The sequence below is a fragment of the Leopardus geoffroyi genome, chromosome A3 (genome assembly GCF_018350155.1).
Source record: "Leopardus geoffroyi isolate Oge1 chromosome A3, O.geoffroyi_Oge1_pat1.0, whole genome shotgun sequence".
Classification (NCBI taxonomy): Eukaryota; Metazoa; Chordata; class Mammalia; order Carnivora; family Felidae; genus Leopardus; species Leopardus geoffroyi.
Window position 1 is genome coordinate 31,525,797 of NC_059336.1, and position 142,084 is coordinate 31,667,880.

Sequence of the window (142,084 nt, forward strand, 5' to 3'; positions counted from 1 at the left end):
ACACAGAATCTGAAACAGGCTCCAGGCTCTGAGCTGTCATCACAGAGCCCAACGAGGGGCTCGAACTCACGGACCGCGATATGACCTGAGCCAAAGTCGGACGCTCAACTGACTAAGCCACCCAGGCGCCCCCAAATAATTCTTTTTTTAAAGTTTATTCATTTTTTAGTAATCTCAACACCCCATGTGGCGTTCAAACTCACCACCCTGAGATGAAGAGTCACACGTTCTTCTCAATGAGCCACCCAGGTGCCCCTCAAATAATTCATGTTTTTAGTTTAACAATCTTCATTTTTAAAAATTTTATTTTATTTTATTTTATTTTATTTTATTTTATTTTATTTTTAACGTTTATTTATTTTAGAGAGAGACAGAGACAGAGAGTGAGTGGGGGGAGAGGCAGAGAGAGAGGGAGACACAGAATCTGAGGCAGGATCCAGACAATGAGCCGTCAGCACAGAGCCCGATGGGGGGTTTGATGACCTCGCTGAACTAAGCCACCCAGGCACCCCTAAAAAAAAATTTTTTTTTAGAGAGGAAGCAGGATTCATCGGTGGGCATGAATAGGGAGGGGCAGTGCTGAGGTTCCCATGAGTGCAGAGCCCGCCATTTGTCCAAGGGGCCACGATCAGGGATCTATTTGACCCCACAGCCGTCTGCGATGAGTCGCTTTTCAGTCACCATGTCTTCAAATTCGTCGGCGTTAAACTCAGGAATGCCCCACTTCTTGGAAACGTGGATCTTCGGGCGGCCAGGGATCTTGAACTTGGCCCTACGTAGGGCCTCAGTCACCCGCTCCTTGTTTTGCAACTTGGTACGGATGGACACGATGACTTACTTGGCCAGTGTGGACCCCGGCCACTGTGCCCTGGGGCTTTCCAAGGCACCTGCGTCCCTGTCCGGAGCCTGTCAGCTCCAGCACAGAAACGTCTTGAGGATACGGATGACGTGGAAGGGGTGGAGCCGACCCCCCATGTGAAAACCATCTTTGCCACAGCTTTTCGCCGTGTACTTGTTGGCACAAATGCGGGCAGCCTCCAGGGCTTCAGAGGGGAGCTGCTCATATTGATCTGACACCACGTGGCCACATGGCGGGAACTCGTCCCCTTTTGCCTTCTTATGCCCCAGGTCAAAGATGCGGATCTTAGCATCAGGGACACCTCTGCAGAAGCAAGACTTCTTTAGGAATAAACATGCCAATATTAATATAGATTCTTATTTTTCTACTTTAATCCCTAAGATAGCATACTATCATACTGCTCGGCAATTTCCTTCTTTCGTGTAACAATGGATCTTGACAGTCTTTCCACGTCACTCCTGAGAAAACGTCCATGTTCTTTTTAAGAACATAATTGCATAGTGTTTCACTGTATGTTAGGCATGGTGTATTTTTGAGCTCTGGTGTGTCTGAGAATAAGCTTCTTTTCCCCTCGTACGTGTAAAATCCTTAGGTCCCAGGGTATTCCTCCTTAAAACCTTGCAGATGCTGTGGTCAACACCAGGCTGATGTTTGTTTCTTTGTTGGTATCCCCATCTTTTCTACCTGCATCCTATCTTTTTCCTCAAAGTTTAGGTTCTTTACTGGGATGTCTTTAGATCTTTTGTTGATTCTATTCCGAAGACAGTAAGCTCTTTTATCTGCATATTTTTAAATCTCAGGATAATTTTATTCTCACATAACTTCAATTATTAGGCCTAATTCACATGTTCTGCTCTCCTCTTCAGAAATACTAATCATATTCATACTAGCACATCATACTAGGGTTTGGGGGTTCCTATTTCAGAAAACCAGATTACCAATGGCTTAAATAAAATAGAGGTTTATTTTGTTCACATAAAGAAAAGTCCAGGGATAAGCAGTTGCTAGTCTTGGTTCAGTGTTTTAAGGATGTTGGAATCTAAAGCCCTGATTCCCTTGGCCTTTTCCCTCATGGTCAAAACATGGCTGCTCCAGCACCAGCCATCACATCCCCAATCCAGTGAGAAGAAAGGTGAAAGAAGCCAGGAGGAGGAAAGGATGGTACCTGAATCAGGAAACCAAGGGGCCCCTGACAGGCTCTAAGAGTATGTGACTCTTGATCTTGGGTCTGTGAGTTTGAGTCCCACCTTGGGTGTAGAGATTACTTTCAAAAAAAAAAAAATCGGGGGCGCCTGGGTGGCGCAGTCGGTTAAGCGTCCGACTTCAGCCAGGTCACGATCTCGCGGTCCGTGAGTTCAAGCCCCGCGTCAGGCTCTGGGCTGATGGCTCAGAGCCTGGAGCCTGTTTCCGATTCTGTGTCTCCCTCTCTCTGCCCCTCCCCCGTTCATGCTCTGTCTCTCTCTGTCCCAAAAATAAATAAACGTTGAAAAAAAAAAAATTAAAAAAAAAAAATCTTAAAAAAAAAAAAAGCAAAACTGTCCCAGCAAACTTCAGCAGAGTTTAGCTTACTATCTCCTGGGCAGAACTATGTCACAAATCCACATTTGAAGAATGTGTTTTTTTTTAATTTTTTTAATATTTATTTTTCTTTTGGGGGGGAGGGACAGAGAGCAAGGGAGACACAGAATCTGAAGCAGGCTGCAGGCTTCAGGCTCCAAGCTGTCAGCACAGAGCCTGATGCGGGGCTCAAACTCATGAACCCCAAGATCATGACCTGAGCCAAAGTCAGACGCTTAACTGACTGAGCCACCCAGGTGCCCCTGGTGAGTGTTTTTTTAATGCCACCTCCAACAAAACTAGGATTATGTCAGTACAGGAAAGGAGAGCGTGGATAGTTCTATTGTGTCTCTGGCAGAACTATGTGTTCTCTGGCTTCTAATCCTCTGCAGCTATCATTTTCTCGGATCTTTTTCCCTCCCTTCTAGGTGAACTTTCAAAGGACACTCTCCAAAATGGATTTTAATTCTGTTCTTGGATTTTAGTTTTCCTGTAATATTTTCTGATCTCATTCATCTTTCCCCTTCTAACTTATCCTACTCTCTTTTCATCTTGGTTTTTTTCTGTGTGACTTTTTTTTTTTAATTTTTAATGTTTATTTATTTTTGAGAGAGAGAGAGAGAGAGACAGAGCATGAGTTAGGGGGAGAGGTACAGAAAGAAGGGAGACACAGAATCGGAAGCAGGCTCCAGGCTCTGAGCTGTCAGCACAGAGCCCGACGTGGGGCTCGAACTCACAGACTGCAAGTCGGCCGCTTAACCAACTGAGCCACGCAGGCGCCCCTCTCTGTGTGACTTTTTGCTTGCTTCTCACAGAAGCCGGAGTTTCTCCATGTCATGTTATAGTGGACACTTCTGTGGAATGCCTGCTCAGCCCATCGCCCTCCCCTCCCCTTGAGGAATAGGCTTCCAGGCATTAGGAGGACCATTTTGATACTATGTTATCTACCCTGCATCCTTAAACCGAGCTGAGTGGACCAATGGCAGTCAATTGACTCATCCTATCAGATTAGATGATCTCCCCCTGGGAGTACAAAATTGGAATTTAAAAGGACTATTTTAATCTGGTTGGAAATAGATGTTATTTCAGGAGTATGAGGCAGGCATCCAGTGGGATGCTGGTAGACGTTTAACAGCCAACTCTTTGTGAAAAATAAATGAGTATATATATAACAAAGCTTACTGATGTATAGCATATAATTTATATATAATAAAATATGTAATACTCTATTGCAAATCCCACATAGCCAATTGATTCTAATGGAGAGCTTTCACTGATTTTTGCTGAATTCTTGTATTTGTAGCAAAACTTTAGTCATAATTGTTGGATGAGGATAATTCCAACATGAATGTTATGAACATAAATTCTCATTTATGTTGTGTTATCTTAGGAAGGCAAAAATAAAACAACAAAGACCTATTTCAAAACTTTTCTTGGGGCGCCTGGGTGGCGCAGTCGGTTAAGCGTCCGACTTCAGCCAGGTCACGATCTCGCGGTCCGTGAGTTCGAGCCCCACGTCAGGCTCTGGGCTGATGGCTCAGAGCCTGGAGCCTGTTTCCGATTCTGTGTCTCCCTCTCTCTCTGCCCCTCCCCCGTTCATGCTCTGTCTCTCTCTGTCCCAAAAATAAATAAACGTTCAAAACTTTTCTTGTTAGTGATAGGAGGACTTCTTTGCTGCAAAGGGTAATAGTTTTGGAATATTTGCTCAAATTTTTGTGCTATTCCCAATGCAAAGGCTATGGTGCATTAAAAAAAATTTTTTTAATGTTTATTTATTTTTTGAGAGAGAGATTGATAGAGTGAGCAGGTGAAGAGCAGAGAGAGAGAGAAGGAGACACAGAATCCGAAGCAGGCTCCAGGCTCTGAGCTGCCAGCACAGAGCCGGATGTGGGGCTCAAACCCACAAACCGTGAGATCATGACCTGAGCTGAAGTTGGAAGCTCAACCGACTGAGCCACCCGGGCGCCCCTATATAATTTAATTTTTTTTTTTTATAAATTTTTTTTTTTAACGTTTATTTATTTTTGAGACAGAGAGAGACAGAGCATGAATGGGGGAGGGTCAGAGAGAGGGAGACACAGAATCAGAAACAGGCTCCAGGCTCTGAGCTGTCAGCACAGAGCCTGACGCGGGGCTCGAACTCACAGACCACGAGATCGTGACCTGAGCTGAAGTCGGCCGCTTAACCGACTGAGCCACCCAGGCGCCCCTATATAATTTAATTTTTAATAACAGGCATGCCTAACAGCCAGTCTACAAAATTCCTGCAAATAACAATGGGCTTTCAAGAGTCTATAAGAACCAGCTCCAGTGCACGGCTGCAGCCAAGCTCTGCGACAGGCCTAGGAAGCAGAAGAGGCCAGTGGGCAGAACCAGAGGGAGAGAGGAAGGGGTGGCGGGAGGAAGGGAAAGAGAAGGAGGAAGAGAAGAATGAGAACAAAGCAAAAATACAAAGAAAGGCAAAGAAGAGAGTGGTTGGGGGACCATGGCGTGCATTCCTGACTTGTCCAACTGCTTGGTTCCAGTCACTCCTTCAGCCTCGTGCAATTCTGCATTTCTATATTATAAAGATGTACTTCATATCCTTATCACAAATTCTTCTTTTTCCTTGTGTTTTTTCTTTTACACTTTATTAAGACCAAGTTGGTAAATCCAAAACAGCTTAAGATTAATACTTGCTGTTCATGCGGGACATCTGGGTGGCTCAGTCAGTTAAGCGTCTGACTTGGGCTCAGGTCATGATCTCACGGTTTGTGGGTTCAAGCCCCACATCCGGCTCTGTGCTGGCAGCTCAGAGCCTGGAGCCTGCTTCCGATTCTGGGTCTCCCTCTTTTCTGCCCCTCCCCTGATCGTGCTCTGTTTCTCTCTCTCTCTCTCTCTCTCTCTCTCCCTCAAAGATAAATAAACATTAAAAAAAAGAAAAAACCTTGCTGTTCATACATTGAATTCTATGTTGAGGACTTTTAGGATACAATGACAAAAGATAAAATATTTATATCAATTAACATTTAGAGTCACGGTGCTTGCTACCCGAGGTGTAAACTTCCCCAAATATCTTTGACCCAAAGTGCTATATGACATGTGTAGTGCTTCACCATAACACTGGTGCTTCCTCGTCATGTGGCTGCTTGATATTGAATTATGGAATTGTTTGTAAACGTAGCATTTAACTAAGCTTCTCTGTTTACGAATTCTTGATTTCAACTGAAGTACAGAGGTGTGTGGGAGGGCAACATAGAATGAGGTTGGAGTTTTCTGGTTTGTCATTTACGTATGTTTTGCAGTTGTGTTTAATGATGGTTTTAATGTGGGTTACACTTGATTTTAGTCAAAATTATTTACAAATTACATTGTCAAAATTCCAGCCTTTCCTTTGAAGGAGCTGTCAGTTTCGTGTGAAAAGATAACAATGGTGACGAGGTTTTGTTCTCAAGTGAGACATTAGATCAAAGATCACGCAAGTGGGGGAGAGGGGCAAAGGGAGAGAGGGAGGTGGAGGGGGGAGAGAGATGCAGGGTGGGGGGAGAGAGAGAGAGAGGGAGAGGGAGAATCTCAAGCAGGCTCCATGCTCAGCACGGAGCCCGACGCGGGGCTTTATTCCACAATCCAGGGATCACGACCTGAGCTGATATTAAGAGTTGGACACTTAACCAAATGAGCCACCCAGGTGCCCCAAGTGAAAGATGATTGAATGAACCCCCATGTATGTATCATCTACCTTCAACAATTACTAACTCCTGGTCCATTTTGCTTCATATACAGACTCTTCTCCCACTGGATTACTGTAAAGGAAATGCCAGACATAATGTCATTTTCATCCACAAATAAGGAAATTAAAAAAAAAATGTATTCCCAGTCTTAATTTGGTTTACGCGATCGCACTTAATATTAGTACCAAATTTTTTTCAAGTTCTATTTATTTTTTAGTGATCTTTACACCCAACGTGGGGCTCAAACTCACAACCCCGAGATCGAGTTACTTGCTCCGCCCACTGAGCCAGCCAGGTGTCCTCAGTATAATAATCTTAAGCTTCCTCTATTGAGAAATCCTGGGGGCCCTCGGTGGTCATGAATGAATCAAGCCAGATGCCCAGGAAAGACCCCTTTCCTCGTTTAAGCTGTTTTATGTTCGCAAGCACAACAATGTGTAACACAATTGCAGTTTTCTTTGTGTGGTGTGCCCAGTTTCCAGCCACACTTCTGCTGAGTCCCCCAAAGCCATTCCTTTTCCTCGGTTTTATTTTTCTTTGGCCCCACGGTGTTTCCTTTTTACCGCTTGGAACACCAGGTTCAGAGTAGATCCCAGGAATCTGTGTTTTTAAGAATCATCGGGGTAAACCTTGCATCCGGTACATTTGAAAAAGACCAAGGTGGGAGATCCTTGGACCACACAGAGGCCTCCCCGCTCCACCAGCCCGTGGAGGGACTCTCAAGGATTTCTCTCTGTGTCACCCTCTAGGCCACCCGCGGAGCCTCTCAGCTCTCCCTTTGAAACACACTCAAGAGTCAGATCCCTCCTCACCAAATCCACGGCTACCACACCTCAGTGGAGACAACCATCATCTGTCCTCTGGATTATTGCAGGCGCCCCCTGATGGGTGCCCCTCACCACCATTGCTTTCCTATAGTCTATTCTATTCTCCACACAACAGCCATACTGGGTCCTTGAAAAGAATCAGATACCATCTCTCTCCTGTTCAAAACCCTCTGTTATTATGGGGCGCCTGGGTGGCGCAGTCGGTTAAGCATCCGACTTCAGCCAGGTCACGATCTCGCGGTCCGTGAGTTCGAGCCCCGCGTCGGGCTCTGGGCTGATGGCTCGGAGCCTGGAGCCTGTTTCCGATTCTGTGTCTCCCTCTCTCTCTGCCCCTCCCCCGTTCATGCTCTGTCTCTCTCTGTCCCAAAAATAAATAAACGTTGAAAAAAAAAAAATTTCAAAACCCTCTGTTATGGACTGAATTGCGTCCCCTCAAAATTCCTGTGTTGAAGCCCTAACCCCCCCAGTGCTTCAGAATGTGACCGTATTTGGAGACAGGGCCTTTAAGACATAATTAAGTTAAAATTTGGTCATTAGGGCGGGCCCTAATCCAATATGACTGGTGTCCTTAGGAGAGGGGATCCCGACATAGACACGCACAGAGGGAGGACCACGTGAAGTCACAGAGAGAAGACAGACGCCCCCCTGCAAGCCAAGGACAGAGGCCTTGGGAGAAACCCACCTGTGCGCCCCTTGATCTCAGACTTCCAGCCCCCATGTGAGAAAAGACATTTTTGTTGTTTAAGGTCCCCTATCTGTGGTACTTGGTTATGGTACCTGTAGTAAACTAATACACCATTGGAGAATGGCTCCTGATCCCACCTCGAGAAAAAGCCAAAATTCGTACTCAAACCTACCAAGCCCTAAACGATAAATGTACCAGATTAGGTGCCCACTGTTTGGAAACTCACTGTTACCGCAAGTTGGAAGGCTGAGGAATTGCCATTGTTACATGAAAATGGGATCAACACGGTTACTGCTGCCGCAGGAAAAATCCAGAGTAGGAAGGAAAATTAGTCATCAAAAAGTATTAACCTTGGGTGCCTGGGTGGCTCAGTCGGTTAAGGTCTCAGGTCAAGATCTTGTGGTTCGTGAGTTCGAGCCCTGCACTGGGCTCTCTGCTGTTAGCACAGAGCCTGCTTCGGATCTTCCGTCTCCCTCTCTCTCTGCCCCTCTCCCACTTGCTCTCTCTCTCTCTCAAAACTAAATAAGCATTTAGGGGCACCTGGGTGGCTCAGTCGGTTAAGCCTCTGACTTCGGCTCAGGTCATGATCTCACGGTTCATGGGTTCAAGCCCCACATTGGGCTCTGTGCTCAGAGCCTGCTTTGGATTCTCTGTCTTCCTCTCTCTCTGCCTCTCCCCTGCTCACACACACTCTCTCTCTCTTCCTCAAAAGGAAGTAAACCTCAAACAATTTTTTAAAAAATTAAAAGTAAATAAATACAGGGGCGCCTGGGTGGCGCAGTCGGTTAAGCGTCCGACTTCAGCCAGGTCACAATCTCCCGGTCCGTGAGTTCGAGCCCCCCGTCGGGCTCTGGGCTGATGGCTCAGAGCCTGGAGCCTGTTTCCGATTCTGTGTCTCCCTCTCTCTCTGCCCCTCCCCCGTTCATGCTCTGTCTCTCTCTGTCCCAAAAATAAATAAACGTTGAAAAAAATAATAATAAAAAAAAAAGTAAATAAATACATATTAACCTTCACGGTGGTCACATAAATTAAAGTCTCATCTCAGAACGCTTAGCCAACTCTGCCTCCTCACCTTTCTGGTCCGCTCTTCAATGGAGATGTTGGGGACAATCCCTTGGCCCTTTGTAGACCCGGCAGGACCACACAAATCGCCCTTCGTCGTCCGAACTGGGTATTGACGGTGGGTGAAGGACTGAAACGCAGCGACAGGCCATTGCTCATTGGAACGGAAGGACCGTCCATCTGTAGCCCGGCTGCACTGTTCCGAGTGCCGAGATGTTCCAACTGCGGCACGTAGGCTGGGAGAGCCGGCTGGCTCCTGTCTGGGGCGGGCAGCGGATATTCCAGCCAGGAAATGAACTGCCTCTCCTAATTGGCGCTGCTGCTCTTCATGAGGAGGGGGAAGGCAGATTTAAATGACCTGCTTCGGGCAGGGAGGTGGGGGCAGGAAAGGAGAGACGGTTGGGGTGAAGAGCTTAAATGAAGACGGAGAGAATGTTGCAGGTGCCATCCGGGTCCCGCTTACCTGCTGATTAGGTTGCCTGGGCGGCCAAGACCCGGTGGCTTCGCCGACAGAAAATGTGTTTTCTCACCGTTCTGGAGGCTGGGACGTCCGACATCAAGGTGTCAGCAGGACTGGTTTCTTCTGAGGTCTTTTCCCCTTGGTTTGCAGATGGTGGCCTTGTCTCTGTGCACGTGCACATCCCTGGTGTCTCTCTGTGGGTCCTAATCTCCTCTTGGACACCGGTCAGACTGGATTAGGGTCCACCCTAATCGGCTTCCTTTTAATTTAATCACCTCTGGAAAGGCCCTGTGTCTAAATGCAGCCACATTCTGAGGGCCTGCGGGTTAGTGCTTCAGCATATGAATTTGGGGGTGGAATACAATTCAGCCCCTAACACCTGCCTGGGACAACCCTCTCCCCGCTATTGAGTGCTTGTTGCTAGTGACTTTCAGCTGTCCCCTTCTCCAGAGACTTGTTCTGGGCCAACCAGGGTTCCCTTACCCGAGTGGTTCCTCTTAGACTATTGTGTAAAAGGCTGGCCCTCTTGCCTCAAGGTGAGACCAACGCATTGGGGCTATCTGCTACGGAGCTGTCTTTGGGGTCATGGTAAGGCCAGATTCCACATGAAACCACAGCCTCCTTAGCTTCTTCCTCTGCGCCATTATGCTTCCCTCACTCCCCTCCCTCTGGGAGCACTCCTCCAGTGAGTCACAGACACCTGGATCCCTGCCTCAGGCTCTGCTTCCAGGGGACCCGACTGAAGGCAGTGTTATCTTAGATCTTCTTTAGAACTACTCCAATTTTGGGGCGCCTGGGTGGCGCAGTCGGTTAAGCGTCCGACTTCAGCCAGGTCATGATCTCGCGGTCCGTGGGTTCGAGCCCCGCGTCGGGCTCTGGGCTGATGGCTCAGAGCCTGGAGCCTGTTTCCGATTCTGTGTCTCCCTCTCTCTCTGCCCCTCCCCCGTTCATGCTCTGTCTCTCTCTGTCTCAAAAATGAATAAAACATTTAAAAAATTAAAAAAAAAAAAAAAAAAAAAAAGAACTACTCCAATTTTAACCCTAGAATCTAAGAATGGAAAATGGAAGTTTCTGTCACTGCGTTTTGTCTTCTCCATCTTTGAAAGGGCCCTTGATGGGGCGCCTGGGTGGCGCAGTCGGTTAAGCGTCCGACTTCAGCCAGGTCACGATCTCGCGGTCCGTGAGTTCGAGCCCCGCGTCGGGCTCTGGGCTGATGGCTCAGAGCCTGGAGCCTGTTTCCGATTCTGTGTCTCCCTCTCTCTGACCCTCCCCCGTTCATGCTCTGTCTCTCTCTGTCCCAAAAATAAATAAACGTTGAAAAAAAAAAAAAATTTAAAAAAAAAAAAAAAAAAAAAAAAAGAAAGGGCCCTTGAATCTGTCCCCTCCTCTTCATTCCTTCAACCACTATCCTAACTCAGGGCAGCATCACCTCTTGCCTAGACAATAGCTCACAACAAGGCTCCCTGCCTCAATTTCTCCACATTTTCTTCAGAGTGCCTTTCGGTAAAACTATTAGGACTAACTTTGATGTGGCTTAAGACCTTTTAATACCTACCCAGCTGCTCCTGATAACACCCTCCAGCACTCACCCTTCTCTGCCTGCAGCAGACAGTCCATATTCCTTAGCATGGCCTTCAAGGCCCTTTCCAGCAGGCCCCTCCTCACGTTTCCAGTCCCCAGGTGGGGTGTTAACTCATGTGGCCTGCATAAGGCAGTCTAAGAAGCCCAGGTGTAGACAGCCTCTGCTAGTCGTTGGATGAAGGATGTATGTCCTCCCTAGTCCAGAGGCACACGTCAAGGCTCTGTCCTTCATCCTTCCCAAGCACTTATCTGTGCACGACAGGAGAACAGGGGGACAGGCTGCTCTGATCTGCCGACAGTAAGAATCCCAGAGGGGCAGCAGAAACACTGAGTCGCAGAATCAGGACACGAACACGCTGAGAAGTCGAAGTGAAGGACTGACTCTAACCATTATTCTAAATAAGATTTGATCAAGACAAGAGAGTTCATAGGAGTATATTTGAGAATAGGGCCTTGGGCAGCGTGGCCTACGGTACCTGTTCCGGAGCATTATCCCTGTGCCCCACAGAAGGGTTCCATTCCAGATGAGCTTGGGAAACACAACCATGCTTTTCCCTCCTGTTATAAAGTCAGTTAAACCACCAGAAAATACAGAGGCTCTGAGATGCCATAGGAGCCCTTTCTCTTTGTTTAATCCACCAGTCCTCAAACAGACCCCTTTCTGTATATCATCTATTAATACCCACAGAATTGGTGTTCCATGGAACCCGGTGTGAGAAACTCTGGCGCGGGGCTTCCTTTCCTTTCCTCTCTCAACACGTGTGGTGGGGTGGGGGACAGAAGGGCAGGCATCTGAATAGCTGAAGAAGACCCCGGAAGACGAAAAAGACTCTGGAGGAATCCCCTCCCTCCACAGGTATCACCAAGTCACTGCTATCAAATTTTTACCGGAGCATCCCGCGAAAAGAGGAACCAAAATGTCTTTGAGAGGGACCAGAGAACGGTTCAGAGACAGGTGGATTAGTTTCAGAAAAGTGAAAAGTAAAAAGTCAGACGAGCTGTGTCCTCGGAGCCCTAGGCAATAGAACTACAAACTAATAAGAAGAATTTAACCCAAAATGGGTTAACGTGAAAAATTTTACAAAAGCTTTCTAAATGAGTCTTGGTTTCAAAAGGAAGTTGAAAAAACAAATTACATACTATTCAGAAATAACCAATAATTAGAGAGCTACATGTCAGAACCTGGGCGATGTGGCTACAGCAGTACTTAGGACAATGCATACCCACAGGTGCATTGATAACAAAACAAGAAAGACGGATGATATTAGGTGAACAAAGTTTCCAACCTAAGAAGCCGGCAGGCGAAGAGCAAAATCAATCCAAAGGAAGTAGAAGCAGAAATCATTAAAGATAAAAGCAGAAATAAATAAAAGAAAAACAAATTAAACACAATAGTACATTTGACCAATCAAAGCCGATGGTAATTCACTGAAAGAAGAACAATAGACTTTTTTTTTTTTTAAAGAACATTCAGGGGCCCCTGGGTGGCTCAGTCATTTAAGAGTCTGACTTCAGCTCAGGTCATGATCTCACAGTTGGTGGGTTCGAGCCCCACATCGGGCTCTGTGCTATCAGCGCGGGGTCTGCTTTGGATTCTCCGTCCCCCTCTCTCCTGCCCCTCCCTGCCTGCACTTCTCTCTGTCTCTCTCAAAATAAATAAATAAACTTTAAAAAGAAAAAAAGAACATGCACTCTTTTTTTTTTTTTATTCAGTTTATTTTTTAAATTTTTTTCCACAGAGATAGAGAGCAAACAGGGGAGGGACAGAGAGAGAGGGAGACAGAATCCCAAGCAGGCTCCGTGCCCGCAGTGCAGAGCCTGATGCGGCCCTTGAACTCATGAACCTGGAGATCATGACCTGAGCCAAAATCAAGAGTCCAACGCTTAACCGACTGAGCCACCGTGATGCCCCTAAAATAGACATTTTTGGAAAGTGCTATCAAAGAAAAAAAGGAGGCAGTAGTATAAGAACAACAAAGCATAGATATTTGAACAGATAGAAAATATCAGGTACAATTTGTAGCAATAAATTTGAAAATTGAGACACAAGCTATGATTTTTGTGAGTGAAATATAAATATCCAGGAGACATATGCAAAGATGGAAAATATTATAGGAAAGCAGGTTTGATTTCATCATATGCAATGACTTCCTAACAAATTGGAATGGTCCGTGAATTATATCACCTATGCTTCTAGGCAGGGAGTATCATAGGCTCAGATGCTGGTTGACCAGTTGTCAGGAGCAATGGAGTTGGTGCTGTCCAGAGGGACTGGAAAGAGAGAATTCTCTATTTCTTTGGTTTCCGTGATCCACCTCCCTTAGCTGTTTGTTGTTTTTGCCAGTGGCCCTGGTTATGGGTAGCAAAGTTGCTCCGACAATCTCTTAGGGACTAGTAGGCAGCAGAGAGGCGGTGGGTATGATCAGGAGGCCAGAGCAGAGGCCCCTCACTACTACCAGCCTCCCAGGTTCCCAGGATACATGTAGGGATGCTTCTGGAATAATTGGGTTAAAGTCAGGTCAGGGCCCATCTAATGACTGCGCTCTGGGGCAGGGCTCTGACACGAAAGACAGGAAGTGACCAGCCCACAGAATGGACCATAAAGGCTGTGACTCACTGGTGGTCATGGGATGCAGGTCATGCCCCCAGTAGGCCAGATACCACAACTATGGGTCCCATTGTGGAGATGGGCAGTCCCAGCATGGGAGGTAGGCTGCATTGGCGACGTCCATGCCTGTGAGCACCAGAGAAGCAGGAACTGCCCTGAGCAAGGGGGAGAGGGACCGCCACGCAGTGGAAGGGGTCCGCGAAGGGTCACGGTTTTGGCCTCTGCCCTCACCCCTTGTTCGGTTCTGCCCACACACCCACACTGACCCAGACTGGGAAACATCACAGCCTTGCCCAGTCATGGTCAAACCAGTCATGGCCAGCAAACCAAGGAGGTGACGCATCATTGCCACACTGGCAGGCCTCCTGGACTGGGCTGGGACTGGCCAGCCAAGTCCCGGGTACTGGCCTTGGGCCATTTTGCCAGCCAGGCAGGGTGGAGTCACTCTCCCTGGAAGGACACTGCCTTCCCTGATGGAGGATGTGAAATGTTTCTCTGTCCTCCTAGAGTTTTGAAGGCATCTGAGAAGGGGCAAGACTGGGGAGCAGAGAAAGGAACATTTCTTTGTGAACAAAATCTGTCAAAACCCCAAACATACCCGAAGAACCTTCTTCCGGTGTTAGTCACACCTGTGATTCCCAGAATTTATGCCTGGAATGTTTCTGGGATCAGACAGAACCTCCCCACTCAGGTCAGCTCGCAGACATGTGTGTGCTCATCTCCCCCACTGACTTCTTTATATCCCCACCCCCCCACCCCCAGCCGGGTCCCCAGCTACCAACCCGTCCAGATCTGAGCCCCTACTTACAGGCGCTGGGTGTTCCCATTGACCTAAAATGAAGATACTGTTTCAGCTGGTCTTGGCTTGAGTTCCAACAAAAGTACATTCTGGCTACGGGGAGTTTGGAAATGATTCCAGGAAGAGGTGGGGAAGTGATACAGGGAAGGAAGGAAATCCGAGGAAGAGAAGCCAGAAGAAGCTGTCTCGATCACCCAGAAATGTCACCGGTGAGGAAGCACAGTCCACCCACTCCGCCACAGTCTTGTCCCAGGTGAGCCGAGGGCTATGGCAGGTGGCGGGTGGCGTTCGCACAGCACCGTGATTCCACTCGTCCAGATGGAAGTGCAAAGCAGTATTTCATTATTGAGTGGGAGAAAACTCAACAAATATTTGCGTAAGAGGATTTTTGCTCACCCTGGGCGAATAGCCCAGCAGGTTTTGTTGGTTGGTTGGGATTGGGCGTAGTGGTTGCTCTGGAGCAAATGTGGCAGAGAAAAAGAAAACAGGCTTCTCAGAAGATGTTGGGGATTTTTAAATTTGTGTTCGTTTTTCTTTGTTTGCTAGGAGCCGACAATGCCCTGTTTCTAGGTGAATGACAATGGGATGGTTGTCAGGAGGTACTCAAAAGTCAGGTGATCATGTATCTGTAGAAGCCCCAGAAATGACACTAAAACTTTGAAGTGGGAATGTATTTGACTCCGGCCATTAGGGAATGCTCAGGAAATACGCATCACTGGGCTACGTGTGGCTTTAATGCAGGGCTGGGGAAGTGAGAATACAGAAATACACTGATAGAAACGGGTGTGGAGAGGGGGGAGCTGGAGAAAGACGGGGAATTAACGTACATATAAGGATATACAGATCTTTAATTACAGTGATACATATAACAAGGTGAACGTAGACACCAATATGTGCGCTTAGAGAAAGATATACAGAGATATACAAAGAGGTTCACGTATGTAGAGGAGAGTTTATTTACCTGTGTGTGGTGAGATAGCTCCTGGATGTTTTCCCTTTCTGCTTATCTACTATAATCTGCTTTTCCAGAATGGACTTGCACCATTTGTCCGAAAAGAAGGTTTAAAAAAAAAAAGATTGAAGTTATAGAAAAAGTACAAAACAGCTCGTAGGAAAGGCTTCAGACTGGCGGACACTTTGAATTAATCTCCTATCGGGGCGCCTGGGTGGCGCAGTCGGTTAAGCGTCCGACTTCAGCCAGATCACGATCTCGCGGTCCGTGAGTTCGAGCCCCGCGTCGGGCTCTGGGCTGATGGCTCAGAGCCTGGAGCCTGTTTCCGATTCTGTGTCTCCCTCTCTCTCTGCCCCTCCCCCGTTCATGCTCTGTCTCTCTCTGTCCCAGAAATAAATAAACGTCGAAAAAAAATTTTTTTGAATTAATCTCCTATCTAGTTAGTGTTGAGGCAAATAGAGGACTTTCTGCATCACGGAGGAGGGAATATTGGTTACCCCGAAAAAAAAAGAGAATTTATGTCCATGGTCCCAAACAGCTAATAACATACCTTGCTATGTTTCTGTCTGTGAAATAGTGGACTCCTGAAAAGCGGCAGTCTTCGACGAATGTCCAGTTTGCAATCCAGCTTTTCTAGGAGAACAGGAGCGATTCTTTGTGGGTATTCCTGATCCCAACAGCTTTCTACATGCACGTTGCTCTCAACGTCTGTGGCACATTTAAAATTTTTTTTTTTAATTTTTTTTTTTTTAATTTTTTTTTTCAACGTTTATTTATTTTTGGGACAGAGAGAGACAGAGCATGAATGGGGGAGGGGCAGAGAGAGAGGGAGACACAGAATCGGAAACAGGCTCCAGGCTCTGAGCCATCAGCCCAGAGCCCGACGCGGGGCTCGAACTCACGGACCGCGAGATCGTGACCTGGCTGAAGTCGGACGCTTAACCGACTGAGCCACCCAGGCGCCCCACTGTGGCACATTTAAATAAATCAAACGAACAGGTCCATAATTAAATGGACTCATTTGATTATAAACAACTTCTCATCCTTTGAGAGAGGATTTGAAATATGAAGCATCAAAAATTATCATTAACCGTAAGTGGGGACTGAGATAGTTTAGAAAAGGCATTGTATTTGTTTGTTGCTGTGTAAAAATTATCATAAACTTAGCAGCTTAAAACCACATCTATGTAGGGGTGCCTGGCTGGCTCAGTCAGTAGAGCATGTGACTCTTGATCTGGGGGGTTGTGAGTTCAAGCCCCAAGTTGGGGGTAGAGTTTACTTTAAAAACAAAACAAAACAACACGACACCTATTTATTATCTCACACTTCTGTACATCAGACATCCAGGCAGGCCTGGCTGGGTCTTTATTTATTTATTTATTTAAAAGTATTTTCGTTTATTTATTTGCTTATTTATTTATTTAGAGAGAGCATGAGCAGGGGAAAGGCAGCGAGGGAGGGAGGGAGGGAGGAAAGGAGGGAGGGAGGAAGGGAGGGAGGGAGGGAGAGAGAGAGAATCCCAAGCAGACTCCACAGTGTCAGCACAGAGCCCGACACAGGGCTTGAACTCACGAACTGTGAGATCATGACCTGAGCCAAAACCAAGGGACGGACGCTCAACCGACTGAGCCACCCAGGCACCCCATTGGCTGGGGCTTCTGCTCAGGGTCTCACAAGGTTGAAATCAAAGCCTGGGTAGGGATACATTCCTCTCTGGACGCTCTCCTGGGACAGACTCCACTTCCAAGCTCCTTTAGGTATCGGCAAAATTCAGTTCCTTCCTGCTGCAGGACTGAGGACCCCGTTCCTCATTGGCCGTCGATGGGGGGCCTCTCTCTCGGTTCCTTAATGCTGCCCACATAGCTTCCCAGGTGGTTCTCACAATCTTCAACCCAGGAATGACATATCAATTCATTCTCACGCTCCGAATCTCTTTTTCTTCTGCCTTCTGCTGCTGCTTTGTAAAAGACTCATTGTGATTAGATCAGCCCTACCCAGATAACCTCTGTGTGTTAACATCTGTGGATTGGGAACTTTAACTACAATTGCAAAATCCCTTGACAGCAGGGTCGAGGTTATTTGACTGACTAACTAGGGGATGAGAATGTGGAGTGGAGAGAATCCCATCTTTAGAATTCTGCCTCCTGTAGGCATAAAATGGACCATGTAGGCATAAGAGGGACCATATGCCCCACTTAAAAAAATAACTCAAAGTGTTATTTTCAGCATATACAGAACTTATTAAGATAATGTTAAGTGGTATTAAAATGTAAAATAATGTATGTTATGGGGCTCCTGGGTGATTCAGTCCCGTTGGGCGTCTGACTCTTGATTTCTGCTCAGGTCACGATCTCACAGTTTTCCTGAGTTCGAGCCCCACAACAGGTTCTGCGCACGACCACACGGAGCCTGCTTGGAATTCTCCCTCTCTCCCTCTCTCTCTGCCCCTCCCTGGCTCGAGCTCTATCTTTCTCAAAATAAATAAATAAATAAATAAATAATTTAAAAATGTACATGATAATTATAATTTAAATATTAATATAAATTACAAATATTGTGTATCATTTAAGTAGTAATTATCATTTTAAGTTAGGTATTTGTCTGCCGTTAGTTCAGCAGATACATTTTTTTTTAAAGAGCTTAAGAAAGAGTTGTATATGGATGAACAAAATGTGATATATACGTACGATGGATATTATGCAGCCTTAAAACGGAAGGACGTTCTGACACCTGTTGCAACGTGTTATAACACCTGAGGACAGTGTGCTAAGCGAAATCAGCCAGTCACAGAAAGACAAATATTGTTTGGTTCCTCTAATATGAAGCACTAGAGGCAGAAAGCAGAGTGGCTGCGGGGGGCGGGGCGGGGAAGGGGAGGTGGGGGGAGGGGAGAGGGGGGATGGGAAGTTGCTTAGCGGGTGCAGTTTCTGTTGTGCAAGATGAAGGGTTCTAGAGATGGACCGTGAGGATGGCAGCAGGGTAAATGTCCTCAATGCCACTGAACAGCACACTTCAAAATGGTTAAGATCTGGGTGCCTGGGGGGCTCAGTCGGTCAGGCTTCAGCTCCGGTCATGACCTCCCGGTTCTGGAGCTCTAGCCCCCCCCTGGGGCTCTGTGCTGACAGCTCAGAGCCTGGAGCTTGCTTCAGATTCTGTGTCCCTCTCTCTCTCTCTGCCCCTCCCCTGCTCGCAGGCTCTCTCTCAAAAATGAATAAACATTTAAAAACATTTTTTAAACTAAGTCTAAGTAATTCTTGTTTATAGTATTAGAAGACATTACTAATGTTATTAGAAGAATCAGAATTGATTTAATTAGTTATTTAATTAGAATAATTCAGTTATTAAAAGAATTAGAATTTATTATTATTTTTTTAAGAATTGGAATTTTTAAAATATTTATTTATTTTTGGGAGAGAGAGAGAGAGAGAGCAGGGGAGGGGCAGAGAGAGAGGGAGACACAGAATCCGAAGCAGGTTCCAGGCTCTGAGCTGTCAGCACAGAGCCCGACATGGGGCTCGAACTCATAAACCATGTGATGATGACCTGAACCAAAGCTCCTCTTCAACTAACTGAGCCACCCAGGCTCCCCGAGAATTAGGATTTTTTTGAAATGTTTATTCACCTATTTTGAAAGAGACACAGAAAGAGGGAGGGGCGGGGGGAGGGTGGTGGAGAGAGAATCCCAGTGCATAGCTGAGCCCTACGCAGGGCTAGATCTCATGAACTGCGAGATCATGACCTGAGCTGAAATCAAGAGTTGGAGACGCTTAACCAACTGAGCCACCCAGGCGCCCCAAGAATTAGAATTTTAAAGTAACTCATGACAGGGGCGCCTGGCTGTCTCCGTCAGAAGAGCAAGCAACTCTTGGGGCGCCTGGGTGGCACAGTCGGTTAAGCGTCCGACTTCAGCCAGGTCACGATCTCGCGGTCCGTGAGTTCGAGCCCCGCGTCAGGCTCTGGGCTGACGGCTCAGAGCCTGGAGCCTGTTTCCGATTCTGTGTCTCCCTCTCTCTCTGCCCCTCCCCCGTTCATGCTCTGTCTCTCTCTGTCCCAAAAATAAATAAACGTTGGAAAAAAAAAAAATTTAAAGAAAAAGAAGAGCAAGCAACTCTTGATATCGGGGTTATGAGCTCGAGTCCCACATGAGGTATAGAGATGACTTAAATACATGAACTTAATAAAAATAAAAATAACTCGTTACAAATAATAAGACCTACAAGTTCAAATGATTTAAATAGAAACTGGAAGGCAAGAGAAGAGAAAGAAAACTTGGGCTTCCGCGACCTTACGAAATAGAAGTCAATAGAGTCTGTTTCATTGGTGACGTCTGGCCTGGAAGGCGAATGCAAAGGTCTCTACATTTTAAAGGTGACACATAGAATCAAGATGAGAAATATAACTTCCAAATTACTGGATGGAGGGGAAAAAACTCAAGGGGGGGGGGTGTACAAATCCCGCTGGTCAGCAAAAGGTGAACGGCTAAGCTTCAAATCTTGGCCCTCCCACTTTCAAAGAGTAACTGTGAAGAGCGCAAGAGAGAGAACGTAGGGACCACACGATCTCGGTGGGAACACAGCAGTACTCCACGATCGCTGCCATGCAGAAATGTATGGGTCCAAGGAGGAGAAAGGAAAGGAGCTAGCATTTCTGAAAGCCTGTTGTGACTAAGCCTTTGCCAGCTCTTTTAGATCCGTTACCTTACCTCACTCCCCCACGACAACCGTAATTTTATGCCAGTTTTACATCTGATGTCAAGTCATTTCCATACCTTCACACAAAGAGTTCAGCGGCGGATCCCGAATTTGAACCCCGGAATAATTGACTCTAGGGAAGAAATTCTTGAGCCTGGTGAGACAAGACTGAGACAGAATACGAAGAGGGCTGGTTACTTATTTATTTATTTATTTTAATGTTTATTTATTTTTGAGAGAGTGCAAGCAGGGGAGGGGCAGAGAGAGAGGGAGACATAGAGTCCGAAGCAGGCTCCAGGCTCTGAGCTGTCAGCACAGAGCCCGACACGGGGCTCGAACTCACGGACCGCGAGATCATGACCTGAGCTGAAGTCGGATACTCCACCAACTGAGCCACCCACCAGGTACCCCTATGTTTTTATTTTTGTTTTTAGAGAGAGAGAGAGAACGAGAGCATGAATGGGGGGCGGGGCAGAGGGAGAAAGAGAACCTTAGGCGGGCTGCAAGCTCAGTGCACAGCCCAACGTGGGACTCGATCCCATGACCCTGGGATCATGACCTGAGCCGAAATCAGATGCTCAACCGACTGAGCCACCCAGGTGCCCTGAGGGCTGGTAATTTTTAAAGTATTCCTGTAAGTTTCTTTATCGTTGTTAGGCTATATTTTCCTTAAAAACTAGGGTCATTAAGCCTGTCAAACAACCTGTAAATTCATTATTGGCAAGTCTGAAAATTGGTATACAGAATAGCATGTGTACAATTATATGCAAAACGCATTCACATGACAAAAACTGGAATGATATGTGTGAGGGTCATGTTAAGGGAGTGGGTTGCCGGGGATTACTTTTATTTACAATGTTTTAATGTTATGTTTGTATTCTTTTTCTTTTTTTTTTTTTTTTGTATTATTTTTCAATAACAACTTTTTTTAAGTTTTTTTTTCGTAAATTTTTTTTTAATGTTTTATTTCTTTTTTTTGGGACAGAGAGAGACAGAGCATGAGCGAGGTAGGGGCAGAGAGAGAGGGAGACGCAGAATCAGAAGCAGGCTCCAGGCTCTGAGCTGTCAGCACAGAGCCTGACGCGGGGCTCGAACCCATGAATCGTGAGATCATGACCTGAGCCAAAGTCGGACACTCAACCGACTGAGCCACCCAGGTGCCCCTAAATTTGTTTTTAATGTGTATTTATTTTTGAGAGAGAGAGAGAGAGAGACAGACCATGAGGAAGGGAAGAGCAGAGAGAGAGGGAGACAGAATTTGAAGCAGGCTCCAGGCTCCGAGCTGTCAGCACAGGACCCCATGTGGGGCCCGAACTCACGAACTGTGAGATCATGACTTGAGCTGAAGTTGGACCCTCAACCAACTGAGCCACCCAGCCGCCCCTCAATAACAACATTTGAAAAGTAAAAGTCGAGGAGAAAAGAGAGGGGAACTTAAGCAATGGAGTTTAAAACCTGGCTCCCAAGCTGGGACAGTGGCCTGCCTCAATGCCATCTCTGTGGCATCTCAAGACCCAGCAGACACTAGGATTGGCCTCTAAATTCACTGGCACAACTTCCGCATCCTCATGGGCAGACGCTGGCCACGTGGAGGATTTCTGAGTCCTTCTGTAGGAAACCAGGCCAGAAAGTAAACACAAGAAAGAACGGACTCATTCATGCTCTCGCTCCCTCGTTTAAGGAGGCCTGACAGCCCCCCTGTTTGGGCTGCGCAAAGCCAGGAAGCCTTGGCCCTCTGTGGTCTATGCTGGGACCATCCACATGCCCAGGATACCCTTGGACTACCCGTTCCTGTGGAGCTCTGTGATACTCTCAAAGGGCAGGTGAACCTTACCCAAGGTCCAGGGGTCAGGGTCAGGGATGTCAATAATCAAGGGGGACCCACAGAGACAGAGCTGTGAAGGGGAGCTGAGGCTAAGAACAGTGGGAGAAACAGTCCCGAGATGTGCCAAACTGCAGGCACCCCAAGTCTGCTTCATTGCAGAAGATAGAAGCTTACCGTCTGAGGCTGATCTTAAAGTGCTATGGATCTACCTGCTGAGTTGCACTGCCACCTGAGTGCTAGGGTCCCCCCTAGCCCGCCCAATCTGCTGGAAGGTACAGAGAAGCATTGGGCCTCTGCACCACTGGGACTTAGTTGGCTGCTAAGACGACTATCGTTGATTTTGTATGTTTTCTCACGATCTCCAGTTTGTCATACCTACCACCATACGATAATCTTGCTAAAATGCAAATTTTACTTATTTATTTATTTATTTTTTTTTCAACGTTTATTTATTTTTGGGACAGAGAGAGACAGAGCATGAACGGGGGAGGGGCAGAGAGAGAGGGAGACACAGAATCGGAAACTGGCTCCAGGCTCTGAGCTATCAGCCCAGAGCCCGACGCGGGGCTCGAACTCACGGACCGCGAGATCGTGACCTGGCTGAAGTCAGACGCTTAACCGACTGCGCCACCCAGGCGCCCCACTTATTTATTTTTTAATGTTCATTTATTTTTGAGAGAGAGAGAGAGAGAGAAAGCGTGAACAGGGGAGGGGCAGAGAGTAAGGGAGACATAAAATCCAAAGCAGGCTCCAGACTCAGCTCAGAGCCCGATGTGGGGCTCAAACTCATGAACTGTGAGATCATGACCTGAGCCGAAGTTGGACACGTAACTGACCGAGCCACCCAGGTGCCCCAAATGCAAATTTAATTATATCACCCCTCTCTCAAAAACCTTCAAGGACTCACTCCTCAGTGCCTGCTGGATAGTCAGCTTTCTTTTCCTAGTCTGTCATCACCAGCTTTCTAGCCACTTGACTTCAGTCAAATCGACCTTGTCGACTCGCCATAGAGGTGAACACAGATTCCTCCAGACCTTTGTGACCGTGTGCACACAGGTCCCTCCCCTTCCCCAGAGCTGACCCAGCAGGGGTCCTACAACGGAAGTCTTGGTAGAAACAAACTGAAAAATGACAAAATATATAGTAGACATCTTTGCAAATGTAGGGGTTACAATAGAAAAATACCATCGAGAGAGCTAGAGGAAAACGTAACCCCTATTGAAGGTCATATTTCCAACCTGTTCCCTGAAAACACCCCTCCCAGAAGTGTCAGGAAGTGGGAAAGCAATCTGTGTCCTCCCCAGGAGGGTCCTAGTGTACATGAGCACATTTACAGTTCTGAGAAGTCCTGTCATTTAAAACAAAGAGACAGGGGCACCTCGGTGCCTCAGTGGCTCGGTGGATTAAGCATCTGACTCTCGACTTTGGCTCAGGTCGTGATCTCACGGGTTGTTGAGTTGGAGCCCCGCACTGCCAGGGGGGAGCCTGCTTGAATTCTCTCTCTTCCCCTTTCCCGCTCACGTGTGTGTGTTTGCTCCCTCTCTAAATAAATACAATAATTTTTTTTAAATTAAAAAAAAAAAAAGAACAAACAAAAGCCAAGAACAAACTAGCGTTTAGCCCAGCACGTCCCAAATGCAGTTGATTGTGGAATCCTGACTTTCTGCCCCACCCATCAGCATCCCTTGGAAAAAGCATTTTGTAGAATATGACTGAGAAGAATTACGTGCAGTTGTTCCTTTTTCACTGTGGCCTGAGATTTTTTTGAAATCTCATCATTTTTTCCCCTCTATGCCCATAATATAGTATTTGAAAGAAGTCTTGGAAGACCAGTGGTCTCCCAAAGATTCTTGTCCCCTTGTCCCAGAATAATAATTTCTTAGTTGCGCACGTGGCTACCAAGAATAAAGTTGGCTCTACCCAGCCTCCCATGCGGCTAGATGTGGCCATGTGATGAAATGCTGGTCTGTGGAACGTGAGAGAAAGGCTATAGGTTCTCGGTTATATTCACACACACACAAAGGAATATGCTCACCCCTCTCCTTCCCCTTCCTCCACCACAGTGACTGCAGTGCAGAGGGGTGGGGAGCCGTCTTGAATCATGCAGTTAAAAGCAACACAGAGCAAGAAGACAGAAGGAGCCCGAGCTGGCAACATCACAGAGCTGACATGCCATACCACCGTGTCCCATTCTATGAGAGGAAAAAAAAGCTATTTCTATCGTGTGTAAGGTGGTATTATTTTTTTATCTCTGTCACAAGCAACCAAACCTATATTGTCACAAATGCAATCACCGTTTATTATCTTGTCTGACTGGCATAGTAGGCCTACCATGTAGGACATGCTTCTCCACTTTCTAATTGTGTAGTTCTTGGGGAGTCTTCAGGACCCCATTTTCCTGTCCGTGGTGATGGTTGCAGGGGTGTACACGTGATCCATGTCGACCAAGCAGAACTCCCTCTGGGATCCTTCTATTCGGAGCTGACGGGGAAGAGCTTTTCTCTTGGCCGGTTATGACGCTGTAAGAATATGAGCTTGGAGCTTCCTAAGGATCTAGTTCCGGGTTCCTGTGGGGATTGATGACCTGAGTGACCTGGGCCAACCAGCATAGTCACGTAGGTCAGATTCCCCGGAAACAGACCGTGAAATGGTCTGTGTGCGAGAGATTACTGAGGAGGGTTTCTAGGGGTTCCAGGAAGGGAGTGGGGGGAAAAGAAGGAGGTGGGGAAAGGGAGAGAGCTGAGCCACGGTGGCATTTCAGGTGAAGTGTGAGCCCCTCCTGGTCCCTTAAGAAGCTCTGAGTGTAGATCATACCCTAGGGCTATCCTTGCCTCGGGCAGGAAAGCAGGACCTGTCCTCTCCCGAACTCTCACTCACTGATTAAGGGCTGCCCTGGGGGATGCAAAATCCCAGTGCCTATGGAATAGCTCCAGGAACCCCAGGGCAGTCTTCCCTCGAAAGTCACAGATGCAGGCTTCCTAGACCAGGGAGCCCCCAGGGTTGGGCGCCTAACCAGTGAGAGGGCTGCCAGAGGGTCTGGACAAGGTGCTGGTGGTAACTGCCACCAGAGCCCCCGATGGAGCCAGCCTGGAGAGCCCTTGTGTTTCCTTCCCCGGGTCTTGACTTCACTGGCTCAGGCCACAGGCTCCCGGGCATTATCAAGGCGCTACTGAGGGACAGAGATGGAACCAAGTTCAGGCCAAGGCCTGGCACCACTGACTGTGCTGAGTGGGCAGCTCCGGAGCAGTTCGCAAACCCCCCACCCCGCCCCTCCCCCACCCCCACCCTCCGGGGCAAGCGGGGCGGCCAGCTCAGAGCCAGGTGAGTCAAGGCCAATGTGAAGCTTGGGTTGGTGGGGGTTGACGCCCCACTGTGGGAGAAACTGGAAAAGGGTATGCTTGTCCCCCTCACTCTTGGACTGGCCCCCTCAACACCACACTTTGTTCTCCTTTCTACAGCTACACTCATCCAGTCCCGTTGTGGGGTGTTCCTTGGCCATACCTGCAGCTTACTCCTTTGTGTGGCCTCTCCGGCCCTGCCCTCAGGCCGCCTGGGCCTGCCCATCCGGCATCGGCATTGGCTTTCACAGCAATCCTGCTCACGCCTGCTCTGCCTGTAAATGATATCCTGGTGAAATTGATTAAAAAAAAAAATCTTTTTTCCTGCAGGGGTCCAACCTCATGACATCCTGTAAGCTTACAGGATTCTTACCAGGATTTCTAGCAATGACTCAAGCACCCAACTTCATCACTGGACAGGGAGTGCTGTGGTTTGGCTTGTTATCACACCCCCAGAAGATAATATGACGTAGTGATCAGAGAGGCTACCATTAAATACCATTGAATGGATGGACCCACCAATGCGTGAATGCCTGTTACATACACTCTTATTGATTTCCCTTAATTCATTTACTTGGTCAACAAATATTTACTAAGCAGTCACGATATGACAGGTGCTGTCCATTTAGATGTTGAGGATACAATGGTGGCCAAAAATTGACAAAACTCTGTGCCCTCATGGATTCCATTCTAGTAAAGGAGATACACATAAATAATATAAATGAGTGAACCCTGATGGATGGTGATAAGTATTAAAGAGAAAAATCAATCAGGATAAGGGGTAAGGAACATGGAGGACGGGGATTAGCATCACTGAGAAGGTGACATTTTTAAATAAGGGAACTGTTCCTTCTTTCTTTCAGGTTTTTTTTTTTTAATGCTTTTTTTTTTGTTAAGTTTATTTATTTTGAGAGAGAGCGAGCGAGTGCACAAGTGGGGAAGGAGCAGAGAGACAGGGAGGGAGAGAGAATTCCAAGCAGGCTCTGCGCTGTCAGCACGGAGCCTGACACAGAGCTTGAACTCACAAACCGCGAGTTCATGACCTGGAGCCTGACACACAGCTTGAACTCACAAACCGTGAGTTCATGACCCGAGCTGAAATCAAGAGTCAGACGCCTAACCTAACTGAGAGCCACCCAGGCGTCCCAAGATTTTGTTTTTAAGTAATCTCCACACCCAATGTGGGGCTCGAACTTACATCCCTGAGATTAAGAGTCACTTGCTCCACCGACTGGGCCAGCCAGGTGCCCCTCGAGGGACCTGTATTTTATTGATTTTTTTTTAATTTTTAAAAAAATTTATTTTGAGGGAGAGAGAGGCAGAGTGGGAGCAGGGAAGGGGCAGAGAGAGAGGGAGACACAGAATCTGAAGCAGGCTCCAGGCTGTCAGCACAGAGCCCCACACAGAGCTAGAACTCATGAGCCGTGAGATCATGACCTGAGCCGACTGAGCCTCCCAGGCGCCCCACGGGACCTGTATTTTCCTTTTGCAATGGGGCCCACCAATTCCGTGGCCGGTCCTGCATACAGCACTTTGTTCTTTTGGATAGGCAGTACCTTCTCTCAATACCCGCTTTGAAAGCATAGATATGGGGTGCCTGGGTGGCTCAGCCGGTTGAGCATCCGACTTCAGCTCAGGTCACAATCTCACGGTTCGTGGGTTGGAGCCCCGAGTCAGGCTCTGTACTGACAGCTCAGAGCCTGGAACCTGCTTCGGATTCTGTGTCTCCCTCTCTCTCTGCCCCTCCCCTGCTCACGATCTGTCTCTCAAAAATAAATAAACGTTAAAAAAATTTTTTTCTAAAGATTGTTAAAAAAAAAAAGCACAGATACTCCCAGTAAACAAGAATGATTTGCATTTCTAATACATGAGTGTGACTTGTTTTTCTTCTGAGAGCTGTGAAGTGTGAGCTATGACATAGCAATTGTACCAGTCAGGGTAAGCTGCATAACAGAACCCCCCAAGTCCTGTGGCTTAAAACCTCTCACGCTGTGTGCTCATCATGGGTCAGCTGGGGATTCTGCTGTGCATTGTCCTCACTCGGGGACTGAGGCAGAGGGAAATTGTGTAATGGCTCTTCCAGCTTCTTCTCAGAAGTGACACCCATCACTCAGACTCACACTCTGTTGGCCAGTGCCCATCACGTGGTGACACCCAGCCTGAAGGAATGTGGAAGTATAATCCAAACAGGGGCCCAGGAGGACGGGGCAGATTTGTTAATCCGTTATTCTAACACCCTTTAGTAAATAATCCACCCTTTCTCTCTTAATTCTCATTGTCCCTTTATCCTACAGTAAATTTCTATTGACCTTCAGGTCTTTTTCGGGATAATCTTTCTGTTCCATTGATTTCCCTCTCGATGCCTATGCAGAGTTACTGTTTTAATTTCTGTAGCTTTATAATGTTATTTAATTTTTTTTTACATTTATTTATTTTTGATAGAGACAGAGCATGTGTGGGGGAGGGGCAGAGAGAGAGGGAGACACAGAATCTGAAACAGGCTCCAGGCTCTGAGCTGTCAGCACAGAGCTGGACGCGGGGCTCCAACTCACAAACTGCAAGATCACGACCTGAGCCGAAGTCAGACGCCCAACCGACTGAGCCACCCAGGCGCCTCTATAATGCTGTTTAATATCAAAGAGGACCATTGCTCCTGGGTGGCTCAGTCTGTGAAACATCCAACTCTTGATCTTGGCTCAGGTTATGATCTCACGGTTTGTGAGTTCAAGCCTCACATGGGGCTCTTTGCTGACAGCACAGAGCCTGCTTGGGATTCTCTCTCTCCCTCTCTCTTTCTGCCCCTCCCCCACTTGCATTCGCTCTCAAAAATAAACATTAAAAAAAGAAAAAGAGGGTAAGTACTTTTACCAGATTCTTCTTTGACAAATTTTTCTGGCTATTATCGTCCTTGATCTCTAGACTGATTTGAAAATTACTTTGTCAAGTGTTCCCCCCCATCTTGTGTGATTTTGATTAGAAGGGGATGGCATTGGAGACAAATTTGTGTCTCTTCACAATACAGAATTGCTAGTAATAAAATTTTCTGAGTATTTGCCTCAGGTGGTATGATTTTCTCCAAATATATTCAGTAACTTCCTATTCATTTGATCTCCAAATATTTTGTTTCATAGTTGCTGTGAGTGAGACCCTTCCTGTATTGTTTTCTAGGCATTATTCTAATACAGGAGAAGCGCTCTTGAGCTTGATATTCTTTGTAACCATTTATCCTACTGAACTTTCTTTAAAAAAAAAAAAGTTTATTTATTTGGCAGGGGAGGGGCAGAGAGAGAGAGAGAGAGAGAGAGGATCCCAAGTAGGCTCCGTGCTATCAGCACAGAGCCTGACTTGGGGCTAGATCTCACAAACCTTGAGATCATGACCTGAGCCAAAATCCAGAGTCCATTGCTTAACCAACTGAGCCACCCAGGCGCCCCAAATTAATGATATTTTCTTTTTTTTTTAAGATTTTTTTTCCTTTTTTTGAGAGTGAGAGAGGGAGAGAGGGTGGGACAGAGGAAGAGAGAGAGACAATCTCAGAGGGCTCCATGCTCAGAGGGGGCCCTACAACCCTGGGGTCATTACCCGAGGAAATCAAGAGTCTGACGCTTAACCAATTGAGCCAAACAGGCACCCCGAGTGTTTGGTAGGTTGTACATTGATTTACATTTACTTATTTACAAATTATGATTAATATCTCGCTTTCACCATTAAAAAAAAATCTTATACTTCTCATTTCTGCAGCAAGAGTGAAACTTGCTGTGTGAACCGATGCGATTTTCATTTCCACTATTTTCTGTGATCTCATGACCACTGCTCTCCAGCCTGGCAGCAGCTAGGGTGTTCGGTGCCTACTGGCTTAAGGAAGGGGTGACACAGCAAAATGCACAGGGAAAGGAAGTCAAGTTCTTGGAATTTTTATTTTTGAATGTCTTTACCACATTTAGAAGAACAGATGAGGAGGTGACTGAGCCCTTATACCGGGTTACTCAGTGTGGCCTCTGACCACTGCTGGCCCGTGAGCTGTTTGTCACTGGGCCATGATGAGTTAGGTACATATCTGGAGAGGAATCATTTAGAAACTTTTATAGCAATTCGATGTTGCCACAATATCCAGACGCGTGAATGGCCGACTGGCTTCATCGAACAGTGTATAGACCAAAAATATTGATCCATGACAACCGGAAGTAAAATGATTCTTCACCCCACCTTGTTTGATCTTTAGATTAACTTCTTTAGATTAACCAAAAGGTTCTGGATTGAGAGAAAAGAGGAGAGTTAGAAGGAAGCAAGTGGGTTCAAGACCTCAAATGTGTCCCAGCGTCCTGGCCCCGCCCCCAGATGCTCTGTAAATGGAGGGCGGGGGATGGGAGAGGAGAGCTGCCAGCGGAGAACAACAGATACCCTTGACAGACTGGGAAATTGGAATCGGAAGGGGCCCATGCCCTTTTCTAAGTAGAGCCTGGGAAGCAGCAAGTTTCGATCATTTCTTTGAGAGATGAAAAGGCCCTGGGCAGAGCTAGACGGCTGGACTGGAGACAGCCCACACACTTCCCACACACCCAGCATGCCGCTGGGAGCAGCAGAATAATTTGCTGTGTATCCGAAAGGAGCCCAAAGGCAGTGAAGAACCTTGGAAACTCCCACTATGTAGGCCCAAGGGCCACCTGATGTCCTCGCGTGCCCAGCTGGGGTGCAGAAGGAGCTCGGGGGCAGAGACTTTAGGGAAATGTGCAGTTGATACACTTCGTGGTGAGCAGAGCATACTGTATAGACTTGTTGAATCACTATGATGTATACCTTATATACTTGCTTAATATTGGGTCAGCTATCCTTCAGTTGGAAGGGAGGAAGGGAGGAAGGAAGAAATGAAGGAAGGAAGGAAGGAAGGGAGGGAGGAAGGGAGGAAGAAATGAAGGAAGGAAGGAAGGGAGGGAGGAAGGAAGAAATGAAGGAAGGAAGGGAGGGAGGGAGGAAGGATGAGAGGGAAAGAAAGAAAGAAAGAAAGAAAGAGGAAGGAAGAGAGAGAGAAAGTGGAAGGGAGGGAGGGAGGGGGGAAGGAAATGTGCAGCTGAGAACAAGGGACAACACCATGGGTACATGTATGGACCAATGCCTAAGGTCTCGACAAGACAAAGGACATCTCAGCAAATAATAGTGTGGAAACACAAGGGCCAGATGCTTCCTCTCCCGAAGACCTTGACACCACTGGACACTCCCCTCCTGCCACTAAGATGGCTAACCTGGCGGCAAGGAGACCCTCCCATAATGGCCAAGAGTAAATCTCAGGCACCTGGGGGAATGGTGACCCGTGGTTGAAATTCAGTGGAGTTATTTAAAAGGCAGAAAAAATCGAACACCGTATGTCCTGCAAACTTGAGTCTATGAAATGAGATTCATGCCCACTTTTGCTTTGTGTAACCAGAATGAGAGGTGTTAATGGACACCATACCTTGTTTCTGATTTTAATGGGAATGCATCTGGCATTTTACTGTATGACATTTGCCATTGATTCTTCATGCTTTTATGATGTCAAGGTTTATCTATTTGAAGCTGGTTAGAGAGTTTTGTTATTAAATCAGGAGTAGATGTCGAATTTTGTCTAATGCCTTTGGCACCTATCAGGAGGGTCATATGATTTTTGTCTTCTAACCTATTAAAGGAATGTAGTACAGAAAAGATTTTAATACACTTTCGACTTTGCCTGTTTAACTCATAGCTGAATTTGAGCTTATAGCTTATTTACAATTAAAAATTTTTTTGTTAATGTTTATTTATTTTTGAAAGATAGAGCACGGGTCGGGGAGGGGCAGAAAGAGGGAGAGACACAGAATCCCAAGCAGGCTCCAGGGTCTGAGCTGTCAGCACAGAGCCTGACGTGGGGCCCGAACCCATGAACCATGAGATCATGACCTGAGCTGAAGTCAGAGGCTTAACCGACTGAGCCCCTATTTACAATTTTAAAAACAGTATTTATAAGTGAGTTTTGTGTGTACTTTTTTAAAAAATTCATTTAGATAAGACTTGATAAGGGGTTATACTAGGCTTATAAAATTTTCTCATGCTTAAGATTCTAGAATGTAACAATTATCGATAGCCTCTCTTGAAGATTTGCTAGAAAATTTCCATGCTATTGTCCATCTGGGTCCAAAATTTGGATGAATAAGACCTTTGGCGACCCCTTTCCTAACCCTTAGAGTTAGTGGGTCTATTCAGGTTTTCCATTTCTTACTGAGTCAATTTTAGGAATTTATATTTTATTCTAAAAGTACATTTCATTTTCATTTTTAAACTCTCACATCAAGTTGTGCTTAACATTCTCGGGGCACCTGGCTGGCTCAGTTGGAGGAGCATGCAACTCTTGATCTCGGGGTCATAAGTTCAATCCCCATGCTGGGTATAGAGATTACTAAAATAAATTTATGAGGCGCCTGGGTGGCTCAGTGTGCTGAACGTCTGACTCTTGATTTAGGCTCAGGTCATGATCTCGCAGTTCGTGAGGTCGAGCCCCATGTTGGGCTTGGCACTGACATGGCAGAGCCTGCTTGGGATTCTATCTCTCTCTCTCTCTTTCTCTCTCTCTCTCTCTCTCTGCCCCTCCCCTGCTTGTGTGCACTCTCCCTCTCTCTCTCAAAATAAATAAACCTTAAAAAATAATTACTAAGTAAATAAAACTAAGAAAGAAAAAAACGGTACCTAACATTCTCTTCTCTGAGTATCTACTCCTGAGTAGAAAGCAGTATTCATCTGAAAGCAGAATTCCCAGACTCCAGGTGGCCCCTCCAATGTCCTCTCCAATCTCACCACAAACATGAATCTCCTTTTGGGACACACTTCCCGTTACTGGAAGCAACGCTCCTCTCATTTCCTGCTCCATTTTCTTTTGTGTTCCTGAATCTTTTCATGTGACTCTTTTCATCTTTACCCACAAGAGTCTGTTTTTATCCAGTGTCAGGAGTTTCATGGGCTGATCAAAGACCGGGATTTTCTGTTCTAATCTTCTAGCCTCAAAGGAAAGTCATACTTTCTCTGGGTTATTTGCCAGATTTAGAGGATGAGCTGAGAGTGAAGAGAAGGGCTGGACGCCCAGCTGGGGTAGGGGACGGGGGGCTAGCCTCTTCCCCATGGCACAGAGGGCTCTCCAAGATCTCACCTGCCTGCGCTCTCTCCAAGGCCCCTCCTGTTAGAATATCTTGGCAATAAGGAGCCGGCAGCTCTCAGGCCACATCTGCTTTGTCGCCTCTTACCTTCTTGTCAGCCCTGCCCCACCTGCCCGGGACGCCCTTGTGGTGCTTCTTGACTTGACAGGTGCTTCCTTGAGTTTTCACTTTACAATTATTTAAGCTATACATTTATGTTTTGTGCACTTTTCTGTATATGTATTATATTTCACAATGAAAAGGGTTTAAAAAGAATCTACATATTTTTATATTATACTTTTTTTTTTTTTCCTGAAAGAGTATACTAGCTTTGGAGGTGAGTGGGTAATTTTAATACAGTTCCATATTTAAATAAATTATGATTTTTCAAAGCCTGGAAAATGACCAGGTAGCAGGGAAACCCCAGGCTGATCCCAGATGACCAGAGACACTCTCGCAGTCTTGGCTGCGTCCGGAGATATTTCAACACGCATCTGTCTCCTTCCTGGACCACAGACAACCACGCCTTTGACCTGCTGCCTTCTACCCTCATTGCAGACTGTCAATCAGGGTTTTGGGCCTCAGGACCTGATCTTTGCCAGATCTGGCTCTTCAAGGCTTTCTAAGGATCTCAAAGAGCAACAGGACGTTTTTAAAAAAACAAAACAAAACAAAGCTTCGAACACAATTCTTTTTTTTTTTTTAAGTTTTTATTTATTGGGGCGCCTGGGTGGCTCAGTCAGTTAAGTGTCCGACTTCGCCTCAGATCATGATCTCACCGTTGGTGGGTTCAAGCCCCATGTCAGGCTCTGTGCTGACAGCTCAGAGTGTGGAGCCTACTTCAGATTCTGTGCCTCCTTCTCTCTCTTCCCTTCCCCCCACTTGTGCTCGCTCGCTCTTTCTCCTTCAAAAATAAACAAACATTAAAAAAAAATTGTTTTTTAAGTTTTTATTTATTTTGAAGGAGAGAGAGAGAGAGGGAGGGAGAGAGTGTGAGCAGGGGAGGGGCAGAGAGAGAGAGAGAGAGAGAGGGAGAGAGAGAATTCCAAGCAGCCTCTGCACTGTCAGCACAGAGCCCAATGTAGGGCTTGAACTCATGAACCGTGAGATCATGACCTGAGCCGAAACCAAGAGCCAGACGCTCAACCGAGCTACCTAGGTGCCCCAAACACAATGAGTTCTAGTTCAATTTCCCTTAAAGAAAAGAAACAAGAGTCCTTTCCAGGGTAGAGATTGAAAAGGAAGGAAGCTAGTCCTGTTTTGAGAGTGGCATAACATATATTTATTGAGCAGTTGTGGTAAATAAGTTAATGAGTGAAGTGGTGCCCATGTCTTTTAACTTGGCTAGGCCAGCAGAAGCGAGAGCAAAGGCCTAGCAACTGGGTTGAATGACAGAGAGGCCACTGGTGATTGGAGGTCCAAGCAGCAAGTATAATGTTGATGACACAAGCTTCTCTGCGCGTGGGTGGTGGGAACACAGCAGAATCCAGGCCCTGCAAGGGTTTGGGGGAAGAAGGAAACATGGTACGAGCAAAGAGCCCGTGGTATGGATCCGTGTAGGAGAGCAGGAAGGGGGGGATAAGAAAACGGGCCCACATACAAGAACGGGGGGAGGCAAGAGGAAGAAAATCAGGGCTCAGTTACTGAAATCATCGCTCACTTTCCCTCTCATCTGTGGCACAGAGAGCAAAGAGAAAAAACGTTCGTGTGTAGCTTTGCTGGGACACCAACAGCTAGATTCCTTTCACCCAGGGCCAACACAGACCTTAGGACCCCGGGCAGTCCTGGGAGAGCGGTTCAGCTTCTCAGGGACAAGCAGGCTGTGCAGACTGACCCACTCTGACCTTTGTCCCATTTGCTAGAGAATGAGGAATCCTGATTGCAGAAGAGAAAGTGAAAAAGCAGAGAAGCAGCATGAGTTTATAATAGGACCCCCCCCCCCCCTGCCAAACTCAGGGAGTTGATGATGCCAAGTGCCTCTAAAAGTGGAGTTGAGGGGCGCCTGGGTGGCGCTGTCGGTTAAGCGTCCGACTTCAGCCAGGTCACGATCTCGCGGTCCGTGAGTTCGAGCCCCGCGTCGGGCTCTGGGCTGATGGCTCAGAGCCTGGAGCCTGTTTCCGATTCTGTGTCTCCCTCTCTCTCTGCCCCTCCCCCGTTCATGCTCTGTCTCTCTCTGTCCCAAAAATAAATAAACGTTGAAAAAAATAAAAAATAAAAAATAAAAATAAATAAAAAAAAATAAAATAAAAGTGGAGTTGAGGTCAAGCATACATGAATGGATTGGCTAAAACGTCTAGTTAAAAATTAGACTTTATGTGTTTACGAAAATACAACAAGCTTTTGATTTGTGTACTTTTATGTATGCTATACTTCAATAAAAAGTGAAAAATAAAATGAGTTAAACCCGACCTCTCCTCCCCAACTCTAAGAAACAGGGCAAAGATCACTCCAATACCCTTGCAGAAATCTGGAAGCTTGCTCTTTGCAGAGGGTTTGTGAAATCAGGGTTTTTGACCGAGAGGCTGGGAGATACCATTTACAGGTGAGGTGAGAGCAGCATACTGAGAACGGGGAGTTAAGTAAGTAAAAGTCTACAGACCGAATGTCGAGACTCCCAACTCTTGTTGCCAACTTTGTTCTCAGGCACTGGTGGCCAGCCCTGTCTGGGAAAGACCAGCCTCAAGGAAAGATCGAAAGTTATTGACCACGAGTATTCCCCAATGAATGGTCCCTGCAGAAGATCCCATAGTCAACAAGGCCCTTCCCCAGGCACAGAAGCTGCACTGGGTTTTGTATCCTGACTCTGTAACATGAGCTGACAGTCATGGATCACCTGAGAGATAGAGACTGAAGTGAAGAAATAGAAAAAGCAACCTAGAGAAAAGAAAGGCATGCAGGGAGAAGGAAACTCCAAAAACAAACCATGAATATCCTCAAAGACATTCATTCATTCATTCAACAAATCTTTTCACTCAACAAAGACTACCAGTGCCCCTTGTGCCAAGCATGGTTCTGAGGTGCTGAGAACATCAGTGAACAAAACAGGTGTTTGCCCTTCTCAGTGGTGTGGGGTGAGGGAGTGGAATAGGACAGAAAGCAATGAAGAACACACACAATAAGTAAAATTAAATAGTGAGCTAGAAAGTGACAATTGCTATGGGTAGCATAGAGTCGGGCAGGAGAAGGGAGACCGGGAGTGCTGATGCTGTAGGCAGGGGTGGGATGCGAGTGTGGGCAGGTTGCAGTATTATCATGGAGGCCAAGGCATGCCTTACCGAGAAGATGCAATCTGGGCAAAACCTGGAAGGAGTGAGGGATTCTGGGCAGAAGGAATAGGTAAGGCCAAGGTGCCAAGGTGGGAACACTGAGGAGGCTGGTATGGCTGGAACAGAGTGAGCAGGAGGTGGAACAGCCCATGACAGGGAGGCCAGGGGGAGGAGAGATCATGTCAGACCACATCAGCCACTACAGGGACACAGGGTTTTTCTGTGAGTCAGATGCAGAGCCACCAAGGAGGTATTTTGAGAGGAATGACATGATAGGACATATTTTCAAAGGACCATTCTGACTGCCATGCTGATAAGTGAATCTTTATGTCTTTTTTTTTTTTTTTTCTTAAATAAGATCTATACCCAACGTGGGGCTTGAACTCACAACCCCAAGGTCAAGAGTCGCACGCTCTACTGACTAAGTCAGCCAGGTGCCCTGATTCATTCACCTGATTCAGGTGTCCAGAATGTTTATGTTGATAATATATTGAGATAAGAAAAGATGTTATGGCCACAAAATAAAATTTTGTTGCCATAAAAAGAACACCCAGAACTCTGAAGAGAGTCTTTGGACATTAAAACCACGATAGCAAAAAACCAGAAGGTATGACAGAAGAGTTGGAAGACAGAGCTAAGTAAACCTTCCATAAAGGACATCAAAAAGACAAACTATGGAAAAAAGGCAAAATGTGAAAAATAGGAGAGAAAAGGTAAGGACCAATGGCTAAAGAAACAATCCCAGAAACAGAAAACAGAGGCCTTTGAGTGAAGGAGCTTATCAAAGAAATTGATTTCAGAAAATCCCCTAACACTAAAACATGTGAGCTTCCAGAGTGCCTGTGCTGGAGAAAAACAGGCCATCAACAAGACATGTCATTGTGAAATGTCAGAACACTGAATGCCATCCTACAGCATCCAGGGAGAAAAACAGTAACAAAAGGAAGAACCGAGAATCGGAGGGGCACCAGACATCTCCACAGAAGTCACATGGGAAGCCGAAGGCATTGCAGTCACATCCTCACCTCTGGGGGACAATAAGCAGGCAGAGAACAGGGCAGCAGGCTCCAGAGAGAGTTCAAGATGACACGGATAGAATTCCAGGGGATGCACATGGAAATGGTGGGATCGAATGGCTTGAATTAGTGACAGTTACGTAGAAAGTAAACAAACGACAGGATTGTTAACTCCAGGGAAAACTAAAGGTTGTGCCAGAGGGGAGAAGTAAGTCATAATACGTGTCCTGGCTAAGCTGCAAATAGGGTTTATATATTCTTAGTCACGTCAACATTTAATGTTGATCCGATCTGAGTCACGCCATTATGCGGAGGAAAGGGACGAATGCAAGGATGTGAGTATGATGGGAGACAAGGAGGGAACAGAGCAAAATCTCCATTTTCTACCAGATAAAGTCAATTGATTAGGCCTAGTACTGAAAAATTGCGAAGGGGTAATATAAACACTTTTTGTTGAACTCTCAAAGTCAATACAAAGAGATTCAGGCAGAAGAACAGAAGGAGGGTGGTTTGTCCCTTGGAGGACGAGGCAGAAGGGGTTGCTAAGAACTGCTGATTTTCATAACGAGCCTGGTGTAACTATTTAACTTCGTAAGATATGTGCGCTGATCGTTTTGAGAAAAAGAAAACAAAATTTAAAAAGAAAACTCTCATAGCTTCTCATTCCTTAGCTGGTCACAACCTAGTCCCACTTAATCTAGGCAACCTAATCCCCACTCTCCCAGTGCCCTGCCTGGACACAGCACACCCAATGCCAGTTGGGGTTCAGCCCAAGTTCCTTCCCACCTGCCCGGGGTCTAGCTCAAGTCCTGTCTCCACCAGGCCCTTCAGAGCCTGCTGAACCTCCTTTCCTTTCTAATCCACTTAGCAGAGCAACACTTTTCTAAATTAGCATGTATTAATATTACTTATTACATTTGGTTAGCTAGTTCAGGTATGGATCTCTTCTCCCTAAGTTGCAAACTTCTGGAGGAAGTCCACGATTCTTTTTTGATGCCTGGCAAATGTCTACAGTAGGTGCCCATAAAACATTCCATGAATCAACTTAAAAGTAGAATTCATGGGGTGCCTGGGTGGCTCAGTTGATTAAGCATCTGACTCTTGATTTCAGCTCAGGTCATGATCTTGCAGTTCGTGAGTTCGAGTCTCACATTGGGCTCTGCGCTGACAGTGCTGAACCTGCACAGGATTCTCTCTTTCTCCCCCTTCTCTCTGCCTGCCACCCCCCCCCCCCCGCCTCTATCTCTCTCTCAAAATCAACTTTTAAAAAAAGTAGAATTCAAGGTGAATTAACAGACAGATTTAAAACAAAGTCTGGAGATAAAATAAGATTAGATTAAGGCTGGGACTGAAAACAGAGCTGCCTTCTAAGCTTTGTGGTCTACTTTTTTGGTTAATGTTTCCAAGTTGATTTGTTTTAATAAGGAGATATTTTGCTCCCAATGTACTCTCAGGTTTCAAGTTTTGGTGACCCGGGCCTTGGAAAGTAAATGTAATCTGCTCTGCCCCAAACCTATGTGACTCTAGAGACTTTGTGCCTGCCTTGTTCTTCTACATTGCAAGACCCCGATCTCTGTGCTTTGAGAAGTTAACTTCTTTTAGGGCCAATCGATGAGATAAGACTGGAGGAGAAAGACTCCCCGGCCCCTTGCTGGAGGCGGGGCGTAAACACCGGGAGAGCAATACAGAGGAAGACCATCTTGAGTCAATGTTCAGAATGAGCAGGAGTCCTTGATCTTGGGCCAGCATCATTCCGTGCTCTTTTGGTGTCACTGTGGCTGCCCTCCGCCATTAAATGGGGAAATACTTGGCATTATTCTGACATGCCCAAGAAGGGGAAACTTGGAACTCTCAGCAAGTACCCTGTCAGTATGTTCTTAAGTCTTAAAAGGCTCACATCACGGCTCAGGGGACAGGAACCTGCAGTTATATCCAGAGACGTGACTCAGCCCCAGCTCCTCATGGTTACAACTCTTGCCCGGTGCCAGTCACCTTCCCAACTCTGCCAGGCCACAAACCCTGCTAGCGGTGTTGGGTGATTCCACCGTTGTCACCTTTTCAGTTGGGGGGGGGGGGCACTGGTCCCGAGGGTGCTGGTCTAAGCGCAAACTCTGTGGATACTAATCCCAGGGAAAACCCTCTCAAAAGATGAGCACTTGAGCCACGACTGGAGCATTTTCTACTTGGCTCTTCTCCAGTTAGTGAGAGGGATGAAAGAATGGAGGCACTGGAGACCCACCCAGCCAGGGAGGAAAGCCAGCACCTCCAGTGTTCAGGGTAAACTAAGCCACCAGGCCTGGCTTCCATTGAAACTGCCGGAAAACAGATCCTGCCTCTCACTGGGTCCTAAATTACACTACCTCCGGAACACTAGAGTGTGCTTCCCCTCCTGCCATGGCCCTTCCCCATCTGCGGGACTTCCACTTTGATTTCTCACTGCTCACACAAAGGATCTTCACAAAACCTTCTTGCGTCGTGTCCAGGCCATTTCTAGGAACCTTCCTCAAGACACTGGGAGTTACTGTTTCAGCTGGAGAGTAATGGTGGATCAAGGAGGAGGAGCTACAAATTCTGGGTGCCCCCCCACCCTCAGCCATTGGTGCTGCTAAGGGGAGGTCTAGCCCCAAAGGGAGGAAACAGATTAGGAGGCACAGGGCACCAAATCATTGCTTCTCAGGCACTGACACGCAGTGCACCCCCTGAACGTCTTGTTTAAATGCAGGTTTGGATTTGGCAGGGCTGGGGCAGGCCCAAGCTTCTGCATATCTAACTCCTGGTCCACAGGCCACACTTTGAATAGCAAGGGGCAAGACTGAGGAGGGACAGTGGAGAGTGAGGTGAAACTAGGGACCACGGGAAGAAAGGCGAGGGAAGGCCAAGCTCCAGGGTGACACGGTCCGATAGCACTACAGCTGCACCACCTCTGGTCTCCAGGGCCCTCTCTGCAGGGCCTTCCCGGGCAGGGCCTCCGTTGGCCGCACTGCGGTGCTTTGGTCCTTTCCCTTGCCTCTCGTTCCATGGGACTGGAGCACACAGCCTCCCAGCTGCATGCTGGAGAGGGGCCAGGGTCCGGAGACCTCGTCACACCTCCGGTTCCGTCAGGGGAGCCCTGCCTCAGCTGGGGCCGACCACCACGCCAGCTCTGCCCAACGCCAGCCAGGGCAGTTCGGCCACGGAACAGAAGATTCTTCAGGTTGGCCCCAGGGATACGGATGGGCTTTCTCCCCTCCCGAGCCTCACCCCAGGCCCCGCTCCCTGAAGCCGAAGGGGTGATTGTCTTCACCTTCTCAGACCGCAGCCTCCATTTACTGAGTGCTTACTACGTGCCAGGCTCTGGTTGAAACCCCCTCCCACATTAACCTAATCTTCACAACTACCCTAGGAGACAGGACTTGGTTTATCCCCCACTAGATAAGGACACTGAAGCTCAAGACGTAATTTGTCCAACAGCTCCCAGCTAACAGGATTCGGTCTACCCCTCCTACCCTTGGCATTAAACCATAATGTGAGGCCAGGAGCCTGTGGGACTCTACCTAGGAGAGAGGCCTCAAGATAGGAGTTTAGAGGACACAAGACAACCCAGGTGAGTTTAGTTTAGGGCACTTGGAAGGTCAGCAGAAAGTCAAAACTGTTATTGTCCCCCTACCAGCTTCCCTCATCGCACCAGGAACAGCAGGCTCTTCTGTGCCAGCTGGCAGGGGACACGGCAGGACCCTGGAGGGAACTTACAGGATGCCTGGGAACTGGGTTCAATGGCCTGAGCAGAGGGTGCCAGGCGGAGACTCGGCTCACCAGGCGGCACCCAATCTTTCTGAAGAGCAGCTGGCCTGCCAGGCAGCCGATGGGAGGGTCATTTGGGAACGTCTGAGTCAAACGGTACCAGCCCAACTGTCCACACCTCAGAGGAGCGGCACATAGCATCCTGACGTGCAAATGCGCTCTCAACGTTGGTTCTCCATTTATTTTTTTAATGTTTATTTACTTTTGAGAGAGAGACAGAGCACAAGAGGCAGAAGGGCAGAGGGGGAAGTCACAGAATCCAAAGTGGGCTCCAGGCTCTGAGCTGTCAGCAGAGCCCAACGCGGGGCTCGAACTCACAGAGTTTAAGATCATGACCTGAGCTGAAGTCAAACGCTTAACTGAGTCACCCAGGTGCCCCATGGTTCTCCATTTAATAAACCAAAGTGCCCAGAAACACTGGGCTGGACTTTGTGGGTCCCTAAGACACTCAGCCTTTAGTGAAGAAAATTAGCAGGTTGGGTATAAAGGTAACCAAGCAACGGTGGGGACTTTGGTGAACTGGAGAACGCTGCTCAGATGAAGCTGCTTTACTACCTTGCTGCAGTTGGTTGGGGCCTCTCATAAGGAAGAACAATCTGTTGATTTTTCAAGAAGAGCCCCAAAGCAAGATAGTGTGAACCTTCCCATTTTTGAAAACAAAACGCAGGCCAACACCTGCGGCCACTAGTTTGCAACCTCTGCTCCGCTGCCTCCAGCATCTAACAAACCCTGGCAGAAAGCAAGCCGTCAATATGCGTCTGCCACGTGCCCAGGTGAAGCTCATCCAGAGGCAATGGGTCTGAACCTGCATTAGACATAGAACAGCTGATCCAATCGGGGAGGATTTTTAGCCTTGGAAGTGACTAAAGAGAGAGGCCTAACAGTTGTTGCAGATAAGAAAATCCTCATAAAGCTAGAGCACATGGTTTGGCCAACACTGTAAGCAGGGAGACGGGGAGAGGAAGGCTGCTTTCAGGTAAAGTGTACAATTGACCTTGGTCCCCACTGCTGCTGTCTATAGCTCTGCCCACCCCCCACACCCCACTTCTTTACTTGTCCAGGCCTTGAAGGCATCTATCTGGCTTTCACACTTGGTAAGGGGAATTCAGACTTTGCCTTCATAGGAGTACCAAATATCCAACCTATTAGCTAAGAACATTATCCAACGCAAGTGTTTTTTCCAAGGATTAAAATGAAACAGAGTATGTAATAAAAGTGCTTGGCACAACATCTGGCAAAGTGTTCAAGAAACATTCACATTATGAAGGTTTAGATGTTTTTTTATGAGATTTTTTTTTTATGTTTATTTATTTCCGAGACAGAGAGAGACAGCATGAGTGGGGGAGGGGCAGAGAGAGAGGGAGACACAGAATCTGAAGCAGGCTCCAGGTTCTGAGCTGTCAACACAGAGCCTGATGCGGGGCTCGAACTCACAAACCGTGAGATCATGACCCGAGCCGAAGTCGGTCGCTCAACCGACTGAGCCACCCAGGCACCCCGATGTTTTCTTTTTTAACTTTGAGAGAGTGAGCACGCAAACGAGGGAGCACAAGCGAGGGGAGAGAATCCTAAACAGGCTCTGTGCTGACAGCAGGCTCTGTGCTGACAGCAGGCTCTGTGCTGACTTGGGGCTCGATCTCATGAACCTGACCTGAGCCAAAGATCATGACCTGAGCCAAAGTCGGACATGAACTGAATGAGTCACCCAGGCGCCCCTAGTGTAGATTTTTTAAAAGAGCATGGCTGATCTCCATGGATATGGAAATATCTGCAAAACAAAGTAAGGGGGGGGGGGGGGAGGAAATTATAGACCTATACAATGGGAACTTGAGTTTTAAAAAAGGATATGTACGTTCATGTGCTTTTAAAAGAGCATGGCTGATCTCCATGGATATGGAAATATCTGCCAAAGAAAGTAAGTGGGAGGGGGGGAGGAAATTATAGACCTGTACAATGGGAACTTGAGTTTTAAAAAAGGATATGTACGTTCATGTGCTTAGAACACTTCTGGAAAGGTGTATTAGACAACCTTAGAGACTGAGTCTGGGGAACAAATATTTACCTTCTACCACAAAATGCTTAGTTCTCATTTTATACCCTTCTGTTCCATTTTGAGTGTTTTCCCCTTACTAGCAGCATCATTGCCCTTATTAAAAGGACCAAATAATTTGGTCTGCCCAAAACCTTCTGGTCTGAGCTTTGCTTTGCAAACAGTTCCCAGGATAAAGTGTAATAGATCTCAAAGTCTCCAGTGTCAAGGCCCAGGAACTTCAATTAGAGTACTGGGCTCCCCAGCCTCCTCTCCTATTACCAAATGCATCTAACTTTGGAGGCTGCTTCAGGCCACCCCTGCTTTGTCCGTTTTCTGTGCCCTAGGTTTTTTTTTTTTTTCCTTCCCCATGTGCACTTTGCTCTGTGGATAGTATCACCGAGCTTTTAGATACTGTTCCAACAGTGACTACTCACTTTCTGTCTCTGGCCTAGTCTCCCTCCTGAACTCCAGATCCATGGTTTGCAATTGCCTATTCAACAGTTCCATGTGGATGGAGAGTACACATGTAAAATTGAACACATCCCAAACTGAATTCATCTTCCCCAATAGACCTGTTCCACCCACAGCCCTCCAAATCTCAGTTGATGGCACTTCCAGGCTGCTAGTCACCCACGTCCATAAGCTTGTGGTAAAAGGACAACTGAGAAGCAGTCCGACCCACAATGCCAGTTATCTAAAAATGAAGATGGCCCTGGGTACTGGGATCAAAAATATATAATCACTGAACTAAAGGGTATTATGCTAAGCAAAATCAGTCAGTCAGAGAAAGGCAAGTATCAGATGATTTCACTCATGTAGGATTTAAGAAAAAAAACAGATGAACATGGGGGAAGGGAAGGGGAAAATAAGATAAAAACAGGGAGGCAAACCGTAAGAGACTCTTAAATATAGAGAACAAACTGAGGGTTGCTGGAGGGGAGGTAGTTGGGGGGATGGACTAAATGGGTGATGGCCATTAAGGAGGGTACTTGCTAGGATGAGCGCTGGTTGTTATATACAAGTGATGAATCACTAAATTTTACACGTGAAACCAAAAAAGAAAGAAAGAAAGAAAGAAAGAAAGAAAGAAAGAAAGAAAGAAAGAAAGAAAGAAAGAAAAAGAAAGAAAGAAAAAAGGGGGACATACAATCATTAAACTGTTTTCTGAAGTAAGGGGTGCCTGGGTGGCTCAGTCAATTGGGTGTCAGACTTCAGCTCAGGTCATGATCTCAAGGCTGGTGGGTCTGAGCCCTGCGTCAGGCTCTGTGCTGACAGCTCAGAGCCTGAAGCCTGCTTTGGATTCTGGGTCTCCCTTTCTCTCTGCCCCTCCCCTGGTTGCACTGTCTCTCTCTCAGGAAATAAACATTAAAAACAATTTTTTTTTTAATGTTTTCTGAAATACACTTAAAAGTAACGTTTTAAGTCTAGGATTTAGATATTGGCATTTTAATTTCTTTTGATTATGTCACTTTTTGCAAGCTAGGAAACAGAATCAAACTAAGGCAGTCTATAGTCCTCTAGGGACCCAGGTCGAGTCTTGGGATCTTCAGCAGAATGACATCATAATATAACCTGCTAACAACGGGCTTATAATCTCTAAATGATAACCACTTATCTGTACCTCTTCCTTAGGAAACAGCCAAAAGTTCAGTCCTTAAAGGCATGGTATACAGAACACCTTGATCTACAAAGAACAGAATGACCCAAATTATATGCTGGCCAGCTTACTGGTAGGCCAAATCAGAGCTAAGGATGGATGAACAGAGCAAGTGTCTACCTTTTGGAAACTTGATCTGAGATTTTAAAAAGTCCTGGCTGCTGCTAATAAGAAACCAAGTAAAACTGCACCCATGCTGACACTTGATTTTGCCAAGATCTTCCACTAGAACACAAAGTTAGAGATGAGTGTAGGGATAAGATACTTCAATGTTTTCAAAATAAATTACTAGTAACAGGAAGTCTGAGACACTGAATTCTTCCATTTGCCACCGGAACAAACCGACAACGAAGACTATGTAAAAGAAATGCTGAAAGCTAAAAAGGATGGTAGCAGTAACTCTTCCCACTACAGAATAACCTCCTGCTTTCCCACACCACGAACACTGCCACCCTTCCAAGACACATATTCGTGTGGAAAAACTTGTCAGCTTTTGCTAGGGCCAGGAGACGAAAAACAGAGCATGCCCTAATTAGTTAATTGGTAACTGTAAGCTCAGTTGACATCCTGAGGATGGACCCATAAAATCTGGCCATTCTTTTGTTGAACGTCTGCAACTTGCAGAATTCTTTAGCCCTTAACCACAGTTTCTGCTCAGTATCTTAAAGCTGGTCTCAGTCCCATCTGTGACTCTTCTCCTCAGGGTTGACGGCAGGCGCTAGTCATCAAAATCTGGAATGTCATCGTAGGAGTAACCCCGGTAGCCTTTGGATGCATAGTAGGCGATGCGCAGGTGGTAAAATCCTGGCAGGAACACCAGGATACCAATGATCAGGACAGGAACGGCCCGGTCTGCCCCCTGGTGGCAGAAGGAGGCAAACACATTAGCACCACACAAATCGTAAATTTTAAATAAAGCCATGGGTTCAATCCACATATCAGTATTTTACTCTTCAGGATATTTCCTTTGAGTACAATACCCAAATATACCAAAGGGAACAGGTTTACATCTCTTTTCCTCCTTATTATAAAATGTAGAAAAACTGCAAAGCACTAAATATTATAAAGAAAGAACTTATTTCTAGTTTCTCCATTCTAGTTTTTAGTTGTAAATACACCATACCTTGTGCCCTATTTTAACAAGCAATTGCCAAAATATTATGAAAAGCTCTTCATTGGGAGATATGCAAAACGGTGAAAACAGTCAGAAGGTACAAACTTCCAGTTACAAAATAAGTAAGTTCTGGAGATGCAATGTACAGCATGTGACCACAATTAACAATACTGTGTTTTATGTTAGAAAGTTGCTGACACAGATCTTAAAAGTTCTTATCACAAAAAAAAACCTGTAATTATGTGTGGTGATGATTATCTCCCAATCTATACATATATTGAATCATGTTGTACACCTGAAGCTGATACATTATATGTCAACTAATGGTGTCTATCATTCCACTGTAATGGATACACCACAATTTTACTCAACCACACCTCTCTCTCTCTCTCTCTCTCACACACACACACACACACACAAACACGGCCGACTGTACAGAATACCACAATAAACTTCATCTGCATTTTTCAGAGTATTTCTTTAGTGTATATTCCCATGAGCACAATTCCCAGGTCAAAGAGGAAGGAATGACATTTAGTCTCTTTATCAGCAGGGCTTCAAATATTTGGGGAGTTCCCTGAAGGCAAGGACTTTGCTCATCCCTGTATTCCCAGCTGCACCCAACATATAAGTGTATTGAATGAATCCACCTTTATAAAACTGCTCTGTGTCTTGTCTTTATGTATAGTTTTAAACGTTTATACAGTTAAACCTATCCTTTTTTTCTTTTGTGATTTTTCCCATTATTTGTAGGCTTTCCCTCATCTAAAGATTTAAACCCAATCTAAAAATCTCATTTAAACAGGGCTACTTACACAATGTACACTGATAGGTTAGCTACTCAGCATAATTTCGGTTGCTTCATTCAAAAACAGCAACAGGAGTATTTACCTCCTATGGTTACAGAAAAACGAGAGGAGGTAATACATGTAAGGCAAGCAGCCTCAGCTGCACACAATGACTCAACAAGCTTAAAACCCAGGAAGGAAAAAAACAAAACAAAACAAAACAAGAAAAGAGAACTTGAAGGGGCTCTCTCAGGCCAAAGATGGGACTATGTGAACATCAACAACAATAAAGTCTACAACTCTCACAACTGACATAGTTGGTGCTACTTTTGTTTTCTTGTTTTTCCTGCTTCTTTTATCTTTTGCAGGATATTGACTGTACATCCCTAAAAGGACATATCCTAGGGACTAAAAGAATTACAAAGAAAACTTACAGCGCATTCAGCCTTTTTTTACTTAGCATTAACATTCACACTTATTTTAAAGCTATTATATGTGTAACATACACTAAGGTAAGGAAGGCAAGATATCGCGATCATCAGGACAGGCATACATATAAAAATCAAAGAAATTGAGTTCAACTCTAATCTTAAAATTTTTTACTTGAAATTGTCATCTAAAAAGTATCTATTTCCTGGGGCGCCTGGGTGGCTCAGTCAGTCAAGTGTCTGACTTCGGCTCAGGAACTCACAGTTCCTGAGTTCAAGCCCTATGCCAGGCTCTGCTGTCAGCGTGGAGCCTGCTTGGGATCCTCAGTCTCCCTCTCTTCCGCCCCTCTCCCATGTGTACTCAGGCTCGCTCTCTCTCTCTCAAATACAAATAAACATGAAAAAAAAAGGTATCACGGTGCCTGGGTGGCTCAGTCGATTAAGCATCTGATTTCAGCTCAGGTCATGACCTGAGTTCGAGAGTTTGAGCCACACTGGGCTCAGTGCTGATAGCTCAGAGTATGGAGCCTGCCTCAGACTCTGTGTCTCCCTCTCTCTCTGCCCCTGGCCCATTCACATTCTGCCTCTCTCTCAAAAATAAACATTGGGGCGCCTGGGTGGCTCAGTCGGTTAAGCGTCCGACTTCGGCTCAGGTCATGATCTCATGGTTCGTGGGTTCAAGCCCCACATTGGGCTCTGTGCTTACAGCTCAGAGCCTGGAGCCTGTTTCAGATTCTGTGTCTCCCTCTTTCTCTGACCCTCCCCTGTTCATGCTCTCTCTGTCTCAAAAATAAATGAATGTTAAAAAAAATAATAATAATTAAAAAGAATAAACATTGAAAAAATTTTTTAAAAAATCTATTTCCTAATTCTGTCACTGAAAAGGCCCAGAAACTATGAAAACCAAAGCATGAGTACCATTAATGACCAATTTGTGACCTCTCTAAATCTACCTCCTATAAAGAAACCAGGGCTCCTCAGAGAACTGGCTGTTTATTAGTTGGGGGACAGGCAATGTACAGATGGGCCTAGGATAACCTGCTGTGCCAGAAAGCAAAAAAGCTATCAAAGACTACGTGGGTCAGGTTTAAAAGACACAAGAGTAACACACAGAGGTCCTACTGGCCAAATACGGGACAGTTTAGATATTAAAAAGAATAGGGACTAGGACTGAGACAAATATGTAAAAAACATGAGTTTATAATGATTCTAACCATTTGATCACCTGTTGAGCTTGCAAGGTATGTTTTTATAAAAGTTGTGAAAGAGGAATAAACATTCTTCCTACCTTCACTACACATACTATATTCTGGGGTAGTCAGATTTGAAAAGTTCTTTATAGCAGAATTTCAGCTGATAAATGCAGAAAATGACCGAACTGGATTCATTAGTATAAAGGGTGATGGAGAAGTTTATAATAAATGAATTAGGCTGAAGACATTGAAACACAACAATTTATCTTAATAGCAACTAAAAATCAGGATAACCATTATGTGCTTCCTAATGCAACGCAATGGTTCTCAAAATGAGGTCGACGCAATACCAGCAATACTGGGAACTTGTTAGAAATGCAGATTCTGGGGCGCCTGGGTGGCTCAGTCGGTTAAGCGTCCGACTTCGGCTCAGGTCACGATCTCGCGGTATGTGAGTTCGAGCCCCGCGTCGGGCTCTGTGCTGACAGCTACGAGCCTGAAGCCTGTTTCAGATTCTGTGTCTCCCTCTCTCTCTGACCCTCCCCCGTTCATGCTCTGTCTCTCTCTGTCAAAAAAATAAATAAATAAATACATTTTTTTTAAATAAAATAAAATAAAATAAAATAAAAAAAGAAATGCAGATTCTGACAACCTACCTACAGAACTGGAATCTCTGGGAGTGGAACCAAGGAATCCATGTGTTAACAAGTCTGCCAGTTGATTCTGATTAACACTGAAGTTTCAGAACCAATCTGCCATAGTAAATACACAGCACCTCCTTACAAAATAGTCTTCCTCAAACAAAACTAAACACGAATCTACACAAACCCCAAAAGCTAACAAAAATATGAAGAACAAGGTCAAAGATAGTAAGATAGCGCCCTTGGATTTATGTAAAAACTGTTACAGATGTATACTGAAGATGCACACTCAGGAATACCAGCAAAATGTGGGGTGCCTGGTTGGCTCAGTCAGTTAAGACTTCAACTCTTGATTTCAGCTTAGGTCATGATCTCATGATTCACGAGATCGAGCCCCAGGTTGGGCTCTGTGCAGACAGTGTGGAGCCTGCTTGGGTTCTCTCTCTTTTCCTCTCTATCCGCTCCTTCCCCACTTTCTCTCTCGCTCTCCCTCTCTCGAAATAAATGAACAAACTTGAAAGAGAAACCAAACCCATTTTTACCCTTACTTATAAAGCAGTCTTTTAAAAAACCACACAAGGCAAACAAATTATCCAAGGTAAAATGATATTTGCTGCATGTGGATCTCACCTCCAATCTCAAATTTTATAATTAAACTGATACTGCATGTTGCAATGAAAGTTAACTGAAGGCACAGTCTTGAAGTGAAGTGTTCAAACGCAGATTGCAGCAAGTAAGCATCTGGCGGCCCTTTAATAATTTTAAATAGATTAAGAACCAAAAGCAGATCAGATACATTTATTTTTCTTTAATTTTAAAGAGAGAGAGAGAGAGTGCACAAGGAAGGGAGAAGGGCAGAGGCAGGGGGAGAGGGAGAGAGAGAAAGAGGGAGAGAGGGAGAGGAGGGAGAGAGGGAGAGACAGAGAGAGAGAGACAGAGAAGGACAGAGAGAGAGAGAGAGAGAGAGAGAGAATATCTTAAGCAGGCTCCATGCTCATTGTAGAGCCTGACTGGGGCTTGATCTCACAAATCATGAGACCATGACCTGAGGTGAAATCAAGAGTCAGCTGCTTAACCAACTGAGCCACCCAGGCACTCCAGATACATTTTTTAAAAGCCACATGCAGGGGCTCAGGTCATGATCCCAGGATCATGGGATCAAGCCCTGAATCAGGCTCTGTGCTGAGTATGAGGGTGGAGCCTGCTTAAGATTCTGTCTCCTTCTGCCCCTCCCCCTTGCTGTCTCCAAAAAAAAAAAAAAAAAAAAAAAAAAGCCACATGCAGCCACTTTATTGCAACATGCTATTCCTCATTTCTCTAATGCCCACAGTTTCAGCTCTTGACTGTGTTCCCTCTGCAGAGTAATAGGACCATCATCCCCTGGCCTGGTGCGTATTGAAGAACAGACATAGGGGCGCCTGGGTGGCTCAGTCGGTTAAGCGTCCGACTTCAGCTCAGGTCACGATCTCGCGATCCGTGAGTTCGAGCCCCACATCAGGCTCTGGGCTGATGGCTCAGAGCCTGGAGCCTGCTTCCGATTCTGTGTCTCCCTCTCTCTCTGCCCCTCCCCAATTCATGCTCTGTCTCTCTCTGTCTCAAAAATAAATAAACGTTAAAAAAAAAAAATTAAAAAAAAAAAAATGAATAACAGACATAACCTGGAGCACCTGGCTCTTGGTTTCAGCTCAGATCAGGGGTTTGTGAGTTCAAGCCCTGCATCGGACTCTGTCAACACAGGCTCAGTATTGACAGTGCGGAGCCTGCTTGGAATTCTCTCTCTCCCTCGCTCTCTGCCCCTCCCCTACTCACACACACACTCTCTCAAAGTAAATAAATAAATTCTTAAAAAAAAAAGTAGACATAACTTATGATCACTATTACTTCAGAACAACCTGGACACTCTGTATTAGTGTTTGTATGTAGCCTGAGAGAAAGAAACACCAAATATCACTTTAGGTTTTGAAGATAAAATACTGAATCGTAACAGGAACTCCAACCAAACCCAGTGTAAGAAGGATAAGACTCATGAGTTGCAAGTCCTGGCTTGGTCAGTGGCCCCAGACCTATACAAGCCTCACTGCTTCTCCCCAAACCCTGGCACTGCAAAATTATAATAACACATTCTACTCCAGTTACAGCCTTTATCCATCAGGAGTCCTCAATGCCAGGCTTGGCTTTGCTGTCCCAAATTATGACAGTCGGAAAACTGCCCAACATCTCAGAGGGAAAATTTGCCTACCTGCTCCCACCCACCTCATAGAAACCGTGGGACAAGCTTGTTGTTGCTCAAAACAAAGATACACGTGTTTTGTGGTCAGAGAACAAAACCTAGAAGAAAACAGTTTTCTTCTTACTGCTGGAATCTGCTGTACTAGATATGAATATAAAACAGAGCCCAGACTCACACTTTAAAGATTTTACGGCACGTTCCCACAAATGCTTCTGCTTACCCCTTTGCTGATATAGCCTGCCAACAGGAGGGAGCCTATGATAATGAGAAAAGCGCCAATCAAAAACAGCACCGTAGCAAGTGCAATGGCCTTATATGGGATCTTAGGAGGGCTCTTCTTAAACTGGAAGAGAAACAAAAAAAAGGCAGAGCATTATAAAAACACCAGGACTCAGACACTTTAAAACAGGGAAGATAATAAGAACCAATCTGGATGCTCTGTGTGCCTTGAAGGAAGTCCTACTACTCAGTACAGCTCGGGGACAGAAAGGAAAGGGACAAGCAGGAGGTGAAGCTCTACTTACTGCTCTAACAGTCACTCAAAGGAATCCCGGCAAAACGTTACTCTTTCTACTTCTAATCTCATTCCACATACCATTCACTGTACCATAAGAACATATTTTCTTACAAAAACAAAAGACACTTCATGGTCATTCACTGATTAGACATAGGTTTATTAGGTGCCTGGCACATGAAAGGCTGTACTAATCTACAGGGATTCGAGAGTGAACATCATGCTCTGGAGAAGTAAAAAAAATAAATAAATAATAATAATAATAATAATAATGTCTGGCATTCAAAGTTAAGTCAGCATATAGTCAAAAGGTTTTAAAAATAGCTTTTTCTCAAGCATTACTTGCCTGCCCCATGAAGTAACCTGACTTGCATTCAATAAGTTTGATTCAAAGTTAAGATCAGAGACAAGCTTTCTAAGGTGTGCCTCATCTGACCTAACTGGCTGGAAGCTTCCCAGATGTATACTTTAAAACAAAACAAAACAAAACAAAATCTCTCTCCTTCAAGTGTGGGTCCAAAGAATGCCAAGAATAATTGATTTTTTTTATAGTTAAAGGGATGGGTTCCTGCTACTTCCTCCTTGGCCCTGGTCCCACCTAAGGTATTCTGAGGGGAAGTGGACAAAAGAAGATGTTACACCATTAAGTATTTTATAAACAATGATCAGGGTAGGATACAAACTTAATAAATATTCCGTTTTACTTACTGCTTGCCACAAAAAATACCTTTAATAAATTGGATCTCATGACATCAGGGAAGAAGGAAGATTCCCACAATCTGCTGGCTTTAGCAGTTAGTTTCTCCCTTAAAAGATGAACTGGCTTTGACTAAAGTGTAAATGAACCAATGACACAGTCCTTAGAAAAATTCTACTTAACAAAACATAATCTGAGTATTTTCCAGATACACTAGATAAAATTTGCAACTACTGGGCTCTGGTGTCATGTGTCACAACTAAAAATTCTTAGAAATGAACAATATTTATATTGGTTTGAGACTGCTCTACCAAGGTCCTTCCTTCTGCAAACTATGGCTGAAAGGATCTCAGGGCTTAGTTTCTTTCTTGCTGCTCCTTCTAATCCCCAGGGGCTTAGCAAAACCTCCACCCGCAAGGTCTTCCTGCTAACTCAACAGAAACAGAGCCAGCTGGTCTGATCAGCTACCTTCTGCATTTACCTGAAGGTCAATGTAGCCATCGTCTGTGCTGGAGAGCCTTGAGTATTTCACTTTACTACTGGGGATTCCAGTAGCCAGGTTGGTACGAGACGGCATCATAACACGCTGACACAGCTACAGTCTGAAAAGAAAGAAAACTGTTATTGTCTGCAAATGACAACACTGTGTTACGTATACTGGATATACTGGCGTTTGGGGCTGTGATGTCACACAAAGCAACTGGCAATTTCTGCTCCACTGCGTTTAAAATCTGATATTCCTTTGACAAAGTGAAAACATTCTCATTATGCATCTACTTTGGTTTGTCCTGGTGGAATGAGAGCCAAGACATTTACCAAGAAGCAGACCTCATGTTTACCTTGTCACCAATGTCCCCGACTCCTAATTTTTCCAAATTCACAGAGAGTAGGTGGAAGAGTGGTGACTTAAATCCAAATCTGACACCAAAGTCCACATTTTCAGTCATTCTGCTATTGTACTGCCTGGCCCTGTCCCTGCTTCAGGAAAAAGCAAGAGGAACATATATTCTAGGGATACTCCTATTTGCCAGGAAGGGAGAGAGGGTGGAATGTGGAATATGGAATACACTCACATTAGCATTTTGCTGATTCCCCGATGGGTATCATTCGTTTTTTTTTTTTTTTAAGTTTATTTATTTTGAGAAGGGGGAGACTGTGCATGTACAAGTGAGGGAGGGGCACAGAGAGAGAGGGAGAGAGAGAGAGAGAGAGACTCCCAAGCAGGCTCTGCATTGTCCACACAGAGCCGACTTTGGGGCTGAACTTACAAACCATGAGATCACGACCTGAGCTGAGGTGCACGTTTAACCCAATGGGCCACCCAGGAGCCCCGGATATTATTCTTTTAATGCAAAGATCTGTAGAGCTTCTTGTAAATGTGGCTATCAGCACTATGGGTTCTGGTTATCAGCACTGTACCAGTGCCTTCTGATTTGCCTGTCTTTCTGCCCCACCCCTAGCACTAAAAGTAGTGATTTCATTTTCCAAATTACTTCTCTAGCTCCCTTAAACAAACAAAAACTTGTTTTTTTCCAAAATATTCAAAACCAACTCCAGTAATGAAATGACTATTTTGTCACTAGTTTAAGAGATAGCAGATAAGATTAAAAACAATGACACTTTAATTGGAAAACGTCTGTAATTTGTGCACTTTTCCTCCATAAAATCAAATTTATATGAATAAAACAAGTAAATCTATTTTGACTGTGAAGCTATTTCTAAAGGGGAAATGTATCTGTAAAAAGAGAAAGCGAAGTATTTCACAATAAGGGCAACAACAACAAAAAACCCCCAGAAACCATAAAGACTTTGCATTCCTCTGGTATGACACTCTGCAAATAACCATCATCATTATAATAATATAAATTAATAATTACCCAGTGTTGGTTAGGTACCAAGTACTATTCTAAGTGCTTTCTATATACTTAATCCCAAATATTGATGATCTGTTTTAAGAGGTCCACAGTCAAACTAAAACAACCAGCATTATGATGGAATTGGTGGCGCTAACTGCAAATGTCACTTTTTAACAATTACATACCAGTGCAGAAATCAAGTACTGAATCAAGTATGCTAATTTATATGCTTTTCTAAAATGAGCTCACAAAGTTTCAAGTGTTGCGATCCCGATTACACGACAACCTAAACTTAATTCTATGAAATTTAAAGTCCAAACTACGGGTTTGGGGGTGGGGGTTGAGGGCATTTAATCACCTCTGATTTGTATTGTCTTCTTGAAAAAAGTTTACGTACTCTGCCAATACCTATTCATACACCTGTATCGAAACATAAAAGAGAGCAGGAAGCGAGGAAGAGGGACACGAATGCTCACTGATGCAAAGGGTAAGAGGAAGGAAAAACGTAACCCGAGGCTTTCAAAGTACCAGTCCAAGTTCCCAACAGGCTCTTTTTAACGGGCTGCACCGAGACCCCCAACCTCCGTCAGCATCCGAAGGCTGCGAGACTTGAAAAGCACCAGCAAAGCCCTTTGCGCAGTGCCTGGCACTACGCACATCCACACACGCTACCTTCCTGCCCGTCTCCAGACCTAGGCGGGAGAAGAACTAAAAGCCGACGCGAATTTAGACGGTGAACACACAAAACCGGTTTCTGGAAAGAGGCCGGCCGTGGCCGCGGCGAGCGAACGCTGCACACCCAGGGCGCGAAGCTAGGTTTCGGCGGGGAGCGCAGTCTCGGCACTACCGAGCGCCTGAGGGGGGGCGCTTTCTGCTCCCGTCCCGCCGCACGCACGCCTTACCGGAGCGTCGCGCCAGGCCGCCCGCGCGCCGACAGCTCGCTTACGGTTGGCAGCGGAGGCGCCCGAGGCCTCATGGCACGCCTCACCCAACGGCCACCCGCCCCTCCCGTCCCGCTCGGCGGCGGAAGTGGCGCGACGAGAGGCGGCGCGCCGGAAGTGGCGTCACCGAGAGCGACGCCTTCTCCTCCCAAGCTCGGGAACGTCCCGCGTTAGGTCTACGCTAGTGGGGGTGTGCTGCAGGCGGAACTCTTCGGCGGCAAGTACCTCTCTGTGGGTTAGCGGCAGTCGCTGCGGCCTGGACTTGCTGCTGGCCACCTCCACAGGGTTGTGCGGGTGCCTAGGGTGACCGGCCGCCTGGGTCACAGTCAGACCCGGGTAAACAGGCTGCGTGTTTCTTCCCGTGATCCCTCGGGCGGTGGTGGTGGCGCCCCCGGGAGACGAAAGCCGAGCCGGTGAGGCACCGGATAACCGGAACTGTTTGTTCTCCTATCCACCCCAGGACTGCGGGCCTTCCTTCAAGGCGCGCAGCGGTCTTGCTAGTCAATCCCCAACACTACTCGAGTGCCCCCACGTTCTTGTGCTTCAGTTTCCCTCTCTTCGCCTATCAGGTCTTGCTCAGGTAAGAAGCCCACCGACAAGGGACATTTTGCAGCACCTGAAGCTTTTCAAAGGTCAGATTTATTAAAGTATAATTTACATACAATAAAGTACAATTGGAGGAGTTTGACAAGTGCATAGGCTTGGAATCATCACCACATTCTAGATAAGTTAGTTACATCACTCCCAACTCCCATCAGGCCCCTTTTCCGTCTTCTTCCCCACCCCCCAGGCACACAGAAGGTAATGAACAGTAACCTACTGGATTGTGAGTTCTTCCAGGTATTACACCAAAGAAATCAGTCATTTAAACCGCCAAGCCCAAAATACACCGGGAAAAAGGACTTTAGTGAAACAATTCTCAATATGTAGAATGCCAGTTTGTGGCCTTGTGGCACCATTAGTAGGTACATTTCAACAGTCTGTTTCACAAGTGCTGGGATTAAGTCCCCAAAAAGGCTACTTATACTAGAAAAATTATTTTTGCATAAACACACTCCTTGGGCCTTAACTCCTATCTACTAAATCTTTCAAGATTCTTTCAAAAGGCTCCATAGGCTAAAGAAACACTGCCCTATAGCACTGCTAGTCTTCTAAAGCACACACGGCTTTGGGTTCATAAAGCTTCTTAAAGTGTTAGTTTTGCTAACAAAATTGGCAAAATAACTAAATACATAGGATTTGGTCTATACTTCTGTTCATTTCTTGAGTTAAAGGTAGAAGAATACCAAAGTAATTTTGGCAAATAAATCCTCTCCCCCCAAATATCTTGTCAGCTACTGTACTTGGAATACTTTTATTGCTGTATCAATGTATTACTTATCAGGCTCCCCTGGACTGAAAAAATAAACACAGTTCTAGAAAACAGTAGCTTGAAGTGAATTCCCTAGGATACCTGCAACAGTCATGGTCCAAATGAAGGCACTGTCTTGTGATGTTTGAAATTCAAATAACGTTTATTTAAATTGAAAAAATTAAAACTGCATTTATAGTCAAAACCCCTTTGTTATGAAAATCATGGGTATTTCTAGGTTAAGGCAGAGATATTTCTAGGTTAACAAGACCAGATTTGACTTTGGACTTTATTCTTTAAACAAATTGTAAAGAATGGAGGAAAAAATAGGTTATTTACATAAAATATCTACATATGTACTGAGAGGTACAGATTTGGTGACAGAAGAGACATAAGTACATGCTGGCATCTCAGAAGCAGTTCTCGAAGAGCTTTATTTTATTTTCTTGGATTTTAAGAATGCCTAAGATCCTTCTTCATCCTCGATCTTGGGAGCCAAATAGTACTTTAAATGTCCCATATCTGCAATTTTATACTCTACAACTGAAAGAACACAGGAACATAGTTAATTATTGGGAAGGACTACATATACTACCTACAAAACAAGGTACCTTGTTTTACCTACAAAAAAAACTTATCTTACCAAGGGGTACATCTGCAGACATACTGAGTGTTACTGTAGGAGAGAGTGGAGTGGCTTTTGTAAAGAAGTTCAGGTACCTCAGTGCAAAAGTTAGCTGAACAGGTTCATTCATCTCTATGGTAACCTAAGAGAAAACAAAAGATTAATCCTATTGAAAAACATCAAGAAAAATTGCACGCATGTTTAGAATATACATTTAAAAACAAACCAAAACCAAAACTTAAAAAAAAAAAATTTTTTTAACGTTTATTTATTTTTGAGACAGAGAGAGAGAAAGCATGAACAGGGGAGGGTCAGAAAAAGAGGGAGACACAGAATCTGAAACAGGCTCCAGGCTCTGAGCTGTCAGCACAGAGCCCGATGCAGGGCTCGAACCCACGGACCGCGAGATCATGACCTGAGCCGAAGTCCGAGGCCCAACCGACTGAGCCACCCAGGCACCCCCAAAACTTTTTTTTTTTTAATATTTATTTATTTTTGAGAGAGAGAGAGAGAGAGAGAGAGAGAGAGAGAGTGAGAATGAGCAGGGGAGGGGCAGAGAAGAGAGGGAGACAGAATCAGAAGCAGGCTCCAGGCTCTAAGCTGTCAGCACAGAGCCCGACTCGGGGCTTGAACTCACAACCCACAAGATCATGACCTGAGCCAAAGTCGGATGCTCAACCGACTGAGCCACCCAGGTGCCCCCAAAACTAAAACTTTTATTGGTTACTTTGGAGAGTGGTATGAAACTAATTTTGAAGACTGATAAATAAAGCAAAAGAATCAAGTATTTAGTCTGCCTTTCTCATATTAACTGTACCTCAGGTAATCCAATTATGTGTTAAGAGAAAGCTGCTCTTCATGGGAATATTTCTAATAAATGAAGAATGGAATGTGTTAATACATTACAACCCTAATGACAAGGTAGCTAAACAATTATTATGGTTGCTAAAACAATGTATCTAGACACCTCATGCCTACTAGAGGGAGGCACACCACCATCTATAAAGTATTCTTACTCCCAAACACTGAATATCAAGCCTCTAGAGCTGGAACTACCAGTTTATAGGAAATACAGGTTAGAGGAGCATATTAATTGACATAAGGGATACAATGGGCAAAATCCAGAGTTTGGGAAAACTCAATGACAAAGGACTTGCTTCAACAAATTGTAATGGGGGGGGGGGGGAGGTGCGCAGAGACTGAATGGAGAACCAATAGATTAAAATAAATTTGAGGGCCCATCAACCAAACTATGTGTACAGCCTATTAAAATCTTGATTCAAACAAACTTCTAGGGGCACCTGGATGGCTCAATTGGTTAAGTGGTCGACTCTTGATTTCAGCTTGATCTCACAGTTCAAGAGATAGAGCTGATGTACTGAACATGGATGGATCCTGCTTGGGATTCCCACCTCCCCCCCCCCCCCCCGGCCCTTCCCCCACACCACACACTCTCTGGCATGCTTGCACTCTCAAAACAAACAAAAAAAACACACACACACACACAAAAACCCTGAAATAATCAAGGAAATAGGAAACACTGAAAAATTCCTTAATATCAAAGAATGTCATAAAATGTTTATGCTTCAGATATAAAAAAATATTTATAGAACTAATGTTTGAGATTAAAACAAAAAAAATCCAGATTGGCAGGGGAGTTATTAATTCAGAATTAGCCCCTGGACTTTTGTTAGTAATAGTTTTAAGTCTTCATTTAAACTTGAGTTTTACCTTCATTTAAACTGAAGGTTGACTACTCATGCAAGGGACTAGAAAATAATATCTAATATTTACTATAAACTTACATTGTCAGACACTGTGTTAACCACTTTGAATACGTTACCATATTTAATCCTAATAATCCTACGGAGATTTCTAGAACCTTCGATGGTCCTTTCATTTACAGAGTTAACTGATGCTTTGGTTCAAAGGCTAGCAAGTTTTTTTTAGTAAATTACAAAATATTGGTTTATAAATACTCTAAGGATCTTAAGAAAGCACCCAATTTATAGGAAAACCTTAATTTAAGGATATTTAGTAATTAGTGTTATTGCTAAATGGGGGGAGTTCTCTAGGCCCCCTATTGGGCCTTCCATGCAGAAAGTTAATATAAAGATCACATAAAGAGCTCCTAAAAGGTAGATTTTTACCTCCAAGTAGATACTTCTGTTGATTTACAATTACCTTGTTATAGACTGAATGTTTGTGTGCCCCTCCCCCCCCCCCACTCATTCATGTTAAAACCAAATCACCAATGTGTTGGAACTTGGGAGGTGGGGCCTTTGGGAGGTGCTAGTACCCTTATATAAAAGAGGCCAGCTCCTCTGACCCTTCCGTGAACCAAGAAGCAGGTCCTCACCAGACACTGAATCTGCCAGTTTCCCAGCCTCCAGAACTGTGAGAAATCAATTTCAGTTGTTTATAAGCCATTGTCAATGTATTTGCTATAGCAGCCCAAACCGACTAATGTTAAGCAGGGTTATAATTCTCTTCAAAGTATTTTGTTTACTTAAAAACTTACAGCTTCCTCCTCTTTATCGACATTACTTGTTTGTGACAACTTAATATTTCCATTTCCTAGTTCTCCACTTGCAGAAAACTTCACTCCATCTTTTGCACAGGAAATTACAACAGCATCTCCAATATGACTGAGATCTCGGCATATACGTGCAAATTCACCAGAAGGCATCTTTACTACACAGCTATACTCTTGTTCCTATTAAAAAACAAACAAACAAACTTAAAGGTCAGTTGCTGGAAATTAAAGATTTGGCATCCTCACTTTCTGAAGACTCAGCATGTAGACAAGAATTCAGAATTTAAGATTTCCTGATTACTTTGAAATATCACTCATTGTGTGATTTCTTAACACACTCTAACACTCAAAAAAATAAATGCAGATATAAAACAAGTATATAGTAAGAATAATCATAAGAAAACTAAAATTAGAGTTTAGACCTGTAATAATAAATGCGCTATCCAGGGAAAGGAGCCTCCCCTAATCACCCTCCAAGGCTAAATCAAGAGGGCATTAGCCCATGACATATAAACAATGGTGGATGTTGTAAGCAGGCCCAACTACTTTCCAAAACAAGACAAAAAATATTAAGCATTTTAAACATCCCAACATCTCTTCTCTCTTTTGATTTTGATAAACCTAACCTTAATGAATTTGTTAGTATAGCCTTAAAGTATACTCTTTAAAAAAGGGGGGTGGTGCAGGGGCACCTGGATCACCCAGTTGGTAACCGTCTGACTTCAGCTCAGGTCATAATCTTGTGGTTCCTGAGCTTGAGCCCCACATCAAGCTCACTGCGGTCAGCCAGTCAGCGCAGAGCCCACTTCGGTTCCTCTACCCAACCCCGCCCCTCCCCTGCTTTCTCTCTCAAACAATAAATAAAATATTTTAAAAAAAGTCTTTAAAAAAAGGGGGACAGGTGCCTGGGTGGCTCAGCTGGTTAAGTGTCCAACTTTGGCTCATGGGGTTCTTTCCCTCTCTCTCTGTCCCGCGCCCCCATTTTCTCTCAAATTAAATAAACTTAAAAAAAAAAAAAAAAGCATGGAGGTTAATGCAAATATTCATTTAGCGGGAATGAAATGATCCATTTTAGAGTTGTAGTTTAATGAAATTACAAATGACTACTAAAAACCCCACTTTGGAACATGTATCAGCAGACATATAGTTGTTGGGAACTGGGCTTTAAATTGTATTAACATATATAACTATCATGACTTGTGTACAGTACACTCAGAAAATTTCATACTCACTGGAATTCCAAGTTGTTCAACATCTAAATCCATTAACTTCATTTCATAGTCTGAAACCTTTTCTTGGTCTACCAAAAGAAAGCAGATTGAAGAAAAGCATGTAAGTTTATAGCAGTGATGTAAAGTTTTACAAACATTACCTTAAATTTCTCACAACTTTGAGAAATACTTAACACTGCATTTAAATTTCCTCTAACTTTGTAGAAGAGTATGACTTACTTGGAGCTTCGAATACAAGTGCCAGGGTGTCTGCATTATCTTCCGCCCTTAGTGTAATGATGTCTTCATTGCCAGCACATTTTAGTATTTTGGACATGCTAGAGCACAGAAGACACAGGATTTAAAACTGACACCACGTTCTCAAGATCGTTAATTTCTGACGCAATTAAAACAAGGAGTTGCCATTTATACCCATTAGGCCATCCAGCCATTTTGGAGTGCAATTTGGCAGTATTTATACTTTAACAACCACACACCCTACCAGTAGCAATTTCAATTCTGGATATAAACAAAAGAGCAGTATTTTATGAACTGCAAATCCTTTTGGTAGGTGAAGCAAATTATTGGGTCGTTACTATCATTAAAAATCTAAGATACCCATTAAAACACACTGCATGTAGTCCGGGTATTTCTCATAAGCCTTAAGATTTAAACATGGTTATGTACTAGACAGGTAGCGACCAAAAAGTTGCAAGCCACTGCCCTGGAGAAATTTTAAGTCCAGAAACTTAGGGTGCTCACTGAAACTTTGTAAGAATAAAAGACCGGAACCAACCGATTGTCCCTAGGTAGAGTGACAGAACTAGGGCACGCTCTAAGTCAATCAAGCCATAGATTTCTCATCCAAGGCCGCCAGGACCAAATGGCCAAAGAACTGTGCAAGTCTCTTCCTGCCACCGCAGAGAAGCCGTCATTTTCCCGCCACCACCCGCTTTGTGACTTTGGCGCGGAAAGAGCCGGTTCGCGCTGCTGCCAGCGCGGGCTTTCCGAACCGCGCGCTCTGCTAGATCCCGCCCCTCGGTGTCGCAGGCCAATGACATGGCGCAGATGGTCCATGTGGGCCAATGAAGGTCCGGCTCACGCAGGCGCTCCCGCCAAGAGCAGGAGATGGGGGTGCACCAGAGCCCGGCTCTCGGCAACCCCAGGGCTCACCTGGTGAGGTTCACACCCATGGCCAAGTTGCGATCGCAGCGGTATGTGTCGAAGCCCTCGGAACGCAGGGTGAGCTGCACCAGGGAGACATGGGAGGAGTCCATGCTCTGCAGGTTTACGCCGCTCGAGCTTATGTCCCAGCAGGCCTCGTTGATGAGATCCTTAAGTGCCTCCAGCACCTTCTTCAGGATGGAGCCCTGGACCAGGCGCGCCTCGAACATGGTGGCAGAGTCGCAACGACGCGGCTACAGGCGAAAATAAGGAGGAAGTTGTAGCCTGCTAGGGCGTCACAGGGTAAGAGCGAGCCTGCAAACGCACAAGCGAAAGCCCGAGACCCAGGAAGATAACAACCAGCCTGCTGCGCCAGCAACCGTTTAATACAGCCGCGTCTGCGAGCGCGCGCTCTCCGCCTCGGCGCCCGTATGGACACGTCACCACGCTGCTCCGCCCACTGCCCGGGCGGAGAGACTCCAGGGCCAATAGTGCCCCAAGTCTGAAGGTAGCCCGCCCTCCCTGAACACCCATTGGAGGATTGGGTGCGGGGTCGGGGCAGGAGCGCGGCGCCTCCACCTCCTCTAGAACCACTTGGGTTTTTCCTCTGTGCTGGAAAGCCGGACACCTGGCTAGTGTAGGCCTCTGTGAAGGCCTGGCCCGATTCGGGGGTGGGGGGTGGGCTTTGAGTTAGTTTTATGTTGCCTCCTCAACTTCCCGCTTCAGGAGTAGAAAGAATTTAGCCGCGAAAGTGAAAGCAAGACGCAAATCCAGCCTACCAGGAGTAAAGGGCGCCTTGCAGCCTGAGGAATTACAGTTGTTTTAAATGTGCATTTTATTTTTGCTATTATCGAGGTGATGTGCTCCTAAAAGTCAGTAAAGAGGTATACAGTTATGACTACAAAATCATCTCGCTCCCCCCGCCCCGTACACACGCACACCAAGCTCGTGTCATTTACTGTATACAACTTTTATAAGCTTTTTTTTTTCTCTACAAATACACATTTTTAAAAAACAAAAGTGGATTCATACAGGAAACTTCTGCAATGTACTTGGTAAGATATATTTAATTTTATGCCACGAACATCTTTATATCAGCATTTCTTAAAAAGATGGCATATCCTATGCATGTAACCTAATTTACCAATTTCTTGTAATTACAAACACCTTTGAGCATTTAGCTGATTTTTATGAGATCGACTCCTTGAAGTAGCATACACATTAAAGTTTTGATAAATGTTACTAAATTGACCACTGAAAGACTGCAGTTTACCTTCCAACCAAGACTGTGAGCATGCTCATTTCTCCATATTTTCCTAACAGTGGATATTAGCAATCTTGTTTTAAAGTCTATGCTCATTTTTGTGAAAATTCCAATTTCCAAATTAAAAATTTGTTACAGATTGGACATCTTTCATATATATTTCTTGACCATTGTATGTTTACATCTTTTCTATTAAACTCTTTTTGCTGGGGCACCTGGGTGGCTCAGTGGGTTAAGCGTCTGACTTTAGCTCAGGTCCTAATGTCAGAGTTTGTGGGTTTGAGCCCCACCTGGGCTCGGTGCTGAGCACTCAGAGCCTGGGCCTGGAGCTGTTGCAGATTCTGCCTCTCCCTCTCTCTCCCTCCCCTCCTCTGCTTGTTTTCTCTCTCTCTTTCAAAAATAAATAAATATTTTAAAAAAATAAGTTCTTTTTCCTATTGATTACAGGGACCACTTTATATATTAATCATTTCCCCATTTCATATATTCTCCCCCATTTTGTCATGTTTCTTTTGCTTTGCTTATAGCTTTTCTCTTTAGTTGTGTTTGCTATCTTATCTTGGTCTGTAGAATGTTTTTCTACTACATATCTTGATGTGGATTTAGTTTTATTTATGCTCTCCAGGGAGTTTTGTGTCCTGAATCAGAAGATTTATGTATTGCATCATATCTAGAATATTCTCAACTCTTAGGGCTTCACATACTGCCTTTCCGTACACTATTCTCTCCCTCTGGCAATTCTATTGGATGAATCTATTTCATGGAAAGTAAGATACCTCGAAGTATAATGCACCATTATTTTGTGTAGCACAAGAAAAAAATATAAAATGTTAAATGGTCACATAATACTTTATCATTTAGAATTTCTATTTTGCAATTGTTGAAAGAAATTTTAGTTTCTTTAAAATATTTGTGTTGTATATTACTCCGTGCATACATAAAAATACAAAATTAAGACATTCTTAGTATTTCTCCACATTTAGTTTCTCACAGTTGCTAATACTGCTGTTTTTCCATATGCTAGCATACTCTGTTATCACAGGTGGTGATGATGCAGCATTCTCAAGAGTGCTACTCTCTGGTCTCTGGAATCTCTTCCAAGTCTCTGCCACCCGTTTGTAAATTAAAGAAAAAGTTTTAAAGTTTTTAATATATATATATTTAAATTTTTTTTTTTTAATGTTTATTTTTGAGAGAGACAGAGACAGAATGCAAGTGGGTTAGGGGCAGAGAGAGGAAGACACAGAATCTAAAGCAGGCCTCAGGCTCCGAGCTGTCAGCACAGAGCTGGACGTGGGGCTGGAACTCACCAGCTGTGAGATCATGACCTGAGCCAAAGTCGGTGCTCAACCGACTGAGCCACCCAGGTGGCCCAATATATATATATATATTTTAATGTTTCTTTATTTTTGAGAGAGCACGCACGTAGGTGAGCATGCGTGGGAGAGGGGCAGAGAGAGAGAGGGTGACAGAGGATTCCAGGCAGGCTCTGTGCTGATAGCGGAGAGCTTGATGTGGGGCTCAAACTCAAGAACCACAAGATCATGACCTGAGCCAAAGTCAGATGCTTAACCAACTGAGCCACTCAGGCACCCCATAAAAATGTTTAAGTCAATTTATTTAAAGTAAAACAAATAAGGAAACAGTTCACCCATTTCTCCCACCCCCACCCCCCCACCTCTAGCAATCACCAATCTGTTCTCTATTTGTGAGCTTGGTTTTGTTTTTGTTTTAGGTTCCATGCAGAGATCATATGGTATTTGTCTTTCTCTGTCTGACTTACTCACTTAGCATAAAAGCCCTCAAGATCCAACCATACTGTTGCAAATGGCAAGATTCCATTCTTTTCTATGGGTGAATAATATTCCATTGTGTAAATACACATATATATGTAACGTAATTTCTATATAAATTCATCAATGAATACTTAGGTTGTCTCCATCTTTTCAAGTTAATATTTTCATTTTCTTTGGATTAATATCCAGAAGTGGACTTGCTAGATTATATGGTAGTTCTATTTATATTTTTTATTATTTTTTAATATTTATATTTTGAGAGAGAGACACAGAGAGACAGAGACATAGTGTGAGCAGGGGAGGGGCAGGAAGAGAGGGAGACAGAATCTGAAGCAGGCTCCAGGCTCTGAGCTGTCAATGGAGCTTGAACCTACGAGCCATGAGATCATGACCTGTGCCAAAGTCAGACACTTAACCGACTAAGCCACCCAGGTACCCCTGGCAATTCTATTTTTAATATTTTGAGGAACGTCCATACTGTTTTCCATTGTGGCTGCACCAATTTACATTCTCTCCAACAATGTGCAAGGGTTCCTTTTATTCATATCCTTGCCAATACTTGTTATTTTTTCTCTTTTTGATAATAGGTGTGAGATGATATCTCATTGTGGTTTTGATTTGCATTTCCCTGATGGTTAATGATGTTGAGCATCTTTTCATATGCCTGTTGGCCATCTGTATGTCTTCTTTGGGAAAATGTCTATTCAGATTTTCTGCCCAATTTTTAAATTGGATTGTTTTTGCTATTGAGTTGTGTAAGATAGTCCCTTATCTGTTACATGATTTGCAAGTATTTTCTCCCATTAAGTAGGTTGCCTTTTCATTTTTTTGATGGTTTCGCATTTGTAAATTTTGATACTGGCACCTTCTTGCTTTATGTATGATCAACTATTCTTTTGCATATATTTTAATATCAAAATGTAATAGTTTCATTCATTTGTATTTTCCTTTCTTATTCTGTTTGCAAAATGGGGAATTCTTTGAAAAATGGGGAATGTGTTCCCTCCAGGAACTCGGCTACTCTGTTTCTTTGCCTTTTGCTTACATAATAACATTTTGGTTTAATGCCAGATCTAAGTGTAATGGATTTGAAGGCATTTTAAATGGCAGTTAAATTCCACCCATGTCGCACCCACAGTGCAGGTGATCAGTTGAAATGAAGACATATGAATGACTATGATCTGTGGTCAGAGAAGGCCCTCCAAGGTAGTAGAATTTTACACAAAATCTAGCCATTTGGAGAGTGGAAGAAAGAATGTATTCGGCTGGGGCGCCTGGGTGGCTAAGTGACTTCAGCTCAGGTCATAATCTTGGGGTTTGTGGGTTTGAGGCCCCCGTTGGGCTCTGTGCTGACAGCTCAGAACCTGGAGCTTGCTTCAGATTCTGTGTCTCCCTCTCTCTCTGCCCTTCCCCCACTCACATTCTCTCTCTCTCTCTCTCTCTCTCTCTCTCTCTCTCTCAAAAAATAAACAAACATTAAAAAAAAAAGCATTCTAGGCTGAAAGAATAGTATGTTGAAAAAGGACAGCATACTTAGAAGATGTTCACATAGTAGTTTGTTTTAGAATTCAAAGATTTTTTTTTTTATGGGCAATTTCCCCCAGTTTTATTGAGATATAATTGACATATAATAGAACTCAAAGATTGATATGTCTAGAACACATTGAGAAAAGGGGAGTGTGGTACAAGATGAAGCTGCAAAGGGAAGCAGAAATGAGAGCTTGGAGACTTTGCAAGTGCAAGGGAAAATTATCAGAAGGTCACTGACAAGATCTAATTTGTTTTTAGAGGATCACTTCAACATCTGGTAAAGATGCTATTCCAATCAGCGAGAGAAACAATGTATTGATTATCAAACTCATTAAATGTCTAGGAAATAATAAAGCTATAGACTCTTCCTAATAACTCTTCACCAAAATAGATTCCAAAATAAATAGATTAAAGAATTAAAATTCAAATGAATGGAGGTGCCTGTCTGGTGAGTTGGTACAGCATGTGACTCCTGACCTCAGGGTTGTAAAGTTTGAGCCCCACATTGGGTGTAGAGATTACTTAAAAATAAAAAAAAATAAAAAAAGTAAAAATTCAAATAAATGTAAACCCAAAAAGATGTGTAGAAGTCTTCTGGTGATTATTTATGAGATCCTGCTATGGGTTTCTAAATATAAAAGGAAAAACCTCATAAAACATAAGAAATGGCTACATAAACTTAAAAACAATTTTTTTAATGTTTATTTATTTTTGAGACACAGAGAGACAGAGCATGAGTGGGAGAGGGGCAGAGAGAGAGAGGGAGACACAAAATCTGAAGCAGGCCCCAGGCTCCGAGCTGTCAGCACAGAGCCCAACGCGGGACTCAAACTCATGGATCATGAGATCGTGACCTGAGCCGAGGTCAGATGCTTAACCAACAGAGCCCCCCATGTGCCCCCCTTTTAAAAAAAATTTTTTTAATGTTTTTAATGTTTTTTTTTTTAATTGTTAAAATGTTTTTTTAAAACATAAGTTTTAAAACTTCAGTATGCGTGAGAGCACTGTGTTGGTTAGTACATTTTAAGTTTCCACGCAGAGAACCTAATTCAAACTTTTCACTTTTCAAGAGAAAAGGTGACTTTATCAATCTAAACAAAAGCCGAAGTAGGTAGTTTCCAGTGTCCAAGGCTCGGTAAGTGTATGGAAAAAATGGTTACCCACATTAATAAACAAAGAAAAGTAAATTAAAGGGAGACAGAATTATAACCTACCAATTAATGAAAATTGTGTTAATATTTGTTGATAGGAAGAAATCAAGGAAGTGGGCACTTTCATGCGTTGAAAATAGGAGTATAAATGGTTTACTTTTTATCATAGGAATTAGGTAATGTGTACAGAAAGCCTTCAAATTTTATTCTTTGACACACAAATTCAAACTCCAGGATTTTTTCCTAAAGAAGTAATGGGGGTACTTACCAAGATGAAGCATGTTTATTTCTTGTAGAATTATTAAAAATTCCTCTGAGGGGCGCCTGGGTGGCTCAGTAGGTTGAACATCAGACATGGGCTTAGGTCATGATATCACATTGATGAGTTTGAGCCCCACATCTGGCTTTGCGCTATGGGGAGCCTGCTTCCAATTCTGTCTCCCTCTCTCTCTGCCCGTCCCCTGCTCACTCTCGCTCAAAAATAAACAAACATTAAAAACAAATTATAAAAAAAAAAATTCCTCTGAAAGTGGAAATAACCTTGAGGTCTAACAAAATACCGTTAAGTAACAAAATGCTGTTATGGTAAATCTGTAAGAATACTAAAGCGTCTTTGAAATACCATTCTCAAAGGGCATATAATGATAAAGAGAAAAGTCAGATTATGAAATGGTATAAATAGTAGTATTCCAATTTTCTAAAATTGTTATATTGAGGTATAAATGCATAGAAAATAGAATGAAAATGCAATAATGTAAATAATAACAATAATTATGTGTGGCTGGTGATACCATAAATGATTGTAATGTTTTCCATTATATTTTTCTGCGTTTTCCATTTTATTTTTCTGCATTCTTCATCAGATATGTATTATTGATCAGAAAATGTTAATGAATGTTGGGAGAGAAAAATGCTGTAAACTATTTTATATAATCTCCGGCAAATTTCTTTACAAGGTGGTATCATGTATGAGTGATTCTCAATTCTAGCTGCCCATTAGAAACACCTGGGGAGCTTAACAACAACAAAAAAGCCTATTTCCTCTAGGCTCCATCTCAGAGATTCTTATTTAGTTGGTCCAGGGTGGGCCCTCCATTAGTACCTTTTAGAAGCTCTCCAGGTAATTCTAATAAATAATGAGGCCTGAGTAGTACTGTCTCTCACCATGTGTGATCAATAGATGAATATTTGCTTAAAGCTTAAAGCACCTCCATGTAGACTATTGGTTTGAAAAAAATCAGACCTACAATTTGCCGAGAGGAAACTGACATTATAGTTTAAACGGACTGTCTAATGATTGACTAAGTTTGTGGGAGGGCAGGATTTGCATTTTTGAAGCTTTAAGAAGTTTGACAATTCTGCAGAGTGCACTCGTAATTCCATTTTGCATGTTGCCTCATTAAACTGAGTAAGGTTTCCCTGAAAACACTTGTCAGGCTAAGAACTAGAAAGGTGATATGGAGGGCAAGATAAAAAGCAGATAAAGCCTGTATTTGTTTATTGACAATTTTTAAAAGAAGTTACTGTTTAAAGAATTATTAATTCTTCCGATGTAATAGAAGAAAATTCTTCAGGTAACTGAAGAATTATCTTGCTGTACCAATGTAGTTTTCAAATATCAGAAAGGGGGGAGGTGTTTTTATTGTAGAATAATAATTATAGCAATAGCTGTCCACTTACACTGAGTTCACAGTCAGCCTGAATATTCCAGGGGGTTTAAGACTCTCTTGTTACCTCAACTAATCTAAGTAACATCTAAAAATAATGGAACTAATGAAGCAATGCGATGAAAAGAAGTCACTGTAAACAAGATATGCTACAAGCCCAGAAGAAATGACCCTAGGGAAAGAGCTATTATGAGGATTAGAAAAGAAAAATCAGGAATAGAGGAGGAGGTGTAAGGTAATGTAAAGGAACAAAATCTTTCTTCAGGCTGGAGATAAGGGGAGATTTTTAAAAATTTCTTTCTGGGGCGCCTGGGTGGCGCAGTCGGTTAGGCGTCCGACTTCAGCCAGGTCACGATCTCGCGGTCCGGGAGTTCGAGCCCCGCATCAGGCTCTGGGCTGATGGCTCAGAGCCTGGAGCCTGTTTCCGATTCTGTGTCTCCCTCTCTCTGCCCCTCCCCCGTTCATGCTCTGTCTCTCTCTGTCCCAAAAATGAATAAACGTTGAAAAAAAAAAATTAAAAAAAAAAAATTTCTTTCTGGGGTGCCTGGGTGGCTCAGTTGGTTAAGCATCCGACTTCGGCTCAGGTCATGATCTCGCGGTCCGTGGGTTCGAGCCCCGCGTCGGGCTCTGTGCTGACAGCTCAGAGCCTGGAGCCTGTTTCAGATTCTGTGTCTCCCTCTCTCTCTGACCCTCCCCCGTTCATGCTGTCTCTCCCTGTCTCAAAAATAAACATCAAAAAAAATTAAAAAAAAAAATTTCTTTCTACAGTTGAGAGAGCTAGACCCTAAAGTTTGCCTAAAGGCCTATTAGTATGGCTTTCAGAGGTCTGAGTACCTGTTCCCTGTTCTCTACAGCACTGATTTCAGTAATGTACTTGGTCTAAGCTCAGTTAGCCTGGCAGGGCTGAGAGGAATGGCTGAGAAGTTTGTTCAGGCCAAATTGTAGGGGCTTATCTACCCTAGTAATCATACTGTCCATTCTGAAACTCTGATTTGTATGCACAGCTCTCCAGCCTCCTTTATATTAGGCTGGGTTTGAAAGGCAACAGCTGAGCTGGAAGGACTGCTGTGATGCTTACTTCTCAGTTGTGACCTTTCACAATTATGTAAGTACCCTAACAGTAATGATCTGGATACAAACACCTTCTGTCTCAGAGGATGACCTTGTTGGCTCTCTGTGTTGACATCCTTCTACATCCTTTAGATAATAAACCTTGGTTAATTTACTCAATACATGTCTGGTCTTTAGATGAAGAAGTAACCGCTGACATTGGTCAAAATGGTGGTCACACAGTCCTCAACAGATTAAAAGAGCTTTAAAATTACCATTAGTATGTTATTTACTTTTATAAGTAATAAAAGACAAAATACAAAAGCAAAGCTTTCTTTTTTTTTAAATGTTTTTATTTATTTATTTATTTATTTTGAGACAGAGACAGAGTATGAGCAGGGGAGGGGCTGAGAGAGAGGGAGACAGAATCCGAAGCAGGCTCCAGGCTCTGAGCTGTCAGCACAGAGCCCGACGCGGGGTTCGAACCCACGGACCGTGAGATCATGATCTGAGCTGAAGTCGGAAGATCATGACCTGAGCTGAAGTCAGATGCTTAACCGACTGAGCCACCCAGGCGCCCCAAGCAAAGCTTTCTATAAATAAGGTATGGCTTAAAAGGAGTGGTCTGTTTCTCCCCCCCCCCCCCCCCCCCGCCAAAAAAAAAAACAAACCCCACCAAGTATTTGTGCAACATTGTTGGTAGAAAACAAAGCACACCTAGGAGCGCCTGGGTGGCTCAGTGGGTTAAGTGACCAACTTCAGTTCAGGTCACGATCTCGTGGTTGGTGAGCTCGAGCCCCGAGTTGGGCCCTGTGCTGACAGCTCAGAGCCTGGAGCCTGCTTCGGATTCTGTGTCTCTTTCTGCCTCTCCCCTGCTCACGCTGTCTCTCAAAAATAAATATTAAAAAAAAAAAAAAAGCACACCCGTATTCAGTATTCCTCCATGCCTATTTTACTGTCACTCTCAAGCACTGTTAACAGGAGCTTGGGAATATACAAATCAAGGAAACAACGCCTTTCTCAGAATTTTGACTACTTCATCCAAAACTAAGGTCAAAATTGCTAATACGAAATTGCAACTCCTACGTGTGCAAGTTTCTCTCGCTAAATTACAGTATATTTATGGGAAGGCATCCCATTTCATACTTGTTTTACATCACTTACAAAGCAGAGAATAGGAACCGCTGAAAGAAATGTTTGAACCACACAGGTATGAATGAATTTAGGAAGGCAGGCAGTATGTACAATGGTTATCGTGGACTTTGGTAACAAATAGATCTATGTTCTAATTCCTAGTGGGCACTTTCTAGCTGTTGAGACCTTGGTTAAATCATTTTTCTTTAGGAGAACTTTTAAATCCATTCAAGTACCAACAATGTGTCAGGTACTTCAGGGATCCACTGTGAACGAGGAAGGCAGCATTCCCGTCCAAGAATAGGTCTTTCAACAGTCCAGAAGACAGAAATTTGAAAAGCCGTGTAAGAACTCTGTAAAACGAAAATCATATCCACTTCCAAGCAGATTAAGTGAGATAGATAAGGCGATTACTTAGTTCAGTGCCTAGCATAATTAACACTCAATAAGTACTAGAGACAGCTTGGAGAGGCAAAGCCGACTTAAGTTTGGGTTTCACTTCCTTATCACGTGAGTCTCTCCTACACAGGTGGGCTCCGCAGGCCTTTCCACTCAGGGCCTCACAAGTATCTGCTTATACGTGTGAGGGACGCGCCCCGGTTACAGAGGACGCGAAGCTAAGATCAGCAAAACACCACCCAGACAAGAACCTCAAGGCTCCCACCTCTAGCCTCCGGCTACCAGTTTTACCTTTAGGTTCCTGAGCGCCAGCGCCAGCCGACCAAAGTCAGGCCCGAGCTGCCATTGGCTAGTCTCCTTCGGAAACACACGCCTTTTCCCGCCTCCTCACGTTGATAGTCCAATGCACGCCTCTCCGCTCCTCTCCGGTCCTCTCGGCCCCGCCCCTACCGCCCCGCCTCCCTGGCGGATTCGCGCCATTGGTGGGTCTCTGGGGCCGTGATGGTGGCGGTGCGCGTGCGCGCTCGCTCCAGGGCCGCCCTTTCAAGAGGAGCTAGCGGGCGGGTGGTGGAGCAGGCTGACCGTGCTTCGCCTGGGTGAAAGGGCGGCGGCAGCACTGGGCGGGGCAGAGTTCCACTGCGGGCGGCAGGGCTGCGGTGGGTCCTGCAAGCGGCTCAGGCGGGGCGGGGCCGGCCCAGCGGAGTCCGCGCGCGCCCGCACTGAGCTGCCTGCTCCGGCGGCTGCGCTGCTCGCCTGCTGCGGCGTCGCGCCGGGGTCTCCAAGCATGACCGAGCTGAGGCAGAGAGCGGTCCGCGAACCGGACGCACCGCCAGAGGACAAGGTAGCGGCGGCGTCGGAGTGGGTGCGGATGGGCAGCGGCGTCCCCCGCAGGTTCGCGGGGCGGGGGGGCTCGCTGGGGGTCGTCTGGCTCTCTGACCCTTTGTCGTGGCCCACGGCGGCCCCGGGCCTGGGTAGCGCCCAGGGTCTTTTGGTGGGGGCCCCGGCAGAGCGCGCATCAGGGGGCGGAAGGTCCGGGCCCCGGGATCTGGTTGGGGGGTGGCATCTCCCGGGCGCAGGAGGGAGCGCGCGGGAGGTTGCGCGCGGCCACCTGCCTCGCAGGGTTGGTTGGGGTCCCCTTCCAGTCTCTCACCTCCCCGAGGCCTTCCTGGTGTGGAGACGTCAAGACCCCGTAAAGCCTTCTTTGGCAGGAGACTCCCCTGAGTTCGTCTGAGGCTCTCTGCTCTCCTTTAAAATGTTATTTGGGCAGGGAGGCGGCTATCAAGACAAGGCCATGGGCTTTGCTTCTTAGGAGATTTAAATCCTTTCTTGAAAGTTGAATCCCGTGGCTTTCAATTAAGCAGAGAAGTCTCTTGACTCACGTTCAGCAGGTGATGGAAGGTATACTCCCCGTATATCTTCCTTCCTTCGAGAGTGGGCATTGATGGGTTAGAGCAGGAAGGTAAAAAAAGAGGCCATCTTGGTGGGGATGCAGCTGGTTGGGGGGTGAGGGATGAGGGGAGTCGACACCTCCGACTGAAGTGCAAGATTTGTGTAGGGGAGCTGAGGAAGGTGGAGAGTGATTTGTTCTGTGGAGGTGGAATGACAGCCTAAGGATTGGGACTTCGCGGTAGTATTTCAAGCTTCAGGAGCAGTGTATTTGGTAAATTCATCTGCCAGTGATGTGTAGAATGGACCGGGGGAGCCTGGGCCGGAATCGAAGACACTGGTTAACTTGGAGGTTGTCAGTGTGTGACCTGCACATGTTTGCTTTGGTTGACGTGCTATTTCAAAAACCAGAAGGCTTCTCCCAACTGTCTGAACTTCGGGCCTGTGTGGGGAGTTGGAGGGTCTGCCGTCATATTCCCACCTGATTAACGTGGGGCTGGAGCTGAGGAACAGCAGTTCCCACCAATCCCTGTTGCCCTACACCAGGCCTACAGCACCCACTTATGTATGTTGCTTGCATGGTAACTGGAGGAAAGGGGCATTAGGGAGACGCCAGGAAGGAGGAAGAAAACACAAGATTTGGTGACAGTGTCAACAGAGCAGTTACACTAGGAACTAGGAGTTCTTGACAGTGGATCGTCCAAGGGCAAATTTTGGAGAAAATTTAGGGCTTCAGCGGAAGTTTAGGAGTCACTTGCAGGGAAACGGTACTTTGAAGTCTCTTTATCTTCCCATTAAATGTTCTGGTTGGGCCTAAAAGAACTCTGTGCTACCCTGCATGTACTAGTTGGTGAATATTCAAATGTTTGTAGGTGTGTAGCCCTGTTTAAGGGTGAGAGATCAGACCTCATGTTAATGGGACTTTGTGGCCTAAAAGGTGGGAAGAGAGGGAGATGAAAAGAAGGCATGATAGCCAGCGGGCTATAATTTTTGAAAAGCTATTTGTAATAGACGTACTTACTGGTGAAAACAAAACCGCCTACCCACGACCCTTGGGATTATGAGGTGAAAGTTTTTAGCCTCCCCACCCAACTCCTTGGGTCCACCTCCCAGAGAAAAAGTGCCGGTTGAGTCTTAATTGCTTTCTCCTTCCTTGTTTTTAGGTAGGGAGGACAGGAGGAGCTGTCCAGCTAAAGATACCTTAAATTTTCACAGCTGCACTTAAGCCACTTATACAATGACAATGCCTGGGGTGGTGAGCTCCACAGGCTACTGCATTCAGTTAAAAGCTGATTGATGTAGTCCATTAGCCCAGAACAGGGCACTCAGCTCCTCACCCAGTCGCTCAGTATTTCTGAACTGTCACGTATGGTGTTTTTAATAATAAAGGTACAGTTTAACAACCGTGAAATGTTTTCTTTGCCTTAGATGAATGCATATAGTAGAATCTTTAATAATATTTACTCTATTTCAGAGTTTGAAACACCTATTTCCGTGACTCTGGCTTTGTTGATATTCTTGTGTTAAAACAAAATTAGAAGTAATAAAACAAGTATATCTCTTTAAAAAAAAATGAATTGTGAAATGAGGACTTTCTTATTTCATGGTAGAAGAATCCAGAAAATAATACCAGGTCAATTCATTAAAAGAACTGGAACAAATTTAAAAGGCTCTTTAAAATGTTCCAGTTGCTTAACGGTTGTGGCAAAATTGTTTTGTAAATAAGCAATCATTAGTTTCAAAATAATCTGGAGAATGTGTTTATTAGAAGTCAGAAGGTATTTTGTTATATTTAGCATCCTAGAATGGAATTTTCAAAGCCAATTGCTAATAAAGGAAATGTTTTCCTCTGGGAGCCGTGCTTATAATTTTAAAGTCCCAAAAGCACAGTATTGTTGCCAAATTTAAGAAACTTGGAATTTAAGCTTTGGGAATGATCCTCTTTCCGCCCAACCACGTTTTTCCAATGGAGGTTAGAAAAGAAAAGGATGAAACGTGGGCCAAAAGATTGGCATCTTAAAATTTATGTTTGGGTTGACATTTCAGGAGACTTTGTTTTGAAGGTTAGAGTGAAGGCTGCTGTATTTAGGTGCTAGAGTGCTACTTAAATTAGAGCTTTACTTGTTTCAAAGCTTCCTTTGATGGATGAAACCAGAATGGGGAGGAAATAGTGACATCATTTGGAAAGGGGCTGTGCTACTTTGAGCACAGCAGGGTAACTCTGAGCAAGGCACTTGTATAAACACCTCAGTTTGTCCATTCCTAAAATGGGGGTGAGTGATAAAATTAGTATGTGCTTCATAGGATATTCCTGTGGATTAAATGAATATGCATGTTACGTAGGGTAGGGCAGGAATTGTCACATTGTGATAATGGGTTAGCTAATGTTGTCTTTGGCTAAAATACAGTTTTATAGAAAAAATCTTCACCTTCCACTCTTGTAAGATAATTAAATCATCAAGTTATGAATTTTTGGAGTAGTCTTTCCCTGTTCATCACTTTTTAAGGAAAGTGTTAACAGATAGGGCTTGGCCTTCCTTCACCTATCTTTTTTTTTTTTTTTTTTTTTTTTTTTAAATTTTTTTTTCAACGTTTATTATTTTTGGGACAGAGAGAGACAGAGCATGAACGGGGGAGGGGCAGAGAGAGAGGGAGACACAGAATCGATAACAGGCTCCAGGCTCTGAGCCATCAGCCCAGAGCCCGACGCGGGGCTCGAACTCACGGGCCGCGAGATCGTGACCTGGCTGAAGTCGGACGCTCAACCGACTGCGCCACCCAGGCGCCCCGCTTCACCTATCTTTTGACTTCATTTTCTTTTTTTTTTTTTTTTTAATTTTTTTTTTTTCAACGTTTATTTATTTTTGGGACAGAGAGAGACAGAGCATGAGCGGGGGAGGGGCAGAGAGAGAGGGAGACACAGAATCGGAAACAGGCTCCAGGCTCTGAGCCATCAGCCCTGAGCCTGACGCGGGGCTCGAACTACCGGACCGCGAGATCGTGACCTGGCTGAAGTCGGACGCTTAACCGACTGCGCCACCCAGGCGCCCCTTGACTTCCATTTTCTTGCTGAATTTTTCAGTGCTCAGAAACACAGGCTGTAGAGGCAGCATCGCTATATGCAATTATCTTCCCTTTACTGCACTAACTATAATATGTTTTAGGACAGTGGTTAGTAATTAAAAATGTTTTTCTGATTTTTTAAAAAATGTTTATTTATTTTGAGAGAGCACGCAAGCGCCCTTGAGTGGGGGTGGGGGTGAAGGAAGGAGGGTCAGAGAGAGGGAGAGAGAGAGAATCCCAAGCAGGCTCTGCGTTGTCAGCACAGGTCCTGATACTGGGCTCGATCCTACAAACCGTGAGATCATGACCTGAACAAAATCAAGAGTCAGATGCTTAGCTGGCATGCAGGCTCCCCTGTTTTTCTGATTTTTAAGAGTGAACTACTGAAATAACATCTTATTTTAAGAGCTATAAAACTACAGATGTAGGAGAAATGCTGTATTTCAACTTTTTTTTTTTTTTTAACATTGAGAAATACTTTGGTATTGAAAAATCAGTAAACTTTAACTATGGTCCTTCTTCTTTTGTTTTTTTTTTTTACGTTCATTTCTGAGAGACAGAGACAGAGAGCACGAGTTGGGGAGGGGCAGAGAGGGAAGGAGACACAGAACCTAAGCAGGTTCCAGGCTCTGAGCTGTCAGCACAGAGCCCAATGCGGGGCTCGAACTCACAAGCCGTGAGATCACGACCTGAGCCGAAGTCAGACACTTAACTGACTAAGCCACCAAGGTGCCCCTCGACTATGGCTCTTAAACAGGGAGAGAAGGTGCAAGATTTGCCATATAACCTGCCATTTTAAGTTTCTTATTTATGTTGATCAAACTGTAATTTTAAAAGCTCAATTACCTCCCATTTTATGACTACTCAATATTAATTTTTTTAAAAAGCTAATTTTGAGGCACTTAGCTGGCTCAGTAGGTAGAGCGTGTGACTCTTGATCTCAGAGTTGTTAAGTTTGAGCCCTACTCTTGGTGTAGAAATTTACTTAAAATCTTTTTTTGTTTAAAAAGCTAATTTTGGGGGCGCGTGGGTGGCTCAGTCGGTTAAGCGTCTGACTTCGGCTCAGGTCATGATCTCACCATTGGTGGGTTCGAGCCCCAAGTCGGGCTCTGTGCTGACAGCTCAGATCCTGGACCCTGCTTTGGATTCTCTCACTGCTCCTCCCCCACTCACACTCTGTCTCTCTCTCTGCTCCTCCCCCACTCACGCTCTCTCTCTCTCAAAAATAAACATTTAAAAAAAATAGCTGATTTTGTTTGAAATGTTTTGTGTTTGCACACATTTGTGATATTTCATTAGAAGAATTTATATCTTTTAAAAAGTTTAAATTATTCTCATTGGGTGTTAGATAACATGCCCAGATATCACCTGTTTTTCTTATGTGGCTATAAAAATCAGAAAAATAGCAATATTTTTCAATGTGTGTGTGTATAAGTATATATATGTATGAAAATTCTCAAATGTGGAGATTCTGAGGGAAAAAAATTGGCAGAAAAAGTTGATTAGGCCTAGTTTTCCCCGTTACTGGATGACTGGTGATTTCTAGATTTTGAAGCCCATCCTTTGGGGGAGCCATTTGGGTATCCTTGGAAGGAGCTCCCGGCGTGGTGTGGGCTTCTCCCTCTGAGCTGTCTATGAGCCTGCTTTCCGGATGATGACTCATAGTATCGGAACTGTCTGTTCCAGCAGTAATCAGTCACTCAGTATTCAACATACCTTCTCCTTAGAACATCCCCTGAATCCAGGGTCTGCTGTGTTCAGTCTTTGTTGTCTCTGAGGGAGGAGGGCTGGTGTCTGTGTTCGTGAAGAAAATGTTCAGGATTTTATACTGGTTTGGGCTCCAAATATTTGGAGAAATCTAACTTTGCCCCCAAATGAATCTTGTAACTAATTTCACAGTTGCAAAAGGATGCAAATGATCCTCCTTTAAACTGTTTGAAAGAATGTGAGCATCAATACGGTAGCCCCCCACCCCCCATCTGCAGGGGACGTGTTTCAGGACCCTAGTGGATGCCCACAACTACAGATCTCACCGAACCCTGTATATACTGTGTTTTTTACTGTACGTACATACCTATGCTAAAGCTTAATTTGTACATTAGGTGCAGTAAGAGATTAACAACAGTGTTAAAATAGAATAATTATAGCCACGTACTATCATAAAAGTTACATGTGTTCTTTCTCTCAAAATACTGTTCTGTACTTGCCCTTCTTGTGACAATGTGAGATGATAAAACGTCAACGTGATGAGGCGCAGTGAGGTGAATGATGTAGGCACTGTGACTTGGCAGTTGGCTACTGTTGACCTTTTGACGATACCTCAGGAGGATCGCCTGCTTCCAGACCCTGGTTGACTGCGGGTAACTGGGACCTCGGAAGGCAAAACTGCAGACTAGGGGCTACTGTGTTTCTGATTTGCGCGCCCTTCCATCCGTTCTCGGATCCACCCAGGCGGAGTATGTTGAACTTGTTGGCAGACTTGCAGAGTAACTCTCCTGCACACAGCTTCTTGTTCCCTGTGCTCTGACAGCCTCCCTGACTTTCCTGACTGGTGCTGGAGGCTGCTGGGTGTGAGAAAGCATGGCCTTTCGTGTGCTGTACTGCCTCTGGTTTGTGAAAGAGACATAGAGACCCTGACTCTTGACGGGTATTTTTGCCAGGGTCTTTTTGGAAAAATACGAATTTGTTCCCGACATTGGGCAGAGTTCTTGCCTTCCAAGCCTTGTCGCGTGGTGGTGCAATGCCAGTGATGGTAGGCTGGTTCCACTAGGCAGCTCGCCCTGCTGGTCCCTGATCTTTGTTCTTCTGCTGTTTGCCCCAGCAGTGGGGATGGCATAGGGCCCATTCAGTTGAGTGACCTTTTCAAGACCTTATTGTGTCATTTTGACTGGACAGTGCATGGTTCAGAATTCAAAAGGTGCAAAGGGTACACTGTGACTTGCAGCTTCGCTCCTACCCAGTTCTCCGCAGAGGCAGCCTCTCGAGCCAGGTTGTGGGGCTCCTGAATGCCTGCTGTTGGTGCGGGACCTGAGAGGTCTTTCCAAAGTCGGATGTCCTTTGTATTAGGGTCACCACAGGGCCAGCCTGGGCTTCTCTGGAGACTCCGCTGTGTTTTTGAAAGAGCCCTCGAGACTAGGATTTCCTGACAATGCTCTCTGCTCCTGGGTCTCTGATGTTGAGAGGATCTCTGTCATTGACCCCAGATTCCTCAGTGGGTGATTCTCAGAGCCTCCTCCCCACAATCTGTGTCCTGCTAGTCCTGGTGGTTCCAGTGGCTTGGAGGACATTCCCCAGTGCATATCCCTTAATCAGTGACTATCTCAAATCTGACTTGTCTAGGGGCGCCTGGGTGGCGCAGTCGGTTAAGCGTCCGACTTCAGCCAGGTCACGATCTCGCGGCCCGTGAGTTCGAGCCCCGCGTCAGGCTCTGGGCTGATGGCTCAGAGCCTGGAGCCTGTTTCCGATTCTGTGTCTCCCTCTCTCTCTGCCCCTCCCCCGTTCATGCTCTGTCTCTCTCTGTCCCAAAAATAAATAAACGTTGAAAAAAAAAAAAAAAATCTGACTTGTCTTGTTCTAGACATTGAGCCTCCTTCTGTCTCCTGTGCAAGTAGAATCCTATCTCTGAGTTGCTCCAGCTTAAAATCTGTTGGTCCCAGTGTCTCTGCTCCCTCACCGCATCTAGGTCACAGGTTCTACCCAGGTGTTACCCAGATTCCTTACCTGTTGCTCTTGTGTATTTCACATAGTTCAGCAGTATTGTGAACCCTTCTAATTGAGCTCCGTTCTTTCAGAATTTGCATGGTCGGTTCTAGTCCATCTGTCCTTTCTGTCCTCTGACAGCTCTGAAACCATTCTGTAAATTACAGGGGAAAAAAGAATGCTGGCCCCTTTTTCAGATCTCTTAAACTTGGTCCTTCATAGCCTTCTCTCTTAACTGGTCCCTCCTCTTGCTTGGTGACCCTGTGGTATCAGTCTTGGCTCTTGCTGTCTCCAACCCCTGAATTGTGCTCTTTCTCTACACTCTACCTATTTAAATCTTATTTTCTCAAAATCCATTTTGGATCTTCTCCATCTCAATACTTTACCAGGCATATATTTATTGTAGAAATCACAGAAATGTATACATAGGAGAACAAAATCCATCTGTAATCCTGTAATGCAGAGAAACAACCATTGTTCAAATGCATGTTGCTACACATGTCTGTAATTGTAGTTACCATGTATGATCTGATAGCTTCCTTTTTTATGCTGTCAGAAGCATTTTCCCACATCGTTAAGGTTCATTAAGTTCTTTGTAAACAATATATCAAACTTTTTCTCATTATGAAAGAAACAGATGGAAATAAAAGATATTCATTGTAGAAGCACCAAAAAGAAAAGAAATCACCTTCAGCCTGCCATTCAGAGATAACCAACCACTGTTGGTGTTTTGGTGTATAGCCTTTCTTTTTATACACATTGCACCTTCCTGTATTATATATACTACTGTTTTATAACTCCGTTTTACTTAAGAATATGCCGTAAACATTTTCAAGTCTTTAAACAATGAACCAGTGTCCTTTCTTTGGCCATGTGTCATTTCATTGTGTGGCTGTACCTTAACTTATCGAACCAATCAGGCTCTTAAGTTGTTTTAAGTGTTTTTGCTATTGTAAGCATGCTGCAGGAAGTACCCTTGTTAAAACAAAACAACACAAAAAACCCTTTCTGCACTTGCATAAAACCCTTTCTGCACTTAGATAAGTTCTATGTTTAGAACTGCTGATTCAAAAAGGGATGTACGTTGTCTAAGCTTTTGACACAATTAATATGTTTCCTTCCTGCAGTAAATTTGTAGCACTCTAACTTCATGAGAGTGTCTATCTCTGTGGTCTCTCCTCTCCCACAGAGACATACGGAGTATTTATTTGTTTCCTGATCTTAGAAGAGGCATTATAGCCTAGTGATTATAAGCACGGACTCCTAGTTGGACTGCTTGGTTTATAACTTGGCTCCCCCAATAATTTGCCTCAGTTTTCTCATCTGGATAATGGGGCTTAGAATGGGGTTTGAGACATTATCATGCTTTTCCCATAGGAACTGTACCTTAGAGTAACCAAATAGTTGATTAGAAGTTTCTCTTTACAGCCCCCCCCCCCCCCCCCCCCCCCCCCCCCCCCCCCCCCCCGGTGGCTCAGTTAAGCCTCCGACTTGGCTCAGGTCATGATCTCATTGCTTTGTGAGTTGAAGCCCTGTGTCAGGCTCTGTGCTGACAGCTCAGAGCCTGGAGCCTGCTTCAGATTCTGTCTTCCTCTCTCTGTGCCCCTTCCCTGTTGGCGCGTGCTCTCTCTCTCTCAAAAATAAATAAGCATTAAAAAAAAAGAAGTTTCTTTTTATTGGATAAATAAATGGAAAAGGAGTTATAGAATATTAATATATTCAACTCCCCATTGAATTGATAGAATGAGACCATAACCATCAATGCTGCTACCATGACAGAGAAAGCCAGACATTGTGGATCTCCTGATGGAAGTACACAGTACTACTGATGGAGGAATCTTGTCCAAAAATCATACCTGAGCCTGATCAAGACTTTAGTTCTAAGTGCTAGGTGACAGGAAATTCAAAGGACAGGAGAACACGTTGAAAAACACCACTGGACAAATGACCTGGTTACTTTAAAAAATACATGGCAAGAGACATCTTGACCCACTTAAAAAAAGGGTGTGTGTGTGTGTGAGCAATAGATATGATAAAACCTACAGATTAAAAGACTTAAGGCATGTTAATGATTTCCGGACCTCGTTTGGATCCTGATTTAATGAAACTGCTATGAAAAGAAAAGAATTGAAAATTTTGTGTAAATTTGAATATTGGAGATTTAATATAAAGGAATTATGAATTTTTATAGGTATGATAATGGTATAGTGGTATTTAAAAGTCCCTAATGAAAACACTAACTATAAAAGAAACAATCTATAAATAGAGCTACCTTAAAATTAAGAACTTCTGTTTATTAAACTAAATGAAAAGGAAGTCTACAGATGAGAAGATATTTATAAAAAAAAAATACTTGACACAAGACTCATATCCAGAATCTACATAAATAATTTCAACAAAATGAACATGTAAAAAAGACAACTCAGTTTTAAAAAGGCTCTTTAGACGGTCAATAAATATATGAAAATGTGCTCAACATCATTAGCCACAATGAGATTTCCACTGCACACCCACCAGCATGGCTGGGATTAAGAAAACTGAAAATACTAAGGGACGGCACGTACGTGGAGTTCATATACTGTTTGGGATAGTATAAACTGGTACAATTACTCTGGGAAACTGTTTGGCAGATACTTACTAATGCCTATTTTATACACAAATCTTACGACCTAGGATAGATCCTAGGTGATTACCTGATAGAAATCTGTATATAATGTTCACTGAAAGATAAGTTCTAGAATATTGAAAGCAGTGTTCTTGGTAGTAGCCCCAGCCTGCAAACCACCCAAATTGGGAATAATGCTGCCATAAACATGGGTGTACAAGTATCTGTTGGGATCTCTGCTTTCAGTTATTTTGGGCAGAGACCCCAAAGTGGAATTGCCGGATCATACTGTAATTCTGTGTTTAATATTTTTAGGAACCGCCACATTGGTGTATTCTTGTATTTTAGGGATTTCTGTTTTAATTTCCAATAATGGCAAATATTGATGCATATAACCTACATAGAGAACTATTGAGGTCCTCAGTAATTAAGAGTGTAAAGAGGTCCTGAGAATTAAAAAACAAAACAAAACAAAAAAAAAATCAAGAACTGCAGCTTTAATGAACTGCGTTATTACTCACCAAGGAAGAGAAGGATTGAAGCAGTCTTTGCTAATGGATGTAGATGAGGTGGGTGACATTCTCCTTTGCCCTCCAGTGTCCCAGTTTGGAGGATACGTTATATGGTCACCCTAATGACAGGATCCATTATTAGGTGGATGGTCAAACTGGGCAACCCACTCACCTTTGCCTGGTGTTGTAGCAGAGCTTCCTAAACTGGCCAGCTTCCATCTTCTTGTGGACCGTGCTTTAGGATGAAAAAACTACAGAATGTAGCTACATTACATTCCTGGTTGTTACATTAAAAATTTCTTTGTATGATGCTGTAAGACATCATGTCATTTTTTTTTTCTAAAGGAAAACCTCTTATATATTCACAAAGCATATGTTGCCAGTGCGACTCTCAAAATTCCAGTAATTCTGGAGACTGTACATTCCTTTTGAATTTTGACTAATGACTTGAAATTTATCTAATGATTCTGACCTCCTCCCAGTGTTATTTGGAATGTAACTTGAAAATTTCCCCATGCATTGTTTTGTTAAAAATGCAAAATCGGGCACCTGGGTGGCTCAGTCAGTTAAGCTTCCTACCTCAGCTCAGGTCATGATCTTGCAGTTCGTGGGTTTGAGCCCCACGTTCGGCTCTGTGCTGACAGCTCAGAGCCTGGAGCTTCCTTTGGATTCTGTGTCTCCCTCTCTCTCTCTGCCCCTCTCCTGCTTGTGCGCGCTCTCTCTCTCTCAAGAATAAATAAACATTAAAAATATTTTTTTAAATGCCAAATGGATTTTTGAGACATAAATATACATTTGTTTCTTACATAAACATTGACTGAAAACCTCATGTTGAAGATCATGTGCATTGTTTGAAGTTTGCATATTAACAATCTCTGCCTATGTTCCCAGGCAAACACGAACTGGGGAGGGTTCGCAGGGTGTGCTTACTTAATACAGTCTCTTCTTCCGGCCTGCAGAACACCTCACTTCCTCCCAAGGCAGGCGGCACCAAGCCCATCCAGTTGCTAGTCCTTCTATGGCAGCCCAGAGTTCTGTGTCACCATTTGATGTCCAGTGGTCTCACTGGGTCTGGTGACTACGAACTAAAAGTTATCTTCCATCCCTCTCTCCTTCAAGGACAGTTGGGACAGGAGGAAGGAGGCAGGATAATCCAAATAAGTTTTCCCATTTGGACAAGGAGAGGATGAGGAAGACACATAGCAATGTCTTGGCTCACCTCTCTCCAGACTGGGAATTTGTCTGAGACTCTGTTGTGCTTAGATGGGGCCTGTTGCGCGATAGACTTCATTTTAGGTTGAGCGGTTAGGGGGTGGGACCTCCTAAATGCCATCCACCATCCCTTATGTCAGATCTCAATCCAGAACCCTCCAGGGTGGTGGAGGGCAGAGGGGTTCTACTTTCTCTGCAGCCTTCCGAAGTGTATACTCTTGTCTACACTTTGTTTCATTTCCTCCATCTTAGTTCTTCAGTCTACTTTGTTATCCAGAAATTTGTTAAAATCTCACATCCATGGATGGTCCCAGTCCCCTACTATTTCTGCCTAAAAGGCCATGGTTTTATTCCTTACTGTGCTTAATGACATTCATTTCAGTGGGATATTGAGGTCAAAAGGCATGCGCTCTGTCTGCTTTTACCAACAGGAAGTTTTCAGTTTTGAGAGACTGAGTTGATCTTACATTAGAAGCAGGCTGTTGCAACCCTTTGTTGTTCTGTGTTGGGGGCGAAGGATAAAAATGGTTGCTCTTGACTGATGACACCTGTGAATTCCGGGCTTCTGCTCTTGACATTAAGAAGGGCAAGAGCTGACGAGTGACCCTAGGAAGGGCCTGTGTTTGGCTGGAGTTGGCTGGTGGAGGAGATGAGACTGGGCAGGGGACCAAGGAAGAGTCAGGAGAGAGGTGTGCTACCAGATCCTGAAAGAACAAGTTTTTGAGAAAAAAGAAACACAGCTTTTCAAGTAGATCAAGTCGAATGAGTAGTAGACAAGGTTTTACCTTGCCACCATTGTTTCCCACAATGGTCCAAAAATCCTTTCATGGAAGATGGTATCTCAGAAGGTGATGGGGCCTAAATTTTTCTGAACTGCAAACTTGTATACGTATATACAAATATAAAAGCTTTATACGTGGCCCATTTAATGGATTTTGTTAAACTCTTATAATATTTATTAGCTTCTATTATCTTATGAAATAACCAGTACTGTGTGTGTTTATAACCTATTTCTTTAAGCATTACCAGAAAGTCTCTGGCTTCTGTACCAAAAAGTAGTTGCTGCCCTGTTAAGCTACACGTGACTGAAAACCAAAAATGATAGTGGCTTAAACAAGACAGAAGTATAGATACACTTCTTCCTCACACAAAAGAAGTCTGGAGGTGGGCATTCCAGCAGCTTCACAGTGTCAAGGATTCAGGTTTCTTCTCATCTTGCTGTTTACCATCATGAGTCGGGTGACTTCCACCCCTGGTACAGGATGGCTGCTGGAATTGCAGCCATCACATTCGTATTCCAAGAGGAAGAAGGGAAGAAGTCCTTTCCTGTAAGGACTCTTTCTAGGAAATGCACTATTTCTGCATCTATCCCATTGGCCAGAACTCTCACATGTCCTTGTCTGGCTGCAAGGGAAGCTGGGAAATGCTCCCTCTTGGTGGTTGTGTGCTTGACTAAACCTTGGGGTTCCTATTACGATGGAAGGAAAGGAGAATGGATGTTGGGACAAACGGAGAACTGTGAGCACTTCCATGGGCCTGAAGATGCCTATGAAAAATTGGCAGGCATTCTACATAGCAGCGAAGAAGCAAAGCTGTGGGAAGACGAAGGTAGAGAGTAGAAAAGTCCAGTGTTGGTGGCTCAGGGTCTCCTCTGGTGGTGGTAGACAGCCGAGTCACTGACAGCCAGGCAAGGAGAAAAGAGGGGCTGTTTCACAGGTGTGGGAATGGGAAAGAAGGGCCAGGGGATCAAGCACAAGGAGCTGCCTGCTGCTTAGTGGGAGAACCGTCCAGGCACGGGCCTTGGGGATCTATTGGTGAGTGGTCCATAAATGTCTGGCAAACAAGAGTAATATCCAGAAAACTCCCTGCATCCCAGTAGTTCCCAACTATGTCCAGCAACATTTTTCTAAAGGTAGAGAAAAAAAACAGGCTCTCAGTTTCATACCCCTCCTCTAATTTATATCTTGTGATCTCTCTATAGGGCAGAGCAGTAAATGTTACCTAAAATGACAATCTTCTTGTTCTTTTTTTAAGTTATCTCTATCCTCAATGTGAGGCTTGACTTCACGACCCCAGATCAAGAGTTGCATGCTCTACCGACTGAGCCAGCCAGGTGTCCCTAAAATGATGATCTTAATTCTTACGAAATTGTACCTGTTCAAGATAGCCAGCGGTGGTGCTGCTTTAACAAGATGGTTTCAGATAAAAATGATTATTGCACATGTAGCCTCTTTCCACCATGGCAGCGGAAATGTATGTTCCCTAGATGTTGGAACAGTCAATTGCTGGAAATCCTGGCAGGGCTGTCTTGCTACCTGAAGGGCCTAACAAGCATGCCATGGTTAGGGTCTTAGTGCGACAAGGCAGTTTTCTTTGGAGAAATGAATCAGTTACTAATAAGTTCAGTCTTCAAAATAATAATGGTCTTCTAAATAAGAGGTCATTGGTGGAAAAATAATCAGTTGAGAAGGGGTCCCATTATGTCGCATGTGTAAGCAGGCTCAGGGGGACTGACGAGCCAGCCTGCATTCTGATTGCCTGTAGCCAGTTTTTTCCAGGGGCTTACCTCCGAAGGCATAAATCATGAATCTTTTCTGTTCCCTTCCACTGTAGGTGTATAGTGTCCCATCCTACTTTGAGTATGAGGGTAGTCGTAGAAGCCCAAGGACCTTCTTCCCTGGCTAGTTTAAATAGAATCTCCCACTACAATCTGCTCTGTGCCGTGTTGAGACTGATGTCTGTCATCTCCTATAGTGTTGGGCGAACAAGAGCCACATGGGCTTTGTTTTCTTACAGGGATGTCAGCCAGACTCTGTTTTCCAGAACAGTTGCCATTTCTATCTTCTGTCTGTTCCATAGAGTTCTCTGTACAGAGAATTTTCAGTTTTCACATAGTGGTCTGCTGAAAACACGCCATGGCAGAGTAGCTATTTTGAGCACTTCTGACAAAGGGCCATTTCTTGCAGAGATATCCGCCTTTCCTAGAGGCTTTTTATCAGACAGGTGGCATCTCATCGTTCTGCTTGAGGGTCCTGCTTGAGTCCTAGGAGAAATGGTTAGACATCCTGTTTCCTGGATCTCAGGAAGAATTATCTGGAGTGTTGGGTTTGGCATTCTAACACGACTCTTACATTTCTCATTGGTCTTAAGGTATCTAAAATAGGAGCTCTCTGTCTTCTCTGCACTGGGCACAGCTCTCCTGCCACAGCCCCTCGTCCCCTGAAAATGTACACCTGGGCAGAGTTTGTCTCCACCCCTTCTTTGTCAGGAGCACTTCTCAGCTGTTGAGCAGCGGTGTTAAAACCACTGAAAGGTGAGAGCCTTAGCAGCTTTGGCAGTCCCATGCCTTACTTATTCCCAGGCACAGCTTCCAAACCAGTGCCATTTCAAGGGACGTCCACACAGCAGCCAAGTTCATTGGGGCTGGGGCTGCCGCGGGAGGGGTGGCTGGCTCTGGGGCTGGAATTGGGACAGTGTTTGGTACTTCTATCGTTGGTTATGTCAGGAACCCTTCTCTGAAGCAACAACTCTTCTTCTGTGTCGTCCTGGGCTTTGCCTTCTTGGAGGCCATGGGGCTCTTTTTCCTGATGGTGGGCTTTCTCACCTCCTTTGCCATGTGAAGTAGCCGTCTCCACCTCCCATAGATCTTTCTCCTGAGTCTCATCTGCCCTGTATGTTCCTTTTCCTATACCTCCCCAGGCAGCCTGTGGAAAGTGGTTGGCTCAGGGTTTGACAGAAGAAAGACAAATAAATACTGTATTAATAAGATTTAAAAAAATGTCCAAAGTACGAGAATGAGCCACTATTTGAAGTTGAAAACAAAGACTTTTAGTGTCCAGGGGACCAAAAAGGGGATGGGAAACCAGGATGTTTTGAGATTTTTCAGGGCTCCCCCTTTTTCCAGGGAAATTTGGCCTGGGATGTCCATCTTCATTCGTCACAGATCTCTCTTAGCTTTGATGAGTTCAGTATAGATGATGTGGTTGTGGAAGCTGACCTCGGGGGCTGGTTGTTTTGGTTACTTTTGAAGAATCTCATGTTGCCTCCTATGGTCATCCGTGTGGGATTCTAGGGCTTGCTCATCATTCTGAAGTGTTCAGCACTGCCTGGGCAGGGGCGGAGGAAAGTCTTGTGGGGTGGTGACATTTGAGCTGGAGGAGCAGGAATGTGTCTGGAAAGATGGACCAAGAATGAGTCAGGGGTCCCAATGGGAAGGCCTTGAGGGCCAGACCAGAGAGTTTAGGGGGAAGCCAGTAGAGATGTCAGCACAGAGGAATTGAGAGGCTTAGATGTATCCATTTAGTACTTTTTTTAAATTATGGAAGCAATACTTGTTTGGTGGAAAATGTGGAGGTGATGAGAAAATATTAAAAAATTTAAATTACCTTTAATTTTACTACCCAGAATGTAGTTGCTGCTAACATTTTTATCATGTCCTGCTAATCTTTTTTCTCTGGCTGCTTGGTGTTTTTCCCCTATTTTCGTTAAGTAGATCATAGAAATTGTTTCTTATAATGGTGTGATGCACATCCTCGTGTAAATGATACATTTCTCCAGATACTCATTTTGGATATAGTTCTCATCAAGGAATGGCTAGATCAGAGGAGATGTGAATCATTTAAAGGCTCTTAATATGTCTTTCCAAATTGCCTTTCAGAAAGGTGGTACTAATTTATATTTGTGTGAGCCCTATGTGAGTGTACTGGTTTTCTCCAAGCCTCGTTCACAGTGAATATTCTCTTTATTTATTCACCCTGATGTGAGAAGATGGCTTCTATGGCCATTTTCTTTTTTATGTCATTGATTATTAGTGAGGTTAAATAAGTACACAGGTTATTTGTATTTGGCAAATTGTCTCTCCTGATTTTTTTCTGTTGGCATGGCCGTATTATGAGTTGTTTTTTTTTTTTAATAGTTAAGGGAGCTGAAAGAGCTAAAGTGATATTGTTCCTAAAGGATTTTTTTTTTTTTACAATGATGGTTTGTTTTTCATAGACATGGTGCAGTGATCACCTGGCAGGTATTTGAGGGCCAGGGGGCGCTGTTCAATAGGGCTGTGATGTTATTATACGGCCTGACTGATCATGCAGCGACCAGCTGGCCACTTGTATGTATATCTAAAGGCAGGCTTCCTGGATTATAAGTATTGGTTGCAGGATGCCTGGGTGGCTCAGTTGGTTAAGCGTCTGATTCTCGATTTCGGCTCAGGTCATGATCTCACAGTTCGTGGAATCAAGCCCTGCATCCGGCTCTGTACTGACAGCGTGGAGCCTGCTTGGGACTCTCTCTCTCCCACTCTCTCTGCCCCTCCCCTGCTCACACACACGCACTCTCTCTCCCTCTCTCAAAATAAATAAATAAACTTAAAAAAAAAAAATGTATTGGCTCCGATTTTACAAGGATGAGCTAAAAGGCCCGAAATTCAAGTGAGAATTTGAACCCAGGGAGGCTGAATCTGAGTTCCATGCACTTTGTTTTGCCATTCTGCCTTCCTGGCCTCCTGGTCTCCCCAGTCATTTTCTTCCATGGTTTGGCCAAATTGGCCCTAACACAGGAAGACCTGTGAGTGTCTCAGCATTGGCCAACAGGGCCCCATGGGGGTGGGAGAGTACTTGCCTCACTCTGCAACAGTCTTGGAGAGAGGAAGTGGGGGCAGTGGCCCCAGAGTTCCTTGGGGCCTGCATGCTGGAAGCAGGGGCATCTCAGCACAGGCCCTGCAGGCTGCAAGGAGGCTCGAGGCTACAGCAATGTGAAGCACACGTGGCATAGAGCCCTCATCCCCTGATGCCCACCTCAGCCCCAGCTCCTCTGTGGCACCCTCTCTATTCCTGCACCCCATTTCCTCATCTTCCTTCCTTCTCCAGTCTCCTATGGAGATTGTTCAAATTCTGGGTAGGTGCTGTCTCATCAGCAAAGAAAGTCTCTGGAGTTGGACTCCTTGTCTTAGATTTGTGCAGGTCCCATGAGATTCAGTAAAGGCATGTTGATCTGTCATGATGTTCCCGGCAGGGAGGCAAAACTGACTGTCCCTGGGAGAAGAAAGCTTGAGAGCACAGCTCTCCTGCCGACTTGGTCATAAGCTCCTTGGTTGCTGTCAGACTTAGCTGTCCCTAGCACATATGGTTGTCAGAAGGTGGAGTGGTGTTAAGTCAGCTGTGAAGATTAGCAGCTGGCCAGGCAGTGAGAACCAGGGCTCTGGTTGCAGGAAGAATTTGTTGAGCGTAGTGACTAGAGTTGTTGTAGAGCAAAAAGAAAATATTGGCATGTCAGGATTTATTTCTAATACTGAAGTGCCACATTATGTTAACATGACGTGTACCCCTTTCAGGAGTAGCTTGACTTCTGGCGCCATATTTGATTTTATTTTTTGTAGACCCAGTAAGTTTCAATCCACAGTCTGAAAAACACCTACCTTATTTTATCTCCCCAATACCCCTGAGACAAGAATTGTTTCTTTCTTATAGGTGAAAAAGCTGAGGCCCAAAAGGTGACGTTATTTCTTCTAAGATCACACAGCGTATACTGGTTCCCCCTTTCCCCGTGCCTCTGAGATCTCTTCTTGAGATAGACTTGTTTCTTTGGAAAGTCGGTTGCAGCCTTTTTGTTTTTGTCTAGTTTATCACTCCCTCTTACTTGTGTTTACAGGATTGATATTCATTATTAATGTAGCCTTAGTGAATTCCAGTATTCTTAAATACTGCGAATGTTTTTGTGAATATGAACGGTATACATTTGCTCACTGTTTTGGAGGTTGTGTGGTTTGGAGGCTGTCATGGCATTCATCCTCTGCCTCCCCCTAATAGAATGAAACTCTGCTGGTGTATAGATAGCATGCAGGTATGACAGATGAATTAGACTGGGTGTAGACAGCTCCTCCCTGTCACCTGCCACAAAGCACTGTGCTGACCTGCATTTCCTTCTCTCTGTGTAGAAGCCTACAGATAGATAATTCTTCTCACCCCATGTCTCCCTCAGGAAACTTACCTGCAGGGCCTAAGTGTCATGTGGTCCTGTCATTCTCAAGCCTTTCTGATTGAGAGATTATTGCTCCCAGCCACGACCTCTTGGAGTAAATGCTCTGAGAGCAGTAGGGGCTGGTGTCTAACAGCGCATGCCTAGAAGTCCTTGATTGGGCACTGAGCCTGAGGACCCTCTTGAGCTGTGAATTACTCACGCCCTGTGTCCATTCTCAGGTCAGGCCTAGTTCTAAGAACCTGGACCATCTGAGTTCTCCATCCTTGATAGAGTTCTCTGGGAGAGTGGCAGCTTGGAAACACTCTCAAGACAGGTCTGCAGCTAGCCAGTGGCCTGATAATGAGGGAGGATACTCTGGGATTCAAACTTAAGCATGAAGCACGGGGTCTGTACTATTGGGGCAGGCGGCATCTTTATTCATTAGCCCCTGAGTCCTGCCCAGCCAGAACAGTAGAGATTTCAGGTGTTGAAAACAACATAGCTGGCCCAAAAATGGAGTCACTTTCGCTAAGCATTACATCACCAAACTGAAACTTAGTTTTGGCTCTTGCAGAAATGGAATCTTTTTTTTTTTTAAGAATACCAAGCAGCCTTGGTCTTTTTTTTTTTTTTTTTTTTTTTTCAACGTTTATTCATTTTGGGACAGAGAGAGACAGAGCATGAACGGGGAGGGGCAGAGAGAGAGGGAGACACAGAATCTCGGAAACAGGCTCCAGGCTCTGAGCCAGCAGCCCAGAGCCTGATGCGGGGCTCGAACTCACGGACCGCGAGATCGTGACCTGGCTGAAGTCGGACGCTTAACCGACTGCGCCACCCAGGCGCCCCGCAGAAATGGAATCTTAAACCAGTCAGAAGTCATCTGATAGCACCAGTTAGGTAATCTGCCTTATAGACCCCTGTTGTCCCCTAAAGGAAAACGATCTCACAGTAACCAATCTGCTTGGGCCTAGCGTGACTTCCTTATTCCTACTCCCTTCTGCCTATAAAAGTCTTTCATTTTGTACAGCTTGTCAGAGCTCCTTTCTGTCTTCTAGAGGGATGCCGCCCTATTCAAGAATCATTCAAAAAAGCCAATGAGAGCTTTAAAATTTACTCAGCTGAATTTTTTTTTTTTTTTTTTTAACGAAGGAAACCTAGAATGATGCCCTGTTAAATAAGTGTCCTCGTTGCAGAAGTGCATAATAATCTTTGGGTAGAAGATTTACAATCCTGAACATTAAAAGCCATTTTTTGTTGATGAAGTAGGTACATTTTGGTTATTGAAAAGTTTCACTGTGGATTCGCAGATTTCTCCTTAATGCCAGATTACTGAGGTGTTAGAGTTTATTCATCAAACCTCAACTGTCAGCTGAGACAGAATTGAGTGGGCACAAGAGCCAGCCTGTCCACAGTGCAGAGACCGGAGTGGCCGCCACAGCTGCACCTGTTGCAAAGATGGTGAGTGATTTTCTTGGTTGTTGCATCTGTCTGGGGCAACAACAAGTTGGACAGGGGCTTAGCTTCTAGAAGCCCGAGCTGCAGGAAGCAGGTATTTCCCTTTTGCAAGATTGCTGGACAGGAAAGCCGTCAGTAGCTGCTGGAGATTATTTTCTCATTCTCCTACCACCTTTATTCTCTTGGATGTTTGATGCCTCATCCTTAGGACATTCTTAAAAATTTCCCATTCCTTCTACTTAGGGAATGTGCAAATCTGGGGGAACACAGTGAGACAGGACCATTTCGTGCAGAGCGGCTGGTTATGTGAGAAGTTATGCTTGCTGTTTTAACCTACAGAGTCAGAAACGGAGAACTGTTTAATTGTTCCTTAACTTGTCATCTTCCCACTCTTCCTTTCTGAAGAAACCTGTACTGGGGACCTCGGATATATCAGACAGTGTTGTAGGCCATGGGGATGTAGCAGTGAATAATTTCTTATTATTCATTTTTTTTTTTTTATGTTTATTTTAACTTTTGTTTTTTGGGGGGGAGAGTGAATGGGGGAAGGGCAGAGAGAGAGGGAGACAGGATTTGAAGCAGGCTCTGTGCTGAGAGCAGAGAGCCCTATGAGAGGCTCGAACCCATGAACCATGAGATCGTGACCTGAGCTGAAGTCGGAGGCTTAACCGATTGAGCCCCCCAGGCGCCCCCCAAAGTCCCTTCTACATGGAGTTTGTACTCCAGCGGAGGCAGACAAATGTGTAATAATTTCAGGTGGTAGCAGTGTTATGAGGAACAAAGTGGGTGTTTTTTTAATATGAGGGTAGTATTTTGAAGTGTTAGTGTTGGAAGGGCCCTTCCACTAATTAGTCCGATCAGCTCAAAGGACAAATGTGTTCTTACTCTTCCTGGAGCATTTCCCATTGTTCAAGGGAAATGTGCACAGACCTACCTTTTGTAGGGCAGGTCTGAACCATTCAGAGCTCTAAAAGGTTTTATTCTGCCCACTTATTCATTATTCCTGGCAACATTATGACTGTCTGGAAATATAGCTCATTGCCACCCTGGGTTTTATGGGCACCCCCTGGGGCCTTCCAGTCATTTTAACCTTTGGGAAGGGTGAAAATGCAACCCTGTTAGTCACCAGTTGGATTTGTAGCGCTGTAGCTCTAGGGTGGTCTTCCCCAAAGAAATGCTGGCCTGCCATGATTCTAGGCTTTGTAGATAAAGGTTGATGAATTTGATGAAAATTCAGTGAGTTTTTAAAAAAACACTTATGTAGCTTTTACCAAATTCAAGGCAAGGAGCATTCAAGATAAAGATGAATAGTGCAGTCCCGATTTTTGAGGAGTTCGAAATCAAATCAGATTATGCAAAGTTCCCTCTTGACATAAATACACTTGGGCAACAAATGGTGTGAGAGAGGTGTAAGTAACATCCTGTAGGAACTTTATTTGTAGGAGATAAAGCTGGTGGGAAGGATGGGCTGTTTATTTCCTGGGGCTCTTCTAACAAATTACCATGAACTGGGTGATCTGAAACAACAGAAGTTTATTCTCTCACTTCTGGAGGCCAACAGGCTGAAATGAAAGTGTTGGCCGGCCTGTACCCCTTTCAGATCTAGGGGGGATCCTGTGCCTTGCCTCTGCCCTGCTTCTGGTGACTATTGGCATTCCTTGGCTTTTGGCCACATTGCCCCTCCTCTCTCAGATTTTTCTCTGCCCCTCTCTTATAAGGGTACAAGTGACTGCATTTAGGGGCCAAAATACACCTCCTTTCAAGATCCTTTATTCAGTCACGCCGTTTGCTATATGAGGGAATATTTACTCTTCTGCAATGTAAGGTAATATCCACAGGTTCCTAGGAAGTCAATTTATATTGAGGGAGGGAGCATTTTTTTATTCCTACTACAGATGAGAATCAGGGAAGACCTTCCTGGAGTCTCGGTGGCTTCTAAGATGGGATTTAAGGGATGAGCAGGGAGGAGAAAAGGCAAGGAGCAAGGGAGAGAAGGAAGAGTGGGATGTAATCAGGGCCAAAGTGTAGTTAGTTGTGTTTGGTGGGAGCATGTGGTGTGTGCAGAGTGTGGAGGCCCCGGAAAGGGAGGCAGTTGGTCTTTAATTCACTAGGCAAAGATGAGTGGAGGCGGGGTGTGATCAGAACTGTGCTTCATGAAGATCAATCTGGGAGTGTGTGCAGAATAAATTAGAGAAAGGAGGAATTGGTGGAGAAAGCAATTGAGAGACCAGCATAGTAGAGAGAGGTTGACGTGCAGACTTCAGCAAGGGTACTAGCAGTGGGAATGGGAATAAGGGAAGACCCTGTAAGTGAGAAGGTCACACAGTTTGAGAACTGATGAGGTGAAGGGTGGGTGGGGGGTGTTACACAACAACAGTTCAACTAAGTGAATTTTAAAGACTGAATTGGCTTTTCTTAAATGATTCATGAATCAGGCAGCATCCCATCTAGCAAATAGAGGGGAGCTCTGAGGAGTTGTATAGAATGGAAGGGTTTTTTTGGGAGGGGGTGCGGGGGAGAAAGTTACTAGCTAAAGAAAAGGATTGTTCCAGGCAAGTGGGGAGAAGCTGAAGGTCTTCTCATGCAGATTACTTTTCTTCATTTGGGGGATGAAGAGGACCATGTGGCATACTTACTGCCATTGACCAGAACTTCCTGACTGCACAGTTAAGACTACCATTTCTGTGGGAGGTTGAAACTGCAATTAGATTAGGTATTAAGCTCTGGTATGGGAACTTGGTGTAAGTGACACCATTTGGGGTCTGTAGTTTTCAACAGGGGGTTGGAGACAGTGATGAGGATGTGCTTCCCATGGAGTACATCTCAGGTTGATTAGGGTATTGAAGGAAGACAGAAGAGCTTGTGTGGGTTGGAAAGGAGGTGATAAGTTTGGACCTATTGAGTTTGGGGTGCTGGTCAGACGTGAAGGCTGAAGTGTAGTGCTGTAGCTTGGGGGAGGGGACACAACTAGTGTTATGGAGGATGAGTCCATAGAAGAGAGGCTGATGGCAGTGGAGTGATCATTAAGGATATGGTGTAGAAATGCAACCCGCATTTAGGAAGTGTGGGGAGGAAGAACAGAAAAGGTGTGATTGGAGAGGAAGAAAACTAAGATGGTTTTAGTTATAAATGCAGGAAGCTGCTCAAATTTGATTAAAATGGAAAAAGGAATCCATTGGCTCATGTAAACTTAAAGACCAAGGGAATTCTAGCTTCAGGTCTAATTTAATCTGGGGTCTCAGATGTCACCAAGCCTTGGTTGCTGTCTTTCACATTACTTTTGTTTTGAGGCTTCACATGATTGCAAGATTTCCCAGCAGATGGAAGTCCCATGGACAAAGTCATGCCTTCTTCCTTGGGGCTCCAGAAGAAGTACAGGAAATCACTGTGATTAGTTTGTGTGTCCAGTGAAAAACATACAAACCATGACCCAAACATATTTATCAATATTATCAAAACATACTGGCTCTTGAATGAGATCATTTTGTCAGTAGACTAATGGTTTAAGGCATGTACAGTGGTAAGTAGTAGGAATTTGAGAATTGCTGGTAGGGATGGATGATTATTTTGTCCAAACCAGGGTTCTCTTTGTATTGAGCCAACAATTATGAGATTTCCAATATTGTTTTTCCCTCTCTGGGGCCAATTGTTGGGTATCTCTGGTCACTTTTCCCAAATTATCGTTTGGGAGAACATCCTTTTGGAACATGACAGAGGTTAGGCCATTAGTTTCCTTGAGCACAGTGTTTTTGGTGGAAATACCAGCAAGGTGTTTAATTTGGCCTTCAGGGAGTGAATCTGGAATGCACAGTAATCTTAACAGTAGCCAGAGCAACCAGCAGAAGTATGGCATCTGATAAATTTTGGACATAGGAACCATACTTGATTTTGTCCCCATTGCAGGTAGGGACACCTGGTTATTTCCGTAACATTCCGAAGTCACGAGTTACCCCAAAGGCATAGCAACTATCAATATAAACATTTACTGTTTTACCTTGGGCTAAGGTATAAGCTCAAGTAAGGGTTTATAACTCTGCCCTTTGGGCTAAAGTAGCTAAAGGTGAAGGTGCTGCTTCAGTGGCTTCAGAAGGAGTCGCACTAGCATTCCCAGCACAGGATTTACCATTTTCACCCTATAAATAAGAACTATCAGCAAGCCATGAAAAATTTGCATTGGTTAGAGGAGTTTCCTGTAAATTTCACGGAAATCAAAAGGTAATCTGTCAGTGTTAAGCAGTCATGAGGAGTTTCATCTGAATGCAAAATGTGGTTTTGGAATGGAACCGGAGTTTGAGCAAACCGAAAAAAAAAAAAAAAAGAGAGAGACTTTATGTCTCTTTAAGGCCAAAGTGTTTTTTTTGTTTTTTGTTTTTTTTTTTGTATTTTTTAAAAGATATTATTATTTTAAAGTAATTGCTACACCTAGTGTGGGGCTTGAACACAACCCCGAGATCAAGAGCCACATGCTCCACCGACTGAGCCAGCCAGGTGCCCCTAAGGCCAAAAGTTTGAACAGGTGAATGCTGTCTCCTGTGAAGAGGTTTGAGAAAGGGAGCAGAGAAGCAAGTCATGTACATATTGTAACCAACCAGAGCTTGCAGAAAACTTTATATCTTCCAAATCAGTTTTTAAGGTTTGTAAAAAGTTAAGAAGGATTATCTGTATAACCCTGGAGCATTACTGTCCAGGTATAGTACTGTTCTTCCCAAATGAAAACAAGAAGATACTGGCTGTCCTTATCAACTGGAGACTAAAAATGCACTGCATAGAACAGTTACAGTAAAGAATTTGCTTTCAGTGTAAACAGATGTCAGTGTGTGGGGGTTAGGAACAACAGGGCACCGAGGGATAATGTTGTTATTTATTGCTCTGAGGTCCTGGACTAACCTCCATTCTTGGCTACTGGGTCTTCTCACAGATAAAATTGGGGTATCACAGGGACTAGCGCAGGGGATAATAAGGCCCTGAGTCCATGGTGCCGTATTATGGGCTTGATGCCTTAAAGGGTTTCTTTTTTTAATATACTTTTGGGGAGAGGTGTTGAGGGATCTGTTTGAATATTGATGGGAGGTGCACTGTGAATTCTGCCAGTATCAGTTGAGGAATCTGCCCATAAAGGAATCTATCCCTCCTGATCCAATAGGGATAAGTGCTCAGCGTCCCCAGACTCCTTTATAGTGACATTAGAGATGGAGCAAATAAAAGATGTTGAAGGATCATTTAATTCACCTGGTTGGCAATTTGTTTTTAAGTTTATTTATTTTTAAAGAGAGAGAGGGTGAGAGGGTGAGAGGCGGGGAGGGAGGGAGGGAGAGAGAGAGAGAAGAGAGAGAGAGAGAGACCCAAGCAGGCTCCACACTATCAGTGCAGACCCCAGTGTGGGGCTCAGTCCCACAAACCATGAGATCATGAGTTGAAATCAAGAGTCAGTTCCTTAACCTACTGAGCCACATAGGTGCCCCGTGGTGATTTTGATTCTAGAATTATTTTTCTTTTGGGAGAAATTCTGGCATGATACTTTCCTAAGAAATCTTGGCCTAGTAAATGAATGGGGTAGAGAAATTAAGGAAAAAAGGATGGGAATCTCAAAGGGCCTAAACGGGAACAGGTGCAGAGACAGGGACCTGTTGAGGTTTATGAGAGACCCCCACTATTTGAACTGTTTTCATGCTGTGAGACAGGACCTACTTTATAGCAGTGCTGTTGAGCCCCGAGAATGCAGCTCTGGGGTCACTAAGACAAAGAGATTCATTCTTAGTCTGGAGAGTGGTTTTTCCAAGCTGATTAAGAGGGAGAACTGGGGGGAAAAAAAAAGAGGGAGGACTGGGAGGAGCCCCTGTAGGTCCTCAGAGTCCCGTCACTAGGAATTAAGAAGACATTGGAAAAGCTGGCTAGAGGGCTGAAGGCTTCTGAAATGCTTACTGTTTGTAACCATCTTTTTTCCAGTGCCCTGGCCCTTTGCAGTGATAGCAGAAAGCCAGGGGGTTTTGGTCTGTTAGGGCCCTTCATTTGCCAGAGTAGAAAATTGAGACGGGGCACCTGGGTGGCTCAGTCGGTTAAACATCCAACTTCAGCTCAGGTCATGATCTCACACTTCGTGAGTTTGAGCCCCGCATCGGGCTCTGTGCTGACAGCTCAGAGCCTGGAGCCTGCTTCAGATTCTCTGTCTCCCTCTCTCTCTCTGCCCCTCCCCTGCTCATGCTCTGTCTCTCTCTGTCTCAAAAATAAATAAAAACATTAAAAAAAAAACATTAAAAAGAAAATTGAGAAAATTAGTGGTTATTCTTTTTTTTAATTTTTTTTAACGTTTATTTATTTTTGAGACAGAAAAAGACAGAGCACGAATGGGGGAGGGGCAGAGAGAGAGGGAGACACAGAATTGGAAGCAGGCTCCAGGCTCTGAGCCATCAGCCCAGAGCCTGACGCGGGGCTCGAACTCATGGACCGCGAGATCGTGACCTGAACTGAAGTTGGACGCTTAACCAACTGAGCCACCCAGGCGCCCCTAGTGGTTATTCTTTGAGGTGACTCCTCTAGCGTGTGAGAGAGCTGGTTTGCCAAGCTAGCTAATTCTGGAGTGGACACAATTTCCCATTTCATGCTGGTCCTTTAAAAGATCTCAGTAAACAGAGTTAAACTACCCAGGTGGATTCAGCCTCTAAAGGAAGACCAGAATCTTCTTTATAGACAAGCTGATTATAATGGTCATGAATAGGTTCATCAGGCTTTTGTGTGCAAGCCTGAGTTTTGTTCCTCAATCAGCAGGCTTGGAAAAAGCTACTGTAATTGCCCAGTGAAGATTTCCAGTGACTGTTCTAGCATCTTGCCAAAAGTTAGGGGTTTATTTCTCTAAATCCTTTAGGATGTTCTCATGGGGTTAGTTTCATCCCACATTAGGCCTGGTTCTCACCAACAAGCACATGGCCTGACTGATACAAATCTGAGAAAGCAGGGTGGTAAGTTAGAGTAACTATGTTAAATTCTCTAGCAAACGTGGGTCCCGAGTCACTTTAGGAAACTCTAACTCTGGCTTGCAGTTTGGCCTTGGTCCAGGCAGCATAAGAAATCTGGGGTTTATTCAGAATTTCAGAAGACTTAACTTTAAATTTTAATCTTTTTTAATGTTTGTTTATTTTTGAGAGACAGAGTGTGAGTGAGAGAGGGGCAAAAGAGGGGAAGACACAGAATTCGAAGGAGGCTCCAGGCTCTGAGCTGTTAGCACAGAGCCCCATGTGGGGCTTGAACTCACCAAGGATAAGATCATGACCTGAGCCAAAGTCAGGCACTCAACCAACTGAGCCACCCAGGTGCCCTGTTTTTTAAATTTTAATTTTTTAAATGTTTATTTATTTTTGAGAGAGAGAGAGAGAGACAGAGACAGAGACAGTATGAGCATGGGAAGGGCAGCGAGGGGAAAACACAGAATCCAAAGCAAGAAGACCTAACTTTAAAGAAGCAGGTTTTATTGGGTTCAGAAAAGGAGAGAGTGGGGAGAAGTTCAGAGGAAAAGGGAAGTTCAGTAAAAGGGTTAGTATGGGAGGGGGGTGATATAGAGAAGGTAGGGACTGAACACAAGACACATCCTGAGACACAAAAGACAGGAAGGGAAAAAGGAAGCCACAGAAGCCCTTCCCCTCCACCCCGTTTGCTTTCTTCCACTAGTCTAGAAATTGTATTTTGCAGAGCAGCAATTTGGGATTCCTGGTAATGTTTGGAAGCTTCAAAATCCCAAAAGCCTATTCAGTTTTGACAATTTTAGAGCCATGGCTATCCAATTCAGTTTTGAGAAAGTAAGTTTAGGGAGATTGAAAGTTCTCCATGATGGCCATTGAAGTTCTAAATTACTTTTAAGTTGGTCCATTTAGTTAGAAAAAGAAGCCACAGAAATCATTTTGACTTCTTTAGATGATTTGGTTGCCTCAGTTAATTTAGAAATAGTGTTTTTGCAGAAAGGCAAACTTAGAATCTTGAAAATGTTTGGGGGTCTCAATCTTGAAAATGTTTGGGGGATGCCAATTAAAATAGGCATCCCAGGGTGCCTGGGTAGCTCAGTCGGTTAAGCATCCCACTCTTGATCTCAGCTCCAGTCTTGACCTCAGAGTCATGAGTTCAAGCCCCACGTTAGGCTCTGTGCTGGGTATGAAGCCTACTTAAAAATAAAAAATAAAATAAAATAAAATATGCATCCCATTGAGTTCTGTCTCTAAGGAGCCACAGTTTTCTTTTCTTCTTCTTTTTTTAATATCTAAGTATCTTTTTTTTTTAAAGATTTTTAAATTTTATTTTATTTTTTTAATTTACATCCAAGTTAGCATATAGTACAACAGTGATTTCAGGAGTAGATTCCTTAATGCCCCTTACCCATTTAGCCCACCCCCCATCCCACAACCCCTCAGTAACCCTCTGTTCTCCATATTTAAGAGTCTCTTCTGTTTTGTCCCCCTCCCTGTTTTTATATTACTTTTGCTTCCCTTCCCTTATGTTCATCTGTTTTGTATCTTAAAGTCCTCATATGAGTGAAGTCATATGATATTTGTCTTTCTCTAATTTCACTTAGCATAATATCCTCTAGTTCCATCCACGTAGTTGCAAATGGCAAGATTTCATTCTTTTTGATTGCCGAGTAATACTCCATTGTGTGTATATGTGTGTGTGTGTGTGTGTGTGTGTGTGTGTATGTATGTATGTGTATACACATACATACATACACACACACCACATCTTCTTTATCCATTCATCCATCGATGACATTTGGGCTCTTTCCATACTTTGGTTATTGTTGATAGTGCTGCTATAAACATTGGGGTTCATGTGCCCCTTCGAAACAGCACACTTGTATCTCTTGGCTGGGTCGTAGGGTAGTTATATTTTCAATTTTTTGAGGAACCTCCATACTGTTTTCCAGAGTGGTTGTATCAGTTTGCATTCCCACCAGCAGTGCAAAAGAGATCCTCTTTCTCCACATCCTTGCCAACATCTGTTGTTGCCTGAGTTGTTAATGTTAGCATTTTGACAGGTGTGAGTTGGTATCTCGTTGTTTTGATTTTTATTTCGCTGATGATGAGTGGTGATGAGCATTTTTTCACGTTTCGGTTGGCCATCTGGATGTCTTCCTTGGAGAAGTGTCTATTCATGTCTTTTGCCCATTTCTTCACTGGATTATTTGTTTTTTTGCGTGTTGAGTCTGATAAGTTCTTTATAGATTTTGGATACTAACCCTTTATCTGATAGGTCGTTTGCAAAGATCTTTTCCCATTGTGTTGGTGGCCTTTTAGTTTTGCTGATTGTTTCCTTTGCTGGGCAGAAGCTTTTTATCTTGATGAGTTCACTTTTGCTTTTGTTTCCCTTGTCTCTAGAGACGTGTTGAGTAAGAAGTTGCTGTGGCCAAGGTCAAAGAGGTTTTTGCCTGCTTTCTCCTCAAGGATTTTGATAGCTTCCTGTCTTACATTTAGGTCTTTCATCCATTTGGGGTTTATTTTTGTGTATAAGAAAGTGGTCCAGGTTAATTTTTCTGCATGTTGCTGTCCAGTTTTCCCAGCACCACTTGCTGAAGAGACTGTCTTTATTCCATTGGATATTCTTTCCTGCTTTGTCAAAGATTAGTTGGCCATATGTTTGTGGGTCCATTTCTGGGTTCTCTATTCTGTTCCATTGATCTAAGTGTCTGTTTTTGTGCCAGGGAGCTACAGTTTTCTAATTTAATTCAAGAAAACAAGTTTGGGGAGATTGGAAGTTCCTCATAGTGGCCATTGGTGCCCTAAATTACTTCTCATTAAGTCAGTCCATTTGGTTATAAATGTGCATATGTAGGGACCATAGTTTTTAAATATGAAACTCACTGGGGTCCCAGAAAGGGGGCATCCTCAAAGCATTTTGATGAGTGGAATCCATTTCTTAGAGGTTTTTCTCTAGAGCACAGAAAAAAATTCCTAAAAACACAGTTTCAACAGGAACAACTTTGTTCCAGAAGGAATCAGACCAGAGGCCAGCACAGTTCCAACAAGAAGTCTGACTCTGAAAAGGAGTCAGACTGAAGGCCAAAAGAGTATTCTCATAAGAAACAGGCCTTAAAACTGATCTCAAATAAAGCCTGGAGAGCTTGGACACAAAGTGGAGCTTGAAATCTAGGAGAAAACTTACCTTCACACTCCAGAGTCAGCAAGAGAGCAGTGAGCCCCTTTGGCTCTGTGGGTACCGGCATCTTCTACCCACCAGCCTTGGAGTTTTGGGGGATCTTTTCTGGATCCCACTTCTTACCACCAAGTAATGTTAACATTAAAAATAAAAGTCATTTTACCAGTGGAAATGGGTTTACTTGGGAATAACAGAGACATGCAGTCAGACATAAGCAAGCTACTGGCAAAACCACAGACAAGTCCACAGAACAAACCAGAGGAATGGTCTCTTATAGAGGAGATGGAGGGAAGGTGGGAAGGCTGTTACAAACAAAAAGGCCATTGGAGTAAACGGGGAATTCAAAATATGGTGGCTTTTCATTGACTGAGTTGGGACTTTTTCTCATTGGCTGGGCTGTTGCCGGGGAGGAAGAGAACCTTTCTTCCTCCTGCTGAGGTAGTAAAGTAGTAGTGATTTGACTTGCTGACTTGCAAACTAGTCTCTTCTTATTGGGTCTGCCCTTGACCAGGAGTGGTAGGGCATGAGAGCTTCTCCTGCTGGCCTCCTGACTTCCTTGTGAACGAGGTTTCCTTTCATTAGTTTTCGCAAACTGATAGGCATCTTAGAAAGATCCCTGGCTCTGAGTGACTGCTGAGATATGAAGGATAGATTTGAGATCTGTTTTGGCTGTGGAGTCAGCAGGATTTGGGTTCATTGTCTTTCAGTTGCAAATAATCATGAAATTCATTAGCGTAAATCATTCTCTGTCCTCGCTTCTCTGTGCCTTTCAGGTGTATGGTCATCCCAAGGCTCTCACGGAGATGCAAGCCAGTGCTGGTAGCACCTGATTTCCTTTTTCCTCAGGCTAGGGAGGGAAAGAAAGCTCAAGTGGCTCTCCATGGTCTTCTTACCAGATTCTGGAGCTATAATTCGACTGTACCATCTGAGGCCAAGTGCCCACTCTAATAAAATAGCCATGGCTTAGGCTGGGGGTAAAAATGCCTCTTCAGGAACCTGTCACTGTGAAAAGGGGGGTGCAATTAAAATAATTAGCTTGTACAGGCTACTGTGTGCCATCGAGGAGGAGTGGAATGGATTTTCAGAGGGAGCCAACTGCTGTGTCCAGTACTGGGGGAGGCTGAGGAGAGAGAAATTAGGCATGACTCCCAAGTTTCTGGCTTATGCAGGATACAGATTGTGGTGTCATCAACTTGTCAGCAAGGTGAGGCCTCAGGATCAACAGTTTTGAGGACAACATCTGTAGTTCTGTTCAGGTAGTTACGTTTGAGATGCTTATGAGAACTTTTTGGTGGAAATGCCATGAAGTATTTGGAAACAATAGTTGGGTCTGGCAGTGGGGGAGGGGTTGAGGTTGGCAATATAAATGTCAGAATCTTTGGCATGGAATTAGTAATTAAAGCTAAGGGGTTGGATGGTAATATTTAGGGAGAGAATGTAATGGGTCTAGAATTGGACCAGAATTGGTCCAACATGTAGAGGTCATGTGGAGGGAAAATAGCACAGAGACTGAGAAAGAGCAGCCAGTCAGATGGAATGAGAACCCAGAAGGTAATGATGGTGGAAGCTAAGAGAGAAATGTTTCAAGGAGGAAATGGTCAACTAGATCTAATATTTAATATTGCCAAGAGGTACAGCAAGATGAATACTGGAAAGTCCGTCCAATTTGGCAGCATAGAGGCTATTTACTTCATGTGTTAGAAATTGAGACCGTGTTGCTTTTCTCTGCTGAGGTACTGGATATCTCAAAGTCACTTGCAGTTCAGCGGTGACCTTTTTTTTTTTTTTTTTTAATTTAATGTAATTAAAAGAACTTTTTTTTTTTGAGAGAGAGAGACAGATTGTGAATAAGGGAGAGGCACAGAGGGAGGGAGACAAGAATCTGAAGCAGGCTTCAGGCTCTGAGCTGTCAGCACAGAGCCTGATGAGGAGCTCGAACCCACCAGTGCAAGATCATGACCTGAGCTGAAGTGGGACGTTTGACCGACTGAGCCATGCAGGCGCCCCTAGCGTGTCTGCATTCTAGCCAGCATGAAGGAAGAATAGTAGAAGTGCACACAACTGCTAATGACTCATTGGCCAGAATTGGAAAATGTAGTCCTGGTTCTAAGCCCAGATAAAAATCAGGGCCTCTGTTACAATGTCTTAGGAAAGAAGAGAAGATGGACAGCGGGGCTACAACCCGGTGATACTTCATGTAGTGCTTGTTAAGAGCACAGGAAATGAGTTGCTGAGTCACCCAGCTATTTGCCAATTCAGTAAACCCCAGATCCTCTCTGACACCTTATGCAGATGTGGTAAGACCTGCTTTCTGTCTTCTCTGTTGTGGGCCCCATGCCAGATATTGGGGTACTGTGTTGAGGAAGTCAACAGGAGACCACGCTGTATGGTGTGCTCTTGAGAAATGACAGGGGGCCACTGGGGCACATAGGCAGTTAGGGAAGGTTTGGAGAGAAAGGGATCTCTTAGCCGAGATTCAAAGGCTAAGTTATAATTGACCAAAAAGAAGAGAAATAGGCGTCCATAGAAGTGATTTGCAGACTGCTCTGGGTAGGAGCAGAATGAACAAAAGACCTAAAGGTGACAAAGTACAGCTGACTGTACTTCAGAATGGCCTCGAGGAATGAGGCTGGAAGGGTGGATAAGACTCGGATCTCAAAGTGGCTGGTACAACCATCTCAAAAAAGTGTAGATCTGTTCCATAGTTCAGTCTATCCTTTAGATTACCGGAAGTGGAAATTGCTCCATTTACACCGGTGCTCCAGAGGGAGTTCACAATAGGGAGCGACGTGATCAGATTTTCTTGGTGCAGCATGAAGAGTAGAGGGGAGGTAGGAGTGTACTAAAGACTGAGGGTGAGGTGGCCAGTTGAGCTGCTGCAGGTACTCAGCAGAGATCGTACTGGCTTGAATTAAGGGAGTGCCAGAGGCGACAGGAAGTAGATGCCGCAGAAAGCCTTTTTGGAGCTGGCATTAACAGACTGGGTGATAGATAGTTCTAGGGGCTGAGGGGGGAGCCACGAAGGATGAAGGTCGCATTTCTCACTTGAGAATTCAGGAGAAAGGAAGTGGTTTGGCTTTGGACACGTGGAGGATTTTAGGTGTGGTGGGGACATCCAAGGGGAGACATCTAGTACATTTGGATGAATGAATGTGAAGCCCAAGGAGAGGCAGTTGGAGGCATCAGAGTGAACGAGGCTACTCATGGAGAGTGGGTGGTACAAGAACGAGAGCCTCAGAAGAAACCTGGCAGAACCCCCAAATTAAGAGCCAGGAAGAGGAAGCTGCCAAGGAGAAGACTGCCTAAAGGAGGCCTGGCTAGAGAGGCAGCTGGGAAACAGGAAGGATGTGCTGCTTGGAAGCAAAGAAGGGGTGTGTCTCTTGCATTGGCTGATGGAAGGGAGGGACTGGGCAGAGGACAGAGAGTGCAGGGTTTAGTGATTAGGTCATTGGTGAGGGGAGAGCGCTTCAGCAGAGTGGCTGGGCAGGCAGGGCAGGTGGCTTGCCATGGTTGAAGAATCATGCGGTCAGAGAGGGGAATGGGGTGTCCGCAGCTCTTGCCAAAGGTTCGTTTGTGAACTAGGAAAGAGAGTGCATTGGGTGGATGAGCTGTCAAAAGCTTTTTATTGTTGAGACTACTCACCTGCTTGTAAGTAAGGGCCTGTGATGAGGGGGAGGAGAGGACTCAAGAGGGAGGGAGAGAGGTCAGTGGTGTGAGGTCTCAGAGGAGGCCGTAGCAAAAGGGATGGTGCATACTTGGGCGTGTGTGCAGCTGTCCTGGGAATGACTGTCCTTCAAGGGATGTGTTCTCTGCAAAGGTCCCTGGAGCTCCTTGTAAGAAGTGTTGTCTGGAGGTGAAATGGTTCATAGCCAGAGTCAGGTTTTAAAAAGCTGAGTCTCCCATGTACACGTTGTTCCATGTCCTTTCTCTGAGGTCTTTGGTCTGGGGTGCAGTCACCTGTAGAGGTAGTTTAGGTGAAGCAGTCCATCTGGAGTAGCTGAGTGCATTTTCTGTAGATCATATTATTAATAGTCTTTTGGAGGACAGGGGATAGCCATACTGGGGATGATTGTGAACTTGCAGAGTAGGACTTCTCTTTCTTGATCTTTTGTTCAAACAGTTGAACTTGTCAAATAGGATTAACATTAGAAAAAGCTAGAAATATTTGCTCTTCCTAACACCACACACACACACACACACACACACACACACACACACACACACAGAGCTACTTGGCTTTCTCAGTGAGAGGGACACTTAGGTCTCTGATATTAAGGATAAACCTGTCTCTGATAGTTTCTTTCCCGGGGATGGGTCTGTAAGTGGAGGAGTGGATTGCCCTGGCAGCTGCCACAGGGTTGAAAATGATGGCAAGCCCAATATTTAGCAGAAAAGTTAGGCTCAGCCTGATGACTTTCTTCTAGGGCAAGGTTTGTGATTTGCATCTAAAGCAGTGCAAAACATAGTTTGTGTGAGTTTGGAGTCACCTAGTAAATGAAACTTGTGAATCTGAATGCATTGCCAGTGGAAAGGGCAGGGTTGTTGGAAGCATAACCAGCCAGTGCACTGAGCACTACCTTTTAATGAAATTTCTCTGAAAATGAAAGAGAGGAGAAAGGGCCTAGTGGATGGTACCACTTATTTTCTTTCCTTAGTTTTTTGCTCCTTATGGGCAAACGTGAACAGAATATTAATATATTTTCTTTAGCAAGGTACAAAACCGAGTTGGCATCTGGTAAAGAAATGGGGTATGAGGTGGGGTGACTACCCTCTGCCTGGAGTCTGGTCGATACAATGCCAAGGGCTCCTGTTTAGCTTGGCCACAGCCACACTTTTTTTTTTTTTTTTTTTTTTGGTCAAGCTCTGACCATCACCACTTGTGGGTGTCACTGTGGATTCTTGAGGAATAGCAACGTCAGAGGGTGGGCCCTGACACTAACTGACCACCAAAAAGGAGCCTCAAAAGGACACTGCCTAGTAAGCTTTTGTAAGCCCAAGGCAGGCCCTCAGGAAATACTGGGAATTAGGAGGGAGTGGGAAGAGGTAGGGTTGTCTACTTAGAGAATAACAATGAGAATGAGTTTTTTGAGTGCTGGTCCCTCCCCAGGCCTGGAAACTCCAGGCCTCCGCCCCAAGGAGCTTCACCTCCCGCCCCGCAGCTCCCCACAGGCCCTCCCTCACTGCCTTGTCCTTTGTTGAAAGAAGGTTCTGTGCTGTGCTGTTTTGAGCCTTAGGTCAGGGCTGGGGTTGCTTTTGAGCAGTTGTGGGTGCTGGAAGGCTGGTAGGGGAAGCCTTTTGAGCGTCTATTTCTCCAAAAATGTCAACATGTCTTAGCTGAGCCCTTGGTACCCAGGACATTACCTCTGTCCGTCATTAGACAGACTTTCTGCTTTCCCTTCAGGGTCTAAGTGAATCAGAAGGGCCTAGGAGGGAGCTTTTTTCTTTCCTTTTGAAACATTGTTTTGCTTCCTGTTTACATCAGCATCACAGGCCCCTTGGGGACTGGCTAAGGGACTGTGGAGGATGGCTGTTGATTGAGATCAAATTGGAGAGATAGGCTATCCTCCACTTAGCCTTTGTTCTGGGCCCTTGGGTTGAAAAGGAAGGAGAGGCCGCCTGGGAGCTGGGCTGAGACAGTCTGAAGCAACAAAGCGGTCTCCCCCTGCTGCCCTCCTTGCAGGGAGAAGGCCAGAATGGGACTGGGCAAGTCTGGTCCTGCTGTGAGGGCCATTGGGAGGCAGGGGGGTTCTTTCACACTCTCGGTGCAGTCCGGATGCCTTGGCCTGTGGTGGGTCAAGTAGACTTCATTAGCTCATTGGGTCAACAAGTCTTTGGGTGCCTGCTATGATCCAGGCACTGCTCAGCACAGTGGGAAACGAGCCTGTGGCCGCTGAGACACTTTTGTCTGACAGTGTGTGAGGTTTTAGCCACGTGTGCCAGCTTGCACGGACTTACTGAGTTACATACGTGTGCTGCTGGGTCCATCATAAAGCATGCACAAGAAAGAAAAATACAAAGGAGATAGAAGGAAGTCCTAATATTTCTTCTCACGCTTCAGTGGATTGTGTCGCACACATCCCACTTCAGACAGCACTAGTATATACTGCTGCCTCCATGTGCCAGGCCACCCCCTTCCACGGTAGCTTTGGGAAGTGGATCATTTTTGAGTTGAGGGGCCGCCTATTGGATGAGTGGAGGGTGCGAATGAGGAAGCAAGGCAGGCTGGTGCTGAGCTCACATAATTGGTCACACACAGGCCCCAGCACAGCCTGATGGCTCTTGTGCTTTCCACTCTACCCTCCTCGGGCAGGGTACCCAGGTCGCCCGAGTTAGGTGTTTAAGGTTCTTGTGCTCCTGTCCTGTAAGCCATGGTCAGGATACTGTGGGGCGGGGTGGGGGTGGTGTTGCTCTTCAGTCCCTTTATAGTTTTCATGACTTTCATCGGTATGACATTTGATCATTCCAAGTTGTTCAGGATAAGGGATCCTCTCTCCACTGGAAGACCAGAGATCTGAGGAGTGTAACGAGCATCGCAGCTAGGTCCTGGGCCCCTTCTCCCTGACTGGCTGCCGCCTCCTCCCGCAGAAAGTCTTCCTCTCCATCTGCCTATCTTGCCATCCCCTGGAGGAGCAAGGCAGTGTACCTCTCAGCACCTCTGACTCTTGGTCCAACATGTGCCACTTTTCTCCTGGGCAAGAACTCGAGCTCCGGGTCCTGCCTCCTCGGCCTCCCTGTCCACTATGGGAGCCACCACCAGCACTGGGCTTCTTTGACTTAGAGGCATAAGCAGCCAAAGAGGTGGTCTTAGTGGTTCAAGCAAAAGGCTTTTGCCCATGGGGTGGGGAGGAGCCAGAACACTGTAACCTCCAAGTTGTCTTAAGCTTCTGTTCCCTTGGCCTGCTCTCTTGTGACATCTGTACCTCAGGGAGTGGGGGGGATGGGGACTAGGGTTCAGGAGCCCACAGAGCCAGCTCTCTTGCTCCCTCTCTGTCCGTGTCTTTCTGGGTTGTGCCCTTGCCCCTTGCACAGGATTTGCCCTTCTTGTCCTGACAGTTAACCGCTATCTCGTGTTCTACTTCCCATCTCAGGGTATCTCTCTGCACCTCACCCCTTCTAGCAAGGAAGGAGGGGAGTCAGGGCTATATTGCAGCACACAGTGCTGGGCTGATGCTCATAAAAGGGCATGGAAGGTCCAGAGAGACTCGGCACCCAAGTCTCTCTACCCTCCCCTGCAGAGGCTCTGCCTAGGCTCCTTCCTGCCCTTCCTCGCCTGGGGAGACCAGCAGCCTTTGTGAGTCTCCTTGACAACAGGATGGATAAGTTAAAAATAGCCTTGTGCTGGGGCACGTGTGTTCGCACATGCGCTTGCGCCTGGATACATGCCCTTTCCCATGCTGGGCTCCAGCTCAGTCCCCGTGGCTTCCGGCTGCTCCTGGTGAGCATCTGTGGGAGGCCTTGGTAGAGCCCAGGTGGTCACGTGCTGAAGCTCCTGGGCTTGGGGGTCACATCTAGATGTTACTTCGTATCATTGATGGTTGCTGCTGGGACGTGGGTGTTAATGTTAACATAAAGAATGGGAAGCTTTTCTGAATGCCTCGTCTTCAGTCTAACTGGAGAGGGGTAATCCCGGAGGCACTGCCCTGTTTCAGAACCTCAGATGGTGGAATAGGACATAGCCCTGGGTGGAGTTTGGCTGGATCTCTTTAGAGAACCCTCACAAGGAGGACCTTTCCTGGCCCCCTTTTATAAGGTGAGGACACTGAAGTACAGAGGCACCAGTGTGACTTACTGAGCGCCACCAGGCTCAGCTGTGGCAGAGTAAGGAACAGTGACCCTGTCATCAGAAGCTGTGGCTCTTTCCCTCACATCCTACTGAGGAGACCATCTCTACATCCTTTACCAAAGCCAGCTGTCTTTTTTTTTTTTTTTTTTTTTTTCAAGTTAAAAATTTCTTGTCCAGGAAAATCCCCTGAGATGGGTGATTCTTGTCCATCCCAGTTTCCCCCATCCCCAAACCAAGGCTCCTCACCCATAAAGTGTCGGGTGTCAGGAAAAAAATGGATTCCAAGATACTTAAATAAAAGGAAGTCTAGTGGGATGAACACCTAGAAGTCAGAAGACCAGGATTAATAGGGGATTTGGGGCCAGCCATTGGACTTCTCAGAGCTCCTGTTTCTTCATTTGTAAGTAGGGATCTTCCTGTCTCCTTTCCCTTCCTTCCAGAACTCTGAGGTTCGCAGGTATGGGAAACATTCTTACAACTGTTGAGGGCCCTGCAAATACGGAGCAGTGTTGTTAGACTCTGTCTGATTCGAAGTGATTTGATTTCTCTTCCACCTCTCCTCATGGCAATGATTCTAAATTTCTGTAAGAGAGAAATGCTCTGAGTAGCAGTAGGGTCCCTAGGATTCAGAGCAGCCTGCTCCTTGGTACTTCGGAGAGAGAGCCTATTGCTGGCATGGCTCTGGTCCCCTCACAGGGGCTGGCGAGCAGGGTGACTGCCTGACTTGGCTGGAGCCTGGATGGCAACTCTGTGAGTGACATCGCAGGGTCTGCTGATGCCCAGGACCGAGTGACAGGGAAAGGACGGCAACACGCCCGTCCTGGTGAGCAATACTGTGCGGCCTCTACACTCGTTGGGGCTGGCCTCCTCGTGGGGTGCTCTTGTGAAGTCTGGAAGTAACACTGTGGACTTTGGGGAGTCCAGCGGGGAGCAACAGCCTGTGCATCCAGCCTTTCTCTGAGAGAGCCTGGTTCTGGGGCCACTCCGGTGGCTCTGAGAGTTCACGACATGTTGTGGCAGAGCAGGGACTGTTCCCTGCATGATTCAGGTGTTGGGGGAGAGGGGTTTTCAGAGGCGGATATGTTTTCCTGGGTGCCAGCAGCCGAGCCCTTATAGGTAATGACCCTGGCATTAAGTGCAGGGTCAGGAATGAGGTCCTGATGAAATTCAGGCCTGACTCCCTTTTGCCTTCTGTGGATGCAAAAGAACCCCTTTCTCCCTGTTCTGGACTGTTCCCTCCCCTGCCCCCAGTAAGGCAAGGGAAATTGAGCAGGTTGTGGCTGTCACTCGTCCCCCACCCTGTGGTGCAGGCGCATGCCTTACTTCCAGCAGAGCTGGCCACCTCAGCACGTGCCGGAACAGTGTTGGGATCGCTGTGAGTCCCATCTGTTCTGTCACCTGACTGTGCTATGTCCCCGAGCCCTGTTGGGGGTCTTTTCCCACAGATCTCCTATGATATGCATGTACTTCTCGGCGTGCTACTAGGCATTTTTTTTCTTTTTTTAACCTTTCATCTGTTTTTCTGCCACGTAGGAATCGGAGTCAGAAGTAAAGGTAGATGGAGAGACTGCATCGGACACTGAGAGCCGAGCGGAAGCTGTTCCTTTATCCACCTCTGCAGACGATACCCCAGAGGTCCTCAACAGGGCCCTTTCCAACTTGTCTTCAAGGTAACCTGGCTTAATGTTGCAGATGCCCACGGGGGCCTCGCATCAGGTCCAAGTGCCGTGGAAGACCCGGAGCCCTCAGACAGCCTGCAGTCATGTGGCACGAGCCCACTTCTGTTAAAATGTGTAGGGTGGGCCTGTTCACTTGCATTGGCCACAGTCTCCCTGCTTCTGCTCAGGGCTCCACTGAGTGTAATCTAGGGCTTAACAGCAACTACATCTGGCCCTTGAAGGGTGCTGCAGGCTGGGCTGGGAGGTGCAGTAGCCCAAGGAGGAGGAAAGTGTGGACAAAGGGGTGGTGGTGGTGGGAATGCAATCTGGTGCAGCCACTCTGGAAAACAGTATGGAGGGTCCTCAAAAAGCTAAAAATAGAACTACCCTACGACCCAGCAATTGCACTGCTAGGCATTTATCCAAGGGGTACAGCTGTGCTGTTTCAAAGGGACACATGCACCCCCATGTTTATAGCAGCACTATCGACAATAGCCAAAGTATGGAAAGAGCCCAGATATCCCTCGATGGATGAATGGATAAAGAAGATGTGGTATATATATATACAATGGAGTGTTACTTGGCAATCAAAAAGAATGAAATCTTGCCATTTGCAGCTACGTGGATGGAACTGGAGGGTATTAGGCTAAGTAAAATTAGAGAAAGACAAAAATCATATGACTTAACTCATGTAAGGATTTTAAGAGACAAAACAGATGAACAAAAGGTAAGGGAAACAAAAATAATATAAAAACAGGGAGGGGGACAAAACAGAAGAGACTCCTAAATATGGAGAACAAACTGAGGGTTGCTGGAGGGGCTGTGGGGGGGCGATGGGCTAAATGGGTAAGGGGCACTAAGGAATCTACTCCTGAAATTGTTGCACTACATGCTAACTAATTTGAATGTAAACTGTAAAAAATAAAAAATAAAATATAAAATAAGATGGAAAAACCCCAAAAAACAAAGGGGTGGTGGTGGGCAAGATTGCTGACATAACATGTGAAGGGCTTTGTGACTGATGGGCAGACTGCTTTCCACAGAGGAGCCCAAGTTTCATGGTCAAAGTTTAGTTTTCCCTCTCCCACACATCCATTGTGGACATTCCTGAGATTCTTCTGGAAGAATTAAGAAATCTCAACTTGAGTGAATCCAGGGTTAAAGTGTTGGTCCCTTGAGACTCTGGTCCTCCAACACCAGCTATGTGTGTAGACTAAAAACACAAACTATAAGACCCCAAGACATTATCTAAAAGTGTTTCTATGTGTGTGTCCCATGCACGTCTCTCTTTGAAAGGTTCTGTTGTGGTCAAAGGCATGGGTTCTAGAGCTACACTCCCAGGATTCAGGTATCAGTTTAACCACATCACAACTATGTGATTTGTCCAATTCTTCCACTGTAAAGGCTAGTAGTGTTGAGTGTTAAATGAATTAATATGTGCAAAATCCTTATAAGCGTGCCAGATGCATATTTGTGATAGCTATTAATCACTGGTTAATATTGTTATCACCATAATGATGCAGGGGCAGAGTGATATAGGATTGTGCTGCAGGATAAATATGCAGTTTTTTCTTTGGATAGAAGCCATCCGAGTAGATACAGAAGTAGGCACCACATTTCCCTCAGGATTTTTGCCTGATTCCTTCGTTAAGATAGAAGCTGGGTGTATTTTTCTGTAGGCCGTGGAGCACCTGCTGAGTCTGGTGGGAGTGAGGTAATGGCTCTATTGGCCCTGCTTCTGCCAGCCTGTGGCTAGTACCTCTGTCAAGGTGAAGGAGGTGTTCCTAGAAGGGATTGACCTCTCCTGCCAGAAAGAGCCCTCCCCCTTGGGTTTGTGCTTTGCTTCTTTCTGGGCTCCTAACATGTTTTCTCCTTTCTCTCTTCTCTAACTTAGATGGAAGAACTGGTGGGTGAGAGGCATCCTGACTTTGGCCATGATTGCATTTTTCTTCATCATCATTTACTTGGGACCAATGGTTTTAATGATCATTGTAAGTGCCATTTGCATGCTGTTTTAATTTTTTCTAATTTAATCTTGAGTATGGGGTTTGTGGTTGGTTCTGGGAATCAGCGGCGGGCCTGGCTCCTCAGACCACATCTGCCTTCCAGTATCTGTGACTTCTCCCCTGTCAGGAGCCAACCAGAGGGGCACTGGGATAGGCCAGTAGTATGTGGTTAAAGATCTCCATTCACTTAAAAATTTGATGATATTATTTCAGCCATTTGATGAAACTGTGACCCCAGCTGTGACTCTGTGTGACTCTCAGGTTTGTTTCTGGTTTTCCTAGGGCCTCACTCTGGGGCTTAGGACTTTCATTTAAAAATCCCAGTCCACAGCACTGCTCTTGCAGTCTTCCCACTGTCGTGGACAGGGTCAGATGACTAGCAGCTGACTGCTGAGCAAAGCAGTTGGGGCTTTTCAGGTATTCCTATTCAAAGTCAAAGGGAAGGGATTGAATCCAGGGAGGTGCAACAATAAAAAGTTAATTGAAGCTTCAGGGGTTTGTTTCTATTGCATCTACTCTGTGTGACATAAAGGACTACATTGCCAAGTCCTGCGGTGTGAGTGAGAGTGAGGAGGAGAGCGGAGTCCCTGTAGGACTGACATTCTTTTTAAAAAAAATTTTTTTTTTTAATGTTTATTTATTTTTGACAGAGAGAGCATGAGTGGGGGACGGGCAGAGAGGGAGGGAGACACAGAATCCGAAGCAGGCTCCAGGCTCTGAGCTGTCAGCACAGAGCCTGACGCAGGGCTCGAACTCACAGACCGCGAGATCATGACCTGAGCCAAAGTCGCACGCTTAACTGACTGAGCCACCCAGGCACCACCCAGGCGCCCTACAGCCACTACAGGGCCTGTAGGACTGACATTCTTAAATGTGATAGTTTTTCTTGAAGGCCCATGACCTGTGTGTGGGTTTCTGTTTCCAAAGATGGTAAGAACTGGGGAATCAGCAAGTATTTGGATTCTTTTGTGTCTTGCAGGTGATGTGTGTTCAGATTAAGTGTTTCCATGAGATTATCACTATTGGCTATAACGTCTACCACTCCTATGACCTGCCCTGGTTTAGAACCCTCAGCTGGTAAGCCATCTAGCCCCACAGGGGCCCCACAGATTTGGATGAAAAGTGTTTTGTAGTGGGTATTTACAGGCATGGTGGTTGGGTGGGCGGGGAGGGATGGCCACCAGCTCACACAGTACCTTTGAGACCCAGGTATTTTATGTGGTTGGCCTATGAGGAGTGTTTATGATAGTTACCTGGGATCTGGAAACTTCCGCACTGGCTGTATCCATGAACACGTTGGCCTTGGTATTTGGATCCGTCAGACTTTGCACAGTGACCCCCACTTTTAGACTAGCATATATTTTTTTAAATCTTTATTTATTCTGAGATAGAGCTTACACACATGTGCACACAAGTGGGGGAGGGACAGAGAGAGAAGGAGAGAGAATCCCAAGCAGGCTCAGAGCCCAACCAGGGGCCGGAGGAAGGTTCTGAGACAGAGCATAATTAATTGCTTAGTGAAATGATGAAATACTATATACTATGGAAATAAATGTGGGGGAGACAGATACCATGTTAGGTTATATAAAGGTTTTTATGAAGAAAATGGTATTTGAGCAACAAGTGAAAAAAATGGGTAAGCAAAGAGGATATTCCAGGCTGGGAAAGACAGGAACAAAGCAGATGGGTGGCAAAGCCAGAGTCAACCATTGTGATAGGTGCACAGGGTTCCTGGAAGAGTGGAAATAGGATGGGGAGGCAGGCTGAGGCACACTCTGGAAGGTCGTGTTATGGTTTGAGTGTTCTTACATTAGGCGTGGAAACTGGACAAAAAGAGCAAAAACCGAGCCCCCAATTTGTGATACATGGAGAGGGAGTGAAAACTGCCACAAATTCCCAGATAAACTTCTCACCTCCAGGGTCACCAGTAAACAGGGAACCCTGGTCTGCTTGTCCCTCTGCAAGCTGCCACCAGGGTCTCGAGGGGCAGGTGGACTGCCACTCTGATCCCTGGAACTTTTTCACGGCCTCACTGTAAAGGAGCAGACACATGTGCCCCTCACAGCAGTGACCTGTCTTCCTTTACAGGTACTTTCTACTGTGTGTAAATTATTTCTTCTATGGTGAAACCGTGACGGATTACTTCTTCACTCTGGTTCAGAGAGAGGAGCCTTTGCGGATTCTCAGTAAATACCACCGGTTCATTTCCTTTACTCTCTATCTAATAGGTAGGCATTCAGCGGTTTACCAGTTCTTGTGTTTGTCTTGTGTTTGTATGTCCGTGGAGGAGAGGTTGGGGAATTTCTTGGTTCACGCAGTTTCGATGGTGTTAACTCTGTTCAGGGCAGCAGAGCTGAGGGCCCTGTAGCAGCTCTTGCCTAAGAAATGGGACCGAGGGCCTTGTGTAGTTGTGGGGACTTCAGTCTGTGCCATCTGATCTTGTGTCCCAGCCTCCGTCAGAGGACAGCATAACACGGTCCTGTCCTGACTCTCTTGTTGGCAGAGATTCTGCGGTGTGATCAAAACAAAAACTGTCCAGGAAGTTGGGTATAAAAACAAGCGGCTATCGCTAGGGGCGTGGCCGCATGGGGGACGTTGCAGTGTAGTGGAAATTTTACCGACCTGGGTTTAAAAAGACTGTGACTTCACAGGAGCTGGGAGCTTAATCTTTGAATCCCTTTCATAATCTGGAGCTAAAACAGCAGGGGTACTGTGAGGGTTTAGTCAGATACATTAGAAGTTGACAAACAGTCAAACACTGTGTCCATCTAACCTCAGTCTTATCTGAGTGTTAAGTGTTCACGCTCCTGTTTTTTCATAGTTGCCCTCAAAGCCAGTTTGAGGCACATGAGAAATTTGTTCTGACCTAAATTTCCGTCTGATCTATTTTTGATCAGCTTATAGCAATACTTGTCTCTGTGAATGACACCTGGCTGTAAAATAGAAAATCCACTGCCAAGAGGTCTGCTGGGATTGAGCACAGTCAGAGAGCATGCCTCAGACCCTGAGAGTGCCCCCTCACAGAGCCAGGTCAGGGGTCTAGAATAGCCACATGCTTTCTTCTGGGCAGGGCTGTGTTTGAGGGGCCCAGCACTCTCGTGGGTAAAAGTCTCTTTCCTTCCTGAAGGAGGTGGGGGAGGGCGGCTGTAGACTGTTTTGCCACCATTTGGGTCAGTGTGAGAGATGCAGGGGTGGCCTTGACTCCACACCAGGTGGGTCTCCCTTAGCCAGACCTATAACTTTGGACAGGAGGAGTCAGCAAATTTTTTCTCTTTTTTAAAAAATATTTTGTTTTAATATTTATTTATTTTTGAGAGAGAGAGAGCGCGCGCGCGAGCGAGCGTGAGTGGGGGAGGGGCAGAGAGAGAGAGGGAGACACAGAATCTGAAACAGGTTCCAGGCTCCTAGCTGTCAGCACCGAGCCCGACGCGGGGCTCGAACCCACAAGCTGTGAGATCATGACCTGAGCCGAAATCAGACGCTTAACCGACTGAGCCACCCAGGCTCCCTTCAGCAAGCCTGTTCTTAAAGGTCCAGATAATATTTTAGGCTTTGGAGGCCAAAGGGTCTTCATTGCACCTCCTCTGTTCTGGCCTTGAGCATGAAAGGAGAAGCCCAGACGACATGTAAACAAATGGGCATGACTGTGTTCCAAAAAAATTTGATTTGTAAAAACAGGCAGCTGGCTTGACCTTTGTTTGTTGACCCTTGCTCTAGGATCAAAACATTCCTATCTGGTGAACAGTGTTCTAAATTGAGTGTAGTCTGCAAGATTTAAAAATATTGCCTTCCTCTGACTGTCTTGAGGGAGTCCATTATCCCTGCTGTCATTGGAATGACTAGGATTATCCCCCTAGGCTTTGGAGTTGTACCCGGGTTAACCGCTGCCAGGGGATTGGCCAAAGGACCACTTCATGCGTCTAAAGGAAATGAGCAGGACAAAGATAATGCAGAGTGTGATTCATTTTGCCCCTTCTTCTCTTCCTGCTCCTCAAACTAGGATTCTGCATGTTTGTACTGAGTCTGGTCAAGAAGCATTATCGACTGCAGTTCTACATGGTAAGGAAAATGTACATGTGTGTCAGAATTCTTGGCTTAAGGGAAGTTCTGCAGAAACTCGGCAGGCCTTTTATGCTTTCTGTGACAAATCAACAGTCTGGAGTGCAGGCTGTTGTGTTTGCATCTAGAACCTAGAGCACGAAGGAGTGTCCCCATTTAAGTTAGGTGGCTCTGCTTCTACCTAGACCCAATCACTGTTACTTCATACACCCCAAGCAACCTCTCCACCAGGACCTGAAGGTGGCCTCCGAGTAAGGCTCAGGGTGAAGCTTCAGGCAATGCTCACGAATATCCTACCAGCTACATCGCTCCCTCAACTTGAAAACATCCCCTCACTGAGTGTCCCAAGCACCTAGTAAACACTTATTGAGAAAATGAGACATACCCAGGCTTTTGGAGCGTAGAAAGACTTGCTCACTAAGTGGGCCCTGTGGTTTCTACTTTTGGTGGGGACTGTAGCTGGGGGACAAAGTTACTCCCACATGCCTGTTCTGTATCTTTTTACTTCCAATAAGACAGGTACAGAAGCAGACGTTTTTTTCTACGTGTTTGTGTTATTGTTGCTGGCAGTTTTCTGTTTGTTACTGACAGTTATTTGAAGTTCCTTTCAAGGTAAACATACAGGTAAAATGTAATCTATATCTTCTTTTGCAGTTTGGCTGGACGCATGTAACATTACTGATTGTTGTAACCCAGTCACACCTTGTTATCCACAACCTGTTTGAAGGAATGATCTGGTGAGTGATGTCAGTGAGGGAGGTTTTCCCTTTTATTTTGTGGGTTTTCTCATGTACAGGTAGGCTGAGAACCCCCGCTTACAGTCTAAGCCAGGGGTTCTCACCTTGAGCTACATCAAAATCCCCTGCCGGGCTGGGTACAGCACAGATCACTGGGCCTCACTTCTGAGTTTCTGCTTCAGTAGATTCAGTACTAAGAATTTGATTTCTAATATACTCCCAGGTGATGCTGATACTGTTGGTCAGGATCTATATTTTGAGAACTAATGTTCTATTTAAAAAACATTTTTTTTAAATGTTTATTTACATTTGAGAGAGAGAGAGCAAGTGCAAGCAGGGGAGGGCAGAGAGAGATGGAGACAGAATCTGAAGCAGGCTCTAGGCTCCAAGCTGCCAGCACAGAGCCCAGTGCGGGGCTCAAATTCATGAGCTGTGAGATCATGACCTGAGCTGAAGTCAGACGCTCAACCGACAGAGCCACTCAGGTTCCCCAAAAACTGATGTTGTAGACATTAGACATGTGCTTGTTAGCATATGGATATTTTTAATTAATTAATTTTTAAAAGTTTTCTTTTTTTAAAGTTTATTTATTTTGAGACGGAGTGCACGTGAGTAGGGGAGGGGCAGAGAGAGAGAAAGAGAGGGAGAGAGAGAGAATCCCAAGCAGGTTCCACACTGTCAGTACAGAGCCCAACGCCAGGCTTGAACCCACAAATCATGAGATCATGACCTGAGCCGAAATCAAGAGTTAGACACTCAACCAACTGAGCCACCCAGGTGCCCCTATACATGGATATTTAAAGAATAAAAGATAATGCAATTGTATAGCAACAGGTTTGAAAACAAAAGGAAACTTTCATGATTTGGCACAATGGAAGCTACCAAAAGTCATGAAGAAGAAAACCTGAAAAGATCAATAACTATAGAAGAACTTTGGATTGCCTAAGAATCCACACCTGGAAGGAAAAAAAAAAAAAACAACCAATGATAATCTCAGAGTTTTATCTAACCCTTCATACTAAAGCTAATAAGCATGGGGAGGTAGAAAGAATGTTAAGCTGATTTCTTTAATGATTACAGATAAGCCATTGTAAATAAACTATTAGCACATAGAATCTGGCAATGTGTCAAAAGAATGATATAGTTGTTACTTAGCAGACATTATTCCAGAAATGCAGTGGTTTCAGCAGGAAATCTATCAGTATTTATAGAAGTCTGCAGGCTGGCTAAGGAAACTGGATGATCTTAGTGAAAAGGTAAGGCATATCCTAGTTTATATTAGAAGTGTTGAGTTGTGGTTAAGATCCCAGACTGTGTCTGTTTCCAGATCTCAGAATGAGGGTATAATAGTACCCACCTCCACGTTAGTAAATATATGTAAAGTGCTTAGACCAGAGACTAGCTCAGATAATTGGCAGCCTTAGGCATTATTACGTTTAAAACAATGATAGCAGTGGCCTGGGGAGACACACAATCTTTCCTTTTCAGAGTTTCAGGTAATTTCGAGGAATGGCTCATGATAAGTCCTTATCTTTAGGTCCAAACGTGCCACTCAGTTCTACAGTGAATTATATTAAAATCTCTGGTTGTTGGTTTTCACACTCAAACTACAAGATTTAATTGTAGATGTAGAAAATATGTCGAGCAGAGAATATGTGCTAGAAGCCTCGACAAAGTAAATAATATCGTGTGGTGTTGAGAGGATACAGATGCTCCCTTAACAAACAGGAAGTCAGAAAATACTGCCTGTAGTTTAGGGGCCAGGAAGTCAGAGATTTCTGTATGTGAAATTCAGAAATTTAAATAGGGGAAATTTTAAAAAAGTGCTGGCCAGAGAGTGGAGAGAGTGAGGAGGGCAGAAAGATGTTACAAGTGTGGGAACAGCCTCCTGTTTCATGGTGGGGCTGGTGGGAGGGGGGGCGGCTGTCGAGAAGGTAGCCAGCTATATGGGGTGTGGTTGTGTACTCAGCCGAGCACTAGGAAATGTAGGCCTCATCAGAGCTAGTCATAAATAGTTAAAAAAAAAAAATAGGTAAATTATGAAACATATTGCATAGAATTATGGAGATGACCTCTAGAAGAAGAGAAGTCAGAAGTCATTAAAAGCAGTTATTTTGGGGAATGGAGATAGGGATGGGAGGAACAAGGAAAACTTTCTTTTCTTTACAGTTTAAATTTGTAGTATTGTGTGCCTGTATTACTTTGTAAGGATAAAAAGAACAAATGGCATTTTAGAGAACACCACCTCCGTTTACTCGGGAGTCGTTCAGTAAACACTTGAATGTCTGCTGTGTGCCAGGTACTAGGTAGGGCTTGTCTGCTATTTAATTTCTTTTACTTTTTGGTTAGTGGAGAACAAGTACTTAGGGGTTATTTTGGTGCCGGAAGTGATGAATGGCAGTGTTTTATAGACATCCGAGGTATTGTCATCTTAGGAGAGTTGATTTCTACTTTGGTTTATTCCCTAGGTTCATTGTCCCCATCTCTTGCGTCATCTGTAATGACATTATGGCCTACATGTTTGGCTTCTTCTTTGGTCGGACCCCACTCATTAAGGTAAGTGGGTCACCCTAACATGAAACACCTCTGTGAGGCAACGGTGAGGATCAGCTTGGCACAGAAGAAATCTCACTAGCGTGTATGTCTTTGTGTCATCTTGGAGAAAGTCTTGCAATAGTTTAGTCTTAAGAGAAAAGCCAGACTAAGACATTTGACAACTATTCAGAAAGGAAGAACGAGTTCCTAGAGAAGATAATTGTATAGACTATACAGGCACACTTTGGGGGCTCTGATCTGAATTTGAGTGTTGTTATTTAATTAGTATACTATTTTATAATATAATTAAATTATTTGAGTGACTAATTGGGACAGAAAGGAAACTGAGGGATATCAGGCTGGGAACAAGGAAACCAAGCATGGGGTTATTTTTAGAAAGGGAGGTGGTTAACAGAATGAAGGTTTTTTTGTTTATTTGTTTTAACAGTAGGAAGGTTTTAAACAAGTAATCATTGTTCCAAAGCCAGTTATCAAAATGACCTTTGTTAAGATTTGCTCTCTGTCCGTAGCTGTCCCCGAAGAAGACCTGGGAAGGCTTCATTGGGGGCTTCTTTGCTACAGTGGTGTTTGGCCTTCTGGTAGGTGGTGGTTTCCCGCTGGGTGGGAGAGGGCACAGAGACCTCAGCCCACCTTCAAAGCTTGTCCAGGGCTAGAGAGCTTGTCTCCCGAGGCCAAGGACCCTGTCCCCCTGAATGGTAACCTTGCCCTGCAAGGGGCATGAGCCTGGCATGCTCCGTAAGTGGCCCGGGCAGAGCCAGCTGTCCTTTATCTGCCAGATTCCAAACAGGGTCTTGGCAGTTGAGCAGGGCCGTGTGAACCTGTACTCCCCCCATGTCGAGGCATGGTGACACTCAGCAGGTAGCGTTCTTGTCCACGCATTTGATATTTCAAGATCAAGTGATTGGCAGCTAAGAGTAGGAGGTGAGGCGAGCCATGCCACTCTGGCCAAGGTTCTCTCCCGTTTGTGCCCTGCCTGTGGGTGGTTGATCTTCCCACCCTTTCTGGAGCATTCCCTGCTTCTGACCATCAGGCCAGCCTCTCTCCTTTCTTCAGAGGTGTCCAGCCATCCTCCAGTACTGATTCCCTTACTTCATTATTCTTCCTTTTTCCTCTGGACTGGCTGTCTCTCACTATATCGCTCCCTGCCAACCTGCCTCCCGTTTGAATTAAATTAAGAGATGCTGAGAAAAAGGGACCGTAGCTTCCCTGAATGGGGGAATCTTCTTGTAGTTCTTTGCCCAGATTCCTTCAGGTCTGTCCTGGATTTTGGCCTGGATGTTGGGGTAAGTATGTGTGAAGCCTCAGCAGGCCATGAACCTCTTTTAAAATTTTTTCCCAGATTCTGGCAAAATACTCACGTGGGGAAATATGAACCTCTGATTTAGTGCACAGCTTGCAGCGAGCAGGCTAGGCGCTGTGAGGGACACAGCCAGGCCCCGTGTCTGCCGCCCAGGCAGGATGACTGGGACTGGTCTCCTCTGCCCGTCTCTGCTCTTCATCCTCAGCTGTCCTATGTGATGTCCGGGTACAGATGCTTTGTCTGCCCCGTGGAGTACAACAATGACACCAACAGCTTCACTGTGGACTGTGAGCCCTCGGACCTCTTCCGTCTGCAGGAGTACAACATTCCTGAGGTGATCCGGTCGGTCATTGGCTTGGTACGTGCCATTCACATGGGGCAAGCTATCCCTGGTTAGATAGTGACCACTCCCTCAAAACAACAACAACAACAACAACAGCAACAACAACAACCTAGCTTCCTCCCTCCACAACGCTGCAAGCCCCAGGACAGAGAATTGTTCAGGTCAGTTCAGGCTGAAAGCAGAAGGAGACACTTCATCTCACTTCTATTCATTTAGACCAGTGGTTCTCAAACTGTGCTCTGTGGATCCTTGGGGGACCCTGAGATCCTTTCAGGGGGCCTGTGAAGTCACGATTATTTCCATAACAATATAATGACATTATTTGCCTGTTTACGTTGTTGAAATTTGCTGCGAGTGGTAGGGTACACAAGCAGTGATGGGTAAACTCGCCTGGTGCGTTAGTATGAGTGGGGGCTCTGGCCCCGAACTGGACTGAGTCATTGGATTCTTCGTGCCACGCACACGCAGTGAGAATAAGAGAGTTCCTCCGAAGAGTGTCTTTGATGAAACAGTAAAACTATTCATTTTATTAAATCCTGACCCTTGAATACATATCTTTCTAATACTCTTGTGTATGAAAAGGATGCATAAAAGATTTCTGGTAAATACTGAAGTACAGCGTTTACCTAAAGGAAAGCACGCGTGCACCTGTTTGAGATATGAGCTGAACTAGCTGCTGTTTTATAGGGACATCATTTTTACTTGAAAAGTACCGACAAGCTATGGTTTTTGAGATCTGTGTATTTGACAAACATTTTCCTTGAAGATGACGAAAGTGAGTCTGTCACTCGAAGGAAAACACCTAACGGTGATTGTTACCAATGATAAAATTCACCTGCCAAGTGAAAATTAGTATTTTGGAAAGTGTCATAGGGTTTCCACCAGAGCTCTTAATACTTCATAGCTTTGCTGATGAGAGTTGTGGTGATTCTTTGTAAGATTTTTATAGTGATTTTAACATATGATGACTTTAACATAATGATGTTTTGACATTATATATAGCAAAATGTGTCCACGTTTGGAAGATTTACATAACTTAGTGAACTATTATTTCCTAAATAGTCAGTGCATGGTATTACAGCAGTCACGTGTGGGTAAAAGGTCCGTTCAAAGTTCAAGACAGACCAATGGATTTTAATGCTAAGAGTACAAAAATTTCATTCCTGGATCTCAAATTCGACAAATTTTTTTTTTTTTTTCAACGTTTTTTTTTTTTTTTTTTTATTTATTTTTGGGACAGAGAGAGACAGAGCATGAACGGGGGAGGGGCAGACAGAGAGGGAGACACAGAATCGGAAACAGGCTCCAGGCTCTGAGCCATCAGCCCAGAGCCCGACGCGCCTCACGGACCGCGAGATCGTGACCTGGCTGAAGTCGGACGCTTAACCGACTGCGCCACCCAGGCGCCCCATCAAATTCGACAAATTTTTAAGAAACTACCATTTGTCAAGTTCTGGTGCAGTATCAGAGGAGAATACCTGTAAGCATCTGAAAGACAGTGCTAAAATACTCTTCCTTTTTTCCTTTTTTTTTTCTTATTTAAAAAAAAATTTAATGTCTTTATTTTTGAGAGAGAGAGAGAGAGAGACAGAGTGTGAGTGGGGGAGGGCAGAGAGAGAGGGAGACAGAATCCAAAGCAGGCTCCAGGCTCTGAGCTGTCAGCACAGAGCCTGACATGGGGTTCAAACTCACAAACTGTGAGATCATGACCTGAGCCAAAGTTGGACGCTCAACCAACTGAGCCACCCAGGCGCCCCTACTCTTCCTTTTTTTTCAACTACCTAATTTGTGTAAGGCTGGACTTTCTCCGCATACGTCAGCCAAAACATATTGCAACAGACTGAATGTATGATACTTAATGTCCTCCATTAAGTCAGATATTCGAGATTTACAAACACAAAATCCACTTTTCTTACTCATTTTGATTTTGGAGGGAAAATATAGTTCATTTGACAAAGAGTTATTTATGTCAACAAGGCATCTTGACTGATTTTCCCTTGTTCTTCTCAGACAACAGTCTGGATGTACCCCTTCCAGATCCACAGCATCGCCCTGTCCACTTTTGCCTCGCTCATCGGCCCCTTTGGAGGATTCTTTGCAAGTGGATTCAAACGAGCCTTTAAAATCAAAGTAGGAAAATCGTCTTCCCTATTCTTCTGTCTCCCAGCCCAGTCTCCTGTCCCACCCCATCAACCACCGCCCCCTTCAAAATACCAGGCTATAAACCCTGACTGTTAATGTGTGCTTTCCTTCACTCGTGCATGAGATTTAGGTAGGTTAAATAAAACTACATTGCTTTCCAAGAAAATTCAGTATAGTTTTGACCCTTGAATAATGCAGGGGTTAGAGGCACTGACATTCCCCCCTACCACATCTTCCCATGTACTAGAAAACTCACATGTAACTTGACCAGAAGAATTATTAGTTGATTCACACCTATTTTGTGTGTTATATGTATTATATACTGTATTCGTACAATAAAGCAAGCCAGAGAAAAGAAAATGTGATTAAGAAAATCATAAGGAAGAGAGAATACATTTATATTCCTGTACTATATTTACTGAAGAAAATGACGTTTAAGTGGACCCTTGTAGTTCAGACCCCTGTTGTTCAAGAGTCAACTGTAGTTGGATTTTCAGTTTATTTGTTAATATACCTTGTATCTTTCTTCAAAAGAAACATTTTATAATAAGATTGTGTGGTATTATACCCTCAGCATTTGGGTCCATACTTCTTACTTTCTGTTGCCCTCAGCTACTCAGGATAGTAGCTGGACACTGAGGTGAGACCATAGGGCAGGGTTTGATCTTCGCCTAGCCCAGGCTTACCAGTCCTTCCCCTGCCTCTAACAGGACTTTGCCAATACCATTCCCGGCCATGGCGGCATCATGGATCGCTTTGACTGCCAGTATCTGATGGCCACCTTTGTCAACGTGTACATTGCCAGTTTTATCAGGTACGATGCCTTTCCATCTGAAGCCAGTTGTTGGATTTTTGAGTGTGGTGAACATCTGGGATTTTAGCTACACCTCAGTTGAAGTGAAAAGCATCCCAAATATGAATGCAGTTTTCAGTTGCTGCTCTTAGTGGATTCTTTGAGGCCCCCTGCCCTCCATGAGTAGAGAATCCACAGGGAACAGCAGCTATTTGGATAATCAGGCCCTAGAAGCTGCTGAGTCCCCCCCACTCAGAGCTGTTTCCTCACGTTCTCCTCCAGGGGCCCGAACCCAAGCAAGCTGATTCAGCAGTTCCTGACCTTGCGTCCAGATCAACAACTGCACATCTTCAACACCCTCAGGTCTCACCTGGCTGACAAGGGGATGCTGACAGCCGGCACGGAGGATGAGTAGGGGCCCCAGGGCCGAGAGAGCAAGAGTGAGCAGAGCGAGGGGCAGGGCCCCAAGGCAAGCCCCACTGGTGTGTCTCAGACTATGACAAGGCTTCAACTCACTGGTGTTTTGTTTTTGTTTTTTTTTTGTAGAGTGTTTTTTATTTGTGGGATTTAAAAACAATCTGTATATATACAGTCTGTGTGCTTATGATTTGGGTTGTGGGTAAACCATAGCTTTGAGTTGGAAAGAAGTCACAGGGGTAAGACCATTTGGGTGTTTTATACAAAAGTTTTAACCTGGAAGGCAGTGTTGTGCCCACCTGGGGTGGGTCTGCTGGGTACTTCTAGCTCCCAAGCCAGAGCTTCAGTTTCGGTGCTCCATCAGAGTGGAGACGTTCGTCTGTGTCTGACCGGTTCAGAGGACCCCCTGCCTGCCTTGTAGCTGCCCCCCCAGCAGGGAAGAGGTGCACAGCTTGGATGCCTTTGCTCCCCAAGAGCTTTCACACGGACCTCTTGAGAACACCTGCGCTGGAGTGACGGGACGGTTGCCTTCTGTAGGCTGGAGGGACACAAGCTTATTAATCAGAGGAGCATCCTGCCCACAAAGCCCTGGGGAGCCTGAGCTGTGCTTTACGAGAAGGGTTCACCTTACTTCATCACAGACTGAATGAAAGAAGGCTTCGTTTGATTTTTTTTTTTTTCCAGAAAGCACGAGAAATTATTTATAATAGTCTGAAAAAATACACTGTAATATCTCAAGTGTACGCAGTAGAATGGACTGTAACCGAGCCCTCCCACAGGCTGTAGGCTCTGGTGGCTCCGACTAACTGTGTCTGTTCAGGGACGATGCTGTTCACGTTTGGGCTGTAGACTTGTTGCTGCTGAATCCTTTCTGGGGGCTTTCCTGTTAGGGAGCAGGGGGCTTCCTGTTCACGCACCCTTAGCCTGACCGACCACCCACGTAGCTGCTGTGTTGTGTATATACTACTCTTAAGGCAAGTGTGTATCTGTGTGTGTGTGTGGTTTAAAAATCACTTATCCCTTGCAGTGATTTCAGTTGTACCATGACTTGTCCACTGAAACCACAGAATCCTGCTTACAGCTCTGGAAACCTAATCCGATTAGAGGTTTGACTCTTCTGAAGATTCAGTGCACATTTTTTTTTTTTTTTTAATATAATGTGACCAGTTTAAATGTAGTGTGTATTTCGTTGAGGGACCTTTTTCCTTTTAAACTGTGATTTATTTTTTTTTCCCCTGCCTGATTATAGGAGTGAGGTTGACTTTGGGAAGACAAGTTCTTTGTCAGGACAGCAAGCAGGGGAGAATGGGAGAGAGAACTTGGTGCCCAAATGTGTTTGCTTATTCTGTGCCACGGCTGTTCTCATTGCCAAATGCAGTGCAGAGACCCGCTTCAGCACCTTGGTCTGCGGCCGGTTCATTCTGTTTCTGTTTAAATCAGCCCTCCTGCTTCCCTGAAAGCTCACAGTCCGCCCAGATGGCAGGCCTCCCTCAACATTGCAGCTCTCAGTCACTACGTGACTTTTTCTTCTGAGCGTGTACTTCTGTTTCAGCACACGGCTTTTCTTTTTCAGGTCCAAGGCCCCCTTAAAAACAAAATGTGTTTTTGCTTGGGGTTTCTGTTGTGGCTCTGTGACCCTGGGCAGGACATAGCACTCTCCGGGGCCTCGTTTTCGGAGCTCTCTCCTAAGTCCAGTGTTCTGTGATTTCTGGCTGAGCAAGTTCTTGTCACCAGAGGCTACTTATGGGTATTGAGTGATGTCCTGGGCACCCAAAAAGCAACAGCTTTCAGGCCATTTCTAAATGCTGGCCCTTGAGATGAGTCAGTATCTCACCCACAAATCTTAGAGGAGGTAATTAGTAACAAGTCTAGTTTTCACATTGAAGAATGAACTTGGTTCCTGAGACCAGAGACAGAAGGGGTTGTCTCTGTTGCCTTATTGTGGGCATATGGCGGGGTGCTTGGTGGCTGGGGCCCAGCAACTCCTGAATAAGGCCATCTTTGGGATCGAGGTGACTGGCACATTCCTTTGTGGAAGTGGTCACCAAGTGGGGAGGGTCCTGGCGTCCCAGGAAGCTGAAGCTGGGTGCTCATGAGAGCTCTCAGCAAGAAGCCCAGAGGGTCAGCTCGGGTTTTATCTTCTGATTTCCCCACATGCTTTCAGGTCAAATAAGAGGAGTTTCCTAGCCTAGTAGCTGGGAAAGCGACACCACCTCGTGTCTATTTATCTATATCTATATATACACACAGTGTTTTCCTTTCTCCCATTTATTGAAGATATTTCACTGTACAGACGAGATTCAAAAGACTATTTTAACATATACCTGTGCATTCTTAATGAATGGTATAACTTGCTTCAGATCCATTTTTTGTGTGAGAAATAAAATGTGGCTGAAACTGTATGCTCTCCCTTGTGACTTCAGTTTCTCACTTCCGTGTGTGGATGTGTTTCCCACTTTTTTGCTTCATAAATATCATGCAGTCCTGATGTCAAGATTTTTCTTTTCTTTTCTTTTCTTTTCTTTTCTTTTCTCTTCTCTTCTTTCTTTCTTTCTTTCTTTCTTTCTTTCTTTCTTTCTTTCTTAATGTTTATTTATTTTTGAGAGAGAGAAAGAGAGAGAAACAGAGCATGAGCAGGGGAGGGGCAGAGAGAGAGAGGGAGACAGAATCCAAAGCAGGCTCCAGGCTCCGAGGTGTCAGCACAGAGCCTGATGCAGGGCTCAAACTCACAAACCATGAGATCACAACCTGAGCCGAAGTCAGATGCTCAACTGACTGAACCGCCCAGGTGCCCCAAGATTTTTGTTTTCTGCTCTGAATCTTACAGGTTCTCACAGCAGCCTCCTGAGGGGCCTCAGGCAAGAGTCCTGAGCGCCTTGCCTGTGAGGACGCTGAGGGCAAGAGCACGTGGAGTGCTTCCCCAGGGTCATGGGGCAGAGGCACACCTCACTCCAGCTTGCCAGGACAGGAATCTGCCCTAGTTCCACTTGCTTTTGTGAAAGTGGTGTAGGTGTGCCTGAAATTCCAAGAATTCTGGAATATTCGTTCCTCAAGCCGAGGAGGTCAGGCTGTGCACCCAAGTTGGAGCTTCCCCAGGGAGCTGACGGACACGCTGTCAAGGAGAGCAGGGCGCATCTGCAGAGGGCCGGGCCTGAGCCGCCTCCCTGTGAGCCCTACTTGTGACCGCTCACGGGACACCTGGGTCTTTCCCCTTTACGAGCGGGCGCACCTAACTGCCACCTAACTGCCACCCCGTGCACGGGGAAAGTCCACGGCAGCCTGGGTCCTGTTTATGTTTATTATTATTTGCCTGTTTCGTGTTCTGAGCATGTTAGTAGCTATTGTGTAATCATATTTAAAACATATTACTCTTAGTGTTTTCCATAGTGTTTTCTGGGTTTCTAATTCTACAGTATATGTTTGAAATTAGTGTCTCTTTTACTTGTAGAAGGGGTGAAATGTAACATTTAACTTTGCCCAGGTGGACTTTGAAGTCACTCTTATGGTATTTATTTTTCCCCACTGGGCTTCTTCTCCTGTAACTTGATTCATATTTTTGGAATCTTCCTGTATGATATATTTTAAAGGCGATTAAACAGACCCTGTGATTTGAGTCTAAGTGAGTTGCTGAGTTGGCCAGAGGCTGATCCGAATGGATCCTTGAATTCAGATCTTCAGTGTGTCCATGAGGTCCCAGCAGGCTCAGAAGCACCCTGGATGTTGATGGCGGTGGGCAGGGAAGGATGTGAATGGCTCAGGGCAAAGAGCGGCACTGCTTGGAAAATTAACAATGGCCTTGCTCCATGAGGAGCCTGCCCTAGGTCAGTTTCTAGGCAAGTAGATTTTTGTTTCTCTGCCAGATGTGATTCATCCTTGCTGGAACCTCTTCCTGTGCTCATCATATCTTAGGCACTGTCAGTCTTTCGGAGTAGCAGTCTGTGCCCACCTTGCTTGCCTATTGCGATGATGTGCTGGGTAAGGGTGGAGTGGGGAGGGGTTTGGTTTCACCTGGTCCCAGGGTTCCTGTTCCTCCAAAGTCAGGGGAGGCGGGGGGAGGCTAGAGGAGGATGTCCAGGTGGCTGTCTAGACACATCACAAGAAAATAAGCGTGGACCCACTCGCTGTGCTTGTCTGCAGCAGGGGCTGTGACAGCAGCCAGAACAGACCTCCCACTCCCTGCAGAGAGGGGCTGATTCTTGGGCAGTCTCGTTATTCTGTCCTTGTCTTGGTGAAAACAAACTTCCCTTTCCCTCGATCGATCTCCAGTTGACCAGTTTCCAGTTTTTGAAGAGATTTGCCACTCCCACTGCCTGACGTGGTTTCCCTTGTTGAGGGAGGGCCTGATGGCCTAATCTACAGAGGGTGCTGCAGTTTGGACCAAGTGGTGGTGAGTGAAAGGTCTCTTCTGGGCCCACCTCCTCTTGGTCCTGGACTCTGCTCACTCACATCCCTGCAGGAGGTGGCCCCTTCTCAGTGAGGAACGGAGTCACGGCTGCTGACTGCTTGTACCATTGGAAAGTGGCCCGTCTTTCTGTTCCTCCTGGCTCCGCCCTGCCACCCTCCCCCTCTCAGGTTGACCAGCAATGACCATATTTACCTGGGCTCCCAGGTGGATAGAGGCTATTCTTGCCTCTTGATTAAGACTTTCCCCTGTTCGTATGTTCACCATGTTTTCGAGGGCAAAGAGATCACAGCCGTGAGGGCAGTTTGGGGGGGGTATACTTTGGATGCTGAAGTATTGGGGTTTGTAGAACACGTGGGTGATTTATGAGAATAGGGGGCAGAAATGTGGCATCCAGGAATTTATGGTCAGTGGATTTCAAACCTATGGGCCATTTGAAAACCCTGACCCATCCCTTGTCCTCTCCACCGAATGCCTGTCTGCTGAGGCTCCATTTTATTCTTGAGCCAACAAGATACCAGCGGTATGTTTATTACTAATAATTGCAAGAACACTGATAGTGCTTAATATGTGCCAGGCATAGTGCTAAGGGTTTACAGACATTATTCCTTTTGATCCAGAAAACAACTATTGATTAGGGATTATTCCCATTTTGTAGATAAAGAGACTGAGAGACCATGACAGGCTGATCTCCGTGGTTAGGAAGATGGCCTTTGGGCTCAAATAGCCCTAGGTTTGGGCAGGTTACCGGGTGTAACTCCAACCTGCCAGGGTCTGATAGTAGTACCACCTTCACAGGATGGTTGTGGGAATTTTATGAGATAATGCATGTAAGCGTCGAGCACCGTGCCTGGCACATAGTAAGCGCTCAATAAATGGTAGTTATTTTTGTTGAACTCAAGTGAGTTATTTGAACCCAAGTTGGTGTAATGCGAGAGACTGGGTCCTTCCATACTACACTGTCACTGGCCCTGCACACAGCCCGGGAGTTCACCGTCAAGAAGATTTTGAGAGAAGCAGTCCATCCTTAACGCCCACCTACGGCCTCTAGGTGCTTCATACTGCATTTAGAAGACCAGCCTGACAAAAGGAAAGAGGACATGAGGATAGTCAGGAATTCTCCCCTCTTAGTTGGAATGGTTTCCTTGAGGTCTTGCCCATTTCCTGCTGCCCCTGGTCTAGACTTTCCATGGAGAAGAAGGCCCTTACCTCTTCCACTCCATGAGACGTGAGGGTCTGTAACTCTGGACCCTGTTTTCCTCTGCTCATTTTCCTCTGTGTGCTCTTTGCACACAGCTCAGGGGCCTACAGCTGTTCTCGGTATGGATGGACCTCTCCGGGGCCAAGAAGAGTGGGGAAAAGAGAAACCTGTGATTATGGGACCGATGGAAAGCCTAAAAATGCTGCCCACACCCTCACAACATAGCCAGTTAGGAGGCTCATGTTTCATGCTTTCTTAAAAGTATTAATGGGCTAGAAGCTGGTGACCTCTTGAGGATAGATGGTGTGGGATGTTTCTGCTGGAGTCTAGGTTAGCTAGAATCTAGGTTGAAGGATCAAATGGGTGTGTGATGAATGAAGGGGAAAGGGGCACTGGATTGTGTGAAAAATACTTCCTCCGCTTAGTTTCCCAAATGGAGATGGGGACTTGGGAAGGGCCCGTGTGAAGAGTTCTTTGCTTTGAAGGAATCTTGTTGTCCAAGGATCTGTGAAATTCTCGAGCCAAGGGAATGATGGTAACAGGACTACCAGTTGACCTTTGTCTGTTTCCTGGGTGTTGGTGGGGAATGGAGACCAGACTCAAAGGCCCATTGTATTTAAATAATGGCCTCTCCCCTTCAGTTACCCAAAGAAGGAGTGATTATGACAGGAATCAGGAGAACAAGGTTGTGGAAGTGTTTAGTAAGCAGCTGCTGTGACAGGCTGATCCTGGCTTGCCCTCACGCCCTCCCGGACCTGTGTTTGCCAGACCTGGCACTTCCTCCCTCATTGTTGCATTGGATGGACCCAGGCTGCTTTTTTCTGTACTGAAGTGGGGTCTAAACTGGGGAGAAGGGCCCTCTGGACATTAGGCTGAAAATGCCTCTGTGTCGGTCTCCAGGCATTAGACAGGGCCTAGCTCCTTACAGCCTCCTGGGGGCTTTACCTATACGTAGCGCTCAGACGGCTTAGCTGGGCTTAGTCCCCTGGTGATTCTGTTCCGGGTGAAATTGTGTCTGATGTTGTCCGCATCGCTGTCTTTGTCCTTGGCTCCTGGAACACATCTATTTCTCACCTCCATTAGGTTCATGTACTGGGCTTGCCGCCTTTGTGCCTAGAAACGCCAGAATAGGAAGGGAGTTCTAGCGGGCAGAACGTGCATACCTGTTCTTAAAAGACGCCTCTCATGTGCTGTTTCGTTTAAATCCTCCATACACAGAGCACCGTGTTCCTGCCTTAAGTCACACTAGCTGGGTGCCTGGGGAGTGGTTAGAAAGGGGAAGAGATGAGCAGACATCAGGGCCAATAAAACCAGAGGACTTGGAGCCAAGAGAACAGGTGAGGGACAGGACGCAGAGAGCTGCTGTTGTCCAGCCAGAGGACGGCCGAGAGACCACAGGAGCCAAGGAGAGGCCAGGAGTCCTGCAGCTGAGGGCAGACTGACAGAGGCCGGCTGTGTGTTTTGTGGGTGCAGGGGTCAGGAACAGGGCTCAGAAGCCCATCCGGGGAGAGGCAAAGCTCATGGATTGTGGACTACCTTCTGGAGCTGATGCTGATACCAAATTTTAATTTTTATTGGTGTTTATACTTACCAGGAGAGGAGGGGAAGATCAAAGTGGTAGAGGAAAGAGTCCCCTCTGTTGAAGCCCCGGGAGCCCTGTGCCGTTGGGTGAGTTGGGCACAGCTATGGGCCTCCTCCTCAATTCTGTCTATTCTGAGGATCTGTTGAAGGGTAAAGTTCCCCCAAACAGAAGTGGCCTCCCTTGGGGAGTGCCAGGCAGTCACATGTTGCCTATCACTGCCTGTGTCTGAGCCACGCAGAGGTTAGCCCATATGTACCCTGCCCCCTCAGGGTCACTTTCTCTGCTCCTCTTGTGTGGGTGAGATTTGGTATTCTTGCATGGATATACAGGGTATTGACATTCGGTTTTCTTGACCTCAAACATGGGTGACCTTGGAGCAGCTCTTGGGTGTGTGTGGAGCCCACCTGACAGTCCTAGGGCCTCCCCCAATAGGTGTGAGCCCATGTGCTGCCGCCGTGCCCTTTACCCAACTTAGTGGTTCACAGTCCATGTGTGTTAGCCACCGCTGACCTTTCTCCGCGCGCTGTCTGATCCCTGTTGAACAATACGCGTAGATTCTTTTCCAGCACGGTTCCACAACATGATGTATTGTCCATTGGGAAGTATTTACCTTATTTATATACCTGAGTGTTCCTGTTACACAAATAAACATCTATTAAATTCTGTGTCACTTGTGGTTTCTGTTGGGGGAGGAGTGCCTGTTGAAGACCAGGGGTGCAGCAGGGGCGGACGCACTTGGCTCGAGCTGGGGGGGGCTGGTTGTGTGGAACCAGCGTCCCTTCCCAGGATGCTGCCAACAACTGCCTGCTTCTAGAGACACTCTGCCGTTGGCCTTCACAACCTGCTCTCCTGGCTTTCCTCCGGCTTCCTCAGCTTCTCCTCCACGCCACCTTTTTTTTTTTTTTTTTTAATGTTTGTTTATTTCGAGAGAGAAACAGTGAACAGGGGAGAGGCAAAAAGAGAAGGAGAGAGAGAATCCCAAACGGGCTTGTCGGCACAGAACCCAACGCGGGGCCTGATCCCATGAATTGTGGGGGTTATGACTGAGCCGAAACCAAGAGTCAGTCGCCTAACCAACCGAGCCACCCAGGCGCCCCTCCTCAGCCACTTTTCTGAGTACCTTCTTCCGCCCGCCCCTCAGATGGTGGCATTCTGCCCCAGGCCCTCTTCCCCTCCAACTGAACTCCATCCTGGGTATTCTCCCCCACTCCTACGGCTCCCATTACCACACTCATCTCCACGATTCCCAAGTCCACATCGCTAGCCCACATGCGCTGTGAGGCCCCTTCATGTGGACTTTGCACGACCAAACCCAGACTCTGGCCCCTTTCCCACACCTGCCCCAGTCCAGTGTTCTGTTCCCCAGCCGGTACTAGTGTTCTGTTTTCAGTAACCACAGCTGCTCATCCTGCCTTCACCCTGCCTGCCAGCCAGCTTCCTGCGGTCTGGCCACCTCCACCAGTCAGGCTCTACCAGCCCACTCCGGCAGGGACAAGCTTTCTCAGGTGGGTGCTTTCCTGCGGCCTTAGGTCCAAGTTGAGGCTTGTTGGTGTGTTCCCAAGGCCATGCCCTCTGACCCCACACCTGGCCCTGCTCTCTCATAACCGTGCTCCGTGCACGTCCCCACTTTGTCCCAGGCACTCACCTCCTTGCCTCCATGCTGTATCCTCTGCCAGATTTCTCTTCCTCCTCCCCCGGCTCCCCCTGCCTGCCTAACCCCTACTTCCCATCCCACCCTAAGATTCTGCTGTCTCAGCAAGACTGTGGGCCTGGTGGGAGGGTGGAGGACACCCCGAGTCTGCAGCCCTGGGAGCATGTGGGCCAGCGCCCCCCACCCCCAGGCTAGCACCTCGGCCCCGCGGGAGGGACCATCAGTGTTTGCATTTTGCAAGGGGCCTCTGCTTTTCTTGCCCACAGGGACCCTCAGTGGGGATCTTCTGGTAGGAATTGCTGCCCAATAGTCAAGGTGCAAAATAGCCCGTATTTACTTACTTTTCTTAATCCAACAAAATCTCTCTGCAAGCTGTGGGTTTCCAAGGTTCATGAGAAGCCCAGCGTTGGTTGTTTTCCCTGGCTGCCTGCCCCCCTGTTGTACTGGGAGCCAAGGCTCATGTGGTGCTGGAGAAATGGTGGGGTCCCCGGTCCCCAGTCCATGTGCTGAGGGCTCTTGTCCAGGCCCACGAGGTCCTTCTGCCTGCTCTGAGGAGGTCCCCAGTCAGTGGTATCAGGGCCCATCCCCCATGACACCCCCTGCAGTTGTCTGCACCTGGTGTCCTTCGACCTCAGAGCCCCTGTGCTCTGGTCTTGATGATCTCCACGCATTCAGCACATGCTCATGGGATCTCTGCTCTGTGGTTGGCCCGTCCGGACACTGGGGATGCAGCCACAGAGCCAACAAAGTCCCTGTCCTTGTGGAGTTCATTTTAGGAGTGGGTGGCAGACACCTGGAAAAGGTAGTATGTTAGTTGGAGAAAACATAGCCAGGAGAGGGGAGGGCTGGTGGGGAAGACCTTGCTACCAAAGGGATGTTTGGGCAACTGGACGCACTGAAGGGTGTGGGGGGCGTGTTTGGGCAGGTGCACAGCAACACGTCCTCGAGGAGCTGCAGTGGGGGTGGAGCAGGGTGAATGGGGAGGGGGCGGTGGTGGGAAATGAGGTCCCAGAGATAGGGGGTAATTATGGAGGCCAAGGCCACGGGCTTTTACTCTGTGAGAGATGAGAAGTTGTTGGAGGGCTTGGAGCCAAGAAGTAACTTGATCGGATGTTTTCAAAGTCATTCAGCTGCTGTGCTGAGAACAGATTTCAGAGGGGTTGGAAGGAGGACGACCAGAGAGGGGGACTCAGTGGCAGTCCAGGCAGACGGTGGCTCAGCGTGGGTGGTGTGGTGGGACTGAAGGATTCTATGTGGCATGGGAGAGAAGAGAGTAGTGAAGGGTGGCTATGACGCTGTTGGCCTGGGCAACCAGAAGGATGGTGTTGCCATTTTGGGGGGCTGAAGAAGGCTGAGGGAGAACAGATTTGGGGTGGGGGGTGGAGCAGAGAGGGAAGATCAGGCGTTTGGTTTTGGACACAGTAGGTCTGATGTGCCTGTGAAATATCCATGTGGGGTTGTCCAGTCCGGGGGGGTGGCCAAGATGTAGATAATATTCTGCGCCAGGAGCCAGGATGAGACCATTGATGGGGAAGAGTTGAGGTCCAAAGCTAAGCCCTCTGTTCGTTGTTCTGGACTTGGGGATCCGCTTTTCACCTAGGGCCTCTCCCCTCATCCCTTCAATGAGACAGTGTTTCCTTTCTCAGGGAGCCTCAGACCATCCAGCTGTTGGGACGGGACAAAGGCCTGGATGGAGTTTGTCTTCAGGTGGCCCCACTCCCACCCAACAGCCGCAGCAGCTGTGGCTGCTAACTTCCTTCTGGAGAAGGGGGCCAGAATTTTGTAGGCTTGGGTGCCCCTTCCTTGAGAAGTTCCTTTGTTCTCCCGGGGGGAGGTGGCAGAGGGAAACAAAGCCAGAGTGACTTCCGTATTTGGATGTTTGGAGGACTGGCAGTTGGGGTAGAAAGCCCCAGAGAATGGACTGATGGCCTCACGGTGACATAACCACAAGCCATTACTTCCCCATATTTGCCAGAAGACAGTACCAGTTCCAAAATCAACCCAAACCCAGGTTGCTCTCAAATGCAATAAAACCATGCTGCCCTTCCCTTAATGTCTCTTCTCAACTTTAACAAGACACCCAAGCGCATTTTCAGGCTCAGATGCACATCCATCAGAGACTAGGTTCAGGGTTCATTCTGATTTCTCTTTGAGGTGATTGAAGCTGTTATTCCTACAGCAAAGATGGGCCCTCTGATCTTGTTCATGTGGTCCTGATTTCTCTGAGATTCAAAGAGCCTTGGAAGGTAGTGCCTTCTAAGCCAGTGATTCTCAAGCTTGCCTGCACATTAGAATCACCTGCAGAACTTAAAAAACAAAAAACAAAAACTCAATGCCCAGGCAGCACCTTGGACCAATTACATCAGAATCTCTGGGGGTGGGACTCAGGCATGGGTGGTTTAAAGAAATTCCCGGGTGATTCCAATGTGTGGCCAAGGTTGAAAAGCAGTGGTTGGAACTCCCTGCAGTGAGTCCATCCCCTCTCAGACACCCCCTCCCCCTGTAGGTGGTCAGCACCCTCTTGGGGGAGCGTCCCCGGTGGGCACCCCAGGGTGCCCTGAGGTGAGCTTTCTGGATTGATCGTTGGATGGCATTCTGCACCATGGCCCCAGTGTAGAGTGACCTGTGCTCATAGTGTCTTCTCACATCTCACAGACTGAGTCTGCTTCTATTTTGCTGGACAGAGATCCATAGTGTTCCCTATGTGCCCCCAGGTAGCTCCTTTCCTTGTCACCCAGCTCTACTCTTCCCAAGCGCCCCATCTTATGCCCTTCATTCTACCTCACGAGAAATGCCTTCTGGCCCCTTCACTATGCTGACCAGTATCCGGACACACACAGGCTTATCCTTTCTGAGGGTCTCCCCTCATTGCCTACAGTGACAAATTCGTGTGTGCCTTAGTAGGGCTGCACATGGGGTCCTGTGGGAAGTGAAGACCCCTAGTAGCTACTGCCCAAGAGGTAGCTTCTTCCTCCTCTCAAGGGTCCCTGTACTCGGGACCTACCATGGTCGTTGTGCTTATTGTCATGAAGAAGGGCCGAGGAGGGAGCCCCGTGGCTCAGAAATTTGTAGTCTCCTACAGACTCCATCAGTAGCCAGAGACTACTCTCAGGGGAGCTGTGGTGGGTGGTTTCCTGAAAGTATAGTTTATTTGAAATAATTACAGACGAACAGAAGAGTAAGAATAGTAAAGAATTCCCCACATACTTCCCCCAAATCCCCCAAATGCTAACATTTTCCCAAATATTCTCTCTCTCTCTCCGCACACTTTTTCAGATTGCTTGAAAGTTATAGACGCGATATCCCTTTACTCGTATGTAACCTTATTCAAACGTCACCAATTATCCTAATACTGTTCTTCATAGCAAAATAATATAGTTTCTACTGATGCGATTTGAGGAGCGTTGCCAGTGGCTTTGAGAATGAGAAATATCATCCCTGCCCCCCCCCCCCCCCCAACGTCCTCCTCAGGTGGGATCACTCTGGACACTGTGTTCTGGAAGCGTAGATAACACGTGGTTACAGCACATCAGGGAGGTGCTCTCATGAGCCCAGCAGAGGGCAGCAGTGGGGCACGAGTGAGGCACAGGGCTGTGGTGTGAGAGAGAGATCTGAGCGGAAACCTGGTCCTGAGGTCGCTAGCTTCATGACTTGAACAAAACACTCAACCACTCAGCTTCCTCCTCTACAAAATAGCGATTCTCGAGGAAATGTGCAAAGCACCTCCTAATCCCCCATCAGAAACTTATTTGTGCTATTCCCACCTTGGTCTGAGAAGTGAATTTCTGGGGGATGCTGGGGAAGGAAGGAGCTAGCACCATGCTCCAGGGAAGGCGGGAGCAGGGCCGGACACTGAGGCTGGTGCACAGACTAGGAGGGACACTGCTGGGGAGGGAGGCAGGGGGAACTGAGGTTAGCGGCTGGATCACTTACCTTGGGCATCCCAAGGTCAGTTAGGTCGAAAACTCTCACTGGATGCTGACTGCGCAGATTCCCACGTGCGCTGCAACCCCCCACCCTCCCTCCACAGAATCCTTAACGATCCACAAAGGAGGAGTGCTGCTCTTCTTTTCCATTTTGGTTGGGAGAGTGCCCCTGACTTTGTCTCCTGGCTTCATCATTTTCTGGCATGACCTGATATGACCTGGTAGCTTCCGCCTAGTTATTTAACCTTTCCGTGCTTCCGTTTCCTCATCTGTGAAATGGGGGTAACGACAGTGCCCACCCCGCGGTGTCGTTATGAGGGTTAAATGAGTTAGGACTTGGAGAGACCTTAGATCAGCTTCTGGCACACAGTAAGTTTTCATAAATATTAGCTCTTGTTACTTTAGTGTTTCCCTCCCCCCACCCCCCTTGCTTCCTGATCTGTATGCTTGGCCTTTTCATATCACCCTGGAGACGACCCTATGGGAGTGGAGGAGTTAGTGTTGGGTCTGGGCCACCCTCTCTCGAACATACCTGTTGTATGTAAATGGCTGCTCACACTGAACTCCCCATAGCCCCCAGTCAGGCTTGTGAGATTTTAAGCTGCCCAAGGGCTCCCTACCTGCCCATTACCTATTGCTGCAAATGTATTAGAGAGCAAGGAAGCTATAAAAAACAATAGGGCCACGTCCAAATGACTCAACAAGAAGAGGCTCCCAAAGATAGGACATTCTGAACATCGGTTGGGATTAATAACTGCAATTGACTGAAATGTATCAATTAGGTTTAAATACATGAATTCTGGATGATACTTAAAGTCAATGGATCACCACTGAAGGATGCTGGTAAATTAAAACTATTTCTAAAACTTATAAACAGTGGTGCCTGGGTGGCTCAGTTGGTTAAGCGTCTGACTTCGGCACAGATTATGATCTCACGATTTATGAGTTCGAGCCCCGCATCGGGCTCTGTGCTGACAGCTCAGAGCCTGCAGCCTGCTTTGGGTTCTGCATCTCCCTCTCTGTCTGCCTCTCCCCTGCTTGTGCTCTGTCTCCCTCTCTCTCAAAAATAAATAAAAACATTTTAAAACATTTTTTTAATGTTTATTTATTTTTCAGAGAGACAGAGTGTGAGTGGGAGACGGGCAGAGAGAGAGGGAGACACAGAATCTGAACTCATGAACCTTTGAGATCATGATCTGAGGCCACGTTGGCCACTTAACTGACTGAGCCACCCAGGTGCCCCATAAATAAACACATTTTTTTAACAATTAAAAATAAGTGAAACTTATAAACAAAGGGGCAAAATCTAGCATTCATCCTGCCTTTCCTAAATAAACTGTAGCAAATTTTTTGTACCTGAATAAATACTTGCTGCATGAAGACGAACCAACTAGCAGCCTAGGTAGAAACTGGTGAATAAAGGGAAAGAATTAAGAGCAGGGAAACAGACCTGCACATATATGACCACTTGGTTTACGACCAAGGTTAGTGCAGCAGGGAAAGGATGGGCTTTTCCATAATTGTGGACAGGGTCCCACTGTTTCCTGGTAAGAGTCTCACTACTTAGTATAGGACAGAGGTGGTTACGGAGATGGGGAGAGATCCGAGGGAGTGGGAACATAACTGGGTAAAGGTTGTGAAGGATGTTTCCGAGGAGAAACACCTGAAACACTTTCCAAATCGGGACTTCTCATGGTGAAGTCGCGTTCACCTGGGAGTCGATGGCGCTAGCCAGGGCTGACTGCTTTAGTGCGTTCGTATCCGTTGTCTTTGTTTTGACAGCCTCTCTCTTTCTGGCATTTTGCGGGCGTCAGCATACTTAGGTTTGCAGAAATAACAGCGGTTCTTATTCTGCCCACTGAGCGGGATTGATTTGACTGTCATTGCGTACGTTCAATTCCTCTGTGAAAATTACTCCCCGTCTACACTGGAGTCTGAAAGAATTAGAAGAGCTGAAGGAAGAATCAATGTACTTAGTCCTTGAAGCAGCTGCTTGCAACTGGGCTTCTCCAGGAGCAGACCCCGAGACCAGGAGGTTGTTTGGAAGTACGTCCAGGACAAGCCTGCAGGGTGGTGTGGAGAACAGACCGAGAGATGTGTATTAATGAGAAGCTCCTGCCAGGGGGCATCTGGGGCTCAGTCCCCCTGCAGGAACTTGTGACACTATGAAAAGCACATTCTTCAGAGTTGTCACCCCCAAGAGGTGAGGAAGGGCCTCCAACCTGCTTTGTCACCAGTCGAGGAGAGCTTTGGGGGACATCAAATCCTCCAGCAGACCGTACCCGTGGTGCAGTGGACCAAGAACATTTCTGCAGCCAGAGGGACCTCTCAGGTGATGAGTCCCCAGCACTTGCTATCGGGAGCCATTGCACGCTTGGGGACGGTGAGGGCCAAGGGGACATGGGTGGGCACTGATGTCCTCGGCTGCTGCAGCTTTCAGGGAAAAGCTGGGCTGTTGGACCTCAAGCCCTGGCCGGGAGGGCAGGCAGACAGTTTTCCCAAGCATAACACAAAGGATGCCATGGGCGCCTGTGGCACTTCCATAGTTGGAGAACCTCACAACAAATTATAAGCAACAGCAAAATAATTTCCATGATCCCAAAATATTCCACCCATGTTTGATACTTCCTCCAACGATTTTGTTCTTTAAAATAGCCAGCTTGTTGGGGCGCCTGGGTGGCGCAGTCGGTTAAGGGTCCGACTTCAGCCAGGTCACGATCTCGCGATCCGTGAGTTCGAGCCCCGCATCGGGCTCTGGGCTGATGGCTCAGAGCCTGGAGCCTGTTTCCGATTCTGTGTCTCCCTCTCTCTCTCTGCCCCTCCCCCGTTCATGCTCTGTCTCTCTCTGTCCCAAAAAGAAATAAACGTTGAAAAAAAAATTTTTTTTAATAAAATAAAATAAAATAGCCAGCTTGCATGGAGCCCATGCAACTGGCAGAAAGTATGGGCTGGTCATGGCAGATCTTTTCCAGGAATTCATGCATACAATACCTAGGTAATTAGCTGGCTTCGACGTTTGGAAGCCTCGCTCATGTGGGCTCAGTCTGGATACTGTAGGGCGGACCCCTGCTGCACAAGGGTGCTGGGTGAGGGGGGCCAAAATGCACAACAGCTACACTCACCTAGTCTCCAATATCCAGTAAGGAGTTGTATCCAGTCCGGATACATCTGGACACGAGGAATCTGCAACCTGCCTGGAGGATGTATCTTGTTCTAATTTGTACAAATTTGCCATATGAGTCAACGTTAATGGAAGTACTATCTGGGAAAAGTGAGTTTAGAAAAGAATGATTTATATCCAGGATGTGTCATTAAGTCAACTGTTGGGCATGATGAAGGCACAGTATTGATGTTCCGTGTGGACGTGAAGACGAGTCATAATTAGTT

The 142,084-nt window shown here is 45.5% G+C and overlaps 4 protein-coding genes, 1 long non-coding RNA gene and 1 pseudogene across 7 annotated transcripts; 2 read left to right on the forward strand and 4 right to left on the reverse strand.

The window, feature by feature from the left end:
- Positions 1-522: 522 nt before the first annotated feature.
- LOC123580468 lies at positions 523-1,188 on the reverse strand (annotated as a pseudogene).
- Positions 1,189-8,532: 7,344 nt separating this feature from the next.
- On the reverse strand, positions 8,533-9,871 carry LOC123580469. Of its 2 annotated transcripts, none has more exons than XR_006703315.1 (3): positions 9,164-9,871; positions 8,711-9,061; positions 8,533-8,577 (listed from the first exon to the last, which is right to left on the reverse strand). It is a non-coding gene; the product is annotated as an uncharacterized LOC123580469 (long non-coding RNA). The 2 variants fall into 2 exon arrangements; XR_006703316.1 differs by having other exon boundaries at positions 8,711-9,058; positions 9,164-9,869.
- A 32,634-nt stretch (positions 9,872-42,505) lies between these two features.
- On the reverse strand, positions 42,506-52,048 carry TMEM230 (transmembrane protein 230). Of its 2 annotated transcripts, XM_045445233.1 has the most exons (4): positions 51,928-52,044; positions 51,477-51,555; positions 50,456-50,578; positions 42,506-44,700 (listed from the first exon to the last, which is right to left on the reverse strand). In XM_045445233.1, exons 1-4 carry the CDS (start codon positions 51,945-51,947, stop codon positions 44,560-44,562), a joined length of 363 nt encoding a protein of 120 aa, XP_045301189.1. In that variant the 5' UTR covers positions 51,948-52,044; the 3' UTR covers positions 42,506-44,559. The 2 variants fall into 2 exon arrangements, with proteins under 2 accessions (XP_045301189.1, XP_045301188.1); XM_045445232.1 differs by lacking the exon at positions 51,477-51,555 and having other exon boundaries at positions 51,928-52,048.
- Positions 52,049-54,862: 2,814 nt separating this feature from the next.
- PCNA (proliferating cell nuclear antigen) lies at positions 54,863-61,577 on the reverse strand. Its single transcript, XM_045445230.1, has 6 exons — positions 61,140-61,577; positions 60,207-60,304; positions 59,988-60,055; positions 58,741-58,935; positions 56,238-56,361; positions 54,863-56,137 (listed from the first exon to the last, which is right to left on the reverse strand). Exons 1-6 carry the CDS (start codon positions 61,358-61,360, stop codon positions 56,058-56,060), a joined length of 786 nt encoding a protein of 261 aa, XP_045301186.1. The 5' UTR covers positions 61,361-61,577; the 3' UTR covers positions 54,863-56,057.
- Positions 61,578-71,605: 10,028 nt separating this feature from the next.
- CDS2 (CDP-diacylglycerol synthase 2) lies at positions 71,606-128,337 on the forward strand. The gene is made up of 13 exons (XM_045445234.1): positions 71,606-71,962; positions 111,458-111,594; positions 113,477-113,573; positions 114,568-114,665; positions 115,677-115,816; positions 117,589-117,647; positions 118,302-118,384; positions 120,853-120,940; positions 121,450-121,518; positions 122,446-122,598; positions 124,594-124,713; positions 125,436-125,539; positions 125,801-128,337. Exons 1-13 carry the CDS (start codon positions 71,906-71,908, stop codon positions 125,931-125,933), a joined length of 1,338 nt encoding a protein of 445 aa, XP_045301190.1. The 5' UTR covers positions 71,606-71,905; the 3' UTR covers positions 125,934-128,337.
- On the forward strand, positions 83,094-87,366 carry LOC123580473 (ATP synthase subunit 9, mitochondrial-like). The gene is given in 2 exon segments (XM_045445235.1): positions 83,094-87,097; positions 87,100-87,366. Coding segments are annotated over 2 exon segments (276 nt in total). The 5' UTR covers positions 83,094-86,940; the 3' UTR covers positions 87,219-87,366.
- Positions 128,338-142,084: the final 13,747 nt, after the last annotated feature.

Excerpts from the sequence above, each read along its gene's own strand:
- CDS2 (XM_045445234.1), top strand. The coding sequence starts at position 71,906 with ATGACCGAGCTGAGGCAGAGAGCGGTCCGCGAACCGGACGCACCGCCA. Across the intron at positions 118,385-120,852 it reads CTGTTTGAAGGAATGATCTG|GTTCATTGTCCCCATCTCTT; the intron begins GTGAGTGATGTC and ends TTTATTCCCTAG. Across the intron at positions 121,519-122,445 it reads CAGTGGTGTTTGGCCTTCTG|CTGTCCTATGTGATGTCCGG; the intron begins GTAGGTGGTGGT and ends CTTCATCCTCAG.
- TMEM230 (XM_045445232.1), bottom strand. The coding sequence starts at position 52,026 with ATGATGCCGTCTCGTACCAACCTGGCTACTGGAATCCCCAGTAGTAAA. Across the intron at positions 50,579-51,927 it reads ATGGCTACATTGACCTTCAG|TTTAAGAAGAGCCCTCCTAA; the intron begins GTAAATGCAGAA and ends TTTCTCTTCCAG. Across the intron at positions 44,701-50,455 it reads CAGGCTATATCAGCAAAGGG|GGGGCAGACCGGGCCGTTCC; the intron begins GTAAGCAGAAGC and ends TTCTGCCACCAG.
- PCNA (XM_045445230.1), bottom strand. The coding sequence starts at position 61,360 with ATGTTCGAGGCGCGCCTGGTCCAGGGCTCCATCCTGAAGAAGGTGCTG. Across the intron at positions 60,056-60,206 it reads ACTTGTATTCGAAGCTCCAA|ACCAAGAAAAGGTTTCAGAC; the intron begins GTAAGTCATACT and ends TTCTTTTGGTAG. Across the intron at positions 56,138-56,237 it reads GTCTGCAGATGTACCCCTTG|TTGTAGAGTATAAAATTGCA; the intron begins GTAAGATAAGTT and ends GTGTTCTTTCAG.